The 142,833-nt window shown below is 41.4% G+C and overlaps 8 protein-coding genes across 9 annotated transcripts in view; 2 read left to right on the top strand and 6 right to left on the bottom strand.

Moving 5' to 3' along the window:
- The window catches only part of ezrb (ezrin b), a 41,399-nt gene extending 13,361 nt beyond the window's left edge, over nucleotides 1-28,038 (top strand). The window contains exons 3-14 of the mRNA XM_072454437.1: nucleotides 690-773; nucleotides 8,394-8,489; nucleotides 9,189-9,463; nucleotides 10,502-10,585; nucleotides 11,234-11,380; nucleotides 12,491-12,587; nucleotides 16,874-17,037; nucleotides 18,402-18,532; nucleotides 20,227-20,387; nucleotides 22,927-23,019; nucleotides 23,848-24,093; nucleotides 26,642-28,038. Of these exons, the coding sequence (XP_072310538.1) occupies nucleotides 690-773; nucleotides 8,394-8,489; nucleotides 9,189-9,463; nucleotides 10,502-10,585; nucleotides 11,234-11,380; nucleotides 12,491-12,587; nucleotides 16,874-17,037; nucleotides 18,402-18,532; nucleotides 20,227-20,387; nucleotides 22,927-23,019; nucleotides 23,848-24,093; nucleotides 26,642-26,806 (1,743 nt within the window). The 3' untranslated portion in view covers nucleotides 26,807-28,038. The remainder of the gene's footprint in view (nucleotides 1-689; nucleotides 774-8,393; nucleotides 8,490-9,188; nucleotides 9,464-10,501; nucleotides 10,586-11,233; nucleotides 11,381-12,490; nucleotides 12,588-16,873; nucleotides 17,038-18,401; nucleotides 18,533-20,226; nucleotides 20,388-22,926; nucleotides 23,020-23,847; nucleotides 24,094-26,641) is intronic.
- A 3,829-nt stretch (nucleotides 28,039-31,867) lies between these two features.
- Nucleotides 31,868-40,859, bottom strand: sytl3 (synaptotagmin-like 3). Its single transcript, XM_072450682.1, has 11 exons — nucleotides 40,660-40,859; nucleotides 36,950-37,165; nucleotides 36,623-36,687; nucleotides 36,245-36,293; nucleotides 36,093-36,159; nucleotides 35,924-35,996; nucleotides 35,466-35,587; nucleotides 34,762-34,863; nucleotides 33,400-33,569; nucleotides 32,157-32,253; nucleotides 31,868-32,067 (listed from the first exon to the last, which is right to left on the bottom strand). Exons 1-11 carry the CDS (start codon nucleotides 40,755-40,757, stop codon nucleotides 31,885-31,887), a joined length of 1,242 nt encoding a protein of 413 aa, XP_072306783.1. The 5' UTR covers nucleotides 40,758-40,859; the 3' UTR covers nucleotides 31,868-31,884.
- A 2,714-nt stretch (nucleotides 40,860-43,573) lies between these two features.
- Nucleotides 43,574-56,067, bottom strand: LOC140367277 (uncharacterized). Its single transcript, XM_072453702.1, has 12 exons — nucleotides 55,950-56,067; nucleotides 52,011-52,207; nucleotides 50,975-51,034; nucleotides 50,806-50,880; nucleotides 49,906-50,004; nucleotides 49,695-49,809; nucleotides 48,015-48,694; nucleotides 47,231-47,482; nucleotides 46,066-46,204; nucleotides 45,621-45,989; nucleotides 44,485-44,568; nucleotides 43,574-43,908 (listed from the first exon to the last, which is right to left on the bottom strand). The coding sequence occupies exons 1-12, from the start codon at nucleotides 55,951-55,953 to the stop codon at nucleotides 43,730-43,732; spliced, it is 2,253 nt and encodes a 750-aa protein (XP_072309803.1). The 5' UTR covers nucleotides 55,954-56,067; the 3' UTR covers nucleotides 43,574-43,729.
- A 12,356-nt stretch (nucleotides 56,068-68,423) lies between these two features.
- Nucleotides 68,424-70,393, top strand: LOC140364501 (uncharacterized). The gene is made up of 4 exons (XM_072450668.1): nucleotides 68,424-68,756; nucleotides 69,586-69,891; nucleotides 69,993-70,091; nucleotides 70,214-70,393. The coding sequence occupies exons 1-4, from the start codon at nucleotides 68,484-68,486 to the stop codon at nucleotides 70,316-70,318; spliced, it is 783 nt and encodes a 260-aa protein (XP_072306769.1). The 5' UTR covers nucleotides 68,424-68,483; the 3' UTR covers nucleotides 70,319-70,393.
- Nucleotides 70,394-70,814: 421 nt separating this feature from the next.
- LOC140364492 (tetraspanin-7-like) lies at nucleotides 70,815-87,920 on the bottom strand. Of its 2 annotated transcripts, none has more exons than XM_072450648.1 (8): nucleotides 87,622-87,920; nucleotides 85,214-85,402; nucleotides 83,494-83,568; nucleotides 83,257-83,361; nucleotides 82,950-83,096; nucleotides 72,141-72,224; nucleotides 71,078-71,147; nucleotides 70,815-70,938 (listed from the first exon to the last, which is right to left on the bottom strand). In XM_072450648.1, exons 1-7 carry the CDS (start codon nucleotides 87,700-87,702, stop codon nucleotides 71,079-71,081), a joined length of 750 nt encoding a protein of 249 aa, XP_072306749.1. In that variant the 5' UTR covers nucleotides 87,703-87,920; the 3' UTR covers nucleotides 70,815-70,938; nucleotide 71,078. The 2 variants fall into 2 exon arrangements, with proteins under 2 accessions (XP_072306749.1, XP_072306757.1); XM_072450656.1 differs by having other exon boundaries at nucleotides 82,950-83,102; nucleotides 83,266-83,361.
- Nucleotides 87,921-88,292: 372 nt separating this feature from the next.
- On the bottom strand, nucleotides 88,293-122,677 carry xdh (xanthine dehydrogenase). The gene is made up of 34 exons (XM_072453578.1): nucleotides 122,452-122,677; nucleotides 121,425-121,482; nucleotides 116,453-116,549; nucleotides 115,835-115,943; nucleotides 115,649-115,775; nucleotides 115,455-115,516; nucleotides 114,578-114,745; nucleotides 113,727-113,871; nucleotides 113,190-113,282; nucleotides 112,700-112,851; nucleotides 112,163-112,256; nucleotides 102,009-102,118; nucleotides 101,291-101,475; nucleotides 101,015-101,177; nucleotides 99,962-100,051; nucleotides 99,521-99,690; nucleotides 98,431-98,557; nucleotides 96,766-96,885; nucleotides 96,595-96,691; nucleotides 95,811-95,932; nucleotides 95,583-95,716; nucleotides 95,412-95,499; nucleotides 94,265-94,351; nucleotides 91,992-92,183; nucleotides 91,494-91,639; nucleotides 91,345-91,426; nucleotides 91,161-91,256; nucleotides 90,878-91,081; nucleotides 90,509-90,561; nucleotides 90,098-90,212; nucleotides 89,965-90,030; nucleotides 89,683-89,871; nucleotides 89,339-89,506; nucleotides 88,293-88,495 (listed from the first exon to the last, which is right to left on the bottom strand). Exons 1-34 carry the CDS (start codon nucleotides 122,542-122,544, stop codon nucleotides 88,445-88,447), a joined length of 4,053 nt encoding a protein of 1,350 aa, XP_072309679.1. The 5' UTR covers nucleotides 122,545-122,677; the 3' UTR covers nucleotides 88,293-88,444.
- Nucleotides 122,678-124,861: 2,184 nt separating this feature from the next.
- On the bottom strand, nucleotides 124,862-134,107 carry dnajc27 (DnaJ (Hsp40) homolog, subfamily C, member 27). The gene is made up of 7 exons (XM_072453471.1): nucleotides 133,741-134,107; nucleotides 133,252-133,334; nucleotides 133,088-133,157; nucleotides 131,589-131,753; nucleotides 129,061-129,183; nucleotides 127,031-127,191; nucleotides 124,862-126,099 (listed from the first exon to the last, which is right to left on the bottom strand). Exons 1-7 carry the CDS (start codon nucleotides 133,825-133,827, stop codon nucleotides 125,967-125,969), a joined length of 822 nt encoding a protein of 273 aa, XP_072309572.1. The 5' UTR covers nucleotides 133,828-134,107; the 3' UTR covers nucleotides 124,862-125,966.
- Nucleotides 134,108-135,520: 1,413 nt separating this feature from the next.
- LOC140364484 (T-cell surface glycoprotein CD3 zeta chain-like) lies at nucleotides 135,521-141,981 on the bottom strand. The gene is made up of 8 exons (XM_072450634.1): nucleotides 141,842-141,981; nucleotides 139,339-139,436; nucleotides 138,638-138,679; nucleotides 138,500-138,553; nucleotides 138,149-138,181; nucleotides 136,719-136,772; nucleotides 136,615-136,647; nucleotides 135,521-135,990 (listed from the first exon to the last, which is right to left on the bottom strand). Exons 1-8 carry the CDS (start codon nucleotides 141,894-141,896, stop codon nucleotides 135,925-135,927), a joined length of 435 nt encoding a protein of 144 aa, XP_072306735.1. The 5' UTR covers nucleotides 141,897-141,981; the 3' UTR covers nucleotides 135,521-135,924.
- Nucleotides 141,982-142,833: the final 852 nt, after the last annotated feature.

Genomic DNA, 142,833 nt, shown 5'->3' with positions numbered 1-142,833 from the left:
AATATCATTCAATATTGGAGGCGCATTTTCATTGCATCACAGGAAAATGTAACTTAAAATCAATGTACAATTTAACCAAATATCTATTATTTATATATATATATATATAACCTATGGTCATGAGCTTTGGGTAGTGACCGAAAGAACAAGATCGCGGATACAAGCGGTCGAAATGAGTTTCCTTCGCCGTGTGGCTGGGCGCTCCCTTAGAGATAAGGTGAGGAGCTCGGCCACACGGGGGGAGCTCGGAGTAGAGCCGCTGCTCCTCCACGTCGAGAGGAGCCAGCTGAGGTGGCTCGGGCATCTGTTCCGGATGCCTCCTGGGCGCCTCCCTCGGGAGGTGTTTCAGGCATGTCCCACCGGGAAGAGGCCCCGGGGAAGACCCAGGACACGCTGGAGAGACTATGTCTCTCGGCTGGCCTGGGAACGCCTCGGGATCCCCCCGGAGGAGTTAGAGGAAGTGTCTGGGGAGTAGGAGGTCTGGGAGTCCCTGCTCAGACTGCTGCCCCCGCGACCCGGCCCCGGATAAAGCGGCAGAAGATGGATGGATGGATGGATGGATATATATATATCACATCATTTTCTTATTTGAAGCTATATGATTAATATGACCAGTCCAATCTATTCCGTAGCTTATACTTCTGTCTTGTCTTTCCCTTGTTGATCCTTCTCCTGTTTTGGTTCCACAGGTCAATGTCCGCGTCACTTCGGTGGATGCAGAGCTGGAGTTTGCCATCCAGCCCAGCACCACCGGCAAACAGCTCTTTGACCAGGTACAGCACCACCTCCACCACCTCCACCACCACCTCCACCACCTCCACCACCTCCACCACACTGAGACACAACATGCATCATTTATCACAATCTTGCATAGAATGTCATGTATTATAAGATAAGATAAGATATTCCTTTATTGTCCACACATGAGGAATTATGATGAGTTTTACACTTGGAATATACTTGGAGTATACTTATACTTGGAATATGCTAAATTAATATAGACAACAACAAACAACAGTTAATATAAAATATTACTTACACCTGTTAAAAATATTACTCCGCTTGATGCTATCACTTTGCCTGCATTTCCGTATGGAATTAAACTTATCTTTCATTTATTTAATTACAGGTGTTAGATTGCACTAAAAGTACCATAAAATTATATGCCTTCTATTGGGCTCACCTCTCCACACCTGTAACTAAGGATGTCACTATATCACATTTTAGTATTATGATTATTATTTAGGGGGGAAAATCACGATTTTATGATTATTTACAATTGTGAATTCCTTAATTAATTTTTTTTCACAAGCCAAGCTTTATGAATAAAACGTTCTGAATAAAAAGCAACAATATTGTCACATAAACAGCCAGATATAAAAGTACTTTACATTATTAATTAATCTAATTTGAGTTTTTTGGAGTGTAGATTGAACTGAAATTACTCATTATTCCTGCCATTTAGGGCTGGGCCATTTTGACAAAAATGATCTTGATAACAATATTCAGATGACATCATTGTCAATCCAACAGGAATGTGTTCCTTGCGGTTTAATTATCAAAGAAATGTGACATGCAGGAATAGCGCCCTTATTTGGTCTGTACAAATTTACAACATAACTCTTTATCATTTTTATTTTTAGTCAGCTCTTTTTGTAGCATGTATTACTATAAATGATGTACTCAAATGTCGCCCTCCTCTACTGGACTTGTGCGGTTCACGGGACGCGCCCTTCTCCCTGTACAACTCATTTAATGCTTCTGTGACTCTAGCACAGATTTAAAGGACACGTTGCCTCCTCGTGCACCAGGGAAGACATTGTTTTAGCCTACTTCCTGCAGAACTTGTTTTTCAATAGCTCCAACCTAATGAGTCTACAATCTCTCTTAGCCAAGAATGTGTGGCCTTGACAAGGAATTCTGAGCATTCAACAATACTGAAATGGAGCAGAAGGGTTTTCTTAGACGTGAATATTGTTCAAGCTCAACTACTATTGTTACAGTTATCCAAGGCTTGACCTGAGCAGTACCCAAATGCAGACATAGATTATATTTTTGGCTAATACATTGAATCCCACTCATTTTGGTTGAAAGTCATGCATAGTCAGTAAAGTGAGATGGTACAGTTTGGTCACAATTTAGATTTTGTTGAGCCTAAGAGGACCAAAAACAAATATATCTGATTGATTTGCTAAATAAAGCAGAACCTTTCAGTAAATACGTTTTTTTCTGCTTTAATGTACTATATATGTGTTTTGTCAGATGAAATGAGGCAGTTTGATGTTTAAAGGTGCACTAAGTTTTCTAGTTGAAGGTTCTTCTCCTGATTTTCTTGCTTTGCCTTGAAGGTTCCACTGTCATTCCACTTTCATTTATCTAGTTAAAGGAGTTTTATTTTTCTTATTGCCTCAGAAGTACTTGGTTACATGCTTTACTAAAGAAAAATGGGGCGCTAATCATGAAATTAATACAAAAGTCTATATAAACCAATATTCAGCTCTGTTTATATATGAATTTCCCCTATTTATTTATTTTTCCTGTCCTGCAATGAATAGGACTCCCAAGAGTAAATATTACTTCAACTCTCGGGCCACTTTTTTCACCCGCTCTGCCCCTGCTACACACGTCATGAACAAGATATCTTTTCTTTTTCTTTTTCATTGTAAATGTAAATCACTCAATCAAAAGTAATCAAACAGATAAGTGATAATCAGATGTGATACGGGCGTGGCCCCAGCGCGCACGTCTGGTCCAAGGGGCCGCTCAGTGAGTTTGTGTGTTTGCTCAGACACAGGAAGAATTATGAGGGAACATTGATCATAACATACCTCCATCTTCTACCATGTTACCGTGGCAACAGAAATTAATTATGTTAAAAGCAACAACTAAAGCAACAATGTCCTAGAATTGAAGTTGTCCCCAAAAAATTATGAAAAAACAAATCACCAAATGACTCAGTAGCGCCCCCTCTGAAATTACATTACACAAATAGGAGGTATAACATTTTTCAACATACAAAGATTAAACTTGTTAGGCAAATAGTAACCTGGTTCATGTCAGATTGATGTGTGTCGCACTCTGAATTCATTTATCCATATGGAAAGTCTTGGACGTCATGACTGAAAAGCACAAACTTCTTCCCTGTCCTCAGATGAACAAAGCACCATGTTTGTGTAGGTTTGTCACAATGCTGTGCTGTGATTGGTCCACCACACTGGCGGGAGACTCACAAATATTGCGAGAATTCACTTGGCCGGCCAGGTTAGGCAAATAGCTCCTCTCAGGACAATTCAGAATGATATTATGGCCCCGTTCTAAAACCCATAGGAACTGTGGACCTATGAACTCATACCCCGCGCAATCTTCTCAGACTTTTAACCCAAAACGCTTAAACTTCATCAAAACAAGACTCATATGTTTTTCAAGAGTTTCCCAAAATTACAATCTGAATTGTTGGGTGTGATGAGTCATCAAAAGTCCTGCACAAGGACAACTTAAACATGAGATGAACCTCTTACTTCAGAAATGATCTCTATTGCGATGAATGGAGTGATGCATATCCCTGATGTAGTGATGCATATCCCTGAGGGGTGATGTATATCCCTGAGGGGTGATGTATATCCCTGAGGGGTGATGTATATCCCTGAGGGGTGATGTATATCCCTGACGTAGTGATGTATATCCCTGAGGGGTGATGTATATCCCTGACGTAGTGATGTATATCCCTGACGTAGTGATGTATATCCCTGAGGGGTGATGTATATCCCTGACGTAGTGATGTATATCCCTGAGGGGTGATGTATATCCCTGAGGGGTGATGTATATCCCTGACGTAGTGATGTATATCCCTGAGGGGTGATGTATATCCCTGACGTAGTGATGTATATCCCTGAGGGGTGATGTATATCCCTGACGTAGTGATGTATATCCCTGATGTAGTGATGTATATCCCTGACGTGGTGATGTATATCCCTGACGTAGTGATGTATATCCCTGACGTGGTGATGTATATCCCTGACGTGGTGATGTATATCCCTGAGGGGTGATGTATATCCCTGACGTAGTGCTGTATATCCCTGACGTAGTGATGTATATCCCTGACGTAGCGATGTATATCCCTGACGTAGTGATGTATATCCCTGACGTAGTGATGTATATCCCTGACGTAGTGATGTATATCCCTGACGTAGTGATGTATATCCCTGACGTGGTGATGTATATCCCTGACGTAGTGCTGTATATCCCTGACGTGGTGATGTATATCCCTGACGTAGCGATGTATATCCCTGACGTAGTGATGTATATCCCTGACGTGGTGATGTATATCCCTGACGTAGTGATGTATATCCCTGAGGGGTGATGTATATCCCTGACGTGGTGATGTATATCCCTGACGTAGTGCTGTATATCCCTGACGTGGTGATGTATATCCCTGACGTAGTGATGTATATCCCTGACGTGGTGATGTATATCCCTGACGTAGTGATGTATATCCCTGACGTGGTGATGTATATCCCTGACGTAGTGATGTATATCCCTGACGTAGTGATGTATATCCCTGAGGGGTGATGTATATCCCTGATGTAGTGATGTATATCCCTGACGTGGTGATGTATATCCCTGACGTAGTGATGTATATCCCTGACGTAGTGATGTATATCCCTGACGTAGCGATGTATATCCCTGACGTAGTGATGTATATCCCTGACGTAGTGATGTATATCCCTGAGGGGTGATGTATATCCCTGACGTAGTGATGTATATCCCTGACGTAGTGATGTATATCCCTCACGTGGTGATGTATATCCCTGACGTGGTGATGTATATCCCTGACGTAGTGCTGTATATCCCTGACGTGGTGATGTATATCCCTGACGTAGTGCTGTATATCCCTGACGTGGTGATGTATATCCCTGACGTAGTGATGTATATCCCTGAGGGGTGATGTATATCCCTGACGTAGTGCTGTATATCCCTGACGTGGTGATGTATATCCCTGACGTAGTGCTGTATATCCCTGACGTGGTGATGTATATCCCTGACGTAGTGATGTATATCCCTGACGTGGTGATGTATATCCCTGACGTAGTGATGTATATCCCTGACGTAGTGATGTATATCCCTGACGTAGTGATGTATATCCCTGACGTGGTGATGTATATCCCTGACGTGGTGATGTATATCCCTGACGTGGTGATGTATATCCCTGACGTAGTGATGTATATCCCTGACGTAGTGATGTATATCCCTGACGTAGTGATGTATATCCCTGACGTAGTGATGTATATCCCTGACGTGGTGATGTATATCCCTGACGTAGTGATGTATATCCCTGACGTGGTGATGTATATCCCTGACGTGGTGATGTATATCCCTGACGTAGTGATGTATATCCCTGACGTAGTGATGTATATCCCTGACGTAGTGATGTATATCCCTGACGTGGTGATGTATATCCCTGACGTAGTGATGTATATCCCTGACGTGGTGATGTATATCCCTGATGTAGTGATGTATATCCCTGACGTGGTGATGTATATCCCTGACGTGGTGATGTATATCCCTGACGTAGTGATGTATATCCCTGACGTAGTGATGTATATCCCTGATGTAGTGATGTATATCCCTGACGTAGTGATGTATATCCCTGACGTAGTGATGTATATCCCTGAGGAGTGACGTGGGCAGTAAAGGCAGAAGGATGAGAGCTGGCTTTGGCAAAGTGCTCTCTTTTACACTTAAAAAACAATGTATGTATTCTGATTATGACGCTGGAAGTACGTTGGGACATGGAACATTGAGCCTAAAGTCGCGCTCTCCCAGTACAAGGACTTATAGTTTCCACACTGGAGCCTGTTGTAGCTCACGCTGAATGGAAAGGCTGAGTAACGTCTGTGAGCTCCTCAGTGGTGGTCAGACTCAGGACTGGTTACAGATGTACACTTGTGTAATAAATGTTTCATTATTCATTCACGTCACACACATGCACAAAAAGGTAATACAAAGTACATATGGGATAAGATCAGCCACTTCACTACTATTAGTTATTTGTTTTGAGCCATGGAACAGAAAATGATACAGAAATAAGACATCTGTTCAGGTTAAGTGACGTAGAACACATTGAAACATTGTTGAAACACACGAGTGAGAAGAGGTATTTTAACCCTTCCCAGTGTCGGAAGGGGAACCAAAGTCAAAATAACTGCTTCCTCAACAAAGTTCAGCAATACGTCAACAATATTTCAACATGGGTTGTGAAATCTCTGAATTGTCCAAAGAATTGATACCCCAATACAATTTTTTTTTAAAAGCTTGGCTGTCCAGCTCCTTCACAGAAAACACCACCAATGAAAGAGTGCATTGTCTGAGGCCTGCACACTTTGAGTAAACAGGTGATAGCTCTGTCTTCTCCAGTGGTGGAAAGTAACAAAGTACAACAGTAAAAGTACTGTAATTAAGTAACATTTCTTGGTATCTGTAATACTTTTTAGATTAATTTAATTTAATTTATTTTAAAAGCAGTTATCTGTACTATCCACTTCACTACATTTTTGAAAATGACTGAAAAGTAAAAAGTGTTATATTTTAGCACATCAATGGAGATGTCATCTATGTTTTGAGTTCAAGTTCTGGCCTTAAGCAAACAGAAATGTACAGATAAAGAAACATTGAAAAATATATTGATTAAAAAATAAATGCCTTCTGTGATGTTATCACATGATGTTCTGTTATCGATGTGCGACATGCCATTGAAAACACAATTTACACTGAACTGATACTTTCTGACCGTTTAAATGATCATCCAACACAATAAAGGTGTTATATGGTATTATTGTTTGTCAAATCATAAATGTTGTGTAATTTACATGGATTTTGGCTCTTGTTCACAGTCTGGTTGCAATTTCATATTTGTGCTCATGTCCAACCAGGAAGTAGGAAGTCACATGGTGCTACACTTCACAGCCTGTTGATCGGATCAGAGAGAAAACAGACTCAAAACCGGCAAATAGCAATAGAAATAATAGAAATAATAGTTTCTCACCAAACGCTGAGTTAAACTTGTGATAAACATAATTTCCAGTGATGTTAACTTATATTGAGCTAAATGTATTTCTATTTTTAAAAAAAATATTTGTTTTAATTTTTTATCATTAAACCAAAAATACTTTAGAATATGATTATATTTCCATAGATACAGAATGATTTGAAAATAAAGGTAATTTGCAGAATTTTTGCAAGGCCCAATTATAATCAATAGGAAGAAACAGTTGCAAAAAATAAAAAGTTGACAAGGAAATGGTCACGTAATTTGGTGTCATTAGTATTAATTTGGTTTCATTAGTATTAACTGAAACAAAAAAGTAGGTGTGAAAAATGTGAAAGTGTGAAAAACTGGCAAAATGGACAAAATGTCTCGCAGCCTGAAGGTTAAACATGTACAGCAAAACAAAAGCAGTATTTTAGACAGTCAAATAAATATACATCTTGTTCTAAAATGCACAACTGATGCTTAAATAAATAAATATGTTAATAATTACAACTTCAAACTCATAAATGGCCAGGTATGGCCCTTGCCACCTTTGTGTTTGCGAGGAACATTACTGGGCTTGTGAGACTGCTCTGGCCCAGGGGTCACTCAGAGCTCACCTCATGTGTCAGCCTTTAAAAGGGTCTTAATGGGCCCCTGTGACTGGCCCTCATGTGGGGGAAGGAAGTTTAATGCATTCAAGGTTTAGTTTAGGGAAAATCTGACTGATTAATATCGCAGCTCAAATGACAGAAGGAAAGCACAAGAAAACCACTGTCTTTATGAATCCAAAGATCATGTTGTACTATTATGTACTACATATTCACGCTGGGATACCTGACTTTATAATATGAGCACATTATGTCCCTCCCCCATGAAGCATATTGTAAAATGAGAACGTCACAAAGTCAGATTGCTGCACACTGTCTGCGTTAACTGAAGTATTTCATTGCACTTGGAAGTAGCTCCAGGTTGTGTCATGGCGATGGTTCTTAGACAATAGCTCCACTGTTTGAATCCAGCTCTGATCTCAGCACCTGAGCCCACAGCACTAAATTGTCCACATGTTTTTGTGCATCCTGGTTGTTCTGCGGGAGTTGTATAAAACAGAAAACACTACATCTGATTCCTCCGTATGGCTCCGTGAGTGACAGGTTGAAAATGAACTTTCACAAGAAGCAGTTGACTTTATTCACTGCACCTCGTTTTCTTTTTTATATCACCTCTAAGGCAGTACAAACATATATGAATGTGATGATATGATCATTTTTGGGGGCACATTATGTATGAGTCTACATAGATGAAAGTACACAGAGGGAAGTTTCTAGAAATGCTAATATGAGGATGTGTTCTATTGTATGTGCAGGTGGTGAAAACCATTGGCCTGCGTGAAGTGTGGTACTTTGGACTTCAGTACGTGGACGGTAAAGGATATGCTACATGGCTGAAGCTGAACAAAAAGGTAACACTTATTATTTTTTATCAATATTCAAAACTATTAAGTGCAAAACAAAACAAAAGAACTCTTATTAACAATGGAGGAAATAAATAAAATAAAAAGATAAAAATAAAAAGACAAAAATAAAGATAAAGATAAAGATAAAAATAAAAATAAAAATAAAAATAATAAAGTAAAGTAAAAAATAGCTAGCATATGATTAAATAATACTAATACTAATGTACATGAATATGGCCTTAATTGCTTGTGAGTACGACAGTAATTGCACATGAATATGATGGTATTGCACATGGTTAAGTCAGTGCAATACCGTCATATTCATGTGCAATTACTGTCGTAAGCTGGTTAGGCTATTGTAGCACTTACTCTAAACAATGTATTAAGGTGAAAATATCTGGCGCAGATCACATTTTGCTTATTTCTCATTTATTATTTCACATTTTTCACATTTTACGAAACAACAATAGAGAGAAGAAGAAGAGTAACCTCCAGATGACCTTATCCATCCTATATTTATTCAATGACATGCTCTCGTCTCTATGTAGATGGCAAAGTGTTTCCAAGCCAAACGCCATAAGATCCCCATGGACACTTGAACAACTCAGACCCTCCATCTTAAAACATACGCCTCTTTAAGTACTACATTGTTCCTTCATATTCTGTTCAAGTCTCATGTGCTGAATGTCTGTGCCCCTCTCGCAGGTCACGTCCCAGGATATAAAGAAGGAGAACCCTCTGCAGTTCAGGTTCCTGGCTAAGTTCTTCCCCGAGGACGTGTCTGAGGACCTGATCCAGGACATCACGCAGAAGCTCTTCTTTCTCCAAATCAAAGACGGCATTCTGAGTGACCAGATCTACTGCCCTCCGGAGACCGCCGTGCTGCTGGCGTCCTACTCAGTCCAGGCCAAGTTCGGAGACTACGCTAAAGAAGTGCACAAGCCTGGATACCTGGTGTCCGAGCGCCTGCTGCCACACAGGTCAGACACACCAGCGTTGTTTTAACAGAACGTGCTATGGTCAAAGAAGGAAAGATGTAAAGAGTTCATTGTTTACACACTGAATATGCAAAATGTTTATGGGACGAACTCTAAAACTGCCAATTAAACGTCTGATTATCTGAATCCAAAACTGTCCTCTAACATAACGAATTAAGGACTAACTACAATACTCTCCTACTGCACATACAGTTGTTTTTATGGCTTTCTACATAATTTAAATAGTTATAACATTTCCATGGAGATAAACAGGTGGTGCTACATCGTGCACCTTTAAAATAGTTTTGAACTTTAATCCAACCAAAGATTCTTTCACTTTTTGGCCACATTTCATATTCTAAATGATGAAATCGAACTATTACTTCTAATAAGTTCCTTATTTCCAGGTGAAAGTGAATGTGTTACGAAAGGAAACTAAACCAAAACATTGAAAAATGCTGTGATTATTTATTCATCTGGAACTCTTGGACCTCCACGTGATCCAATTTATTACAACTCTATAATTCCCCAAAGAGAATGAATGGGACGGTGAAGATCGGCCCTTTTGAGGCAATTGGAACAAACAATCACATTCAGCTTGAAGCGGATCTGTCACTTGAATGACCTCATGCCATGTGCAGCTGGGCTTTTGCACAATATGTCCATTATACCGGCTTATTCATTTAGCATAAGATAAAGTGATGCTAAGCGTTTAGGGACAGGAACAGTGGGACTAAGGATTAGTCCATTATACCATGTACAAAAAGACTCATCAGTGTGAACGTAAGAGATCGTCTCAACTGAAAGAAAAACTCAATTTAGTTCCATAAAAATACATTCCCACCTTGTAGCACCAAGTGTAGAAGGTTTTTGTGAATTAAATGTTCTACTGTATTAATAATTGAGGTTATGAACCACTCAGAAGGCTACATTTATTCAGAAACAATCACATAATAAAAACTGTAGACAAGCAGGTGGCAGACCCTCCCCCAGACATGTTACGTACTGCATTATGCATGGTTTCTGCTTCTTCTTTTTCAGAGTGATGGAGCAGCACAAACTGTCCAAAGACCAGTGGGAGGAGAGGATTCAGGTGTGGCATGAGGAGCACCACTGCATGCTCAAGTCAGTACACACACACAGTATCTTACAGAGAATGAGAGGAAAGACACTTCTACACAGACAATACAAATAAGCAATAACCATGCACCTGACCTCACTGCAGTAAGTGGCAGAGCAGGGCAGCGGTTCAATAAAGGACTAGTAAGAATGACTGTAAGAGTAACAGTTTGGATGTAACATCTGATTTATTATTCTAAACATGAAACAATGTAGCATTTCTGGTATTTTCACAGATAGACAAACTAAATCATATCTGAAGAAGCTCTTTTCTCTTCAAATTGTGTTTTTTGTTACCATTGTGGTATCAAAATTGGCATTGCGTGTCAAGTATTTTCTTTAGCCCTCTTACCGTCTGATAAAAGAGAAGAATCGAGCTTCTGGGCGTGTAAAACAGAAGAAGAAGAAAGCTATGAGGCATTTTCTGTCAAATCAACCATTCATAGATTCATTGGGGTCAGTTTGTAGTCCAAACCCAGCAGCTTTTCTCTTTCTATTTGCAAAAAAATCTAGGTGGGATTTGACATCCAAATTGTAGTCAGGGAAAATCAAACAGAATGTAAAGTATTGAAATTGTGTTTGACATTTGAACAGAGCATTTAGTATCAAATGTTTCACACACAAAGTCTTATGCCGGTCTCGCTGTGTGTTCAGGGAAGACGCCATGTTGGAGTACCTCAAGATTGCTCAGGATTTGGAGATGTACGGCGTGAACTACTTTGACATAAAGAATAAGAAAGGCACTGAGCTGTGGCTCGGAGTGGACGCGCTGGGACTGAACATCTATGAGAAGGAGGACAGGTTTGTTCTGACTGAGAACTGCAATTAACCTCTAATACACATTTTTAAAAGTAACCCAACACAGGAAATGAGTACTGATAATAAAAGAGCAGGATTGTGGAAAGGTGTGTGCGAGAATGTTGTTTAAATAAAGAGGAAGTTATCAGAGTGTAATGAACTCCAGGGCAGTGTGTGGGGTTCTTTCAGGTGCAGGACACTGACCCTCTCATAACAGGCCAATGACCAGACGGTCAAATCCAAATGAACTTCTATTCAAACTGTAGCGCTCTGAGTTTCATTCTGGGGAGTTTCTTGCTGAAAACGTGGCCGAAGCGTCACAACAGTGGAGGAAGCAGAGATCAACATTTAGTTAAATCCATTTGAGAGAAAAGATTGAGAGAGATGGATTCTCAAGATTTTGTGAACTCACAAACATCGTGTTTTCCAGACCCTCCACCAGAAAAGTCACGTATTGTACCTGAAATATTGTAAAATCATCCTCAAATTGTGAATACACATTTCAGATTACCACTCTCTCATTCCTCACCAGTGTTATTCCAGTTCAGGCAGTGCAGTTTCTCCATTAACACACTATAAACTCAATGGGAGAGGCACTCATTGACTCAACCTGGTACTATTACCACTGACCACACCTTAAACCAGCAGCAGTGCATACTTTCTATTCTACTACCATTACAGTCCTACTACTTCTACTACCATTACAGTCCTACTACTTCTACTACCATTACAGTCCTACTACTTCTACTACCATTACAGTCCTACTACTTCTACTACCATTACAGTCCTACTACTTCTACTACCATTACAGTCCTACTACTCACAATCAGAAGGATGTTTAGAACCTTTATCAGAGAACTACTACTATTACTACTACTACTACTACTACTACTACTACTACTAACTACTAACTACTAACTACTAACTACTAACTACTACTGCCACGGAGAACTTTAAAATACAAATGAAATCATTTTTATCTCATATATTCAACCTAAATATAATGTAGTTCTTCATAAAGCTGGCCACATACTAGAGGAAGTAGTGATCTGTAAATCTTATTTTGTTTCCTTCTGCTGTGTATAACATTTGCTCTGTTCCTCACTTCCTCAGGTTAACTCCAAAGATCGGATTCCCCTGGAGCGAGATCAGAAATATTTCCTTCAACGACAAGAAGTTCATAATCAAACCCATTGACAAAAAGTCTCCAGTGAGTATTATCTCTAAACAGAAAGATTGTATTATTCATTCCACTTTTTCACCTCCGACAGGGCAAGTCCGATCAGGAAGCAATAAGCAAGCAGCCTACGGATCGAAGCCACTCACAGGACAGTAAAGAACTGGTCAAACTCGTCACCACTAGTTCTTTAACTCGTCACCACTAGTTCTTTAACTCGTCACCACTAGTGAGGATGTGTAGGATGAGCTCTATGTTAGGCCATAGTGTAAATCCCCTGTTCAAGAGGAAATATGACTTATATGAGGAATCGTTTTACAAAGAATTGGAACAGATCCTTGTAAACGCTGCTAAATGCTCGCTGTCTGCAGTCACAAATGCAGAAAGATAAGATAAGATATTCCTTTGTTGTCCACACATGGGGAAATTTTGGTGTTGCAACGCAGTAGATACAGAGGGAAAGGACAGATAACTTAGAGGAAGTTTGAAAAAAATAGAAGAACTCTTATTAACAAAACAAAAAACTCTTATTAACAAAACTCCTCTCATATCTTAATAGGGAATGGAGGAAAAATAATAAAATAAAAATAAAAAGATAAAAATAAAAATAAAATAATAATAAAATAATAACAAAATAAAGTAAAGTAAAAATAGCTAGCATAAGACAAAATAATACTAATATTAATGGTAAACTAAACAATCTTATTTACATCAGTTATATGCACATGAATATGGCCTTAATTGCTTGTGAATATGACGGTATTGCACATGAAGGTATTGCACATGAATATGACAGTATTGCACATGAATATGACAGTATTGCACATGAATATGACGGTATTGCACATGAATATGACGGTATTGCACATGAATATGACGGTATTGCACATGGATATGACGGTATTGCACATGAATATGACGGTATTGCACATGAATATGACGGTATTGCACATGAATATGACGGTATTGCACATGAATATGACGGTATTGCACATGAATATGACGGTATTGCACATGAATATGACCGTATTGCACATGGGGAAGTTCCTCACACTACTTAGTCAGTGTGAATATTTTCAGAATGTATTTTTAGGGGGAAGTACATTTGATAAACGATGTACTAATTATTCCTTAGACAAATGTCCCAGCACCCCGTGTTCTTAGACAAATGTCCCAGCACCCCGTGTCCTTAGACAAATGTCCCAGCATCCCCCGTGTCCTTAGACAAATGTCCCAGCACCCCGTGTCCTTAGACAAATGTCCCAGCATCCCCCGTGTCCTTAGACAAATGTCCCAGCACCCCGTGTTCTTAGACAAATGTCCCAGCACCCCGTGTCCTTAGACAAATGTCCCAGCATCCCCCGTGTCCTTAGACAAATGTCCCAGCATACCGTGTCCTTAGACAAATGTCCCAGCATCCCCCGTGTCCTTAGACAAATGTCCCAGCATACCGTGTCCTTAGACAAATGTCCCAGCATCCCCCGTGTCCTTAGACAAATGTCCCAGCACCCCGTGTCCTTAGACAAATGTCCCAGCATCCCCCGTGTCCTTAGACAAATGTCCCAGCATCCCCCGTGTCCTTAGACAAGTTACATTGTACCTTTAAAGTTCTCAATAAAGAAAGATTTCTTATAATAATCACAATGACTGCAGTATTGACTTGGGTGAAATGGGCTTATTGTTAAAGGAGACACATCATATTGTTAAAGGAGCCACATCATATTGTTAAAGGAGAGACATCATATTGTTAAAGGAGAGACATCATATTGTTAAAGGAGACACATCATATTGTTAAAGGAGACACATCATATTGTTAAAGGAGAGACATCATATTGTTAAAGGAGAGACATCATATTGTTAAAGGAGACACATCATATTGTTAAAGGAGACACATCATATTGTTAAAGGAGAGACATCAAGGAGACACATCATATTGTTAAAGGAGACACATCATATTGTTAAAGGAGACACATCATATTGTAGACACATCATATTGTTAAAGGAGACACATCATATTGTTAAAGGAGACACATCATATTGTAGACACATCATATTGTTAAAGGAGACACATCATATTGTTAAAGGAGACACATCATCTTGTTAAAGGAGACACATCATATTGTTAAAGGAGCCACATCATATTGTTAAAGGAGACACATCATATTGTTAAAGGAGCCACATCATATTGTTAAAGGAGAGACATCATATTGTTAAAGGAGACACATCATATTGTTAAAGGAGACACATCATATTGTTAAAGGAGACACATCATATTGTTAAAGGAGACACATCATATTGTTAAAGGAGCCACATCATATTGTTAAAGAAGAGACATCAAGGAGACACATCATATTGTTAAAGGAGCCACATCATATTGTTAAAGGAGAGACATCATATTGTTAAAGGAGACACATCATATTGTTAAAGGAGACACATCATATTGTTAAAGGAGCCACATCATATTGTTAAAGGAGAGACATCATATTGTTAAAGGAGACACATCATATTGTTAAAGGAGACACATCATATTGTTAAAGGAGACACATCATATTGTTAAAGGAGCCACATCATATTGTTAAAGGAGAGACATCAAGGAGACACATCATATTGTTAAAGGAGACACATCATATTGTTAAAGGAGCCACATCATATTGTTAAAGGAGAGACATCATATTGTTAAAGGAGAGACATCATATTGTTAAAGGAGACACATCATATTGTTAAAGGAGAGACATCATATTGTTAAAGGAGACACATCATATTGTTAAAGGAGACACATCATATTGTTAAAGGAGACACATCATATTGTTAAAGGAGCCACATCATATTGTTAAAGGAGAGACATCATATTGTTAAAGGAGACACATCATATTGTTAAAGGAGACACATCATATTGTTAAAGGAGACACATCATATTGTTAAAGGAGCCACATCATATTGTTAAAGGAGAGACATCAAGGAGACACATCATATTGTTAAAGGAGACACATCATATTGTTAAAGGAGCCACATCATATTGTTAAAGGAGAGACATCATATTGTTAAAGGAGAGACATCATATTGTTAAAGGAGACACATCATATTGTTAAAGGAGAGACATCATATTGTTAAAGGAGACACATCATATTGTTAAAGGAGACACATCATATTGTTAAAGGAGACACATCATATTGTTAAAGGAGAGACATCAAGGAGACACATCATATTGTTAAAGGAGACACATCATATTGTTAAAGGAGAGACATCATATTGTTAAAGGAGACACATCATATTGTTAAAGGAGACACATCATATTGTTAAAGGAGAGACATCATATTGTTAAAGGAGAGACATCATATTGTTAAAGGAGACACATCATATTGTTAAAGGAGACACATCATATTGTTAAAGGAGACACATCATATTGTTAAAAGAGAGACATCATATTGTTAAAGGAGACACATCATATTGTTAAAGGAGACACATCATATTGTTAAAGGAGACACATCATGAAGCTTGAGCTTGTTAGAACAATGTTCTCTTGCCCTTAGTCTGCTCAACTTCAGGCATGTTTCCCTGTTCCCTGCGGATACATGTGATTATATTCATCAATAGATATATATAGATATATAACAGATATTCTATTTCTATTATGAAGTGAATTGTTTTGATCAATATTGCAGTTTACAATGAACAAAATGTATAGTTTCGGAATAATATGCATAAATGGCTTTTGTTCAAAGGATTTCAAGTCCAGCCAGAAGATAAGATAAGATATTCCTTTATTGTCCACACATGGGGAAATTTCATTGTTGCAACGCAGGTAGATACAGAGGAAAAGGACAGATAACATATACGAAGTTTAAAAAACATTCTTAATAGAAGAACTCTTATAAACAAAACTCTTACAAACAAAAACTCCTATAGGCAAAACCCCTCATTTCCTACTAAGGAATGGAGAGGAAAAATAAAGATAAAATAAAATAGAATAAAAACATCTAGCGTAACAAGATAATACTAATAATAATGGTAAAATAAACACTCTATTTTCATCAGTTATATGCACATGAATGTGACATTATTGCGTGTGAGTACGACAGTAATTGCACATGAATATGACGGTATTGCACATGGTTAAGTCAGTATTGCACATGGTTAAGTCAGTATTGCACATGGTTAAGTCAGTATTGCACGTGTTCAGGGCTAGCAGTGTTTGTTATTATTTTGTTATTAAGACCACTTCCTGGTCTGATTTGGTTATAATAAACTCTCCACCTCTCTCACACCAACGATCACAGTTCTTCAGAAATGTTTTAACCGTGTCGACTTGTACTTTGCAGGACTTTGTTTTTTTAGCCCCTCGTCTGCGCATCAATAAGCGCATTCTGCAGCTGTGTATGGGAAACCACGAGCTGTACATGAGGAGGAGGAAGCCCGACAGCATCGAAGTGCAGCAGATGAAGGCCCAGGCAAAAGAGGAGAAGCACCAGAAGCAGATGGAGAGGTTGGTGCTTTTCCCATAATACAACCCAAATAAAAATGCCAATGTAAAAGCAAAGTCCATCCAGTCCTTTTGAAGCGCAGCGGCTGCTCTTTGACAGAATGCTTAATTCTGTGTTTTTGAACAGCTGTCGGTGAAGTGTCTCCTTCAGCTTTTCATATAGACTGAAGGCGGCTGGCAAGAGGAATAGCATGAGCCATTCAGCCTTAAAGGAGACATGTTAGACAAAATAAACTCAAGATTATTTTATTTTACCATGTGTTTTATGCATGTTTTAAGTAATACTGTGCTGCCTAAAGACTTGACGCTGGCACCTGCTGTTCCAGTTGCCTGACCAGCCATTCCCATCACGTTTTGGCAGACAACTTATCAAAACCGTGAGGGTCTGGGGCTCGACCGCTGTGTTTCAATTTCTAGGGCGGAGTTTAGAGAGCAGAGACAGAACCGATCACATAAACCCAGAAGTGACGCAAAAAACGCAACACGCTTAACCGGATATTACGTAGCCCAAGGCGTGTTCCGCGTTATCCGTCCCCGAACCCAGAAAATGTCTCCTGAATCGCGATGACGCCCTTCGTATAACCGCATCTAATGCACGTTCATCACGGCGAGTAGAGCGGACTTTCCTGATTGTTCAAACCGAAGTGAGGGCAGAAATCAACACTCGGTCACGAGCCGGGTCACGAGCCGGGTCACGAGCCGGGTCACGAGCCGGGTCACGAGCCGGGTCACGAGCCGGGTCACGAGCCGGGTCCGCCATCTTGAATGTTTGGGAACGAGGGGTGGAAAGCGCTTCTTCGTATCTCAGTGTGACGTGTTAAAACCTCCGACTGGGATTGGATTGGTAAATGGAATACCGACGATTTCATTGGCTCTGACTCCGATTCCAGACCCTTACGCATTCGAACAGAATGTGGGCGGGGCTGGCGGGTCAGGCAACTGTTCCAGTGTCGAGCTCCCGCTTCTGATATGAAGCGGTGGAGCCAGACGTGGCCCAGTGTTCACAGACGTTCACTGGGACATATGTCGGGTTACACGGGAGAATCAATTCCACCGTTTTGAACCAGAAGTCAATAACCTTTTACTCTTTTTTTCCATCACAGATTTTTTTATTTTATAGATGAATGAATTAATGAATCATAAAAAGTGCTATTCCTAAGACTCCAGCCTTAACCTTTGCCTTCTGACCTGTGCTGTAATCGGGGGTCACTCATGCTCTTGAGCCTGTATGGCAGCTGTAGGACTGTGTGTAGAGATATCTTTGTGTATGACTTGATTGCACTGCATGTCCCTTTGTGCCATTATGTGTCCACTGTTGGCATATATCTGACCCTTTGTGGTGTAACTACAGTCAATGTTATCTCCAGAGCTCAGTTGGAGAGCGAGAAGAAAAAACGAGAGGCCATTGAGCGGGAGAAGGAGCAGATGGAGACAGAGAAGCAGCAGCTGCAGATGAGGCTGTTCCAGGTGGAGGAGAAGACCAAGCAGGCAGAGAAAGGTGACAAAAGCCCTGGCAACAGGCTCAACCACAACTCACTTTGTTTACAATGCACCCGGAAACAGACAGCACTTTTTTTTGGCACATTTTGTTATGATTTTGATATTTGTTGAAGCACCTTTGGCACTAATTACAGCCCAAGTCTTTTTGAGTACAATGCTACAAGCTGCTACACTTATTTATGAAAAGTTTCTCCCGGTCTTCTTTGCAGAACCTTCCAACCCCAATAAGTTTGGTTTGTGAGCGTCGGTTCACAGCCATTTTCAGATCTCTCCAGAAATGTTCAAAAGGGTTCACGTCCGGGCTCTGACTGGGACACTCACACATCTAACAACCTCCTTTCAAGTTGTAGAAAAAGATTCATTAATAGTCATCTGGACTCTGTTTTTTTGTATATGTTTCGACCTTCATCCAAGAGTCCTTCTCAATCTGTGAATCAGGACTGGAGATTGAGAATGACTCTTGGATGAGAGTCGGAACGTATCGAGTCCAGATGACTACAGCTGAATCTCTTTCTACACTGGAACACGAATGAGGGATTACACCGACTTCTTTCAAGTTGTTATTATGGGGTGTTGTTTGTAGAGTTTTGAGGCAAATAATGAATTTACGGTAATCCTTTTTAATTAGCTGTAGCACAACAGAACATGGAAAAAGTGAAGCGCTGTGAATACATTCCGCACTGTGTATGCTGTGTATCCGCTGTAGGGCAAATTCAGATCCTGTCAATATATCACATTCCCACTTTGTCATTTCACTAAGTTCTGGTATTAGAGAGCACAAGTTAGCTTTGAAATCCATGGCGGCTGTTTAAGAGTGTGCACTGCACCACCACACGTGGCCTGGATCAAAGTTGCTCTTTTGTTTTATATGTTTCTTATAGCATATAAGGGTCTGAAAAACTAAGGCTGTATTTTCCTCCTTTGTCCCTTTCTCACATTCGTCACTGAAATTCAGGACTTTCAATTAGCATTTTTCTAAAAGTAACAGATTTTGCATGAAAATAGCTCTGCAAAACTTGCAGACAATATTTTTTCACCTGTGGCCACTGGAAATACACAGACCTGGCAACTCTGCCTCTAACTTAGCATTTAAAACTTGGTTGCAAATAAAATCAAGACAAAGTTAGGAAATGCGTTGCTTTTGCCTCTCCTGTGTGAATATAGTATAGTATATTCCGCTTATTCCGCTTATCGTATGTTCCGCTTGTTTTTCATTGTTTTAATCTACCGAGTTTCACCGTTGAGTTTTAACGAAGATTAAAACAATGAAAAACAAGCTAATCCTTGGGAAAGAGACCGTGATGTCTTATGAGTGAGAACACCTCTAAACACATAAACACATACATCTAATATGATCCATGCAGACCTTCACTGATGTCAGCAGTAATCCCAGTACATATTTTTAGTTGTAAAACTGCATTGAATAACAATCACCCACAATTGGAGTTCTGGATTTACATGTATTTTGGCAATTGTGTTAAATTGGAGTCGGCCAGAACCCGGGCTCCTCGCATTCATGTAAAGGTTGTGAAGCGCTGATGGGTTTCGTTGAGGCCGCTCCTACTACTTATTTCACTCCTTCTACTGGTTTTTCTAGTTGAATCCAGTTTTGAGCTGGAAAAAAGTAGAGCACAAAGATGGTAATAATTGAAACAACTGTATGACTGTACGGCACTGACGTGTGCGTTTCAGACCTCCACGACCAGATGAAACGGGCTATGGCCCTGGAGCAGGAGCGCAGGAGGGTCGAGGAGGAGGCAGCGCGTCTGGAAAGTGAACGACAGGCTGCGCTGCTGGCCAAAGAGGAGCTGGCCCGGCAGGCAGCTGACCAGCAGCACAACCAGGAGCAACTGGTGAGTGGAAACTGACCAAGTGTCAAGGAGGAGAAACTTTGAAACAGACATATAGTGCTTATGGCCATGGCGTGAGCGCGGCTGCCTACATTATAGCACATGTGTCTTAGATTCAGTTCCTCATTCGAATCATTTCTCAATGAATTTAAGTCGGATTGTAATAATATAACAGCATGTTACGATATCGTTGCTCTTCAACTGGTTGAACTACTGCGACTTGAATCCACAGTCCCTGGTGAGATTCCACATGTGCAAAGCATCATGGCAGTTTGGCCCTAGGTTAGAGGGCAGTTGAGAATCAGTTACGTGACTTTGAACTGGAAGTCAATGGACTATTTTGGTTAAAGGAAACAATATGTAAAAAAATAATGATCCATGTGTATAACAAATTATCACTAAATGCAAGTGATGCATAATTAGGGCAAATGATTGTGAGATTAATCATAGAAATTGAACACATTAATCTGAACTAATGCAGATTAATCACATGGCCTGTTTAGACCAAACAGGCTCTTTTAGATTATGTAGGAGGCTTTAAATGGAAAAGGAGGAGCCTTGCTGATATCACAGTTAATGTAAATGTGAGATCCACAATGTTCTCGCCAAATACTTTTTGCTAGCGCCTGCGGCGGTGTCCCACCGCCATCCTCAAACCTCAGCCCAGCGAGTCCACACGTGGACGATCACTCAGTGGCTGATGTTTCAATCGTGGACGAGAGCGGTGCAGTTTTGCTCTGCGCCACAGAACAAACCAATGCCAAGTTGAACACCGCGAGCTCTCAGAAGAAATAAAGGACTCAGAAGAAATAAAGGACGGGTAAATAAAGGACGGGTAGCAAAAAGTATTTGGCGAGAACATTGTGGATCTCACATTTACATTAACTGTGATATCAGCAAGGCTCCTCCTCTTCCATTTAAAGCCTCCTACATAATCTAAAAGAGCCTGTTTGGTTAAACTGAATAATATGGGCCAACAGAAGCAGCTCACATCTGTCCACCGTAAGAGCCAGTTACACCCGCAAGACGCAATGAAGGGCCTTGAACCCCACCTAGCCTGTTGTTTGGTTATGTACATTTACCTAACAATGTGACGACACAGATATATTATGGAGTAGACTTAAATAATAGCCAATACAGCTTTTTTTATAGGTTTTATTTATTTAGATTTGTGAAGAATTGAAATAATTAAACAACGTGAAGAAAAATATATATATATGTCCCAATCCGATGTGGTTTCAGACTCGATCGATATCGGATGTTGCGTCCCGTTCAGTGATAGGATATAAATTTTACTCTTATTAGTTTGATCAGCGCTATACATTTCAAGATTATTATATTCTCTCACCTCCGTATAATGCATGAACGGATCACGACATTTTACTGCCGTAAAGCCCTCACTTTACTTCAGTAAACTTTAGTTTTGTTTGTCACAGCAGAGCGCATCACACAGATTAAGGAAAAAATGCTCAACAACTTGGGCATCGACAAGCAACGGGTGCATGTCATTTTGCGCGACAAATGCTGCTAATATGAAGAAAGCCATGGGTGAGATGGAGTGTGGGCACGGCGTGATAGACACCGTGGCTCGACTCGACATTCAGACGGATTTCATCAAGAAAAACATACATTTATTATAAGCCAGAAGAGAATTAAGAGTGCAGTTCTGAAAAGCACATTATGGCCTTACTTTATGACATTCTTGCACTTTCATTTAATACACACTTTGCTTATTTGTTTACATGCTGCTGGGTATTTTAAGTTGAATTCAAATTTTGTACTATTATTTCTTATTCAAGCTACCTCAAAGAAAGGTGCACTGTTAAAGTGTTAAGAAATAAAATATAACTGGGGACAACCTGTTTATGTTGCATTTGTACATTTTTTCAAATGTGTTATGAAAGTATCGGATCGGGACTCGGTATCAGCAAATACTCAAAATCAGATGACTCGGAATCGGATCTGGGCCAAAAAAACCTGATCGGGACATCCCTAGTTTGAACATCTTAAATTGTAATAATGATCTAAAACTTAAATCCACAATATAAATATAAGTCCATTTACTTACTTACGCCGCCGCTGTTTTGCTCCGGCCTCTTCAAGTTGTTTTTGTAGAGCTGCAATTGACGATAGCAAACATAGCAATTTATCATGTGTAAATACAACTCTAAACACAACTTTGATGGTTTAATGTTTAAGGAACAATTACAACATGGTTCAAAGCTCCAACAAGTCTGAAATGACTTCAATGGACTGACCAAAATGTTTGATTTTACCAGCAGAAAGTTAGAAAATGAAACAGTATTGGTGGTATTGGAGAAGCAGAATAACTATTACAAATAGAGACTTAGAGCAAGAGAAACTCAAGATAAAAAAGATAAAGGCTCATCTAATATTGGGAAAGGTAAATTACGTACGTTAATGACATGAATTATTATTAATCACACTTTTGTATAAGATTAATAACACTTAATCTGCTGATTCTTTTATTGTTTGGCTGCACTAAACTTCATTAAACATGAACTTCCTTTGCATTTCACAGGCGGCCGAGCTGGAGGAGCGCTCAGCGAAGATTAAACTTCTGGAAGAGGCCAAAAAACTCAAAGAAGATGAGGCTCGCTCATGGCAGTACAAGGTGAGTCACTGACCCACCACAGCACCTTTCCGTCCCTTCACCTCTCTTGTGTTCCAATCCAACTTCTATTGACGGTTTTTTGATCTCCTAAACAATGATTAGATGGGGCAAATTATAATAATCAAATGAAAATCAAATAATAATCAACATCAAAAGCAGATTGTCTTTACCACCTCCTCCTGTCCTTCACCGTCATAGCATATTCTGAAGCCCCTCCCCTCAGCGTCACCATGGAATTCCTGTCAATCACCAAATATGTGATCAAGTGGCTGCAGAGAGCTTTGACAAAATGCTACAGAGAAAGGATTGTGCAATAAATGAAGTGTACAGGAAACCAACATATTTCATAAAATAATAAATGACATACAGACATATAACAAACAGGGCAGACATTCAAAATTGATGGCTATTCAATGATATCAATAACAACAAATGCAGAACAAATCCATTTATGAGAAATTGCAGTATCCAAAGTCCATCAATAACAAGTCGCTCTATTGAGAGTCCAAAAATAGTAAATAGCAACACATCAGCAGCACAAATGAACACATCAGCCCACCCGCAGTTCCGGATTATTCCAGAGGGAGGTGTGGCAAGAGGTCAAGAGGTGTGTAGTTCAGTGTGGAATGGGCACGTGAGTGAGTGGCAAGAGGTCAAGAAGTGTGTAGTTCAGTGTGGAATGGGCACGTGAGTGAGTGGCAAGAGGTCAAGAAGTGTGTAGTTCAGTGTGGAATGGGCACAGTGGGGCACAATGAGTGAGTGGTAGGATTCAAATTGTATGTCAAAGTTCAAATTTAACCCAAATATCCCCAAATACGTTGTGGCCAGGCCCAAGCGGCGCAGGATGATCTGATGAAGACCAGAGAGGAGCTGGTCAACATGGTGGCGCCACCCCCTCCATCTCCATCACCCCCTCCGCCTCCCCCACCCATGTACGACCAGCTGGATGACAACAGCGACAGCGAGGACTCCCACAGCGCTCACCTGCAGTACGAGGCCATTGAGCAGCACCGCAACGAGGAGGAGCGGCTGACCGAGGCGGAAAAGAACCAGAGGGTCCAGGAGCAGCTGAAGGTCAGCGGCGCCTCCTCTTCTATCTCAGACAATACTACTATTTACTACTACTACTACTCACTACATAGACAATACCTTATCACACAGTATTTAGTTTAATCTGCTAGACTTATGTGGTTTTTGAGCTCTATTACAGTCAAGTTGGTCATATTTTCTAATTACCGGTACGGATTTATCAAAGGTTTGGGGGAATTTATCATTTTTTCACATTTCAACAGAGCTTTTTTTAATTTTAAATATGAATCATTTTGTGTTTGGTTTCTGCAACTGAAGAGAGCATGGAAACATTTTTGAAAATATATATTTTTTTCTCTGAAGCAATTCTCCGATTGTCTGAATTGCCAGTGGATCATGTCCATCTGAGACCTGCAGGGGGTCCTGGGCTGAGTCAGGGGGGATGGATTTGGTTCCAGCCTCTGAATTGTACAAAATAAAACAAATATATTTTATGTATACAGTGGTTTAATGGCTAGCACTCCCGCATCTCTCCAAGACGGCGGCAGGATTGACTCCGGGGTTGGACTTTGGGTTTGAATATTTCGACCTGTGTCTGGGCGAGTTTCCTCCGGTTTCCCCCATTAACCCAGAACACGCACCATGGATAAAAACGTCCAGCACAATCTGGAAATGTGTCCCTGACTGGTTTGAGAAACTTGTAAGCCAATCAGAGGACTCCTTGTTTACACTAGCCAGGAAGACCAGAAAAGCCAATAGGCCCTTTTCCCGTTTACAAGTGCAGATCTCCACTTCTCCTTTTGTTCATTCTCTGTGGGAATAAGCAGAGACTTGCTCAAATAAATCCAAATATGAAAGTCAGATGAAAGTTACATATTCAGACATTGAAAATGATAATTAAAGAGCTGGAGAAAAGTACCCTTCCCCATGTTAAGAGTGAGTGGAGTCGAGATGGTACTAATGGAAAAGGGGCAGAAGTGGATCAATACAATACAAAGAGTAACATTGAATGAAAAATGACAATGACAATCAATGGATGCAAGAAGAGAACAGCAGTGTATTCTGTTTGTTGCTAATGATCAGAATCAGAATCAGAATCAAAAAAGGTTTATTGCTCACAAACATAGGAACCTGTCTTGGTGATTAAAAACCAAAGTGCACCGAAACACCAGGGCATTCAAATTGGATATGATGATGATGGAGATGATGGTGATGGCAGTAATAATATTGTAATTGTTGTTATTTTAGTTGTAGTTTATGTTAACTATTCATTTGTTGTTGTGTTTATTATTGTTATAATCATAATCATATTTTTTTCTCCAACTCAATTCCTGCAGTTTTGCTGGTTTGTGGATTTATCTTTAGCATTCTTTTGTTGTGGCAGTTTTGTACATACGTTTTATTGAAGAAAAGATTCAGTTGTATCGTCTGGATGTGTTTTTAGAAAACAAAATGTTTCGACTCTCATCCAAGAGTCACGCTCAATCTGCAAATCCAGTCTGGGAACTCAGGTTTTATGTCCTACTCTCGAAACGTTGTGAGTCCAGATGATATAACTCCATTTTTTCTACAATGGAACACTCCTGGATAAATGAAGGGTCACACCAACTACATTAGCTTTACTTATTCAAACTTAAAAATAAAGTAGTAAAAAGCGTAAGTTATAGATGGATACTCACTGCAGCATATTAAGACTTTAATGTACCATGTAAATATGTCACTGTAGGAACCTACATGTTTATAAAAGTGTTTTTGTCTCAAAGCTAAAAGCGAACATACATTAACTTAAATATAAAACAAACCTGATAAAAGTACATTGTAGTGTTTTTGTGAACAGGTTAGTTCAGTTTGTGGTGTCATTTTAACATTAATGACTACATTTATTTTATGTTAGCATTAGCTGGAGACAAAACCACTTACTTTGATAGATGTCCTCAGGTGAAGTATTTACATGGTATTTAAAGGTATTAACATGCTGCCTGTGATTATCCATCTGTAACTCGCTTTGTGCCAATTAATTATAGATTTATTTTTGTGAGACTCAGTTAATTCTCCGCATTTTTTAAGCAAACAGAACTATCCAATCGGTTTTGTGAAAAGGGCCCATTATAGTGGTTAATTGAAGAAGGTAATACACATTGAAAAAAGGTTTTCCTAAAAGGATTTGTAAATTAACTGAAGTATTTGTAGTTCAAAGTTTTTCACAAATCAGTTTTAGAAATCAATTAATTAAGTAATGTGAACACTTTTCATGAAGCATTTTTTAATTTATTTATTATAAACTCTTTTAAGACTCTTTTGAGAAAGATTTTATCCCATTTAATGAGACACTCGGGGTCCTCCATATAGTGGTGTCGTGCATGATGTCATGTCTCCAGGCAAGTGGAGAGTATAAATGTGATGTGTTAGTGATTGGTGAAGGTCAAAGGAGCCGCTGGCACAGATTGGCAGCCTCGCTTCAGTCTAAACCAGGGCAGCTGTGGCCAGCAGCAGTTTACCACCACTGAGCATAATGCAAAGAGCCCTGAGTGTTCATGAATACAATGCATTTCAACATTGTGAAATGAAACCGTCCTGTGCTCCTCCTTTCCAGGCCCTGACCTCAGAGTTGGCGCATGCCCGGGACGACTCAAAGAAAACGGCAAACGACATCCTGCACAGTGAGAACGTGCGAGTGGGACGGGACAAGTACAAGACGCTGCGGCAGATCCGACAGGGGAACACCAAGCAGAGGATCGACGAGTTTGAGGCCTTGTAATGCCCCCGCTGTGGAGTCGAGCACGTCTCACTTTTAAACAGACTCATGGAAACAGAGCGTCATCACCCACATGAGGCAAACACTCTCGTGCCAAAGTGTTTGAGATCTGTTTTCAGACTCAGTTATTTTAGTTTCAAAGGTGTACAATGTAACTTTTCAAGTGGAGGGTCTGTCACTTGCTCTTCTCCGTGGAGATGATATTGCTGTGGCAGGAATGTTCCATAGTCTGGCATTAAACTTCTCTATTGACCTTATTTCGCCCCGCCCACTTTCCCTTCTTTTCCCACGTGATTAGCACTTGTTATGATCTCACTTCCGGTTCAGCGGGAACTCCATTGGTTTAAATGGAGAACAAAGGAAAAGAAAACTAAAACATGCTTCAAAGTAGATTAATATGTGTAAAATATCCAATGTTCATGTGACAAACAAGTCAACACTGCGCAGATTCCATGAGCGGCCCGAAAACGGCTTTTTAGTCCGTGTAGAACTTATTTTCTCTCAAGGTCGACAGCCTTATGTTAACTAACGACCGGAAGAATGGCGTATGGCGGCGCTCAGACGGGCTTCTGGAATAAGGTGGATAAAAAAGGATAAAGAACATGCATTATTTCTCACCTCTCCACAGAGACATGGCCTGATGCATCATCTGCTCGTCCCAGTGGAGACAGATACATTTAATGCCACGTCCTGGAACATTGTAGGCGAAGCAATAACGTCTCCATGAAGAAAAGCAGGAGTCAGACCCCCACATGAAAAGTGACATGGTGTTCATTTAAATATTAGTTGTGGACAAAACAGAAACTCCCTCCCGCCCCGCTTTTGTCCAGATATTTTTGAATTTGTGAAATTCATAATTTTTGGGCCCAATTGATTTATTGTATTTTTATTTTTATTCTGTACTGAGACAAATCTAGAATAAATTACTACAAAGAATTTGCAGAATTGCAAACAATACTTTGGAGCAAGGGCTGTAATTGGTTGAATGCATGTGAGTTAGAAGCCGTTTTTAGTGTTTGAAAGAATCGCAATTTGAGTTTTTATTTAAAACATATGTTGCTATAGTTTAAAATCATGCTTGAGTCACTTATTTATACTATTTGTGGGATATGGAAATGTTTTTTTTTTTCAGTTCAATTTATATATTTTGCGTTTAATACACATATGGTTTATTGGAAAGTTTATATGTTAAATACAATATTCATTAGCAAATAAATACATTTTATTGTACGTGTGTTGATTGTAGAGAACCTATGGTACTTGTTGTTTAATGCTTACATATCCCACTAACATATTCATAGTCCTTGTGTTATTTCCCCTTTAGTTGCTCTCTACTTTACCCTATTCTAGTTAGAAATGTGCAGTTATGTCTGTTTTGCTAATGCTAATGCTGCTAATGTCGCCACAGACACAAACGTGTTAAAACTGCGTAACACGTGAGTTATTTAATCCACTTATACCGCGGGTCCCTCAAACCGCGAGCGTCAATTGGTGAATATAACAAACTGTTTGCGGTCATTTTGCTGTCCGAGGGATCAGTTATCTCCGTTTTAGTTGACGCTAGTCCCTTTTAACAGTAGCTCATTTGTTTACCTGTTGCTACGGTGATGGCCACAGCGTAATGATAAAAACTGTGATTTACTGCTGCTGGAACCACATGTGCGCTTATATAAAATAAACGCACTCCGGTTAGCGTTAGAATTCTCACTGACCACGGAATAACACGTCCAGTTTCACTCATCACTCATTTACGCCTTTACTAGAGTTTGCATATTTCAATAGAAGGAAGTGCATTGCTAAAACAAACCTTTATTGATATAATAAGTCATGTAACAATAATAAAGCGTACAATGTTTCCGGCTGGCCCGCGTCCCAAAAGTCTGGCTCAGCCTTGTGTCATGTTAATGTTGTTTCCATGGAGACATATTCTGTAGTTAATACAAGTGCATGTTTGCTCCTCCCAAAGAAAAGGTAGAGAGAGTGTGAATGAGGACTTTTTGCCACTGCACAAAGAGCTCATTGTGGAAGGAGAAAACCACAGTAAAGTTCAGACTCAGAGCCAAGAACTTCAAGAGGCTCTCACAGGAGGAAAGTGACTGCTTGTTTTTAGTCTTTCATTTACTCTAACACAATATTAGCCAATAAGAGTAGTTACCTCTTTGTAGAGTCCCATCCAACTTCAGTTTGTACAATTTAGGTTTTGAGTTTCAAGTTTTTGCAATGAAATTACTTATTTATTTTGCTGCTAAATACCTCAAAAATGCTACAAATTGATCATGAAAGTAAAAGCTGTTTTTAGTGTTTATGAACTAATGAATATAAACTAATTTGCATTCTTTAGTTATAACTTAATCTGAATGGAAATGTGTGAATATTTCATAAGTTAACCTTAAAGTGAGAAGTGCACCTGGTGGTTTGTCCTCACAGGGAATCTGAAACAAAACTTTTGACCAATTTATCTGAAATGTATCTGCAAATGTATCACAGATGAAAGGGCAAACAGCAAACACCATATGACATCATTTTTAAAATGACTGAGCCGTCTCTGTTTGAACACTCATTTTCAGATAGAGAGAAAACAAAAAGATAATAAATAATGATAAATAAGATAGCAAATAAAGCTCAGATGCAGAGATTTGTAAATATTGCCTCCCCGAGTCCAAAGACACTGATATTTTTTCATCAGTATTTCTTATGGAAATATACTTTTCATTCGCGGGTGACTGGAGCCTATCCCAGTGACTTTGGGCCTTAGGCGGGGTATACCCTGGACAGTGGCCAACTCATCGCAAGGTCAACAGAGAGACACAGACATTACAGACAATCATTCACTCTCACATTCATTCACTAGGGCCAATTTAGAGTCACCAATTTTGCCTAACACATGCATGTCTTTGGACGGTGGGAGGAGATCATGTGATGTTGGTCTGGTCCGGGAATCGAACCCATGATCTCCTTCGTGGCAGGCAGAAGCGCTAACCGCCTTTGCCACCGTGCACCAGGAAAACAGTGTGAACTTGAAGTGACTTTAAACAGCTGAGGTCCCAGAGACAGGCGATCAGGTCCAGTTATTAGACTCCTAAAATACAGAAACACAGCGTCAGCATCGACAGCTCTTCCTCTCGTCAGGAATGTGTCAGTCACAAAAACTTCTGTCTGTGAGAAACAGAGATTTGTTTTCATGTTGTAGGACCTAAGACCACATCACTCGTTTCCTCACAAAAAGACTATTGCCAGTTTGTTGACACACCCTGGTCAGAGTGGAAAAGTAGGCAAGCATGACCCCTGATGGTAGAAGGAAGACTTGCTCCTCAAATTGTATTTATTCACATGTAGAACAGTCCAGAGTACACACGAGTGATCTACTGCAACTATACAAGAAGAAGACAAACTTAAGAAACCAAAAAGCAGGAAAATCAATCAAGGCCAAGATGTGGCTCTGTCTGTGATTGGTGACAATCCACTGAGAGAAGGTACTTAAAGTACTGCAATGATGAAGGTGACTACTACAAGAGCTACTACTACAACAATAACAACTACTACTCCTACTACAAGAGCTACTACTACAAGAACTACTACTACTACAAGAGCTACTACAACTAGAACTACTACTACAAGAGCTACTACAACTAGAACTACTACTATTAGAGCTACTACAACTAGAACTACTACTATTAGAGCTACTACAACTAGAACTACTACTACTACAAGAGCTACTACTACGACTACAACTACAACTACAAGAGCTACTACTACGACTACAACTACAAGAGCTACTACTACAACTACAAGAGCTACTACTGCAACTACAACTACAAGAGCTACTACTACTACTACTACTACAAAGGATGCAACATGTGTTTGACATATGATGTGACTGTTTCATGTCACCCATTTGTTTGTTGTTTGTTTGTTTGTTTGTTTGTTTGTTTGTTGAGTTTTAAAATGCTGTAATCATATTTTTTTATTTGATTTATCAACCCAACTGATGGTTTTAATCAAACAAATAAATACAAAAAATATAGATAAGTTCCAGATAGACCCACAACTGGTGAGCAAACCAAATCTGACATATGCCAACATTCAACAACCTGACATGAGCAAGAATAAATATGAGTAGATGTTAAATATATAATATTATATGATGTGGTGGACAGACAGGTGTGTGTGGACAGACAGGTGTGTGTGGACAGACAAGTGTGTGTGGACAGACAGGTGTGTGTGGACAGACAAGTGTGTGTGGACAGACAAGTGTGTGTGGACAGACAGGTGTGTGTGGACAGACAAGTGAGTGTGGACAGACAGGTGAGTGTGGACAGACAGGTGAGTGTGGACAGACAAGTGTGTGTGGACAGACAAGTGTGTGTGGACAGACAGGTGTGTGTGGACAGACAAGTGTGTGTGGACAGACAAGTGTGTGTGGACAGACAAGTGTGTGTGGACAGACAAGTGTGTGTGGACAGACAGGTGAGTGTGGACAGACAGGTGTGTGTCACAGAGAAGGTGAAGTGAGCGCAGTGTCCAAAGCACCGTGTCCTGCTGCAAACCGCACAGACATAATGAGGGATTTAAACCGTCAACCTGCTATAAAGGCCCATTCTGTTGATTAATATCGGCTTCTACCTTTACTATTGTGTCTATGTTTGGAAACAAAGATAGCACAACTGCTTTAAGCTGTCATTTTCAAAAAATGTAATGGCTGCTGATGTCCACCATATGCTCTCCTTGTACTGAATATGTAGATTATTTGGATGAAGTTCACCTCATCCTCTGCAGTTCATCGTGTAGATGTTGAAAGGTTTTTTTAGCATTTTAGCAGCAACCACCGATGTACCAATGTCAGGTTATGTGGCAGCCGTGACCCTTGTCCGGAGGTTAGAGGTTCAATAGACAACACACTGCCATTGTGTCCTCGGGCAAGACACTTTACCTGCCTTTGCATCCCATGTGCACGTATGCAGGTGTGAACGTGTGGGTTTGTGAACTCAGATGCGGGACAATAGATGGAACGTTCACGAACACTGCAGCACTTTAGCAACCAAACATATATATATACAATAAGAATGATTATATTATCAACATCACAGTCGTCTTACTTTGGCGCACAGTGGATACCAGTGGAAGCTCTGCACGGGCGTGTCCAAAGCCCACCCGTCCAGAGGAATCAAGGCTTCCCCCATGAAGGCTTTCCTCCTCAGGCTCCCAGAGTTGAAAACGCAGGCCTGCAGCTGCTTGCCAGTCAACATGGAGCGCTCTACGTGATGCTGTAAACAAACACATAAACCCTCGTCATGAGAAACCTGTATAATTGTTGAGAGCGGATATATATTTAGCCACATTCTCAAAGCAGGACCTTTAAGACCTCCATGTAGACTGGATTTGTGGTGTTTTTCTTCACTGTGGTTTTCAGCTTAGCGTGCTTCTCCGGGCGGATGAACACTTGGACATACCTGTGAATGAAAAGTGCACAACAAAACCATAAAACATATTGGTTTATTTGGTGGGGACAGTGCACGTGTTGTATTATCATAAATCAACACTGGAGGCAAAGTGGACAGTTGGTGCTAAAGTCACTGGTTTTCCCTGCTGTCTCCCATCCAGTACTAACCAATATGTACATAGTATTACAAATATAATCACATTTAATGTAATAAACCCACCAATATTGTGACAAATACGTTTTTTTTTAACGTTTGAGGAACATCAGGTATGAGCTCACAATCGCAATAAACTCCCACAAATGTAAAAAGAAAATGTTTAAGCAATTGGGGGTTATGTAATGAATATCTATTGAACCTAATGTTGTTTTTTTTATTAACAGTGTTTGCGCAAACAAACATCAAACCCACGTAACAGAATAGGACAGATCGACTTTTTAGATTGGACGGACCAAACAATAATTGGGCTACATTGTCACAAACACATGTGTCTGCACTTGTGTCCTTAGTAAGAATGACAGGAAATGAATGAAATAATAAATAAATAGCCTATACTTTACAGAAATTAGAATATTTGTCTGAGGAGAATTGTGAGTCATTGAATAATTCCCATCACAGAATTCTAAACATGCCAAGTACTGAGAGAAGAGGTTTACTGCTTAGACAGAGCAGGAATACAACTGAAAAGACACAGGAAATGTGTACATTTAGTACAATGACAATGACTCTTGGATGAGAGTCGAAACGTCTATTTTTTCTAACTGAGTCCAGATGACTACAACTGAAGCATTTTCTACTATGGAACACGCCTGGACGAATGAGGGATTACACCGACATTTAGTACTGTAGAAAAAGATTGAGTTGAAGTCTTGTGGACAGTGTTTGGACTTTCATCTAAAAGTCATTCTCAGTCTGTGAACTGGTCTGAGAACTCTTCATTCTCCTCTGAGCAGGATAAGATCTGTCCTCAGAGTTCCCACACTTGTAAAAATCTCACTTTCATTGTCCTTTTGCAGTCCAAACAACTAATCGATTAATCATTTTAAAATATATTAAGTAATTTGTAACATATTCGTTATAGCCAATTGTTTTTGGCCTGTGAAGCACAGCTTGGAAGGGATCAGTAAATGGAGAAAGGACTAAGAAGGAAGTGCGTACGCGTTACATTTCTTCTTTTTGGCGTCTCCACAAGTCAAGTTTCGACAGGCGCCAACTGAAATCTCCAAACAGGATGTTGTGTTGTTGTAGGCCACAGCCAGCTCCAGCTCTCCTGCTCTGGTCAGGGCATCCAGGGCTCCACAGTCTGTGTTCATGCTGCCACAGCTGCCCTGAAGGAACCAAGGGAACAAGTGTGTGAGGTGAGGTCAAATGTTAGGCCTACGAGTGCAGACAGACAGAGGTCAAGAGGTCATTTTTCCAATAAACAGTTGCAAAAAAATTAAATAAAACCTAAGAAAAGTTTAAAAACTTGCCAAGGCCTAATTATACACAGTGACTAACAGGGATTAATCACGATATTAAGTTTGCAGTACAATATTTATTTTGAGTTTGTAGAGAGCTACTTTTCCCTTTTTAAATGCGCTGACAAGTCTTTGGTGGGAATCATTTCTGTCATATCTCTAAAGCGCTTAGTAACAGTTATTTGTTCATGTAGTTTGCTATGAATTGGAGCAAAGGATCATGGTCTATGTAGTCCCCGCTGTTCTTTTTAGCTGTTGCTGAAATGCACTTAAGCAAAGGAGGTTATTCATCGATATATTGTTAGAGTCCACAATATCAAGACTTTTGGCGATACGATATCAGAATATTTCGATTATTGTTACGTTCCGTTCCTAGTAACTAATACATGACACATAATCGCATCAAGTATTCCGGAACCTTAGGTTATCTCCAGTCGAGTCTTTAAACTCCATTACAAACATCATACCAGCCAAAACATCCTCTCTGTGGGCACATGTTCTCTATGATAAATCCACTGGACAGATTTGTGAGGGTCTCTGTCTTGCATTGGACCCAGGATAAACAAGTTACCTTTATCCCTCTAATCTGACGCCCCGACAGGATCAAACAATAATAAAATCATACGATAAATTAAAATCATAAACATATATATTTTTATGTAAAAGCCACACACAATTGCTCTGATTATCTTTCAAATATAGTATTGTAGCATTGTTGATCAATTATTCATTTCATGGGGACATCAAAAACAAAGTGACCTCATGATTACAGTGAAACAAATCATGAAAGAGCTTTGATCAGTACTTAAACACAATGTCTTGTTTGTATTGAAAGCCTATCATGTTCTTCACAAACATATGTATAACTAGTTACCACTGTTACAAACTCAAATTAGCTTTGTAACAGTCATCACAACTGTTTGGATCCTCTTAACGGTTCATATGCACTTTCCACAGAATTACTCTAATCTTGAAACTGGTGTTGCATTAGCCCCGTCACTGGTTCAGATCTTTCATCGTCTTGTGTAATGTGACAGGAAGTGACTGTTCTCAAACCCACTGAAGTGAAGGAGGCGTCGTCCTCTGCTCCTGTAGAACAGCTCTCTTGGTCGCTCTCCCTGCTTTTCTTAAACACATTTGGAAGACTGGGCACTTTGAAAAGCTGAAAAAGAAATATATAATGAGCCCATAAATGCTATATACATACAATTATATATATATACAATCCATCTAGATTTAAGATCAAAGTTTTGTGTCAAACACCACTGACCATTGATTTAATCAATATCCGGATAACAAAAGGAATTCTTTGAGAGGAACAGGACTTTTACAACAAGAGTCAGCCATGTTGGATTGAAATTATGGATTTCACTCCTTCAGTATTTCATTGAATTAGTCACCGGGCTTTTACCCAAATAAGCTCACATTTTTTTCACACAATCTTGAGACATGGAACATCAATATTAATCACAACTATTTGGAAACTCTTAGCGTTTTTTTTACGTGTGTCACAAATACCTTAATATCACTAACATTAAAAACACTTATGTGCACTCATTGTCTGCACGGTTTAAGAACAACATTTTGAAGTGGTCTGTACTATAGTGCCACCTGCGTATACCTGGGAAACTGAAAAATATAGATCTAAAATGAGTGTGCTATTTTAAGTCCAACAAATCAGCCATGAATTTTCTTCAGTGACTGAAAAGTAAGCAAATCCCAAATGTTGTCAGAGTTAAATGCAGTTTTGCCAGAAGTCCTTACCTTGAGACTTTTGCTGATGTCTGTGTCGGATAAACTTTTATGAACACTCAGATGGAACAATTTCATTGAGTTTTTAACCTTGAGGTGATCGTGCCTGACATCATTTTCTGATGTTGACTTCTCTGCAGGACATAAATGTTACAAACACGTTTTTAATAATGAATAACATTTAAAAATACTCTAAATATTAAGTATATAATCCCTACTCCAACTGCATCGCCTATTGGATTTTTTTTGCTGATTACTACAACTGGAAGTTTTTCTTATCTGGCCAAATTTGATGACATCACAGATGACTGAAGCGGTGGCGGATGTATTACACAGATGAATGCATCTTTGTCAGTAGATTTAGACTTTGTGTGTCGCTGTGGCAAGATTAAAATCGTAATTTGCTCACAACATAACGGATGCAAAATATGTGACCTCCTTTTGAAGTGCAAGGCTTGTGTTACCTGTTCGTTTTATATTATTGGTGACAGAAAGTATCAAATCCTCCATGGAGCTTCTGAAAGACTTCGAGTTTTTTAAGTTCTGCAAAAAAAAATATTATATTACACATTGTTTTGCATCCCAATGATAAATTATGCAGTTAAATATAACCTAATTGTAAAATATTCTTATACAGACCCCAGATTTGCTCAGAAACGCACAATCCAAATGAGGAGGTGGTGTTGGGGGCACAATGGCTATATGACTGTAGAAATGCAGAATAATAACATATTAATAAACAGAACCACAAAAAAACAGACTCAGATGGAACATGCAGACACCAGGATTACCTCAGCACGCCGTAGGTCTTCAGCAGCTTCTCTCCCACACTCTCATTTCCTGCAGGTAAAGGAAACTGGAACATTATGTGGATCTGCATACTTATATATACACTACAAAAATAATACAGTCATACATTCTCTTTTTAGCTCTTAAAGAATAGTTTAACATCATTCATAGAAACTGTATGCATTATAACACGTATCATAGCGAGCCCTTTTGGATTTGACTGCAAACTGGTTTTAATTGTGGGTTCTGGTCAATTGTGGGGCTCGTTCAGCTTCTGATGGCGGAAAACAACTTTTTTCGTCATTAATCATGGCCCCAGTAAACTCTATAAATATATTTTAAAGAGGACATTATCATTTAATGTGAATGTGAAAAATAACCTGTGGTAGGAAATTTCTTTGTCTGTTCCTCCAGAAACCACTCTCCAGTTCGGCACTTGACAGCTCTGTAAATGAGAAGTTACGAGTATTATGACGCAATAGTGTACATAATAGTCACAATCAGTGTCCTGCCTAAACCACACTTAGACCCCGCGATTACAAGAATATCATGAACAGCAGCCCATACAGTCATCTTTCACCCTAAATATATTGCTGCATGCATTTCGTGAGAACTGTCAATGTGGGTCCAGGTCTGACTGAGCTCTTTCTGTGGTCTGTGGCTGGTTCCTGTGAACATTGTCTCATGCTCAGAATATCTCTTGTTACCTGTAAGCAAAGCAGACGGTGCATTTCCAGTCAATGGTGGTCACACTGATGCGGCATTTGGAGCAGATTCGGTGACTGCAGCCGTGGCAGACTTCTCCTCGGTTCCAGAGCTTTCCCAGCGGCCTCTGGCATCGAGCACATGGCCGCTCGCTGCACTGCCGAGCCGAGCTTTTTACACCTTTTCTACGCATCTCCTGCAAGTCCTGCTTCAGCCGTCTGCAAACATGAAAACACTCAATCAGACACGTCTAAACTACGGCTCTTGGGCCAAATGCTACTCTCAGACAAATCTTTCCTCAAGCACTGCAAGCTTAAAGAGCACATCTTATGCTTTGTTATTGATTAACTTATTTGGCATTAAACTATGATAAGTAGGTCATTATTTCACATTTTGTTAATTGTAAACTACAATAATGTTCAAACCCTACATGTATGACCCTGAATTATTTTAAATACAAATTTCAAGTAAGTACAGCGCAGTGGGTGGGGATAGGGGATAGGTGAAAACAGATATTGTGCAGAACAACACACTGATAGGTTTAAAAAGCAGGTATGGACCATGGTGACCTCATAATAGACTAACACTCTTAAACTGCAAATTCAAACATACATAATCAAAAAATATGTTTGAAATACAAGTTTGAGTATGTAAATGAGGGAACACCAACATAAGATGGTTACAAAAACATAATTTTCACGTCCCCTTTAATAATCCTCCTTTATAACCTCAGTACAAGCTTTACTGTGTGGGACAAGTAAAATTATTATGGCACTATTAACTACAAACATGTTCAGGTTCAAATTGATATAGCTCAATATAAGTTTTCGTTTTACTTCACCTGCAGTGTCACGCATCTTTATTGAAACTCATGATTATACATAAGATAAGATAAGATATTCCTTTATTGTCCCACATGGGGAAATTTCATTGGTGCAACGCAGGTAGATCCAGAGGTAGATACAGAAGAACAGATCACTTATAGGAAGTCTGAAAAACACTTTCAGTAGAAGATCTCCTATAAATAAATAAAAACTCCCATAGACAAATAAATAAATACCATTGCATGTGATCACGACAGTAATTGCACATGAATATGTGTCACGACAGCACATAGATTGCACATGAATTTCACAGTAATTGCACATATGACAGAATTGTACATCAGTATTAGGTTAGGTCAGTATTGCGAGTGTTCAGTACTAACAGTTTTTGTTATAAAGTCTGACAGCAGCAGGAAGGAAAGACCTACGGAACCTTTCCTTCACACATCGAGGGTGGATCAGTCTCTCACTGAAGCTGCTCTCCAGAGCGGAGAGAGTGTCCTACAGGGGGTGACACTCATGGTCCAGCATAGATGTGAATCTAGCCAGGACCCTCCTGTCCCCCACCTCCTGCACCGAGTCCAGAGCACAGCCCAGGACGGAGCTGGACATGTCACAATATAACCACATTAATATAGGTAAGTGTTTGAAAAATAACTCATTTTTTCTTATAATCTTGATTTCATGTTTTCAACTGAAACATGGTTTGACAAAAACACAGAAAATGTCTCACCAGGAAAAGTCTAATAGAATCTGCTCCATCCAACTTTAATCTGAAACACGAGAAAACCAAAAGGGTGGAGGAATCTGTGCAATTTTTAGAGATTAAATAATACCCACAGATCATTTGAGTATGTATCCTTTAAAATTGAGCTTAAACAGTCTCCATCCATTCTCTTCATTGTTTTATACAAGCCTCCTCAGCACTGCCTAAGAATTATTGATGAGATGTTTTCACTTGTGTTCACAGACTTTGATGGTTTGGTCATTACAGGTGATTTTAATGTGCATGTTGATAATATTTGTGACAAAAACACTTGATGCTGTCCTTGAAACCTTCAGTCTTACTCAGCATGTGAGTGGCCCCACCCACAGCAAAGGACACACTCTAGATCTCCTAATACAAAGGGGGTGAATATTTCAAATGTCAATGTAGTCGATGCTGCTGTGTCTGATCATTTCTGTGTCTTCTTTGACCTGTCTGTTTCTCCCAAACCACCGGTTGGTCCTGCAGTTGTTCAGAGGAGACACATAAATGATGGCACAGGTGCACTGTTCATGGAAATGATAAACTTTGAAAAGGTCTCATGTTCTAATGTAAATCATTTGTTGAACTCTGTTACATCTTGTGTTTTGAATGGGTGCCATTGCCCCTATGAAGGCTAAAATTGTTCAAAATAAGAAGAAAGCGCAATGGAGAAATGATGATTCGGTCAGGGCACAGAAAAGGGAGTGCCGCAGGGCTGAACAGAAATGGTGCAGGTCAAAGCTCCAGGTTCAAAAAGAGATTTACAGAGAGAAGTTGTACATTACTTCATTTTATGTAGAACTAGGGAAGGACATTTTTCTGAGTGGAAGCTGCAGTAACAACTCGCGTGTCCTGTTTGCCACAGTAAACAGATTAACAAACCCTCCAGCTCAGCTGCCATTAGAACTCATTTTCACATCCAAGTGTAATGAGTTTGCATTATTCTTTAATGACAAAGTTCAGGGCATTAAAAATGCTATAAATCCCACAATGCAAAAAATTACCCTAAAACCACCAAGACACTTAGAGCTAACTCACTTTGCACCTGTAACTGACAAAACTGTCCAGGAGACCATCATCAGTTCATCTGCATGCTGCCTCGATGTGTGATCCACCAGATTTCTAAAGTCTGTGCTGAACAGTTTGATAGCACCACTCACTCACATAGTCAACATGTCGCTTCAATCTGGAACATTCCGAATGTCGGTCATAAAGCCTCTCCTTGAGAAGAGTAGTCTTGATGCCGCAGTACTGAGTAATTACAGTTCACAGATTTCCTCTTTCTAAACTACTAATTTGATGTTTTCCAGTCAGGTTTTTTCAGTCAGGTTTTTTCAGTCAGGTTTTAGACCTCATCACAGCGCTGGGCCACATGCCCCTGATCTGTGGGGTGCCCCAAGGGTCAGTCCTGGGTCCCCTTCTGTTCAACCTCTACATGCTGCCGTTAGGTCAGTTGATGAGCAGCAAAATGTGTCCTATCACAATGATGCAGACGACACTCAGATCTATGTTTCACTGTCGGCAGGTGACTATGGACCAGTGGATTCACTGTCACTGCATCCAACAGATGCAGTTTGTGGATGCAAAACAACTTTCTCCAGCTGAACTCAGACAAGACTGAAATCATCGTCTTTGGCCACAGAAACAAAGAGAAAGTCTCCAAACGAGCTGTAAAACAACTGCAGTTCATCCAGAACGCTGCTGCTCGGGTCCTGACCAGAACCAGGAAGTACCATCACATTAGTCCTGTTCTCAGGACGAAGAAGATGTGAGACAAGCTTCTTCTTTGGCAATGTTCAAATCTAAGCTACAGTTTTGTTTAATTGTCCATATGACTGAAAAGATTTTATTTGCACGCTCCTCTTTGCTTTTTTTTGGTCTTAAACTGTTTGTTATGTTTGTGTGATTTTAATGCATATTTCCTGTTGTGTGAAGCACTTTGATGCCTTGTGTACGAATTTTGCTCTACAAATAAGCCGTGCCTAGGCAACATATCATAACAGTATGCATTCAGCAGAGATTCAAACCCATGTCCAGACATTGACTATTTTTTTCAAAACATTCAGCTTAAATCAACAACTTCCCTGTCACTTAAATCACAAACTGATTATGATTACTATTGTTGAACCAAGTGAGTTACCTGATCCTGTCTTCTTCTATGGCTCGGAGCTGTTTGTCTCTGCGAAGAACCTCCAGAACTTGTTCACGCTCCAGAACCTTCAGTAAACTCAGTTCCATCTTGGTGTCAGGTCTTGTTATGGTTTGACTCTGCTCTGAACTTGTGCTTTGTGGCTCTTGCCGGCTCCTCCCACCTCCTGTGCCCCGCCTCCTAGAGGAAAGGAGAGAGAGCAAGAGAGAGGGAGCGCGAGAGAGAGAGAGTGTGAGAGAGAGAGACAGACAGTGAGATACAGCGTGTGAGAGAGATACACAAACAGAGAGAGAGAAAGAGAGACACAGTGAGAGAGAGAGAGAGAAGAGACGCACTGAGGAGACACAGTGAGAGACAGACAGAGACACACACACACACACATATACAGAGAGAGAGACACACACACACATAGAGAAACACACACACATAGAGAGAGAGAGAGAGACACACACATAGAGAAACACACACACACACACACACACACACATAGAGAGAGAGAGACACACACATAGAGAGACACACACATAGAGAGAGACAGAGAGAGAGAGACACAGACACAAATAGAGAGAGAGACACAGACACATAGAGACACACACATAGAGAAACACACACACACACACACACACATAGAGAGAGAGAGACACACACATAGAGAGAGAGAGAGCGAGAGAGAGCGAGCGAGAGAGCAGCAGCAGCAAACATCAGGTTTAACGTACATTACTACATCATGAATTGTAATTTTGAGTAGCCGCGCTGACAATATAGTTTAGGTAAAACAAAGCTTTATCATCACTGTGGTTGTGGGTTTTTCTACCTTTACCAGGCCCCCAGACGTCTGGTGGATAAAGCCCGTCGCCTCAGCAAGGTGGAGGTTTGGGTGGAGTTTCCTTATTTGCACAGAACTAAACCCTGGGCCACAGAGTCGACGAGTCACAGCAGGGATAAGGTTCTACTTAACTTCTGATGCTGAGAGAACCGCTGCAGAAGAAGAGAACCGTCCAAATGCCACTTGAGAATCATCACACCACTGTACAACATGCTCCACCTGTGATTTGTTCACTGTAATGTCCGTGTCTGGGGCCAGGAGTATTTCATGTTCGAACTAAATCCGAGGCCATGGTTCTCAACCGGAAAAAGGTGGCTTGCCCTCTCCAGGTGGGTGGGGTGTCCTTGCCCCAAGTGGAGGAGTTCAAGTATCTGGGGGTCTTGTTCACGAGTGAGGGAAGGATGGAGCGTGAGATTGACAGGCGGATCGGTGCAGCAGCTGCAGTGATGCAGTTGCTGCATCGGACCGTTGTGGTAAAGAGGGAGCTGAGCCGAAAGGCAAAGCTCTCGATTCACCGGTCAGTCTACCGCCCTCACCTATGGTCATGAGCTTTGGGTAGTGACCGAAAGGACAAGATCGCGGATACAAGCGGTCGAAATGAGTTTCCCCCGCCGGGTGGCTGGGCGCTCCCTTAGAGATGGGGTCAGGAGCTTGGAGTAGAGCCGCTGCTCCTCCAGCTGAGGCAGCTCGGGCATTTGTTCCGGATGCCTTCTGGGCGCCAACCTGAGGAGGTGTTTTGGGCATATCTCACCAGGAAGAGGATAGAAAATGGATGGACTCTTCTATTCTTTAAAGTTCCACAGAGTAACTTTTGGAGACAATAGAATAGACTGAAATATGTGGATGTTTTATTATTATTATGTTTAAAACCCTGTGTCCTTACTGTGAGCAGCAGCATCTCCAACATTGTCTCTTATATGGCCTGAAAGCCTCCTGCATGTTTCAATCAAAAAGGTATTCTTTAGCGCGGGGTCCAACCCTTTTTCAAGGGCCTCATATTGAAACGTATGTGGAGCAGAGGGCCATAGACACAGACTACTGGACAATGAAGTGAATCCTTCAAAATGTTACATTTAATGTACGTTTTAATGAGCACACCTTATATAAGTCTTGAAACATCCATTTTAAGTCTGTATGGTATCAAATGCTTGTTATTTAGGTGCAGGGAAACACTAGTACTGCCATTTCCAGTAGATTTGATGTTTGTATTTGGAATAACAGGATTCTGTTCAACGTTCAAATTTTAAACAAAATTTGGAAAAGTATGGAAATAGGCCCATGTTGTTTGTACAAGTTTGTATAAATCTAAATAACAGGATTGTTTCTATTTAAAATAAAATTTGATATTTTGTTGTTTGTGGAGGAAATTATGGTACTTCAAAAATTGAGGCTTTTGGAATTTGCTAATTGCATCCATTAAAACTGCGATTTCAATTCAGTTTCAAATTTTGTACTTTTACTAGTAAAAGTACAACATTTAGTTGATGGGGCTGGGTTATAATTTTAATACATTTACTTCTGGGCTTTATAATGAATTAATTTGACATTAATAAAGTGAAGATATTTGCTAGAAATCTCATTCTCTCTCTCAATACAAAATGTGGTTGTGCATTTGATCCTAATCTGCCATGTGGAAATAAAGGTTTTTAATTCTTTTTGAGTGCCTTTCAGCTTTGTATTAGAGACTGGTCTCTGTACTGAAAAGTGCACTTCTTAATATCCACTCATGATAAATTCCTGCTCACAAGGACAAACCTTCAGCAGCAGCCACAAGTCAAATACTTACAATAATACAAGTTACCAGGAGATGGCGCCAACATATCAGTCAGAACATGCAGCAGTTCTCACCTTCAGCACAGAGACAAACCCGTTATGTTCATCGGTTTATTATCAAAATCCATTTACATTTTTTACATGTTCACACAATGTTCTATTACTCAAGGACTGGTCTATGGGTCCCTCAAATCATATTAATGTAATTTAAAAAATCATTTACTTTTGTAAAGTTTGGCAGTGACTGAATGATGGTGTTATACCGTTAAAAAGAGAACTGTGAGATAAACACATCCCGGGGTTCCCAGTACTGGTTTGGTCTTGGTTTGACCAGGATCAGATCTGGTTTATTTCCCGAAATAGTCCCAGTCATGTCCCGGTCTTGCTGCTTCCTGGTGGCTCTACAGATTCTCCTGCAGGTGGAAGGTGTGGAGGCAAATTTGGTCCTGCTCGAGTCCCAGTCTAGTCCTGTTCCTGGTGTGTTCTCAGGTGCCTCTTCAGATGGTTGGTGCAGGTGTAGGCCTTGGGGCAGTGGGGGCAGGGGAAAGGTCGCACGTTGAAGTGCAGCCGTAGGTGGCGCTTTTGCTCAGAATTCCGACTGAATTTCTTCCCACATTCTGGACAAGAAAATGGCTTCTCACCTGAAACAGAGATTTAGTCGGATTATGGTCAACATAGATCATAATTGTAAAACAATCACGATTCTGGCTCAGAGCGGTCAGATCTACTGACCCACAGGCTGGCTATGCCATTCCAGCTGGCTCAGGTGAATACTACTGTTGTGTCCTTGGGAAAGCGAGTGTTTGTGTACACTGGTGTGAATGGTTCTTTGTAAAGCCCTTTGAGAGCCATGAAGGTGGAAAATGCACAATAAATATTCCATTTGGGTATGTATTTGTGCATACATGGTAAACCCTTTGCATATAGCTCTTTTATGAGAATCAACAAAATGTCTCTTTTTGCCTCATTGGAAAAAAAAAATGTAAATTGTTAAAAAAAATTAAATGAAAAGTCGATACTATACAGTAGATTTAAGAGAAATACATTAATTATATTAAACGTATAAATTATAGGACTAAATTGGCTACATCAGACTTTTGTATATGCTCATCTAATTACAGCAGGTACAATCTTTTCGTGTCTCTTTCAAAAATATACGTGGATGGTAGATCAAGTGTGTGCGTCAAGTGTTAAATCTGTGTGACCTTTGACCTTACCAGTGTGCGTGCGACGGTGCGCTCTCAGTTGAGTCGAGACCACGAACCTCTTCCCACATTCTCGACAAATGTACGGCTTCTCCCCTGAAAGAGGTTTACACGGATCATTAACCAGTGTCACATGAACCGCACCCACTTGTTTGCTCGAGTCAGAGAAATGGGACGTTTGATTGGTGAACAGGGAGGTGGTTGTTGTGTTACTTTTAATGGCGTTGGCAGCCAACTGAAAAGGTGCATTCACCGCCATCCACTGTAGTTGTACGTCTACAAAGCATGTGTTATACACTATACCGTGTAGGAGAGGAGAGAGAAAGAAAGGGAAACAAAGACATTCTGGTAAGGGGGAGTTAAGCCCCCTAAAAGTATCGAAAGGCTAAAAGTCATTATTAAGTTTATTATATAAACGCATAATTAGTTTATTATATAAACGCATAATTATGACTGAATCCCATTTAAAGCAGCACTTTCAAGACGTAAATTTGGGGGCAGTAGTGCCCCCGACTAATCTATGGTATACAGTAGAATAAAGTAGCAACAGTGCGACTGGCAGCGGAGCTGTGGAGTCCCATGCAACTTGCACAAAGGGATAATATGTCTTAATACCATTTTGTTCATAGCCAGTAGGGGCCTGTCAGCCTTAGGCTACGTTAACGCTGCATGGTATGATGTCAAATTCAGATTTTTTGTTTAGATCAGATTTTTTTTAATGTGGTCGTTCACGTTACAAAAAAAATGTGACTACCGTTTGTGTCTGGTGTGAATGGAATGTAGCTTGATGTGTCCCGCATTCACACAAAAGAACACAACGTCACACTTAGAGCTCCACTTTCTCTGTTGTTTTCTGGCGCTTTGACTATGAATTGTGACATTTATCCCAGAAATGTAATCTATTGATGACGGTCGGATGAACGGGACCTGAGCGTCAGGTGAAGTCGCATTCTAAAAGTGTGGATACAGATCGGATTCATTTCCACATACGAAAGTGGCCTGGGTCAGATATGAAAATATCTGAATTGTGCTGCTCACACTCTCCAGACAAATACAGGCCTGACAAAAGGCCTGTATTTGTGAACAAAGCCTTAGTTGCCAACCTTTGGAACGGACTACATTACAATATATTAGCGTACATTACTCACCTGTGTGTGTCCGAGTGTGCGCCTGCAGATCTCCTCCAGAGGAAAATCCTTTGCCACAAACGCTACAGGTGTAAGGTTTGTCCCCCAGGTGGCGCCGCAGATGGACCTTGAGCCCAGCATTGAAGGCAAAGCTCCTCCCACAGAGCGTGCACGTGTACGGGCGCTCTCCCGTGTGAGTCCTGACATGAGACCGGAGCGAGACGCGGCTCACGAAGCCCCGCCCACACGTATGGCACAGGAAACGCTTCTCGCCGTGAAGTTTAGCGTGAGCCGTCAGAGCCAACTCCGAGCCGTAACTTCTGCCACACACGTCACAGACAAAGGGGCGGGGAACGTGAGAGCGCTGGTGTATGCGCAGGAGGGTGGAGCCTAGGACAGGCACAACACAGTGAGACATTTCAACTGCAGGACATGTGCGTGTGGACATTTAGAGGCATGTGGACACCTGCGAAGCTTTGGTCACAGTGGAGGCAGTCGTAGCGCGGCTCTTGTCCCTTTAGCGCGTGCTCGTCCAGGTGAGTCAGGAGCAGGGCCTGGTTTTTGAAGCGTTCACCGCAGAGAGAGCAGCAGAACGTGGGACGGTCCTGGACACATAAGACAGAGACCGACTGACACAGACTACAGACCAATGCACACCAAGTCGCCCGTAGAAAGGCCTCTGTCTGCAGAGTGTGTCGCTTTGATCTGGAGAGAATCATCAACCCTCAAAAGGACACAGTTCTGTCTCGCAATAGAAGTTTCTGAATGTGTAATCGCACATGCAATTTCAAGCACAACTAATTCAAGTCGAGTCTTAACGGACGTTGTTGACCTGGCACTGGAGAAAAGTACGGTAAAAGGATTGTTCTGTGATAATACAGCAGGCGGTGCTAGCATAGCAGTTGAACTACACTGTTCTTCTCCAGGACTTGGGGTCTGTATTTGGTACAATATAAGTCCTAAAGTCTGCATTTGCTTTTGTTGCTGTTGAAAAGTAAAGAATAGAGCAGTTATTCCCTAATTAAGTCAATTGTTTGTTTTCATCAAGGAGGTTTTCTTGGATGCCATGTCATGTCGTGCAATGCTAATGCTAAACCTAACTTTAAAAGTATTGATAAAAATACAATTAAAGACAAGTTGCAAAATAAGCCAAATTATGGCGCCATTTTAAATTGAGTAAATATTTATTTTAGGTTAGCTTTAGCATTGAGACTCACAAAACAAAGACATTTCTCAGGTGAATTGTTTACACCGTCAGTTAGACTTTAACACGTCTGTGATTATCCACCTTGACTCGTTGTCTGTTGCGTAACCTTTTTATTTTATTTTTCCTTTTTTTAATTGATTATTTTAGCACCCATAAGGATAGAGCTAAGGCAGAAGGGGATTTGCGCACAGGCGATCTAACCAGAAGCCCATACTAGTCGCAACAGTGCCATTTTATAGGAGAACTAAGCAACTTTTTTTACCTAATTAAATGTCTTTGTAAGGCCCAGTAATGATTAAACATGCATTTTTAGGGTGTTTTAAATGCCCGTCGTCTCCTCTTGCCGTCTATGGCAGCGCAAAGGGAGCTGCAGGGAGAGCTCTATTGCCAAGGGGACTTATTTCTGCTTTAATGTGTAAATCACCTGTGCAGCCTCCTTCACCGCCTCCTGTCCCGCTGTCCTGGTTCCAAGTCCGTTATTTGGTTCAGTCCCGGTCTCATTTCCAGTCTGTGTCTGGACTCTGGACTGGCCCAGGACCGGCAGCTGGGCTCGGTGGGTCCTCAGGTGTGTCAGCAGCTCGGCTTTGGTCTCAAACGAGGCGGGGCATTGAAAACAACGCAGCGTTGGACGAGAAGCTATAGAACAGGTGCGGTTGCTCTCCAGGTGTTTCAGGACCTGCACAGGAAACCATCTGGGTTAGTCCTGATTTTATACTTAGTTTAAGAATATGAATGTGCCTTACCCTAACACCAATATGTGATGTCCCCTGGTTTAGTCCCCCGGTTTAGTCCCCTGGTTTAGTCCCCCGGTTTAGTCCCCCGGTTTAGTCCCCCGGTTTAGTCCCCCGGTTTAGTCCCCCGGTTTAGTCCCCCGGTTTAGTCCCCCGGTTTAGTCCCCCGGTTTAGTCCCCCGGTTTAGTCCCCCGGTTTAGTCCCCCGGTTAAAACAGGCCAGATTAACTCCTGCTCAGATTTACCCTGCGGATAAACTGCTCTAGGCTTAACTATACCAAAGGGTGGTAAAGTAGCCTTGGCCAGACTAAACCCCTCAGGGCCAGAATACACTGCTCTGTTTGTCTTGTTTATATTTACACAGGGAGAGCCCTTGAGAGCCCTTGAGAGGTCTCTGCACCATCTTTAGAGCCGTTTATACCATTTTTAGAGCTGTTTTTACCTGGTTAAAAACGGGTTTAGGGTTGTTTTTTTTACCTGGTTGCGGTAGAAGAAGCACTTCCCACACTGGGGACATTTTTGGGCCAGACGCCGAGGATTCTGGGAAAGGGAGTCCAGAGAAGCCTCGGAGGATACTGCGTCTGATTGGTTTGTTACAGTGGAGGAGGAGGGCTCTGATTGGTCCAATGTAGGGGCTGAGTTTGGTTGTGCTTGGTCAGTCCCCAGATCACTCATCATCTCCACCTCACCACCAGAAGGCTTCCGATTGGACAATGTGGTCACAGAATTCCGTTTTCTTTTCCTGGGTGCTGCCCTCTTGGGCTTTGTGGATTTGGACTTTTGGGACTTCAGATTGGTTGGAATAGCAACAAGTGTGTTCTGATTGGTTGGTTTGGGCAGTGGGGGGTTCGGATTGGACACAGGAATGCTCTGATTGGTCGGAATAAGAAAATATGGCGTCTGTTTGAGTAAAATGGGAATAGACACATTCTGGTTCAGCAGCGTGACCACTGCCGCAGTCTGAGCGTCTTTTACAGGCACAGTTTTGGGCACTAACGGCTTCGGATTGGGCAGTTTGGGCACATCTTGATTCTGCTTGGTAGGTTTTGGCTGGTCTTGTTTCTGATTGGTTGTTTTGGACTCCTCATTCTTCTTCCGTAAACTCAGGAGTTGTTGCCAGGCAGATTTCAGAACGACCTCAGACTTTGACTCTGAAACTGCACAAAATAAATCAATTCAAACCTGTTAAAATCAAAGATACTGTTAGCAGCAGACACCAGCTTTTAGTCACTTTAAAGAAGCAAATGACCCGAAAACATTACAAAATGTTTAAAGTATGTGAACGTTTTTGAAGATAAAGCATTGATTCATAATTTAGCTTGTTAGATTATTTGGCCCAAAACACCAGTGGGCCAAAGGCTCTTAATGCCAAAGGCAAAGACATCATTACGTAAGTCTCTTCTTTGCAGATCCAGTCAAACTTTACAAGGAAACCAGGGCCTTCGGGAACATTTACCTTTTATAATATGGCAATAGTTGTGTCATTGTTGTAAATCATTGTTTCTCCAAAGTCTGAGCTGCTCTTAGAAAGCCAAAACTGGGCTCTGCAGTTTAATTAAACACAGTTGGACTCCAATGAAGGAGTAGAACCTTCTCAAGAGGATCAGAATAAATTACAGCATGTGAGGTAAATATGAGTGTCACAGCAAAGAGTCTGAGTACTTATGACCATGTGATATTCCAGTTTTGCGTTTTTAATAAATTTTTACATTTCTGTTTTTTTCAATCAAGATGGGGTGCCGACGTTACATTAATGAGAAATAAAATTAACTTGTAAAAGGGCTCTGAACACTTTCCATACCCACTCTATAAGATAAGATAAGCCTTTATTTGTCCCACAATGGGGAAATTCAAATGTTGCAACACAAAGTACGTACAGAAGTAAACAACAAAGAAAGAAAGAAAAAAAACACTCAATAGAAAAGCTCTTATAAAAACTCTTATAAAAAAACTCTTATGCTCTTAAAAAAACTAAAAAAGAATAATAACTATCTATAAAATGTATACCAAATAAAATGTAAATGTTTGTTTTATTCTGTCACCAATGCGCAGGTTATTGATTAATGTGAGGACATACTTTTCAGTCTGTTATAGTTAAATGGACAAGTGAAACCTCTGATTGAGATCACCTTCTAAATCTGTTGAGGTCTCGCTCACCTGGACTGGTAGGGTTGTGTAGTGTGCTGTGATTGGTCAGAAGCTCCTTCAGCTGCTGAATTTTCACTTCCTGTAGACACTCTTTTAGCCAAGCATCTTCAAGCATCATGGAGACCTGAATAAACATAATTTAAATTGTCTTCATACAGACATCATTGTTTTTATTATCATACTTATTATGTACTGTATATTAGAGTATAAGTAGATGTACCTTTGTGAAGTCAGGGACAGGAAGTAGCTGCTGGAGGCGGGACAGGAAGTGGCATAAGAGTGACTCCAAAGCAGCATCAAACTCACTACCGAAGACTCCCTGTGGCCACAAAAATATAAATCATAACAACAAAGAACAACACCATGAAACTACAGCTGCAATCTACGTCTGCAAAGAACAACACCATGAAACTGGAGCGGAGCCACTCAAATATGAGCTAGAACATGAGAAATTTAACATTTTTGCAAGTTCAGCTAAACATGTTTTAGTTCGGTGTGTGACCTCCTTGGTCCAAAGTGTCTGCAGAGGGTTAGAAGTTAGAACAGAACTGAAAGTGGTAAAAAGTTGTAGACATCTAAGAGTCTAAGAACTGATATTCATCCTACTCTAAGTAAGCCAGTAAATTGATTCTTTGATCAGGTCTGATCACTGCCGATCGACAGTGGAGTTTCTGGTTTAACCCCATTGGTCTTCATTGCCCTCATTGGACACTTCAACATTCATCAATCCAGACGAGGCGCAGCTAAACTCGCCTACTATGCTCTTATCTTTATTCAGGGCCCTCTTGCTGTACTGCTGGCTCAAGGGTTTCGGCGGTCTCTCGATAATCTTGGTTCTTAGTTGTCCATAATGGATTTGTGCACAGATGCTATAATTTGTGGAGTGAGCTACAGAGCTTTTTAAGGAGGTTCCATCACAGAAACATTTTTAACACACTCCCTGGGTATCCAAGAATGTGCCAGTGTATTAATAACTGTTCATAATTTCATCACTCACACGGTTTATTGTGACAGGCTGTATGTTTACAGCTGCTGTACTTGTGTAACATCTGACTGAAGACAAAATGTAATAAATAGTTGTTGTTATAAATGAAAAAGAGATCCAAATCTGCCAGCTTACTCTGAGTGTCTCTGGGTCCAGTCCTTTGGAGACTGCGTCCTTCAGAGATGACATGGACCTTTCCCACTCAGAGTCCTATAGCGACAGAGACGGTGAGAGTAGAGGAGGGTCAGAGGATAAAGTTCAGAGGAGAAGGATGCAGTGGATGGTGTGGAGAGGTCACACTCACTGTCACAGTACAGACTTTATTCCGGTCCAAATGAGATGGGTCTGGATCAGAGAGAAAAATCTGGAAAACAAGAACAATAACTGCTGCAGTGTGGGTTTAGACATAGTAAGGTCCTGAGTCAAGAGGTCAAACCCATTATTTTATTTTTAAGTGACAGTTTAGGTCAGGGTTTAATCCCCTGTAAAGTCCAGAGACCTGTGATAGGAAGACAGATTTGTGAGTTGTCGAGGTAACTTCAGGTTTAACTCTGGCTTGGCGATACTACGAATCTGGATCGCTTTCTATCGGGCCAGATGTCTATGGAAACCATAGCCATACCATAACCTGCTCCAGATCAGGTTAAGTTGCCGAATAAGACAACGAATCTTTGACCAATCACAGACAAGAATCCAGTGAGCACGTGGGCCGTGAGAGGAGCACAGAGAAATCATACTATCATAGCAATGCACAGAGATTTATAAAGGGGAGGAATGATAGGCTTTTTAAATAGACTACTCTTATCTTTCCCAGGTTATACCTACATTCACATTATCTTTACCGGTAATCATACTGTATTACATTAAATACACTATGTTTACACTTATTATTGTAATGTTTATACTTATTATACACTTGTTATTCATTCAGTTCATGGTACTGTACAATGTTATATTGATGAATAATATTCAAATAAACTTTCTCTGTGGAGTTTAGTAACTCTTCACAGGAACACTTTCCCTTTGGCTATCCCTTATTTCCTTATGATTATGATTGAAAGTTCCTCATGTTTGAAGTTTGGCGTATGCTATTCTTTCCTTCATTGTGTTCTAATTGGTCACTGGCACTTCACTGTGAACACGCTCGGGTTTATCTACAAAGTCCTTGGTTACCAGAGCGAGTTGTGAACTTCCTTTGTAGAACAACTTGTCCAGAGACATGTCTGGGTTTGTCTATCTGGGTAAGAGAAACTTATCAGCAATAAGATGCCTAACAGGCCTTTTACTGGTTTGATTCCCAGTACAGTCCTGGTTTAGTTCTGGTTCAGGCCTCGTGTTACCTTGGTCCTAAGAGCCAGCAGAAGGACGGTCTTCTCTTTGACTGATAGCAGCTCGGGGACCGACTCTGTTGCTGCGGCAACAAACTCCTCCAACATCCCATAATGTTCATGGGCCTGTTGCTGAGCAACACGCCACATCGCACCTAGCAAAAGGCGTAGGGGTGGGGCCTGCAGCCGCAGGTGAGACAGGGGTGGAGCTAAGAGAGCATGTGACAGGTTAGACATGACATATTTAATTAAAATACAGGTTACCTAACAACCATACAGTAAACAAAACGTCTATATTGCACAGTTGTTATTTAGATTAATACAAATGACAAATTGATGAATACATGTTTAAACTTGCAGAAAAATACCTTCCTTGTGTGTAAACTGATTTTAAATAGAATTTTCTGTGTTGATGACATGGGTTTTATCCCTCAGCATAACTTTATGTATATTTGTAGAAAATAATAATAATAAATAATAAACACATTATGTTGTGTTGTGAGCGCTTGTCAGTGCTATTGGTGACTGGAGCCTCTCCCAGTGACTTTGGGCCCCTGTTCAGGGTCCAGGGTTTTATTGACACATTCAATGAATTACTTGTGCCCTCCCAAATAATGAATAATTGTGCATTTAATCATTTAATTTTGTCTCACAAAATCCTCCATAATAATCAAGGCAATAAAATAATAATGCATTTTTTTGTAATGGAACTACTTCCTTGAGTAATCGTTTTAACCCTACTCTGAATCTCTGATAAAGTAACATTGCGGCCTGATTTCAGTTCTGATGGAAAAAGCCTGCAGCCATCACTGCCAGAGCAGAGTTTTGTGGTGCATGCTGGGATAGTGTGACTTCACGTGCAGGAGCTATATAGGCTGAAATGTGAGGTGAGTTGATGGCCATGCAAGAACTGGGATGTTTTCAGCTTCCAGGGAATGTTTACAGATCCTTGCAACATGGGGCAGTGCATTATCATCATACTGCAAAATGAGGTGATGGTTCTGCATGAATGGCACAACTATTGAGCATTTTTTAGATCTGCGTATATGACGGCGTGTTCCAGTTTCTGTGGTCACACCAACCATACTGACCCCCAGACCTACCAATAAAGTAAAATCGAACCTTTCCAAGTGGCCTTTTATTGTGGCCAGTCTAAGGCCCACGTGTGCAATATTTATGCTGCTTCATCAGCATCTTCATATGACACACCTGTGTCATATGGCGTATAAATATAAATATTGCAATATTAGATCGTGCAATGTGCGTATCGCAAAGTTGTTAATTTTTAATCATTTTTTGTATTAATCATGCATTTGTTGCATGTTTGCGCTTATCCTTAGTTTTGATCAATCAGATGCAACCTTAACAGCGGAAGCAGCCATCACATGCGCTAGAGGAAACACAACACTTGTGGAAGCGCAAGGCAAAGAGTTGAAAAGACGGACAATTTGGGACAAACATTGGTCCTCGAAAGCCTTGCACGCCTGAAATATGGGACTGCTACTAGCGCTACGAGTTAAGAAGAGAGGACGTTTGACAAAGGAAAAAGTAAAAGACACTGTCTCGAAGTGATTGGCATTAGATCAGACCCCCGCTGCCTCACCAAAGTCAGAATTCCAATATGGTGGCGACCGAAACGGAAGTTACTGGACCCAACATGGCGACGACCGAGACCGGTCCCACTGAGGCAATCATTTTCTCTCCAAATCCGCTCTCTCGTCCCTAACCCTAACCCTAACCCTGACCCAGTGTCTGAAGCGTATCGAGGGCCGCTATATAATTATTATGTTTTTGGGCCGCCATATTGGAGCCAATTCTGACTTCCGTGAGGCAGCGGGGGTCTGATCTAATGCCAACCGTGTCGAAGAGGAGAAGGGCTACTGTAGCCTGCTGTTAACTTGGACCGAATGCCACAGAAAAAATAAAACTGTTTAATTTGATGAAGAACAAGGCCAAAGATGGATGTGGTTACGGTGCACTCACTGCAACATCAATGCAAGATTGGCCAGAATGATTACAGGGACAAAGTTTTACACATAGTGACGTGCTTTTCCTTCTACTGTGTTTGTGCTGATAAAAGTGCAGATGGCAATGCTTTGAAATCAGCTCTGTCAAATCAAACATTGTGAAAGCTCAATGTCATTACAGCACATCTGCACATCCCCAGTCCTTCTAGTGATGTGAAGTGTAAAGAGCACAGAAACAGGGCCAGTGATGAACACAGATAAATCCCACCAAATGAACACAGCTCATATTATATCACTTAAAGCTTATACTATGCACAGTCCACAGTCAAATAATGAATGGTAATTTCCCAATACTCAGACCTACATCTGAACTCTCGTTGACCCTGGAAGATGGTCTGATCAGAGACCATGTGACACTGTGATGAACTAGTGTAATTTTTATTACCCTCTTTCAGATGGCACGAGTTAAACACCAACAAAAAAAGAGGCTCCGTTGATCAAACTCCAAGGAGATAGACAATTTGGAATATTTGGGACTGCCATTCAAACATTCCCTAAACTGGACCTCATCTCTTAAAACACTGAGCAGTTGCCTTGCATTTACAAAGTCAAAGTTCTCTATTATGAGGTGATTGCTGACATTTTGTGTCGCAGTGAAACTCCGATGCGCTATAATGTTGATTAAACTGGGGTTTCTAACTAAAGCAACCATTTAAGTGTGACCAAACATTTAGGAGAGAAACCGGCCCCTTTTTATCAAGGCACACCCCAGATGCGCTGCTCCAGAAGACTGGTTGTTCTTCCCTTACTCCCTTCTCTTTGAGGACTTTATTTGTCCTTTTTCACCTTATCTAGTCTCAGACGCATGCATCATACAAAGCCATGGCCAGGCTTTGTTTAACTTTTCCCCGGGCCGTTTCAACCATGTTTAGTGTTAAGAGTTTACTTCTTAATGATCAATTGACCAACGTCTGTTTTGTCTCTTTTAATCACCCTTCAACGCTTTGTTGACTAGTTAGCAAGATCTTTGTTAGAAGACTATATATGGTAATATCTGCTTGCCAATTTCCGATCTCGTCAGCTCTTAGCAGGACTAAGCAGGACTAAGCAGGACAGGGCCTGGTTCATACTTGGATTGGAGACTGCTGTACCACCAGGCGCCACAGCAGGGCGCTAGAGGGCATGTTGTGACCTTAGGCAAGACACACACATTGCCTACTAAAGCACATTAAGTGTCTTGAAGGTGGAAAAGCACAATATAAATACACAAACAATTCTATGTTTAGTACTGTGTATTAGACTCCTCTCTAGTTGAGATAACTTTGCTAAACCACGCATCCTCTTGAGAGGACAGAAGTGGAACCTGCAGCCTGCATCCCCAGCCTCCCCATCAGCGTGGACTCTCCTGCTGTGTGTTATATCCATGCTCCAGACACTCCAAAACTACAACACGATCTGGTTTCTGCTGGCACTTTACTGGGACGGACAGTCCAGATGACAACTGAATCTTTTTCTACAATCACCAGTATCGATTAGCCTTTCTTCTACTTCCATCGTATAGTTGAAAACCCCGGTTTACAAAATGTAACTTCTGTTGAAATGTAACATATTTGATATGGGTTATAGGAATATGTTTAGTTTGAATTACACGTCTAATTCTGATTCTGACACGTGAATGGACTGTATAGGCTACTATATATTTATTATATCCTCAATCTCAAATACAAACTCAGGTCATAGTTGAACAGAGCAGGCATATTTAAAACACTCCATGTTATAAACAACTGGCACAGCAAACCCGAGCCCTCCGTGTTCACGCGATGAGTTTGGAGTTGCATTTACAGTTACACTAAAAGTGCTACTTTTCTTCTGACCAGGACTCTGGTCACACTGAGCAAATGGCGCTTAAATGTCCGAAATTAGCTCCAAATTTAGAGACCCGGAATAAAACCTGAAATATAAACTCGTTCCGTTCCGTACTCACCCATTCCACAACTGTGGACCCAGACACGTGATCGTTTCCAAAAGAGTTTAAAGTTTGGACGAAATCACCAGATTGCGCTGGCAGCTAGTGGCTAATGCTAAAGCAGGAAGTAACGGAGTGAAAACATCCGCCTGCGCATGCGCATCCAAGTTTTATGATTTGTAGGCCCGAGCGCCACAAGCTGGCGAGAGGCCTATTAATCTCGTAAGGCCGTGCGAAGCACGGCTGCGAAAGTGCGCACGAAATCGAGCGCGAAGCGCTCGCCCACTTCCAAACACTCACTAACGCACTCCTTCACTCACGCACGCCCCGTGCATACTAATTAGTAGTAGGAAAATGGAACATTACCGTTGTAAACGGGCGAAGCCCGTGCAAAAGTGCGCACTAAACGAGCACTTTACATTGGCGGTCGTCATCCCCTTATAAAGCACTCATTTGCGCTAAGTAGCTCACGAATACGTTCCCCATCTCTTGCATGTTCTGTGCATATAAGCATGTAATGCAAAAATTGAACATTATTACTGTTTAGAGGGCCAAAAACACAAAGTGGGCGGAGCCCACTCAAAATTATCGAAAGTACCCGTCAGTGACCAGGGACCCACACCATGAGGTAGGAAAGCGCGAGCGCTTTCCGAAAATGTATAGTTTATGATATTTGGAAAATGGGAAACATTGTTTTCGCATCGGAATATTATTCTTTCTTCTTTCTTTCTTCTCGGGACCAACCCCCCTATTTTTCACCCAGTGAACATTGACGAAAAGTCAAAAAAATTTGCACACCTCTAAAAATTTCCCTTTTCTAAAATAAAAAAATGGCGCATCAGCGCCCCCAAATGTACCAAAAATGCTTTGGTTCAAAAATGGCTAAGCATGACTTGGGAGTTTTTCCAAATGTCGTACTTTTACGAACTCCTCCCAGGGCGTTGGCTCTAAAAAGCTGAAATTTGGTGAAAATGCTACTGAGGAGTGGGACATCAAAAGTTATTCAAATTACATTGATACCTCTCACGGTCTCTTTAGCTAGAATTTCAGAAATCTCCCAAATTTAACATTTCTGCCGTTTGCGCAGATAAAGTCCGAATTGCGTCAAATTAGAATCAGTTGTTAAACTCTTTGCGCTAAACGTACTTGAAGTGAAATAAATTAATTTGGCACCACAGCGCCCCCTACAGATTTTATATGGAGGTTAAATGTTTAGTTTTGCGAAATTTTATGAAATTTGACACACAACTCAATTTTGGCATCCCCATCAAAAAAGTCAATGAGACCCATGTCATAATTGTTATGGTTTTGCCGTAGCGATGACCAAAACCTCCCATGTTATTCCAATGGGGAAATCGCCAGAACATGTTTACACTTTAGACTTTCACAAACTCCTCCCAGGGTGTCAGCCCTATTAACCTGAAATTTGGTGAGACTCATCTTCAGGGGTGAACCGTCAAAAGTTATTCACATTTTTATTCAAAGAGTCCAAAGCCGCACATTTTGCCGAGAATTCAAAATAAAATAGCTGTGGGAGCCAAGTTTAGTTATATATTTATGTTAATTTGGAAAACTTGATATTTCGTTATAGATGTGTAAATTTACGTTTTACTAATAAATATTTTTGGTTGTTTGGATTATTCGATTACATTTGTTATATTCGTAACTTTTATTAGTGGTAATTTGCCTGCCCTGGTGCGGTTGGGTTCCCGTCGCTTTAAGAGGGACAGCGCTCAGGGGGCGTGGCCAGGTACACACGCAAACCAAGGACACAGAGATGGAGGAGCCATATGGTTTTCTTACCGTAGCATTTTGTTTTTGAGAATAGCCAGCTTTGGATTTCTCCTGTAATTTTCGTTCAACTTGTGGAATAAATGCTCAGAACGATTACACCGGAGTACGTGGGGTTATTGCTCATCTACAAGTGCACGAGTAACACCATTGGCAATTCAGGACCTTAGCACCCACATTTGTAAGAAAACCTGCTCATTGTGGACCTTGGACGTTTGTGGACACATTTGGAAGAACAAAGGAAATAATTCAAGTTGTGATGAACGTGAGTAAAGTGGAACTCGTTAATACAAAAAGCGCGTTGTCATTGTGCTAAGTGGGCTACTGCTCAAGCTAACTCAAGGAATAAAATACTTTTCTGTTGCTACTCTGCTAACAATACAATGGAGTTGAACAGAGAAGAAGACACAGACTCTGTGGTGGGTGTCAGGACTGTAAAGGTTACACCTAAAGCACAGGAGGAAAGGCTGCATCGTGCTATTAGCCTCAGGAGAGCTAAGTTAGCTAAGCTAACAGGCACAATGAACCAGGTGCGCCAATTAATGGAAAGTGAAGAGGATTCTTGCTTGGAGAAAACCAAACAGTTGATGGAAGATTTTAATAGACTGTTTGGAGAGTTTTGTGACCTGAACATCAATGTTAAAGGACAACTTCAACAAATATCGGAGGACGATATGAACAGAGATCAAGAGTCCTGGTTCGAACCCAAGGCCAATTCTTTCAAGATCTTTGCAGAAACAGCTCACGGTTGGATTAAAAAGGCTGTTTTGCAGAAATCAGAGGTTTTGGAATACAGAGAGGAGGTGCAACCATCGGACAGCATCTCAAATGCATCAGGCTCTAATTGTTCAAATGCATCAGGACGCTCATCTCGTGCATCAGCAGCTTCATCCGCTCGCCTAAAGGTGGAGCTAGAACGAGCTGCACTGCGGATTAAAGCATCTTCTTTGAAACAGAAACAAATATTGGAGGAAAAGGAGTCTAAACTTAAAAGAGAAAACCAGGAGCTTGAAAGAGAAAAACAGGAGTTTGAAATCCAAACGGCTCTTGCAGAAAATGAGGCAAAGATCAAAATCCTAAGCGATTACGAAGACCGTGACTCCAAAGTATCTATTCGTAATGGAATGAACGCTTACGCTGAGTCTAACAGAGTTCACAACTTACCAGCTCCCATGCAGTCACAGAGTCAACCGCCAGCACAACAAAGGCAGGCGCAGCACGCTGGCACACAAAGTGTACAAAGAACAAGTTTTGCTGACACTATGACATCACAGTCAGCAAATGGATTACAAGATGTTGTTGAAATGCTAATAAAGCAGCAACGGTTAGCTACCCTACCGCCTCAGAACATTCCTGTGTTTAGAGGGGACCCTTTGGATTATCGGCTGTTCATCAGAGCATTTGAACATGGTGTGGAGGATAAGACTGAAAGTAACAAGGACAGACTGTACTACATGGAGCAGTATACAAGTGGACAACCAAGGGAGTTGATTAGGAGTTGTTTACACATGGAACCCACACGCGGGTATAACGAAGCAAAAAGACTCTTGGAAGAGCACTTTGGAAATGCCTACAGGATTTCAGTGGCATACATCAACAAAGCTCTGGACTGGCCCACCATCAAGTCCGACGATGGAGAAGCTCTCCAAGCTTCTGGCCTCTATCTCACAGGATGTCGCAACGCAATGAATGACGTGGAGTTTATGGAGGAGTTGGATAACACAGCCAATATACGTGCTATCATCGCCAAGCTTCCATACAAACTGAGAGAAAGGTGGAGAACACATGCGTGTGTAATAGAAGAGTGGGACCAACGCAGAGCCAGATTCAAAGACATTGTGAAATTCGTCAACAAGCAAGCCAAAGAAGTTTTGCACCCACTGTTTGGAGACATTAAAGATGGCGCAGCAAGGGGTCATGGTAAAGGTCAAGTGGACGAGAGGTTGCAAAGGAGTAGCAGCAGGAAAGGCTTCACTACGGCAGCAACTATCACCAACTATTACCAAGACACTAATCCAAGAGCAACGGTTTGCGCATTTTCTAAACCCTGTCTCTTCTGCCATGATGCTGAGCATGCTATGGAACAGTGCAGAAAGCTAAAGAAATGCCTTCATAAAGAAAAGATTGACTTTTTACGAACTAAAGGTCTGTGCTTTGGTTGCCTGAAACAGGGACACATGAGTAACTCATGCAAGGAGAAAGCAAGTTGCCAGGTTTGCTCACAGTTGCATCCTACTGTGCTACACATAAAGACAAGAACCAAAGATGCAGATTCTGAAGTAGAATCAAGTGGAAATGAAGACAGACCATCAGAGTCAATCGTGAGTGGATTCGTGGGAATGGATTCATCAGCGTTTGGTGCAGAGGACATGGAGCACATGTTGGCAATAGTTCCAGTCAAAATCAAATCGAAAAGAGGACAAAAGGTGACACAAACTCACGCTTTCCTCGACCCTGGAAGTACTGCCAGCTTTTGTACTGAAGAGTTAATGCAGGAGCTTAACCTCACTGGAAGAAACACAAACATTTTGCTGAAAACTATGGGAACAGAAAGGGTCGTCAATAGCCGTATTGTGTCTGGCTTGGAAGTGAGCAGTTTGGACGACAATGACTTTTTTGAACTGCCAGATATGTACAGCCACAGTGACATTCCGGCATCTGTCAACAACATTCCTTCACAAGAGTATGTGAACAAGTGGTCGTACCTTCAGCAAGTTTCTCTCCCCAAGATTGATGCAAAGATTGGTCTTCTTATTGGAACCAATGCACCTAAAGCTATAGAACCTTGGCAGGTTATTGCAAGTGAAAAGGGTGGTCCATATGCTGTAAAGACAAGGCTCGGCTGGACTATCAGTGAACCTATCAGAGGACAAGCTCCCCAAAGTTCAACAAGTGGGCTGATACAGGTTTCAGCCAATCGCATATCAGTCAGCAGACTCGACGAGCTCTGGAGTCAGCAGTTCAAGAGTGACTTTCCGGAGTGTGGAAAGGATGAAAAGCAGGAAATGTCAAGAGAAGACTTGCAGTTTCTAGACATAGCTAATCAATCGGTTAAAATAGTGGATGGACATTACAGTATCGCCCTGCCATTACGGAACCAACACGTTCAAATGCCTCGCAACCGCAAAGTAGCAGAGCAGCGCGCTTTAAACTTAAAGCAGAAGCTTGTGAAGAATCCTTCATTCCATGCAGAATACTCAGCTTTCATGAGTAACCTAATCGAAAAAGGATATGCTGTGAAAGTGCCCGACAAAGACCTTAGTCGCGATGATGGTAAAGTTTGGTACCTGCCGCACCACGGGGTTTATCATCCCAAGAAGCACAAACTGAGGGTGGTGTTCGACTGCGGAGCGTCATACCAGGGCACCACATTAAATGATCAGCTGTTACAGGGACCTAATCTTACAAGTACTCTTGTCGGTGTCATTACCAGATTCAGGCACGAGGAAGTGGCACTCATGGGAGACGTGGAGGCGATGTTCCACCAGGTAAAGGTGCCCGATGAAGATTCAGACCTTCTGCGGTTCCTTTGGTGGAAATCTGGCGATGTCACTCAGGAAATGGTTGAGTACAAGATGGCGGTTCACCTATTCGGAGCCACTTCGTCACCAAGTTGCGCCAGTTTTGCCCTGCGCAAATGTGCCCAAGACAACAGAGATCACTTCAGCAGCCAAACAGTTGACACAGTGCTCCACAACTTCTATGTGGACGATTGTTTAAAGTCAGTGTCTTCAGAAGAGGAAGCTGTGCAGTTGTATCACAGTTTGAGAGCAGTATGTCAAACGGTTGGATTTAGACTAACAAAATGGATAAGCAACAACAGAGCAGTCCTGTCCGCCATTCCAGAGGAGGAGAAGGCCACAGAGGTTAAAGACCTGGACTTGGACTGGGACGTACTTCCAATGGAAAGAGCCCTGGGAGTCCAGTGGTGTATTCAGTCTGACAGCTTCAAGTTCAGAATCATATTCTCAGACAAAGCTCCAACTAGGCGGAACATTTTATCCCTCGTAAGTTCTGTTTACGATCCACTGGGGATCCTAGCACCAGTTACCCTACAAGCCAAGAAGATCCTGCAAGAGCTTTGCAGGCGGAAGATTGGTTGGGATGTGGTTATACCGGATGATCTTGCTCGGGAGTGGTCTGCGTGGAAGAACCAGCTTCACCGACTGGAGAACATAAGCGTTGCAAGATGCTTTAAATCTGTGGGCTTTGGCGAGTCAGTGTTCAACCAACTGCATAATTTTGCCGATGCTAGTGAAGAGGGATACGGAACAGTTAGCTACTTGTTACAAAAGAATGCCAACAACCAGGTCCATTGCTCATTTGTGTTGGGGAAAGCAAGAGTGGCCCCATTGAAACCCATGACAATCCCACGCATGGAACTGGCTGCGGCCACCATGGCAGCTCGCATGGACAAAGTCTTGAAATCTGAACTTCATCTTCCACTCCAGACATCTGTGTTGTGGTCAGACAGTACCACGGTGCTTAAGTACATTCGTAACACAGCAAGTAGATTCCGCACGTTCGTTGCTAACCGCGTGGATGTTATCTTGCAGTGCTCCCATCCAGAACAGTGGAGGTACATCAACACCTCACAGAACCCTGCCGATTATGCATCCAGGGGACTCAAGGCAGAGAACTTTACTCAAAGCCATGTTTGGTTACAGGGGCCGGATTTCCTCCATAAGCCCATAGAAGAATGGCCTGAGAACATGCAACACCTTGGAAATCTAGCCACAGAAGATCCAGAGGTAAAAAATATCATTGTCTGTGCCAATGCAGTTGAAGAACATAGAGATGCAGTACAGGATTTCCTTCAGTACTTCTCTGTGTGGTTTCGCCTCAAGAAAGCAGTGGCATGGATGCTAAGATTTAAGAGCATTCTGCTGAAACTGTGTCGCAAAAGGAAAGAGCTGAACGCTACAAAAACTCAAGACGAGGTTGAAAAGGAAATGGATGTTTTCAAGAAAAACCCGTTTCAGAACAAAGTGCACAAGCTAACAATGAATGACCTCACAGCAGCTGAGGCAGCAATTATCTGCCACTGCCAATCAAAGATTATTCCGCAGAGATCACCGCACTTAAACATGGTCAAAGTGTAAAAGGAAGCAGTAGCATTTTCAAACTAAATCCAGTGTTCGAACAAGGCATCTTGAGGGTCGGAGGAAGACTCAGCAGAGCAGCTTTACCTGAAGAGTCAAAACGACCAGCAATTCTGAACAAAGATCTTCATGTTGCAAAGCTTATCATCAGAGAGATACATGAGAACCTGACTCACGGCGGTCGCAATCACGTACTCTCCAAGTTGAGAACCAAATATTGGATTCCTGGCGCCAACTCTGCAATAAGACAGATTCTTTCAAAGTGCATAGTCTGCAAACGCTCACATGGAGTCGCAGGACAACAGCAAATGGCTGACCTTCCTCGAGACAGAGTAATGCCGAATGACCCTCCCTTTACTAACACAGGAGTTGATTATTTCGGTCCTTTCGAGGTGAAGCGTGGCCGAAGTATGGTGAAAAGATATGGTGTTATATTCACATGCCTGACTGTCCGTGCAGTGCACTTGGAGATGGCGTCGTCGTTGGATACAGATTCGTTTATTCAAGCTCTTCGTCGCTTCATAGCTAGAAGAGGCCAGGTGAAGATTCTTCGTTCGGACAATGGAACTAATTTCATCGGTGCTGAACGGGAACTCAAAAGAGCCATGGAGGAATGGAATGTCACCAAGATTGAAGATTCGCTTCAACAACGTGGCATTCAGTGGATGTTTAATCCTCCTACAGGGTCCCACCACGGAGGTGTTTGGGAGAGACTAATTAAGTCCATAAAGAAAGTACTTAATGCCACCCTGAAACTGCAGACACTAGACGAAGAGAGTCTACACACACTTCTATGTGAAGCAGAAGCCATTGTCAACAGCCGTCCGATAATCAGGGCGTCCAGTGACCCACATGATTTCGAGGTGCTTACACCAAACCACCTTTTGCTCCTCAAGACCAAACCTTCCCTACCACCTGGTTTGTTCGATAAACAGGATCTTTACGCCAGGAAAAGATGGAAGCAAATTCAGTATATGTCCGAAATATTCTGGAAGCGCTGGACAAGAGAATATTTGCCCCTTCAACAGGAGCGTCAAAAGTGGGCTCGTCCGTCCCGCAACCTTGCCATAGGTGATATTGTGCTCCTTGTTGATGACTCTTCCCCTCGCAACTCCTGGGTCACAGGAAAAGTTGTTCAGACAACTCCGGACAAGTCTGGGATGGTACGTCAAGTCAAAATCAAAACCAGGACTAGTACATTGGACAGGCCAATAACAAAGCTTTGCCTCTTACAAGAAGCAGACTGAGACAGTCACTTTAAGACTTTAAGTTCTGACATGCAGAATATTTGAATACTTTGACTCCACATGTTTATGTTTGATAATTGTGTTATAGGGTCACAATTAGGGGCCGGTATGTGGGAGCCAAGTTTAGTTATATATTTATGTTAATTTGGAAAACTTGATATTTCGTTATAGATGTGTAAATTTACGTTTTACTAATGAATATTTTTGGTTGTTTGGATTATTCGATTACATTTGTTATATTCGTAACTTTTATTAGTGGTAATTTGCCTGCCCTGGTGCGGTTGGGTTCCCGTCGCTTTAAGAGGGACAGCGCTCAGGGGGCGTGGCCAGGTACACACGCAAACCAAGGACACAGAGATGGAGGAGCCATATGGTTTTCTTACCGTAGCATTTTGTTTTTGAGAATAGCCAGCTTTGGATTTCTCCTGTAATTTTCGTTCAACTTGTGGAATAAATGCTCAGAACGATTACACCGGAGTACGTGGGGTTATTGCTCATCTACAAGTGCACGAGTAACACCATTGGCAATTCAGGACCTTAGCACCCACAATAGCTTTTTGATGGTAAAACAAAGGGGAGAAGATGTGACAGCGTCACAGATTCAGCAGTAGGCGTAATAAAAGGACAATTGGGGCACGTCAGCGCCCCCTCCTCTTGTGGCGTGGCGGCGGTGTGGTGGCGGCGTGGCGAGGGCCGATCATTGCCGCTTACGGCTATATTTATTATTATTTGCGTTAACATTAAAGTGCATATGACACTATATAGTTAACTAAAAAGTTGTGAACATTATTGATTAATTTGACTAAAAATTTAAATAAAATGTCTTGTTTTTCCCCAGTTTGAGCATTTTTTCCTGGTTGGACATAAACAGTAAATGTGAATTCACGATGATTGTGCAGGAAAATTTTGCAATTTTACAATTATTCACCATCATCGGCAAGAAACACTTCTTAACGCGTGCCACTTTAACCACTCATTGCACTGTTCACTTCTGCACCACCCCTGTCAATTTAACTGTAAAATTGTGTACATACTAAGCCTATTTTTATCTTATTAGAAAATGTAAATTATTTTTCTTTAATGCATGCCTTATTTGATATATTTTGCTTCATTATTGTTCATTGTTGCACCTAATCACCAAAGCAAATTTCTAGCCTGTGACTTTTGTTCACTGACAATGGCAATGAACCTTTTCTGATTCTGAAAAACAAAGGAAATGTTTTATTGTATTTTATGCTATAACTAATTACCTGCCTACAATGTAATACAGTAGATTGTTTTGAAAATACACTATATTGGCCACAAATGAATTGAATAATATAAATGTAATGTTACGTGGGCGCAGCACAGCTCATTTCATCACACTTTGCAGTCGGTGCAAGCGCAGTGTTGTGAATTTGAATCCTGAAAATCCCAATTTTACTGCACATCCTCCCCCTCATCCCCCATTTCACACTCTCCTCTCTTGTCTAATAAAGCCACCAAAATCTTAAGATTTAAAATTCTACAATTATTCAAAGAAAAAGAAGGTTGGGGTTTACCTTAAAAATAACTTTATTTCAGCTCAAATCAGAGCGTTGCAGTCCTGGTGTGGCCCAGAATATGAAGCTCAATATAAAAATATTGATATTAATGTTGTGCCAGGGGTTCCTGAACAGGCCTTTGGACAGATGACAAATGGCTATTTGGAGGAAGTTAAGAATCCCTGGGTGAAATCTGTGCTTACAACATGGAAGGAGCTGATTAAAACATACAAACTAAACAAAGATGTTAAAATCTTAAACTGGTTGGCTTATGACCAATATTTTGTACCAAATGATAATGACCTGAGATTCAAGGTCTGGATTACAAAAGTTAAAAAAGTGTTTTATCAAATTGTAAAATATAATCATATGAAAAGCTATATGTTTAAATAATCCTTTGTCTTGGAGAAACAGGACTTCTATAGGTATTTACAAATAAGGAGTTATTATAACCAAGAAATTAAACAAATTAATTATAACCCTTTGACGGAAATTTTTATCAAGTTTCATATATCAGAACTTTCAAGAAGATGAATTTCTAAATTATATCAATGCATTCCCATCTGGACAGCTACTCTAAATATATTAAAAACAAATGGGAAAGAGAAAGTAAACTTGTTTTGACAGATGAAGAGTGGGAAAAAGTGTGCACATCCCAGTGGAGGACCACAAAATCACATGTCTGGAGGGAAATATTAGATTTCATTGAAATTGAAATTGGCACTGTCATCCCATTCAATTTTAGATCTATGTATTAGGGTCTCAAAACTCCTGCTATGGACACAATAAACGGATACCTCTGGCTACTTTTGATATTTTTGGCGGCAGGAAAAAGGGAAGGAAATGGATGATATAAACCTCACCGACGATCAAGGACTGGTAAGTCATAGTAACAGACAACAGACAAATGGAAAAAAATTGAAAAAATTACATTCAGACTTTTATTGTGACATGATTGTGTATCTCAATTTCTCTGGCCATGTTCTTTTCTGTGTTTTATGTTTATTCTTTAAAAAGAAAAGAAAAATACATTGATAAGTTTCCATCAGAGACATTTTGATGGTTAACGGAAACACCTAGGTACACCTAGGTAGAGGTACGTTTTAGAACTTACCAGTTCCTGTCATTTTCAACTTTCATTTATTTATTTTTTTCTTCACAAGCTACCACCTGACTGTAAAACTATACAAGAAATATTAAACACAGGTACTATCACACCAAACGAAGACATTAAAATCCGTTAACATCTGTCAAGCATTCATTGGGTTGTGGTTATATTTACATTAATATTCAATATGTTACATTACATTATCTACAAGATGCAATGACAATAAAATCAAAAAAACAGTTGCGTCATTGGTTTATAGCTTTTATAGCTAACATTAATAAAGTAGTAAGTCTAGTTATATATTTAATCATAAAAACATTTTATAATTATAAAGCATTGTAATTTGTATCAAACCTCATAAAACATAAAACAGAAGTTCTCAAAGTTTTTACACCGCCTAAGATGATATTTGATTTTCCCACCATAAGTACCACCATATCTAAACCCAGACTTTATTGGACCTAACATCAGAATCTTTACATTTACATTTTCATGTAGTTTTACAAGTGAACTGAATATGACATGCTCTAAAATTAGTTAAATGTGGAATGGACGATTTTTTTCAGCAAATTTTTTATCATATTTCCTTGTGGCGTGGATAAATCATTTGTCCTGCCACGTATCAATCATAAAACGCACCTATCGCTCACCTGCAGCCGCGTGCGGTTCCTCCTCAAGTTTCCGCGTGCCTAAGCGCATGGATCTATCATAATATAGTTCCCTCAGTGTACGGGGCAAAATGAAGACGGAGAAAGACAGTTCGAGCTGACGCAGAAGTGGACAGAAATCTACGGGAGGCGAGAGATGCGATCCGTTGCGCTAATAAACAAACACACGTGTGTGTTATATCAGTCCACACGGGGGAGTGCGCATGCGCACTTCCGCCTGCGTTCTCAAATCGCAGAAAAATCGTCCATACCGCCTTTAAAACCATTAAATCCTATGGGTCTAAAATAATGGTGTCCAAACTATGGTCAATTCTTGCAGGCCCTCAGGTTTCCTGCTAAATTGGTCCAAATAACCAAAATTAAAAAAAAAAAAACTTTAATAATTGAAATATCATAAATAGTAATATTTATTCTTATTAAAGGTGTGATGGCTCATCAAAACTATATGAAAGGCAACATTTTGAACACTTAATTGTCACATATATGTTTCAAAATGCTGCCCTCTGTGAACAAAAGTATTTTATTTTATTTTTCTGCAACAGTGCTTTTGCAGTGGTACCGGTCTTGGCAATAATCTAGTTCTAATCCTGGCCTAATCCTGGTCTAATGGGATTGTGTCTAAGTGAGAGCAGCGACACTGACACTCAAAGCACAACAGGACAACTCCAAACTGCGTTGGCACCAGCTCCAAACCAGGACTTGGACTAAACGTGGGAATAACGCAGGGCTCTGTGAACCAAGGCCTGAACCAGGATCTACAGCTGATCAAAAGGACCAAATGGATTTTATTTTTGGACACTACAGTAGATAGAGCTCAAATCAAGACTGACCAGAAACACTTAATGACACCAAGACCACCTTTTATTCTACCGGTCTGGCTCTTAATTTAGAGCAAAGACATTTTGAATGTTCTTTTTCTCCATTCCTTTCTCCTTGGATCTGAAAATGCCTGTGTAGTTTAATTAATGACTAATTAATCTCTAGCCTTCAGTTTTAGTCTGTTGCTTTAGTTGCTTTAGCTGAGGTTGCTCAGAGCTATTTTTGTTCCTTGCTTTTCAAAAACACACAAGCCGTCAGCAAAGGGGGCTAATTTTGTCTGAATCTAAGTTTAAAATGGACCCTGACAAAGACGAGGTGTTTTCAGACCCTGAGGAGACTTCAGAGCAGGAACAGGGCTCAGATCCAGATCAGGACCAAGCCCCGGACTCAGACCCAGACTCTGCAGTGGAGGAGGAGGAGAAAGATGGCTGCATCTTTAACACCTGGATGCACCTCCGCAGAGGAGAGAATGAACCCCTCCAGGATGTGGCCGAGCCCACAGAAAGTCGATCCAATCTGGACCCGACTCCTCTGAGAATGGGCCGCCGAGCCTCCCTTCCCAGTCCAGTAAGATCCAGCTCTGAACCTAACTTAAATTAGTTTTGGATTTATTAAAATATCTGGATAGGGTATTGCCACCTTAAACACGTCGCCAATTGTCACCAAAAAATCTCTACAGTCCAGAAAGCATTTTTCCCACAGATCGCAATTTAAAAACAAACTGCTCGTGTTCGGACCAACCGCTTTCAAAAAGAGGACATTTTGTGGAAATGTTAAATGCATATTTTCAGATCCTTCAGTTTTATTAAAAACAGCTCTTTCATTTTATATCTTAGCTTGCTCTGCTCTATTAAAGCAACTCTCGCTCTGATTGGTCCAAGCGGTCACATGGTATGCAAGCCTGCGCTCTTTGTGGAAGGATAGCACAGATGAACTGTTGAGTAAGCACCATCAGAGGTGATGTCTTAACCCAGAGCAGAGAACTGCCTGCAGTCACAGGACACTGACAAGGCCCAAAGGAAAGATGAGGCAGACAGCAAACCTCCACCAGGGGCCCATGAGACAGGCCCCTGCAGCCACAGCAGACCACCGCTCCCGGTATAGAGGGGTCCTCAGAGGAAACCCTGGAGATCTTAAAAGGGATAAAACCAAGTAAAAAACTAATATGATTAAAAGCTATAGCTATTCTAACTAGAATATACTTTATAATAAACCCAAAAACATGGTATGGTTGGTATGGTTCTGAAAAGCAGTTCTGAAATATAAGAAGGCCAAAGACCAATAAGACATTTCAAAAACTGTAGGTTATAAAAATCTTAAAATCAATCCTCTGTGACTTGTTCCTGGCTCCATAGCGCCTCTCTGTGGTCATAAGGATGTGCTTTGTATGTTTCAGTCAATCCTCTCCTCCATGACTCTGTCTCGGCTCCACGTCTCGACAGCCGCTCCAGTCACAGCAAAGCTGCTCCTGCGGCGCTCTTCGTCACGTCGTTTGCTACCATCGCCACAGGAAGTCCCCCCCCCTCCAGCAGAGCGAGAGAGGAGGAGTTCGCTCGCACTCCTCCACGGCCCGCCGACCATCCCAGAGAGACCTGCCCCCCAGCCAGACTGGGAATCAAACCCTCAACCCAAACAAAGCCCTAACAAACCCAACATCCTGGAGAAAAAAGGCCACTTCAGGAGGAGGAACGTCATGTCCCTGGTACGGACCAAGATCTTAGTCAAATCTGGAAAAGGGTCCAGTCCAGGATCTTATCCAGATCTAACCAGGCTTTAAACATGTATTTTTGTGTTTTGTTCTAGAGTGATGCTGACAGTGTGTGTCTGATCTGTCACAATGAGCTCAAACATGGAACAGGAGGAACCCGGGAGCTGCAGTGTTCACACTCCTTCCACAAAGAGGTAACAATAATATTATTTAAAATAATATACCATGCTAACTTCTGCTACTACATCGGAAGTACTGGTACTTGGCAGTGCTCCTTGATGTAGTAATAGTATCTGAGGTATTTGTTGTATTTCAGTGCATAGAGGAGTACCTGTGGCGGAAGCAGCAGTGTCCCACGTGTCATGTCCAGGTCTCTCTGCCACAGAATCTGCTCTGGACCTCCACCCTCAAAGTCCCATAAATATCCTTTCCCACAATACACCAAAAGCTGGGGAACAAAAGCTTCCAGCATCAGGGACAGTTTCTTACAGTGAAAACAAAATGCAAAAACAACATCTACTGTCTACAGCTCCTGTGGTGCACTGGGGCCAATGTAAGGTGAATTACAACTCTCAGGGTTCAAAGGGAGACAGGTGCAGCAGCTTTTATTTTGTTAAGTAACAATTATTTTAGTCTGACCAATGGAATTGTTGTTTCTACTTTACAGTTTAGAAAATGCAACACATACTGAACCTTTATCAAAGAGTTTTTTTATGATGATGATGATGATGATGATGATGGTAATTATATTTATTATTTGTACAATTATTATCCTTATCATTGTTGTTGTTGTTATTATTATTATTATTGTTGTATCTATTAAATGTATGTATTTATTTACCGATGTAGGATCTGATTTTAGAATGGACCCCTCAAAGTAAACCTAGAATTCATTGTGGGTTCGTGGGTAAATAAAGTTATTTTTCTTGTTTTGTATTTATTTATTCATGTTCAAAACTTCAAATTCATGAAATTAAATCAATATTGCACACAAATTAAACACTACAGAGTTCCTGATTCTGTGTAGCCTCCATCACAGACCTGTGGAAAAGACAGAATGTTAGACCCGAGTTTAGTTCTGTGTTAGTCCTAAATCCAGGTTTTAATCCTGTTTTAGTACAATTGTAATCCTGGTTTAGTGCATGTGTGACCCATGTTTAGTCCTGGTTTGGGGTCTTACCTCAGACCATTTGGTACTGGTTTGTGTGGATGAATCTGGACAGACAACAGGCCACAGTGGTTCCGATCAGCTGCAAAAACAAAAACTGTAAATGTTGTTCTGTTTTCTGTAGTATTGTCTTTGGCCTGTAGGAGGTGAAGAGCTGCTGTAGTACTGCTGTTAGCCTAAAGGGTTTAGCTGTAGAAATCTCTTTAGCCGTAAGGGATCATCTCAAAATGGGTTGAAGCTGAAAAGACGTAATTTTTTTCGTTTCTCTCTGGACCCCCTCCTCCCCTCAAAAGACGAAAGACTGGCTTCACATAAAATGTTAACGCGTTGATAAAACGATAGTAGCTTGATAGACCCTGCTCACCTTTAGTCCCTGAACATCCTTTGGTATGTTTATCAGAAGAAGTTATGAATTCTCCAAATAATGTCACCTGTTGCGCATGTTTGTTTACTCAATCCACATGGCCCACGGCGCGCCGTGGCCAGCGCGGGGAGGGGGGCGGGTGCTCCCTCGCACAGGCCACTGCGCGCGTGATCACAACGCACCGTGCGCACGGGTCGCGCACGGGCCGCGCACGGGCCGCGCACGTCTTTTCAGCTTCAACCCATTTTGAGATGATCCCTAAGGGCTCGGTTGTATTACTGCCTTTGTCCTGTAGGGGGTTTAGTAGTTCTGCTTAGGGATCATCTCAAAATGAGTTGAAGCTGAAAATACGTAATATATTTTTTCTTGGGGGGGGGGGTGTTGAACCTACATTTTGTCTTTTTGTTGCTTTGAAGCTTCAATACATTGTTGTGGCAGTAATTGTTTTGAAATGCTAAAAAACTCTATCAGCAACCAGCATTAGGCCAACATTAGGCGGCGGGTGCGGAGAGAGCACGGCGCACGGCCTGTAGGGGGTTTAGTAGTTCTGCTTTAGGACCTGTTGGAAGTTTAGCTGTAGTACTGTCTTTGGCCTGTAGGGATTTTTTCTGTAGTACGGTCTTTGGCCTGTAGGGTTTTTTGCTGTAGTACTGTCTTTGGCCTGTAGGGGGTTTAGCTGTAGTTCTGCTTATGACCAAAAGGGGGTCGTACCTGAGAGAAGGCGATCCCAAACGTGACCCCGGCGATGATTCCGAGGTTTCTGTCAATAAACGACGTCACAAGCTCAAAACATCCCTGAGAAAAAAGACAAGAGCAAAGACAGAGGCTGTAAAATAAACACAGGAACATGATGATCTCACTTATGGCTCCACCTGATTATTTGTTTGGGATTGGCTCTGTAACCTGTCATATGAATCTCCTTTCAATTTTATAACTTTTGCATCTTCGGGTTGAATAATAGGACCACTTGATTAAGTTAATGTGGACAAATTATTTCACTTTTGCTTATTTACGATGAGAAGATGCTGAACTTTGTGACCGTTTTTGTTTCATGTGGGCCGGCCCAGTAGTTACAGAAACATTGGCCCTGAACACATTTTCAATTTGATATTTAAACAGCAAATTCAACCATATAATTCTGTCTCCAGATCATTTTAAAGTAATGTTTGTCTAATTATTACTTTGTTTGGTGGGATACTCCCTGTGGTGAATATCTATCTAATATTTTTTTTAAAGATGTGGTACATTTCTATTACCGTTTTATATGAGTAAAGTTGCAATTGGTGAAGACTACTTGAAAAATGACAGTTGAAATGACAGGAAGTAGCGCTGATTCTAAAACTGAATCCCTCTGTCCACAAGCGACTGTCCATCAAAAATCCAGACATTTTTCACTTAAACTGACACATTTTTCTGACCGTTTCAAGAATCATTTAACAAAATAAAGCTGCTATCGGGTATTATTATTTGTCAAATCATAACTAATGTGTAATATGTATGGATTTTTGCCCTTGTTTAAAGTATGGTTGCTAGGTAACGGTTGTGGAATTACCTCTACCTATGACATATTTGCTTCCCATGTACAACCAGGAAGTAACATTATAAACATCACCAAGATAGTGAAACTGGGTCTAGACCGTGTACATCAGGGGCGTCCAAACTTTTTTCACCAATACAAGGGCCGCATTTTGACACTTAAACGGGGCAGAGGGCCACAAACAACTTGACAATGTCAAATTTGTTGAATGACAAAGTGAATCATTTGAAATTTTGCATTTGACGTAATTGCGATGAGCCTCCACACCTTTAATTAGATCGAGAACATTAATAATAGGTTTGTGTAACATCAATATGCCTGAATTTTCCCAATTTCACAGTAAAAAGTACTACTTTTTGTGGTTTGGGCCGACATAGCAGGAAGCTGGAGGGCCAACAAAAATTGGTCTGAGAGCCGCATTTGGCCCCCGGGCCATAGTTTGGACATGCCTGGTGTAAATACCGTCCCAAAACCTTCAAACAGTCGCTGGTTGTGTGTTAGATTACCAGTTTGTGAGTTAGATTACCTGGTTGTGAGTTAGATTACCAGGTTGTGAGTTAGATTACCAGGTTGTGAGTTAGATTACCTGGTTGTGAGTTAGATTACCAGGTTGTGTTAGATTACCAGGTTGTGAGTTGGATTACCAGGTTGTGAGTTAGATTACCAGGTTGTGAGTTAGATTACCAGGTTGTGAGTTAGATTACCTGGTTGTGTGTTAGATTACCAGGTTGTGTTAGATTACCAGGTTGTGAGTTAGATTACCTGGTTGTGTGTTAGATTACCAGGTTGTGAGTTGGATTACCAGGTTGTGAGTTAGATTACCTGGTTGTGAGTTAGATTACCAGGTTGTGTGTTAGATTACCTGGTTGTGAGTTAGATTACCTGGTTGTGAGTTAGATTACCAGGTTGTGAGTTAGATTACCAGGTTGTGAGTTAGATTACCTGGTTGTGAGTTAGATTACCAGGTTGTGAGTTAGATTACCTGGTTGTGAGTTAGATTACCTGGTTGTGAGTTATATTACCAGGTTGTGAGTTAGATTACCAGGTTGTGAGTTAGATTACCAGGTTGTGAGTAAGATTACCTGGTTGTGAGTTAGATTACCAGGTTGTGAGTTGGATTACCAGGTTGTGAGTTGGATTACCAGGTTGTGTGTTAGATTACCAGGTTGTGAGTTAGATTACCAGGTTGTGAGTTAGATTACCTGGTTGTGAGTTAGATTACCAGGTTGTGAGTTAGATTACCAGGTTGTGTGTTAGATTACCAGGTTGTGAGTTAGATTACCAGGTTGTGAGTTAGATTACCTGGTTGTGTGTTAGATTACCAGGTTGTGAGTTAGATTACCAGGTTGTGTGTTAGATTACCTGGTTGTGTGTTAGATTACCTGGTTGTGAGTTAGATTACCAGGTTGTGTGTTAGATTACCAGGTTGTGAGTTGGATTACCAGGTTGTGAGTTGGATTACCAGGTTGTGTGTTAGATTACCAGGTTGTGAGTTAGATTACCAGGTTGTGAGTTAGATTACCAGGTTGTGAGTTGGATTACCAGGTTGTGAGTTGGATTACCAGGTTGTGTGTTAGATTACCAGGTTGTGAGTTAGATTACCTGGTTGTGAGTTAGATTACCAGGTTGTGAGTTAGATTACCAGGTTGTGAGTTGGATTACCAGGTTGTGTGTTAGATTACCAGGTTGTGAGTTAGATTACCAGGTTGTGAGTTAGATTACCAGGTTGTGAGTTAGATTACCAGGTTGTGAGTTAGATTACCAGGTTGTGTGTTAGATTACCAGGTTGTGAGTTGGATTACCAGGTTGTGAGTTAGATTACCAGGTTGTGTGTTAGATTACCAGGTTGTGAGTTAGATTACCAGGTTGTGAGTTAGATTACCTGGTTGTGTGTTAGATTACCTGGTTGTGAGTTAGATTACCTGGTTGTGAGTTAGATTACCAGGTTGTGAGTTAGATTACCTTGTTGTAAATTAGACTACCTGGTTGTGAGTTAGATTACCAGGTTGTGTGTTAGATTACCAGGTTGTGAGTTAGATTACCTGGTTGTGAGTTAGATTACCAGGTTGTGTGTTAGATTACCAGGTTGTGTCTTAGATTACCTGGTTGTGTGTTAGATTACCAGGTTGTGTGTTAGATTACCAGGTTGTGAGTTAGATTACCTGGTTGTGAGTTAGATTACCTGGTTGTGAGTTAGATTACCAGGTTGTGAGTTAGATTACCTGGTTGTGAGTTAGATTACCTGGTTGTGAGTTAGATTACCAGGTTGTGTGTTAGATTACCAGGTTATGAGTTAGATTACCTGGTTGTGAGTTAGATTACCAGGTTGTGAGTTAGATTACCAGGTTGTGAGTTAGATTACCTGGTTGTGAGTTAGATTACCAGGTTGTGTGTTAGATTACCAGGTTGTGTGTTAGATTACCAGGTTGTGAGTTAGATTACCAGGTTGTGTGTTAGATTACCAGGTTGTGAGTTAGATTACCTGGTTGTGAGTTAGATTACCTGGTTGTGTGTTAGATTACCAGGTTGTGAGTTAGATTACCAGGTTGTGAGTTAGATTACCTGGTTGTGTGTTAGATTACCAGGTTGTGAGTTAGATTACCAGGTTGTGTGTTAGATTACCAGGTTGTGAGTTGGATTACCAGGTTGTGAGTTGGATTACCAGGTTGTGTGTTAGATTACCTGGTTGTGTGTTAGATTACCAGGTTGTGTGTTAGATTACCAGGTTGTGAGTTGGATTACCAGGTTGTGAGTTGGATTACCAGGTTGTGTGTTAGATTACCAGGTTGTGAGTTGGATTACCAGGTTGTGTGTTAGATTACCAGGTTGTGAGTTAGATTACCAGGTTGTGAGTTAGATTACCAGGTTGTGAGTTAGATTACCAGGTTGTGTGTTAGATTACCAGGTTGTGTGTTAGATTACCAGGTTGTGAGTTAGATTACCAGGTTGTGTGTTAGATTACCTGGTTGTGAGTTAGATTACCAGGTTGTGAGTTAGATTACCAGGTTGTGAGTTAGATTACCAGGTTGTGTGTTAGATTACCAGGTTGTGAGTTGGATTACCAGGTTGTGAGTTAGATTACCAGGTTGTGTGTTAGATTACCAGGTTGTGAGTTAGATTACCTGGTTGTGTGTTAGATTACCTGGTTGTGAGTTAGATTACCTGGTTGTGAGTTAGATTACCAGGTTGTGAGTTAGATTACCTGGTTGTAAATTAGACTACCTGGTTGTGAGTTAGATTACCAGGTTGTGTGTTAGATTACCAGGTTGTGAGTTAGATTACCAGGTTGTGTGTTAGATTACCAGGTTGTGTGTTAGATTACCTGGTTGTGTGTTAGATTACCAGGTTGTGTGTTAGATTACCAGGTTGTGAGTTAGATTACCTGGTTGTGAGTTAGATTACCTGGTTGTGAGTTAGATTACCAGGTTGTGTGTTAGATTACCAGGTTGTGAGTTAGATTACCTGGTTGTGAGTTAGATTACCTGGTTGTGAGTTAGATTACCAGGTTGTGTGTTAGATTACCAGGTTGTGAGTTAGATTACCTGGTTGTGAGTTAGATTACCAGGTTGTGAGTTAGATTACCTGGTTGTGAGTTAGATTACCAGGTTGTGTGTTAGATTACCAGGTTGTGAGTTAGATTACCTGGTTGTGAGTTAGATTACCTGGTTGTGTGTTAGATTTCCAGGTTGTGAGTTAGATTACCAGGTTGTGAGTTAGATTACCAGGTTGTGAGTTAGATTACCTGGTTGTGTGTTAGATTACCAGGTTGTGAGTTAGATTACCAGGTTGTGTGTTAGATTACCAGGTTGTGAGTTGGATTACCTGGTTGTGAGTTGGATTACCAGGTTGTGTGTTAGATTACCTGGTTGTGTGTTAGATTACCAGGTTGTGTGTTAGATTACCAGGTTGTGATTTGGATTACCAGGTTGTGAGTTGAATTACCAGGTTGTGTGTTAGATTACCAGGTTGTGAGTTGGATTACCAGGTTGTGTGTTAGATTACCAGGTTGTGAGTTAGATTACCAGGTTGTGAGTTAGATTACCAGGTTGTGTGTTAGATTACCAGGTTGTGAGTTAGATTACCAGGTTGTGTGTTAGATTACCTGGTTGTGAGTTAGATTACCTGGTTGTGTGTTAGATTACCAGGTTGTGAGTTAGATTACCAGGTTGTGAGTTAGATTACCAGGTTGTGTGTTAGATTACCAGGTTGTGAGTTGGATTACCAGGTTGTGAGTTGGATTACCAGGTTGTGTGTTAGATTACCAGGTTGTGAGTTAGATTACCAGGTTGTGAGTTAGATTACCAGGTTGTGAGTTGGATTACCAGGTTGTGAGTTGGATTACCAGGTTGTGTGTTAGATTACCAGGTTGTGAGTTAGATTACCTGGTTGTGAGTTAGATTACCAGGTTGTGAGTTAGATTACCAGGTTGTGAGTTGGATTACCAGGTTGTGTGTTAGATTACCAGGTTGTGAGTTAGATTACCAGGTTGTGAGTTAGATTACCAGGTTGTGTGTTAGATTACCTAGTTGTGAGTTAGATTACCAGGTTGTGAGTTAGATTACCAGGTTGTGAGTTAGATTACCAGGTTGTGTGTTAGATTACCAGGTTGTGAGTTGGATTACCAGGTTGTGAGTTAGATTACCAGGTTGTGTGTTAGATTACCAGGTTGTGAGTTAGATTACCAGGTTGTGAGTTAGATTACCTGGTTGTGTGTTAGATTACCTGGTTGTGAGTTAGATTACCTGGTTGTGAGTTAGATTACCAGGTTGTGAGTTAGATTACCTTGTTGTAAATTAGACTACCTGGTTGTGAGTTAGATTACCAGGTTGTGTGTTAGATTACCAGGTTGTGAGTTAGATTACCTGGTTGTGAGTTAGATTACCAGGTTGTGTGTTAGATTACCAGGTTGTGTCTTAGATTACCTGGTTGTGTGTTAGATTACCAGGTTGTGTGTTAGATTACCAGGTTGTGAGTTAGATTACCTGGTTGTGAGTTAGATTACCTGGTTGTGAGTTAGATTACCAGGTTGTGAGTTAGATTACCTGGTTGTGAGTTAGATTACCTGGTTGTGAGTTAGATTACCAGGTTGTGTGTTAGATTACCAGGTTATGAGTTAGATTACCTGGTTGTGAGTTAGATTACCAGGTTGTGAGTTAGATTACCAGGTTGTGAGTTAGATTACCTGGTTGTGAGTTAGATTACCAGGTTGTGTGTTAGATTACCAGGTTGTGTGTTAGATTACCAGGTTGTGAGTTAGATTACCAGGTTGTGTGTTAGATTACCAGGTTGTGAGTTAGATTACCTGGTTGTGAGTTAGATTACCTGGTTGTGTGTTAGATTACCAGGTTGTGAGTTAGATTACCAGGTTGTGAGTTAGATTACCTGGTTGTGTGTTAGATTACCAGGTTGTGAGTTAGATTACCAGGTTGTGTGTTAGATTACCAGGTTGTGAGTTGGATTACCAGGTTGTGAGTTGGATTACCAGGTTGTGTGTTAGATTACCTGGTTGTGTGTTAGATTACCAGGTTGTGTGTTAGATTACCAGGTTGTGAGTTGGATTACCAGGTTGTGAGTTGGATTACCAGGTTGTGTGTTAGATTACCAGGTTGTGAGTTGGATTACCAGGTTGTGTGTTAGATTACCAGGTTGTGAGTTAGATTACCAGGTTGTGAGTTAGATTACCAGGTTGTGAGTTAGATTACCAGGTTGTGTGTTAGATTACCAGGTTGTGTGTTAGATTACCAGGTTGTGAGTTAGATTACCAGGTTGTGTGTTAGATTACCTGGTTGTGAGTTAGATTACCAGGTTGTGAGTTAGATTACCAGGTTGTGAGTTAGATTACCAGGTTGTGTGTTAGATTACCAGGTTGTGAGTTGGATTACCAGGTTGTGAGTTAGATTACCAGGTTGTGTGTTAGATTACCAGGTTGTGAGTTAGATTACCTGGTTGTGTGTTAGATTACCTGGTTGTGAGTTAGATTACCTGGTTGTGAGTTAGATTACCAGGTTGTGAGTTAGATTACCTGGTTGTAAATTAGACTACCTGGTTGTGAGTTAGATTACCAGGTTGTGTGTTAGATTACCAGGTTGTGAGTTAGATTACCAGGTTGTGTGTTAGATTACCAGGTTGTGTGTTAGATTACCTGGTTGTGTGTTAGATTACCAGGTTGTGTGTTAGATTACCAGGTTGTGAGTTAGATTACCTGGTTGTGAGTTAGATTACCTGGTTGTGAGTTAGATTACCAGGTTGTGTGTTAGATTACCAGGTTGTGAGTTAGATTACCTGGTTGTGAGTTAGATTACCTGGTTGTGAGTTAGATTACCAGGTTGTGTGTTAGATTACCAGGTTGTGAGTTAGATTACCTGGTTGTGAGTTAGATTACCAGGTTGTGAGTTAGATTACCTGGTTGTGAGTTAGATTACCAGGTTGTGTGTTAGATTACCAGGTTGTGAGTTAGATTACCTGGTTGTGAGTTAGATTACCTGGTTGTGTGTTAGATTTCCAGGTTGTGAGTTAGATTACCAGGTTGTGAGTTAGATTACCAGGTTGTGAGTTAGATTACCTGGTTGTGTGTTAGATTACCAGGTTGTGAGTTAGATTACCAGGTTGTGTGTTAGATTACCAGGTTGTGAGTTGGATTACCTGGTTGTGAGTTGGATTACCAGGTTGTGTGTTAGATTACCTGGTTGTGTGTTAGATTACCAGGTTGTGTGTTAGATTACCAGGTTGTGATTTGGATTACCAGGTTGTGAGTTGAATTACCAGGTTGTGTGTTAGATTACCAGGTTGTGAGTTGGATTACCAGGTTGTGTGTTAGATTACCAGGTTGTGAGTTAGATTACCAGGTTGTGAGTTAGATTACCAGGTTGTGTGTTAGATTACCAGGTTGTGAGTTAGATTACCAGGTTGTGTGTTAGATTACCTGGTTGTGAGTTAGATTACCTGGTTGTGTGTTAGATTACCAGGTTGTGAGTTAGATTACCAGGTTGTGAGTTAGATTACCAGGTTGTGTGTTAGATTACCAGGTTGTGAGTTAGATTACCAGGTTGTGTGTTAGATTACCAGGTTGTGTGTTAGATTACCAGGTTGTGAGTTAGATTACCAGGTTGTGAGTTGGATCACCAGGTTGTGAGTTAGATTACCAGGTTGTGAGTTGGATTACCAGGTTGTGAGTTGGATTACCAGGTTGTGTGTTAGATTACAAGTTGTGAGTTAGATTACCTGGTTGTGTGTTAGATTACCTGGTTGTGAGTTAGATTACCAGGTTGTGAGTTAGATTACCAGGTTGTGAGTTAGATTACCAGGTTGTGAGTTAGATTACCTGGTTGTGTGTTAGATTACCAGGTTGTGAGTTAGATTACCAGGTTGTGTGTTAGATTACCAGGTTGTGAGTTGGATTACCAGGTTGTGAGTTGGATTACCAGGTTGTGTGTTAGATTACCTGGTTGTGTGTTAGATTACCAGGTTGTGTGTTAGATTACCAGGTTGTGAGTTGGATTACCAGGTTGTGAGTTGGATTACCAGGTTGTGTGTTAGATTACCAGGTTGTGAGTTGGATTACCAGGTTGTGAGTTAGATTACCAGGTTGTGAGTTAGATTACCAGGTTGTGAGTTAGATTACCAGGTTGTGTGTTAGATTACCAGGTTGTGTGTTAGATTACCTGGTTGTGAGTTAGATTACCTGGTTGTGTGTTAGATTACCAGGTTGTGAGTTAGATTACCAGGTTGTGAGTTAGATTACCAGGTTGTGTGTTAGATTACCAGGTTGTGAGTTAGATTACCAGGTTGTGTGTTAGATTACCAGGTTGTGTGTTAGATTACCTGGTTGTGAGTTAGATTACCAGGTTGTGAGTTAGATTACCAGGTTGTGAGTTGGATTACCAGGTTGTGAGTTAGATTACCAGGTTGTGAGTTGGATTACCAGGTTGTGAGTTGGATTACCAGGTTGTGTGTTAGATTACCAGGTTGTGAGTTAGATTACCTGGTTGTGTGTTAGATTACCTGGTTGTGAGTTAGATTACCAGGTTGTGAGTTAGATTACCAGGTTGTGTGTTAGATTACCAGGTTGTGAGTTAGATTACCAGGTTGTGTGTTAGATTACCTGGTTGTGAGTTAGATTACCAGGTTGTGAGTTAGATTACCTGGTTGTGAGTTAGATTACCAGGTTGTGAGTTAGATTACCAGGTTGTGAGTTAGATTACCTGGTTGTGTGTTAGATTACCAGGTTGTGTTAGATTACCTGGTTGTGAGTTAGATTACCAGGTTGTGTGTTAGATTACCAGGTGTGTGTTAGATTACCAGGTTGTGAGTTAGATTACCAGGTTGTGTGTTAGATTACCTGGTTGTGTGTTAGATTACCTGGTTGTGAGTTAGATTACCAGGTTGTGTTAGATTACCAGGTTGTGAGTTAGATTACCTGGTTGTGTGTTAGATTACCAGGTTGTGTTAGATTACCAGGTTGTGAGTTAGATTACCAGGTTGTGAGTTAGATTACCAGGTTGTGTGTTAGATTACCTGGTTGTGTGTTAGATTACCAGGTTGTGTTAGATTACCAGGTTGTGAGTTAGATTACCTGGTTGTGTGTTAGATTACCAGGTTGTGTTAGATTACCTGGTTGTGAGTTAGATTACCAGGTTGTGAGTTAGATTACCTGGTTGTGTGTTAGATTACCAGGTTGTGTTAGATTACCTGGTTGTGAGTTAGATTACCAGGTTGTGAGTTAGATTACCAGGTTGTGAGTTAGATTACCAGGTTGTGTGTTAGATTACCAGGTTGTGAGTTAGATTACCAGGTTGTGAGTTAGATTACCAGGTTGTGTGTTAGATTACCAGGTTGTGAGTTAGATTACCAGGTTGTGAGTTAGATTACCAGGTTGTGAGTTAGATTACCAGGTTGTGAGTTAGATTACCAGGTTGTGTTAGATTACCAGGTTGTGTTAGATTACCAGGTTGTGAGTTAGATTACCAGGTTGTGTTAGATTACCAGGTTGTGTTAGATTACCAGGTTGTGTTAGATTACCAGGTTGTGAGTTAGATTACCAGGTTGTGTGTTAGATTACCAGGTTGTGAGTTAGATTACCAGGTTGTGAGTTAGATTACCAGGTTGTGTGTTAGATTACCAGGTTGTGAGTTAGATTACCTGGTTGTGAGTTAGATTACCTGGTTGTGAGTTAGATTACCTGGTTGTGAGTTAGATTACCAGGTTGTGAGTTAGATTACCAGGTTGTGAGTTAGATTACCTGGTTGTGTGTTAGATTACCAGGTTGTGTTAGATTACAGGGTTGTGAGTTAGATTACCAGGTTGTGTGTTAGATTACCAGGTTGTGAGTTAGATTACCAGGTTGTGAGTTAGATTACCTGGTTGTGTGTTAGATTACCAGGTTGTGAGTTAGATTACCTGGTTGTGAGTTAGATTACCAGGTTGTGTGTTAGATTACCTGGTTGTGTGTTAGATTACCAGGTTGTGTTAGATTACCTGGTTGTGAGTTAGATTACCAGGTTGTGTGTTAGATTACCAGGTGTGTGTTAGATTACCAGGTTGTGAGTTAGATTACCAGGTTGTGAGTTAGATTACCTGGTTGTGTGTTAGATTACCAGGTTGTGTTAGATTACCTGGTTGTGAGTTAGATTACCAGGTTGTGTTAGATTACCAGGTTGTGAGTTAGATTACCAGGTTGTGAGTTAGATTACCAGGTTGTGTGTTAGATTACCTGGTTGTGTGTTAGATTACCAGGTTGTGTTAGATTACCAGGTTGTGAGTTAGATTACCAGGTTGTGAGTTAGATTACCTGGTTGTGAGTTAGATTACCTGGTTGTGTGTTAGATTACCAGGTTGTGAGTTAGATTACCTGGTTGTGAGTTAGATTACCAGGTTGTGAGTTAGATTACCAGGTTGTGAGTTAGATTACCTGGTTGTGTGTTAGATTACCAGGTTGTGTTAGATTACCTGGCTGTGAGTTAGATTACCAGGTTGTGTTAGATTACCTGGCTGTACACTTTTTCGGCGGCTCTTGATGCGTTGCGGAGGTCGTCATGGTCACAGTCATTGATTTGGACGCAGCAGGAGCCTGGGACTCCTCCGTTAGGGAAGTACGAGCTGTGCAGCCAACTGCAGTTCGACACGCCGCAGCAGTGCAACTACAAACAGAAACATTCAAAAGTACCAGTAAGAACTCATGATACTGCAAATATAAATAAGCAACTAAATAAAGTAGAATATTCAATCTAATCATTGTTATGATAATACTAGTAGTAGTAGTAGTAGTAGTAGTAGTAGTAGTAGTATGTGTAGTATTGACACCTTCCTCTGTAGGTCGTCGACTGCAAGACTGCGTTCGTCCAGAGCGTTGTATTTTTGAACGGCTTCAGAAAAAGAGCTATAAAAACTGCCTTTAATCTGAAAAATACACAAACATTACTGGAATATACTAAATACTGTTACTGTAGTGCTGTAAATATTGTTACTTAAGTATTTATTTGAAGTATTCTGTCTCCAAACCATGGTTTTAATGAAGTTAAAGAGGCAAACCTCATGACGAAAAATAAACCCAGAGATTCCAGCGATGAGTTCAGTGAAGAACACGAGCGACAGCAGCACAGCGTACTGCAGGTCAGAGGTCACACAGGGGTCAAACAAGGAGAGGCCAGGGAGCCAATCACAAACAAACTTCAAATTTCTGATGGTTTATTGTGAGGAAACTTGAACTGGAAAGACAGACTTTCAGAACACAAACGTGCCATACGGAAAAGTGACCCCCAGTACCCCATGGCCCCAGTACCCCATGGCCCCAGTATCCCATGGCCCCAGTACCCCATGGCCCCAGTACCCCATGGCCCCAGTATCCCATGGCCCCAGTATCCCATGGCTCCAGTATCCCATGGCCCCAGTATCCCATGGCCCCAGTACCCCATGGCCCCAGTACCCCATGGCCCCAGTATCCCATGGCCCCAGTTTCCCATGGCCCCAGTACCCCATGGCCCCAGTATCCCATGGCCCCAGTATGCCATGGCCCCAGTACCCCACGTCCCCAGTACCCCACGGCCCCAGTATCCCACGGCCCCAGTATCCCACGGTCCCAGCACCCCATGGCCCCAGCACCCCATGGCCCCAGTACCCCATGGCCCCAGTCCCCCATGGCCCCAGTCCCCCATGGCCCCAGTACCCCATGGCCCCAGTACCCCATGGCCCCAGTCCCCCATGGCCCCAGTACCCCATGGCCCCAGCACCCCATGGCCCCAGTACCCCATGGCCCCAGTCCCCCATGGCCCCAGTCCCCCATGGCCCCAGTACCCCATGGCCCCAGTACCCCACGGCCCCAGTACCCCATGGCCCCAGTACCCCATGGCCCCATTTTTGTATTTTTCATGATTGGATTATTGTTGAGTTAGTGCACTTACATAAATCGACTTAGATTGTATTGTAAATATTTTGTTTAAAATGCTTTTTCATATTGTTAATCTGAAGAGGTGGAGCCACAGGCCCCTCCCTATAAAATGAGGCCTACACACGTGTTGGTGCGTTTGCGCCCTGAGGAAGGCCACGAAGGATTGAAACACGTTGGTGCATATGTTAAACTTAAAGCCATGCTACAATAAAGGCTTTTTAATATTTATTTGTAAATCAAAAACATATTTGCCTTGGTTTTCTTGTTTTTGGGAATACTCAACATATATGTTTATTTATTTTTTGCTACAATTTATACCTGAATAGACAACAGTTTTTTTCTTGAACTGGATTAACGTAGTTTGGCCCAAATAGGGAATGATACAGATAAACAGGTATAGATCAGATCCTTCACCTTGTCACACCAAGAACCACATAAATAAATCTATAACTGGACTATTCCAGATCTAAAAGATGACTAAACAGGGGAAAAGTGAATAAATGTACCGGTATTCCAAACGAACCCCTCTTGTTATTGGCCTATTTTTCCTAAAATGCCCCAATAAAAACTGAAGCTGTTCTGAAGCTGAGACTCTGAAGTTTTGTTTTCTGGTTTTGTCGTGTCGAGTTTCTCAGACCAGCTCCTTTACTTTATGGAAGTGGAATTGCCGGAATCTTCGTTGATTTGAAAACATTTGTCTAGATGAGTACCTTTGAAATTGTACTATGGGAAACTTTTCACTGTGTCATGGACACAAATGACACAGGTTAGATTCAGAATGTGAAGAATTAGTTTTTTAAATGTGCAATGAAATGTATTCGTCAGCTCTATAACAAACGATCAGATAAAATATCCTGAACTGACCGTGCGCAGCATCCAGCATTGCCCCCTGCAGGTGGCCCAGCAGCCGAAGAGCGACAGCACCACGATCCCAGCTCCAGTGCCCGAAAGAACAAAGGGAACGGCAGAAGGCGCTCTGGAAATCAACACTGAGTACGGACCAAGCATCAAGATCCACCAGAGCCCGACAGACAGAAGCACAATGCCTGACACCTGAGACAAAACAACAATAACTCATCAAATAAATACGTACATAATACATATACACACACACACACACAGACACACACACACAGACACACACACACACACATATACAAATATACAAATATACAAATACATATACACACATATACATATACACATACACACACACACACACACACACACACATATACAAATATACAAATATACAAATATACAAATACATATACACACATATACACACATATACACATACACATACACACACACACACACACACATACAAATATACAAATATACAAATACATATACACACATATACACATACACATACACACACACACACACACATATACAAATATACAAATACATATACACACATATACATATACACATACACATACACACACACACACACACACACACACATATATACAAATATACAAATACATATACACACATATACATATACACATACACATACACACACACACACACACACATATACAAATATACAAATACATATACACATACACATACACACACACACACACACACACATATACACACAAGAGATTAATTTAACCCATGGCAACAATCCGGGGTGTTTATAAAATGTAGTGTATGTTCATTAACAAATGTCCGACCGAATACCCCCAGGACAGCTGCATTATGGCTTACCAAATAACAAATGCACATAAGAATGTATATGATAAATAAACATACAGACAGTAGCACAGTGCTCGACACCTGGACATACAAAACTAAACATATAACATTTAGCCAGAAATAATAAAAATAAAAATAAAACATATTTTAACCAGGCAATATAACATTTATGAAAGATACAACCACATGATGCAACCATTTCTAACTTTTTAGAGTCCAGTGTAGATTAGAGGAACAGGGGGAATGGGACATGTTCAGGCAATTACACTGGTAAAACAGAGGAGAGGTTAGAACTACATCAATTATTGTCTTTAATTTCCACCACAGAGAGCAGGAGTCACGATTCTGCCCCTGGGGAGTGGACATTTGTAACCTGTCTGCCTGAACAAACACTGTGTGGCATTCCAAGGGTCGTTTAGCTTAGTTCTTCTGGTCCATAGTGGCTAAACCAGATTAAATGTAAATAAAACTCAATAACTTCAATTTTGAGTTGGCCCAGGACACGCTAAATGTAAGGCACGTAGGTTTGTTGCTAATGGGCAGAGAAGTGATTCAACAAGTACATAAGTTTAATTATACATGTTCATTAATCTGTTTTAATGGATTTTTTTGTGGCGCCAAATCTGAGTCCATATTGCTTGAAAATGGTGTTCTGCTTAATAATGTGGAATGTCTTTCCTAAGTAGTTTTTCATTTAATTGGACTTACCTGGCAAACTGATTGGCACGTGTCTGAGATTGATTTCACGGACCCTAAGAGCCCTGAGACACAATACCATCCATGTGTTTTATTGTAAAACAAACAACCTTTATGACACTTAAACACTTGTTTGCGTTAGTGTTAATGGGAGATTGGTTCATTGGTGTAAAGCGCTTTGATCCCCTCATATTTGACCGACCATTTGAAATAGAAAAGTTCTGAATCATTTGACTATACTTTATTCCTCTGGTCGTTCTCCTGTGGTTGATGGGTTCTGTTTTTTTTAATTGAATCAGATATTTAAGGTGCTGCAGAGTTGACCCTGGAGTAACCCTGCTTTGCTCACTGTATTGGCTGCTCAGATAGTAAAAAAATATATATATTTTTTTAAGATTCTTTTAAGAAATCTTTTTAAAATACTGGGTTAAATTATCAATTTACAATAGCTACATGTTGGGTAAGGTTAGGTTTTAGGGTTAGGGGTCGATAACCAAACCGTATGTGGAGCTAAAGTGGAGCTCCACTCAACACGCGCTGTAGCCAGACCCTTCTCCATGACTCAGTGTCACATGATTAAGTGTCACATGACTCAGTGTCAAATGATTCGGTGTCACATGACCATCGCCCTGGTGTGAAATCGTATCCAGATAATTTAATAGATCCATGGACGTGCCCCATGGAGCAGAGGGACATCCCTGGCACTGTCAACAGAACTGTACCAAATTGTATCTGTTTAAACGAAAGGAGCAGGAAGGAGCAATGCCACTAAAAACATCACATCATTACACAGCTGTACATATAAACTAATATAGATGTATAACTATTTAACTGATATTGATGTCATTCTAATGTGCACTCACCCAGAAGACAAAAGAGTAAACCAGGAGCAGAGTTTTGAGGCAGAAAATCAAGGGTTTCGTTTGGAACCTTCTCCGAGACATTGCTCACACGTATCTAGACTACAAAAATCTGGCAAATACTTTCTGAAATCAGAGCACCTTCTCTACCTTCTCCACCTTTTTAGCCCAAACCCTTAAATCTGCTGAAAGTTCTTCATCCCTCGATGGTGGCTGATAGTTTTAGGTGGTTGGTCCTGATCTTGTAGCTGTCTCCTGGTCCCGTCTGCTCCTCCGAGTCGTCCTGGAGTGCTCTGTTCATCGGAGCCGAGTCCACCAGGAAACGCCTCGTCACTTTGAAAAAAACAATTATCACTTCTACGAGAGAATGTGGTCAGTGAACGCCACGCCACAGGAACACTGCAAAACATCCAGTAAACACTGTAGTCCTGGTTAGACCTCATTTAGACTCTGGGTTTGACCTGGTTAGGGCCTGGTCTAGACCCTAATTTGGGCCTTGGTTTAACCCCACTTTAGACCCTGGTTCTGACCTCCTGGTTTAGTCCTTCTCCTTATTTTACTTCTGAAAGGACTGACATGACATTGTGTTCAAATATTTATTAGAATCATGATGATGCAGATGTGAGATATTGCACAAAATCTGAATATGTTTGCCTGAGTTACAAGTTTCAGTCAAAAATGTTATGAAGACAAGTCATATTTCACAGTCTTCTCTTTAGAGGCTCGACTCTGAGGTTCAGACCAGGACCAGCTCAGGTCTGGTAGGTCCCAGGAGAAGAGCCCAGTGTGGTCTCAAAGCGGGTGAGATTTCTGGTAGGGTCCTAGTTCAGACAATAACAGCCCAAGGTTTATAGGTCCCAGGTTCAGCTGCAGGACACTGGGGAAAGAAACAGACCAGGGTTAGACCAGAGTCACACCAGATAAGACCAGAGTTACACCAGATAAGACCAGAGTTACACCAGATAAGACCAGAGTTACATCGGAATAAGACCAGAGTTACACCAGGATAAGACCAGAGTTACACCGGGATAAGACCAGAGTTACACCAGGATAAGACCAGAGTTACACCGGGATAAGACCAGAGTTACACCGGGATAAGACCAGAGTTACACCAGGATAAGACCAGAGTTACACCGGAATAAGACCAGAGTTACACCGGGATAAGACCAGAGTTACACCGGGATAAGACCAGAGTTACACCGGGATAAGACCAGAGTTACACCGGGATAAGACCAGAGTTACACCGGGATAAGACCAGAGTTACACCGGAATAAGACCAGAGTTACACCAGGATAAGACCAGAGTTACACCGGGATAAGACCAGAGTTACACCGGGATAAGACCAGAGTTACACCAGGATAAGACCAGAGTTACACCGGAATAAGACCAGAGTTACACCGGGATAAGACCAGAGTTACACCGGGATAAGACCAGAGTTACACCGGGATAAGACCAGAGTTACACCGGAATAAGACCAGAGTTACACCAGGATAAGACCAGAGTTACACCGGGATAAGACCAGAGTTACACCGGGATAAGACCAGAGTTACACCGGGATAAGACCAGAGTTACACCGGGATAAGACCAGAGTTACACCCGGGTTAGACCAGAGACTAGGGTTTGCCTATGGTTAGTGGCACATGTGTTTCTATTTGGTCCCCTTTCATACCATAATATATTGTCACGGTTACTTTATTTGTATAATATGAATATGTAATACCATTTTGGTAAAGCGGTCGGCACATGCTGTGCGAATCCTTTCTGCTGTGGCCGGACTATCCAATCGGAACGGGCCGCTCAGTCCTGACTCCAAACGTGCCGCGTCGATGGCGTCTTTCAGGGCGAAAAACACTGAGGCAGCGAGAAAAAGGGGTGGCTCGCCAATTGCCTGAAAACACAGAATATATATACATATATCAATTTGTAATAAAATCTAGAAAACAACAAAGATGTGGTTAATTCCTGTTAAATTCCAGGTTCTAAACCATGTTTAGTCCCTGGTTTAGAGCTGGGATAGTTTAGGGTTGGACCCAGTTTACACCTGCGTTAGTCCTGGGTCAGTACCTTTGAGGAGTACAGGGCCTTGTCATTGGGCGCGTCCCTGAGCAGAGACACCTGTAACTGGGTAGGGATGTCTCCAAACCCGGGGATCTTGTAGGTCCCTGGTCCTCGGGTCAGAAGAACGCCGTTTGGACTGTAGAGGAGCTGCTCGAGGGTAAAGAGGCCCACTCCCTGCATGAATCCACCCTCCACCTGCAGCAGAAATATGAATGTCACTAAATAAAACTCCGAAAGCGAGAGAGAAGAACAAGGCCCAAATCTTGCACAAATATGAAAATACTTGACCTGCCCGATGTCTAGGGCAGGATTCAAACTATGGCCTACGTCCATCACAATTGTACTGCTCAGATTCTGCAGAAAAAATCATTAGAATTACAACAATATTATAATTCTTTTGTAAATTAAGTATAGTAAAAACCTTATGAGCCCCGGTGAGACAGTCAATCTCCACTTCGCTGCAACAGACTCCATAAGTGAAGTAGTTAAACACACGCCCCGAGTTCGTCTCAAAGTCGTAGCCCAGGTCTGGCGTTCTGAAATGCATGATACATTTTTTACAAATACTGACTTTTTCAAGATTTTTGGCCCGTAGGAAAGACAGTGTGAAATGGGGGATGAGAGAGAAGGGAGGACATGCAGTGAATTGTCGGAGTTTCATGACTACACATAAAAGTATTAAGTTCATAAACACAAATTATCTCAATGTATATTGGATAATTTGTATAATGGATCAGGATGTGGCATATGACATATGAAACTTTTTCACATACATCCACAAGTAGTCATTTCTTTCTACTGTAATATATATTTATGTAAGAAAGAGTCTGACCTGTAGAAGCCATTAGCGCTGAGGTTGACTCTGTCAAAGTACGCCGCCTGCACCTGCAATAACAACTGTTAGACCTGCTTTAGTCCTGGTTTAGATCTGGTTTAGTTCCGGATTGACCCTGTTTTAGTCCTGGTTTAGTTCTGGTTCAGTCCTTGTTTAGACTTGGTTTAGATCTGGTTTAGTTATGGATCAATCCTGTTTTAGTCCTAGTTTAGCTCTGGTAGTCCTGGTTTAGTCCTGATTTAGTCTTTGTTTGGACCTGGTTAAGACCTTGTTTAGACCTGGTTTGAACCTTGTTTAGAGCTGGTTTAGTCTTTGCTAAGATCTGATTTAGTCCTGGTTTGGTCCTGGTTTAGATCTGATTCTTACCCAGCTTTCCCAGGTCCCGTGCGGGTCCCTGTCCTTGTAGTGCTGGAGTCTCTGGTTCAGGACTTTGCAGGAGTTGAGCACGGCCGCTCCGTTTAGGTCTGAGGACGCAGAGGCCGCGGTGGGACTCGTGTTGGCCACAGAGTGAGAGCTTGTCTCACAAACATGGATCTTGGTCACAGGAATGGCCAGAGCTCTGCTGCACACCTGAAGAAAAAGATAGATCAGGACCCTCCTCCAGATCTGAGCCAGGACCTAGTCAGGACTTAAGTGGTCTGATTTTTACTTGGATCATCTTGGTGTGAAGTCCCTGGCCCATCTCAGTTCCTCCATGAGCCAGAAGAACCGAGCCGTCAGTGTAAATGTGGACCAGAGCCCCGGCCTGAAATCACAAAAAAGACTAAGAGCCTGGACTAAAGGTAGGACTAAACGCAGATGAGCGCAAGAATCAGTGGCAGAAGAGTCCATACCTGGTTGAGGAAGGCAGCTGTGAAAGCGATGCCGAACTTTGTGGGAACCACAGCGAGACCCCGTTTGTTCCAGCGGTTCTGCCTAAGAACAGACCGGTTAGACCCATTTGGACCAGGTTAGATCAGATTTGACCTGGTCTTGTCAGTACTTGTTGAAATCCAGGATCTTGGCCCGTCTGTCCTGGATATTGACCCGGTCCAAACACTCGTCCCAGCAGCGTCGCAGGGTGAAATTCTCCAGCACCTGATTATAAGGAGTCTGGTCGCCCTCTGAGTACAGGTTTAGCTCCCGGATCTAAACCAGACCAGACCGGATCAGAACATGGTCTAAAAAGGCTTCAAATAAGAACTAAACCAGGGCCAGACCAGATTAGGTCAGAAGTTGGACTATTAACCAGGATAAAATCAGGACTAATCCAAGTCTAAACCAGGACTAAACAGAGTCTAAACCAGGACTAAACCAGGTCTAAATTTGGACTATACCAAGACTAAACCAAGTCTAACCAGGACAAAACCTGGTCTAAACCAAGTCTAACCCTAGATTTAACCAGGACTAAACCAAGTCTAAACCAGGAATAAACAGATCTAAACCAAACCTTAACCAGGTCGAAATCAGGTCTAAACCAGGACTAAATCAGGACCAGGACCTGCTCAGATGCCCTCCCCAGTCTGAGGGCAATAGCGCTGATCCAGTCTTCACAGACCATCATGCCCTGGGGCCCTCCGAAGCCCCTGAAGGCTGTGTTCGAAGGGAGGTTTGTCCGGCACAAAACACCTTGACCCCGAACATTTGGGATCAGGTACGAGTTCTCCATGTGGAACAGAGCACGTTCCATTACCTAAGGACCAATCAGAGGACAGGAGGTGAGAAGGTTGTCAATCAGAGGACAGGAGAAATGGTCGGCACTAGATCATAAGCTCATAACTCACGGAAGTGACGAATTCAGTCCCGGAAGTGACGAATTTGGTGGCCCTCGTGGCGAGCAGATCACATGCAAGGTATATTTTCTTGCAGTTGGAATTTTCCAGATCATTTGGCCCAGCGGTTTGAACCACGGCGTGATTTTGGGTTCGGCTCCGACCCTTAATTTTTTTCGGGTTTAAATCTTAACTTATGGATTGCACAGTCTAGTTTGTTACATTTTCCCCCCTCGTCTCCTAACTACTACACAAACTTAGGGTTACGTAGGGTTAGGGGTTAAGGTCAGGGGTTAGGGGTTAAGGTTAGGGTTTAAGGTTAGGGTTTAAGGTCAGGGGTTAGGGGTTAAGGTTAGGGGTTAAGGTTAGGGGTTAAGGTTAGGGGTTAAGGTCAGGGGTTAGGGGTTAAGGTTAGGGGTTAAGGTTAGGGTTAGGGGTTAAGGTTAGGGGTTACGGTTAAGGTTTAAGGTTAGGGGTTAAGGTTAGGGGTTAAGGGTTAAGGTTAAGGTTAGGGTTAGGGGTTAAGGTTAGGGGTTAAGGTTAGGGGTTAGCGTTAAGGTTAAGGTTAAGGTTAGGGGTTAAGGTTAGGGGTTAGCGTTAAGGTTAAGGTTAGGGGTTAGCGTTAGGGGTTAACGTTAGGAGTTAACATTAGGGGTTAAGGTTAGGGTTAAGGTTAGGGGTTAAGGTTAGGGGTTAAGGTTAGGGGTTAAGGTTAGGGGTTAAGGTTAGGGGTTAGCGTTAGGGGTTAAGGTTAGGGGTTAGCGTTAGGGGTTAACGTTAGGAGTTAACGTTAGGGGTTAAGGTTAGGGGTAAAGGTTAGGGGTAAAGGTTAGGGGTAAAGGTTACGGGTTAAGGTTAGGGGTAAGGTTAGGGTTAAGGTTAGGGGTTAAGGTTAGGGGTTAAGGTTAGGGGTTAAGGTTAGGGGTTAAGGTTAGGGTTAAGGTAGGGGGTAAGGTTAGGGTTAGGGGTTAACCCTAAAAAGCGCTCAACATTCAAGCACAAAACAAAATATACTACGTGTGAAGTGGAACAGACTGTAATGCAATGAAAAAAAGCTTTTTAAAGAGAAAAGTATTGCCTGAGCTGTATCAGCGGGACCGAACTCGTCACTTCCGTGAGTTGTGAGTTATGAGCTTATGATCTAGTGCTGACCCAGGAGAAATAATTGGAGGACAAAAGAGCCAATCAGCAGACAGGAGAGCCAATGGGCTCTGTGTCCAGCCCAAGGACCTACTTCAGTTTGTCCGTGAATCCCTTCTGTCTTAGTTCTATCCTTATGGGGTTTTCACCGGAGCTGTGCTCAAATAATCAATATCTAAAGGTTAAGCAACAGATGAGAAGTCACAATGTCACCGTCAGATACGTCAGTGTTTACTAAGGTGTTTGAGTCTCAATGCAGATACGAACCTAAAATAAATTGAATTATAACATTTAAAATAGCAGTACAGTACTAATTTTGTGCATACACTTGTCCTTAATTGTTTTTCTTTATCAAGTTAAGTTTTAAGTTAGGTTAGCTTTAGCATTGAGGAACACAAGCCTTAATAAACACAGACGTAGTAAGTAGTAACATCGTTAGTTAGACTTGAAACCCTTGAAAGAATTCGCTGGCGAAAAATTATAATCAGAATTGGTTCACCATAACAAATCTATATTATATTATGGAGTGTTTTAAATGGATCTTGACTATACAGTAATTGTCAGAATACCGTAACATTCACCAAATTACAGGAAATGTGGTTTGATTTATTTATACATTGTCTTCCAGATCCCTAATTCTTGGCAATGTCTTGGCGACCTGTGACTCAATATCTGCTGTGTAATCTTAAAATATCAATTATTTTAGCATGATTCCGGAGTAAAACCAATTAGGACAAAACTAATACGGAAACGGATTCATGGATAAGTGAAGGGACAGGAAGTAGCGCCGCGGGGCTGTGCATTTAACCCATCAGGGTTGAGTTCTGCAGGGTTCAGATCTGCCTGCTTCTTTTGTACTCACCGACAAAGATAGGTCCAAAGAGTTCCCTGCATTACTGTAGTACGTCACATCCAGAGCCAAAACCCGCCCAGAATCTGAGAAACCGACCTGAAACCGGATGAGATGCTGGGTTAGACCTTCTTTTATTGGTTCATAAGTCTCCAAACAGTAGAGGTTTAAAGAAGGTAATGAGCCCCGTCGGCTCCTGAGATTAGCTGGCACTGGTCTCTAATACCCTTTAGTTATGGGTTGGCTCAGAGATGGTTCTGAGTTAATCTATTTCATCCATTTTATTTTTCCAACTTTCCAGACTTTTCTTCATCTCCTGTTTTGTGCTTGAAAGAGACGTGGCTCAGCCTGTCGGTCCCGGACAGCGTGAAGCCCTCCAGCTGAATGGCGCAGACAGACAAAGGAATCTCTCCCGGGCAAAAAGACGAGGCAGAGGAGTCTGTTTTTACATTAACAATACCTGGATCTCAGAAGGCTTAAACGAGCAATATAGCTGAATATCGTCAGCGAGCAGGTGGTAGGACACATCACTAAACTCTTTAAGGATCTTTCCCAGAGGGATTATATAAAGCAAAAATAAAACAGGACCCAAAACGGAGCCCTGAGGAACTCCACACAACAGATCAGATGAATCAGACATAATCTGGTTTGCAGCAACACTAAAACTCCTATCGGATAAATATGAGGAAAACCAAAGAAGAACTGTTCAATCAGGTCCCTCAATCTTTTTAACCGTATATGATGGTCAACGGTGTCAAAGGCTGCAGACAGATCCAGAGGAACTAGAACAATGCATTTTCCAGAATCAGCAGACATCATAATGTCACTGGACACTTTTAGCAATGCGGTTTCCGTAGAAGGATGTTTAAGGAAACCAGACTGAAAAGAGTTGTGAATGTTAGACTGTTCAAGGAAGTCTGACAATTGTTCAGAGACCACCTTCTCTAGGATCTTGGACAAGAAAGAGAGCCTTGAAATAGGCCTGAAACATTAATTGCATGTGTAAATTATGTGATATAGTTCAGAAATGTTGATGTTGAATTCTGTGTAGAGCTCTGTCTGTTTGCATGCAAGATGGTCTACAAATAAACACAACTTGACTTTTCATTTTCAAATGGGAGACATTTAGACTGCTGGAGTGTCAGTGGGTGGAGCTGACCTTGTATTTGGCGTAAAACGGGTGTCGTCCTCCGGTCACCAACATGTCTTCGTCCCTGTCTAACATGCAGCGCACAGGACGGCGCAGCCTGCGACATGAAAACTAATTTCAATCCCCCATAAAACCACTCAGACCAGACTCAGACCCAGTTCAGACCGGCTACAGCTGTACCTGTGGGAAGCGAGGGCGACCACAGTGGACAGGATGGTGGTTCTGGACTCTTTTCCTCCGAAGCCTCCTCCCATCCGCTTCACTCTAACATGGACGCGATTCGACGCAATCCCCAGAGCTTTGGCCACAAGGGACTGAGCACAACGAGATTGGGTTAGAACACCGTGCCTGAACAGCTAGTTAGCTAGTGTTTGCCTTGATCTGGTTTAGCTCTGGTCCTGGACTCACCTGGGTCTTGGAGGGGCACTGCGTGGAGCTGAAGATCTCCATCTCGCCCTGGTCTCGGGGCACGGCCACAGTCACGTTGGTCTCCAGGTAAAAGTGTTCCTGCCCGCCCATGTGCAGCTCACCTGGAGCCCACAGCCAATCAGCGGAAAGGAGGGGAGGGGGCGAGAAGGGAGAGCCAATCAGAGGAGACGTGATTAGAGAAGTGAGAGAAAATGAAAATAAACTCTGATCTTTCACTCAGGGTAATGACAGATCTAGCTATGCTCTGATTGGTTGATATCCCCCAAGACACGTACTAATTAGACGTGGCATTTGAGGCTAATGCCATTGCTCACTTAACTAGCTGCTTAACGCTAAACTGTCGGCGCCTCTGAGCTAGATCTTTGATTCAAACTGATGCTGATCTTGTAACCACAGGAACCCATCGATAACATGTAGGTGGTCAAGTTTTGTTAAAATCACTGTTGAGTGTGTTACCCTTTCAAGTTTTATTTTAGATCATAATTAACATGTAAAACTAACTTACTTACAACTGATGTGCTTCTAGTAAGAATCTATTGACCATTTCCTCCTTTACAAGTTACTGGTGAGGAGACCAGAAAAATGTCATCAAGTCTATGTTAGTCTATATATTCATATGTATTTTCCATTATGGCAATTGGCCTCATTAATTTGTTTGTGATGGATTGTTTGCTATGATGTAAGTCAGAAGTATGGGCCAAGCGTAAGAGTTTGGGAAGAGGAAGAGAATTTAGAGTTTATGAATGTCTGTGGATGTCCCTACCCTCTAGGATGTGGTCAGACTGCTTAAACCCTTCATCCAGGTCACCCTTTTGTAGTGTTCTGATTGGCTCGTAGAATGACTGGGCTTCAATTGCTTCCTGTAAAATTACCAATGAGAATTAAGAACTGAACTGGGACTAAATCAGGAATAAATCTGGTCTAAACCTAGTACCTGTATGGTGATGACGGTGGGTAAGTCCTCATACTGGATCTTGACGGACTTGGCAGCTTTTTGGGCATCGGCCTGAGTTTCTGCAACGACGGCCCCGATCACATGACCCACACAAGTCACCTGAGGTCAAACAGGTCACATGACCCAAACATGTACCAATCTATGAGAAACTATGAGAAACATTGAGGGCAGTGAGGTTCCCCCCCAGATGTCTCTACAACACAGCAGCAGCCCCACTCACACCTCATTCCCATCTGACAGCACGCTCCAGGAGATCACCACCACCCCCTCCCCTCCAGACACGTCCACACTGACAGGTGAGAAGACTGCTGCAGAGACTCTGTGGTTGTGACATTATATTTTGATTTATAATTTTCTTTTTTCATTTTCATTTTTCTTTTTTTTAAATATACATAAACACAGATTATCAATCAACACTTCTGATAAAAAACACAGAGGACACCAAATGGTTCCAAGGACCCCTGTGAAGAAGTGGAATAGTCCACTGGAACAAAATTGTCTTTGTTCTGCATGATGTTCCTCAGGACAAAGTCCTTCATGACTACCATATTTTTCAGACTTTAAGCCGGTACTTTTCCCCCCCACGCTCTGAACCCTGCAGCCCATACAACGGTGCATCTAATTTATAGATTTTTACTGGCTAACGGCCACCTGGGGGCACTCTAGCAGGAAGCGCAAGCTTTTGAAGAAGACGTCAGTGGACAGTGGAAGCACTGTCATGGGGACATGTCATATTCTCTGTATTTTAAGCTTCAAAATGCTGTGTTTTTTATTAGAGTTTGAATCATATTCATGAATAGATGAGTCTACTGAGGAAATGAACCTAGATGCGGCTGAACGCAAAGACACACATGGAGCGCAGTCATGCGATATAAGGAGGTCTGCAGTTTAGAACCTGCCGTGTTGAAATGAGACTTTCTTTGCCCAATCTGACTCATGAGTTAAAAGACAACCCTGCATCAGTTCTTTTTTCTTAGTAAATATTGTTGGCGCAGCTTTTATTCAGGAGCGCTCTATAGCCCGAAAATTACATTATATTTCACATATAAATGGACTTAATGCTTAATGTGTGATCTAAACATGTAACTAAATCATGTTTTAATTTAGTTTGTCTTAAGAAATGTGTTTGAAATGTGTTTGTCATATTTAACTTCCTCAATACCTGCTAATTATGTGAGTTAATTGACACTGTTGCAGTATTTTGTTATGGTTACATGTCATTTTGCTGGTTTAAGTTAGAATTGTCCAAATTACAACAATTTTAACAGTTTTAAAGTCACTCCCACTCAAGGACACACATCCAAGGTCACATAAAAAGACACTGAGCCCTCTCACACTGTCTCACTTGCTCTGGATCTTCGAACACAAGTCACCTCCAAGTCGATGACCCCAAGTGCCCTGACCTACCCAAGAGACCCTTCGTCTCCCACATCTGAATGAATCCAAACTTACTTTTCAATACCTGCATTTGTAACTACGTTGAGCCCAGGTATAGTCTGTCTAACCAAATGTGTAATTAATTACTTTTATACTTTTGTTTATTAAACCACAGAAAATCATTCTTTTAATGGACCTTTTTGTTGATGTCTTTAGAGTTATAATTGTCAGTCAATGGATATAGTCTGGTCATAGTCCAGGACTTACCTCTCCCTGAGCTAGCACGGTCTCGTCGTAGACTATGGGTCCTGTCCTGTTGGATCCAGGAACATCTTCTGCGAACAGAACGCAAGCGACAGACGGCATCGCCTGAGCCTCAGAACTATCTATGGACCTGGACAAGGAGCAGAGGATAAACTGGGTCAAGACCAGGTCGGAACCGAAGAAAACCGGAGTCAAGACTGAGTCAGGACCGAGTCAGGACCAAAGGAAAACCTGGTCAGAAAAGATTCTTGCAAGAGTAGGATTAGTAATAGCCAATTTATATCTGGTGCTGCAGATTATACTCTAGTTTGCCAGTATTTATGTAAATTTACAATAAAGGTCACAAATACTAAAAATAACAAATGTATGTATCTGGGATATAAGATCATTTGTTGCATGATACAGATATATTATATATATATTTAGAAGTCGACTAGTCAAACCATTATTTGTATCGCTCATTGAGATTTTTTTAATTTTAAGTGTTGAGATGTGAGGACTAAAGGTTAAGATTAGCCTTTACTGTCCCCATAGGGAGGTTTGTGCTCTGATTTGACCCATCCCTCTACCTGTGCCACTGGGGCAACTCGTCAGGAGGAGCAATGACCCGTTTCCAGATCTTGAGTTAGGAAGAAAGAAACCTACCCAGAAACCCACCCAGACCTCAGAGTCGAACATGCTGTCTTCTTGCTGTATATTTATTTGTTCATTTGTTTATTTGTTTATTTAGATGGGTCCCATTAGCTAAAAGCAGTGCAATCAGCTAGTCTTCCTAGCCCCCATTGCTGTGGGGCCAGACTGTTAGCCACTCAGCCACCGTGTCTTGTAGTGTAATTTAAGTGTGTAATTGATTAAATTAATAATTGTTTATTGTTTTCTGACTTTTTATTTAATAATGTCACTGTCTTTGTTAAGGTCTTTTTTGTATGTATTTTGTATTATCTATAAGTTATCTGTTCTTTTCTTCTGTATCTACCTCTGTTGCATCAATGAAATTTCCCCATGTAGGACAATAAACGATTATCTTATCTTATCTCATCTTATCTTATTTTGTAGTAGTAGTAGAAGTAGTTGTAGTATCAGCAGTACTCACAGGATCTTGGCATGGGCCCTGGTACTACAGATCAGACTCAGATACAGTTCGTTGTCATGCGGTTTCAAGTCATCACAGTAAAGAGCTTCTCCTGACGCCTGCTGCTCTGCGCTCACGTGCATCAGAGGACGACCAACCACATCCTCCAACCTCTGACCTGAGGGGACCGCCTGGATTGGGATTAGACCAGCGACCGGGGTCAGACCGAGGAGAAAGTAGAGGAAAAACCAAATACAATCAAAATGGAGTTAGATATAGGACTAAAGCAGGACTAAAGCAGGAGATTGGTTGGACTAAAGCAAGATTAAGACAGGACTAAAGTAGGACTAAAGTAGGACTAAAGCAGGACTAAAGTAGGACTAAAGTAGGATTAAAGCAAGAATAAAGCAGGACTAAACAGGACTGAATCTGGACCATAGCGGGACCTGTTGTGGCCTGTACCTGATAGACCTGCACACCAGAGGGCGTTGGAGGGTGGAACACTTCTGTGGCGCTGAGATACTCTGCAGGGACCGTCTCCACCTTCATGCCCTGAACACAAAAATAAAAATGCACTCTGGAAATGCTCACAAACATTTCCACACATATTTTAGAGTAAGAAAATCTGCGGCTCTGCTGGGGTCCACTGCTCCTTTAAGTGCACATTTTTCTAATTATTTCTACCTTTGGTGGGATAGAACCTTTGGTAAAAAAAAAAAAAGGTAATAAGAGTAATCCACTGTGCCGTCAATCAATGGGTTTCAGAATGAGGAATTGGGACAAAATACTGTGTCTTTTCAATGGGAAATGTTACATAAAACAGGAAGCTGAAAACCAAAAAACAAAATTGCAGAATTTAATGACAATTTACACGCCAGGAACACAATATTTTGACCGTTCAAACAGTCATTTGAAAAAATTGAAGATATTGTCGATTATTTTTCTTCAAAACTAAATTAGTAGGTAAACAAAGTAAGTAAAGTTCATCTGTATAGCAACTCATAGACAATAATATGCTTCAATATACAGTATATAACAAATTAGAACTTTGGCTCGCGTTTTCAGAACGGCTCATGTCCAACCAAGAAGTACAATAATTAACTATAAACTTATAAACTATGTTTTTACCATTGATTTTAGTTATTCATAAAGTATTTGTTTAAATCTTTTGGACGGAAAACTATAAAGTGCAGTTCATGTTGGCGGCCACTTGAGGACTCATTACAGCAGTATTATTCTTGCTATAAAATCGTATTTTTTAAACCTACAAAAATCAACTCTACTGTATAAAACGAATGAAGATGAAAATACAGAAATGTACTATATATATATATATATATATATATATATATATATATATTTGTGTAAATTGTGCCTGCATTTTAGATGACAAAGAGGGATTCATTAGTTCTTCTTCCTGAAATGTCTTACAATAATACTCCCAATTTACCTCTTAGCTAGCCACCAAAGTATCATAATTATGAAGAAGAACAAACACAGATAGTTTTAGTTGACCTGTTCTCTGAGGTTCTGCAGGACGCTGAGGTAGAACTTGTAGAACAGACTCAGGACTAGGGTTCTTCTGTATGACACCATTCCACCCGGAGACGAGGGGTCAATGGCCATCTCATCAGCCAATGAGAAGCAGGCATTCTGCAGGAGCTCCTCCCCCCAATACCTGAGCACCAAACATGCGGTGACTTTAATCTCTGAGAGCTGAATTGACCAATCATAAAACACCAACACAGATATAGGGAGGCCACACATCTGGATGGTAGATCTATTCCTCACCTCCCTCTCAGTCCGTTGCCCGTCTGCATGGCCAGGACAGTGGTTGGACCCATTCCTCCAAAGGCCAGCCGAAGTTCCTGAACCTGGCTTGAACTGGGTTCAAAGGTCACGTTGAAGGTCGCCGTGACAATGCTAATGTCATCTTCTCGACGACGAGACGTTTTGTACGCACGTACGACCTGCCCCTGAGACACAATATAACAAACTCAAGACTCAAGAGACTTGGACCTCCTCAGTGATAACAATGTGGACAAAACAGATTAAGAGAAGTTTATGAAGTTCTTCAGCTACAGAACCAAAGGCCACAAGAAACAGGAGAAACGTATGTCCCTAAACCACAACCAAATGCCACAGGAAATTAAAGAACATTGTTCTTCAGCTGCAACAGAAAATAACATGAAACAAAAAAGGTTTATAAGGTTCTTCAGCTGCATAACCCACAGGAAACAAGATAAGTTAATGTTCTTAAACTGCAGAGGCAAAGGCCACACAAACAGAAGAAATCCATGAAGTTCTTCAGCTGCAGAACCAGGTAAAATCACATTAAACACATTCAATATTAAACTTAAGTCAGTTGGCTGTTGATGTTTCTCTGCACTGATATGTTTGCTCTGGTTTATTAACAATTAAATCTAGTGTTTTTATTAATATAGGGGTCATATCTAAATCATAATAAACAAATGGATAGCATATGGATGTAGTTTGTTTCTGGTCGTACCTCGCGGCTGTACGGTACCTCCACGCTCACGAGGACCTCTGTTGGTTGGACCAGGGTCCTTCTGTATCCTGTGAAGAAGTTCTGGTCCATCTGCACTACTCTGCTGCCCTCTGGAGGAAGCGAGAACACAAACGTGAAGGTAACGCACAACGATATACGCATACCACGTGACTGATCTGACCAATCAGAGCGAGAGCTACAAGAGCGAAGCAGCGTGAAGCAGAGTGAGCCGAAGATAAATGTAAAAGCTTTTTAAGAAAACGAAAAGATTAAAAATTGCAACTTTGTGAAAGCCGTTGGTCCCTGTGAGCTGAACATGAGCAGTTTGTTTGTTTTTACATTGCGCTCTATAGGTAAAATGCTTTCTATCTCCCTGAGGATTTTTTTGCTGCATTTCCAATTGACTGACCATTGGGGCCAGCTCACGACACGTTTAAGCCAGCAATACCCTATCCAGATATTTTAATAAATCCATGGTCAACACAAGTGCTGTGCGTCATGGCTCTTGAAAAATCTTTAAAACTTTTTTTAAGACTTAAAAGAGAGAAAGTCAATTTTGCAGATACCGCGGTGAAGTTAGTTTCACGTTGGACGTTGGACATTCGCCTCCGCAACTAGAGCGGGAGCTTCTTCTGAGTGTGCCCCGCCTGCAGTAGCTCGACGCGGGGAGCTGCGCGCTGAAGTGCCGCTTGGTGCGCCAGTTAGAGACCGACTCTAAAGTACCGTTTGTTTAAAAATGTTATCTTAAAAAAATATCAAACGTATTTATATTTAAAAAAAAACAATATTGAGCATGAATCCAAGTTGCTAATATTAGATGCATTAGTCCTTTTGGGCTGAAAATTTTCAGCTGAAGATTATTTTCAATAGCTCCTAAATCAGCTAGCCTAGATAGTAAACGCTAAGTGATTATGGTAGTTTGAGTCTCCAGGTATCACACACACCTTTTACTTTTTCAAATTAACCCTTTATAGATTTTTGAAAGAATTTTTTTTTCGTCAATCAAGGATTCTTTTCAATAGCTCCTAAGTCAGCTGACCTAGAAAGTCAAACCCAAGTTATTATAGTAGTTGTGGTCTCCAGGTATCACGCACACCTTTTACTTTTTCAATTTAACCCTTTTATAGATTTTAAGGAATATTTTTCGTCAAAAATCAAGGATTCTCTTCAATAGCTCCTAAGTCAGCTGACCTAGAAAGTCAAACCCAAGTGATTATAGTAGTTGTGGTCTCCAGGTATCATGCACACCTTTTACTTTTTCAAATTAACCCTTTGTAGATTTTTAAGGAATATTTTTTGTCAAAAAACAAGGATTCTTTTCAATAGCTTCTAAGTCAGCTGACCTAGAAAGTCAAACCCAAGTGATTATAGTAGTTGTGGTCTCCAGGTATCACGCACACCTTTTACTTTTTCAAATTAACCCTTTATAGATTTTTAAGGAATATTTTTCATCAAAAAACAAGGATTCTTTTCAATAGCTCCTAAGTTGGCAAACCTAGATAGTAAATGCTAAGTGATTATAGTAGTTGTGGTCTCCAGGTATCACGCACACCTTTTACTTTTTCAAATTAACCCTTTGTAGATTTTTAAGGAATATTTTTCGTCAAAAAACAAGGATTCTTTTCAATAGCTTCTAAGTCAGCTGACCTAGAAAGTCAAACCCAAGTGATTATAGTAGTTGTGGTCTCCAGGTATCACGCACACCTTTTACTTTTTCAATTTAACCCTTTTATAGATTTTTAAGGAATATTTTTTGTCAAAAATCAAGGATTCTTTTCAATAGCTCCTAAGTTAGCAAACCTAGATAGTAAACGCTAAGTGATTATAGTAGTTGTGGTCTCCAGGTATCACGCACACATTTTACTTTTTCAAATTAACCCTTTATAGATTTTTAAGGAATATTTTTCATCAAAAAACAAGGATTCTTTTCAATAGCTCCTAAGTTGGCAAACCTAGATAGTAAATGCTAAGTGATTATAGTAGTTGTGGTCTCCAGGTATCACGCACACCTTTTACTTTTTCAAATTAACCCGTTCTAGATTTTTAAGGAATATTTTTTGTCAAAAAAAAAGGATTATTTTCAATAGCTCCTAAGTCAGCTGACCTAGAAAGTCAAACCCAAGTTATTATAGTAGATTGAGTCTCCAGGTAACACGCACACCTTTTACTTTTTCAATTTAACCCTTTTTGAATTTTAAGGAATATTTTTCGCCAAAAATCAAGGATTATTTTAGCAGTTAGCAAACACCGTAGAGTTGCTGAACTGACTGATAAACGGTCAAGGAAACGGCCTGTGCTACTGGACCCTGGACCACAGAATGTCAGCAGAGCTTTGAGGCCTTAAAAGCCAAGCTCACCACAGCCCCGGTACTTTGCCTACTCTGACTTCTCCCTCCCATTCATTCTGGAGGTTGGTGCAAGTCATGCTGGATTGGAGGCAGTGCTCTCCCAGGACCAGGAAGGGAAGGTGCGACCTCTTGCGTACGCCAGTCGAGGCCTGCGCCCAACTGAGCGCAACATGTCCAACTACAGCTCCATGAAGCTAGAGTTGTGGGCCCTTAAGTGGGCCCTGACTGAGAAATTCAGGGAGTAACTGCTAGGATACAAATGCGTGACAACAATCCCCTGAGTCATCCCTCCTCAGACACACTGGGAGCTGTTAAGCAGCGCTGGGCCGCCCAGTTGGCCTCTTTTGATTTTGAATCAAAATATCGTTCAGGTGTAAGTGTAACCAAAATGCTGACACTTTGTCTCGCCAGCCTGGCACTTCCTTACAGGAAGTGGCAACGGGAACTTGGGGCACATGTCTGCCTGGGCAGTTAAAACAAGCCCTACAAGGAATGGTTACACAGGCAACACAGTCCCTTGTGACTTTTCTACCGCAAGTTGCCCCTGCTGACCTCCGCGAGCTTCAGCAGTCTGACCCCGCCATACAGGAGATCCTGACCTTTTGGCAACAAAATCGACAGCCCACTCGTGAAGAGCGACGAGCCCTCTTTTCGACTGCCCTCTTAGTGCTGGCCCAGTGGGACCGCCTGGTAGAGTTAGAGGGGCTGCTGTATCGGCAGGTGTTTCGTCCTGACGGTGGTGGGGCTGTGTATCAACTCCTTCTGCCTAAAGCCTTGGTCCAGAATGTCCTCACCCAGGTCCATCAGGAGCATGGACACCAAGGAATAGAGAGGACTCTGGCCTTGCTGTGTTCCCGGTGCTATTGGCCAGGTATGTCACGGGAGGTAGCCCAATGGTGCCAGGCTTGCGAGGGATGTCAGCATGCAAAGGACAACCAATCGGTTCCTCACGCCTTTATGGGCCACTTACTGGCTTCACAGCCAAACGAGATCCTAGCTATCGACTTTACCCTGTTAGAGCAGACCTCCACTGGTCTGGAAAACGTGCTGGTCATGACTGACGTTTTTAGCAAATACACACTTGTAGTTCCAACCCGCAACAAGCACGCTTCCACTGTGGCGCAAGTCCTGGTCACAGAGTGGTTTGCAAAGTTTGGTGTGCCGGCACGCATACACTCGGACCAGGGACGAAACTTTGAGAGCACTCTCATCCAGCAGTTGTGTAAGCTGTATGAGATTACAAAGTCTCGGATATTGAACTATTGGCTATTGGCATGAGGCCATATTATCTGCCCCGGGAGTTCTCGCATGTGATTTTGATCGTAGTCTATGTGGCCCCGTCTGCCAATGCTGAATATGCTTGTGAAGCACTGCTCTCCTGCACTTGTAGGCTGCAAACACAGCATCCACAGGCTCTCTTCCTCATCTCTGGTGACTTTAACCACGCTTCTCCCTCTTCTGTTCTACCAACATACACCCAGTATGTCATCTGTCAGCGAAACCACCTCCTCATCAACGCGGGGAAGACCAAGGAGATGGTGGTGGATTTCCGCAGACGCCACCCCACTGCCCCCTTACCAGTGAACATCCAGGGAAGGGCCATTGAGAGAGTGGACTCATACAAGTACCTGGGTGTTCATCTGAACCACAAACTGGACTGGACTCATAACACAGACGCACTGTACAGGAAGAGCCAGAGTCTGCTCTACCTCCTGAGGAGACTCAGGTCTTTTGGAGTGACAGGGCCACTCCTGAAGACCTTCTATGACTCTGTGGTGGCATCAGCCCTCCTGTACGGTGTGGCCTGCTGGAGCAGCAGCATCGCAGAGAGGGAGAGGAGGAGGCTGGACAAAGTCATCAAGAAGTCCAGCTCCGTCCTGGGCTGCGCTCTGGACTCGGTGCAGGAGGTGGGGGACAGAAGGGTCCTGGCTGGATTCACATCTATGCTTGATCATGAGTGCCACCCCCTGCAGTCCGCTCTGGAGAGCAGCTTCAGTGAGAGACTGATCCACCCTCGCTGTGTGAAGGAAAGGTTTCGCAGGTCTTTCCTTCCTGCTGCTATCAGACTTTATAACTGTGATAAAATGTGAATATAAGATTATATTTCTGTGATATATTTTATCTGCATAATAGTGATATTTTATCTGCATCATTAGTCTAAGAGTAGAACGGGTGTGTGACAAACTGCATTTGTGAAGGGGTCGTAAAGATGGGCCAAAGGATGTTGCCCCAGGAGGGGGTGTGACAGCCCAGAGGAGTTTGGGTAATGTTTACCCAAGGCTTGATCTCTAGGAAAAATACCAGCTGTAAAAAAAGTGCCTTGATGTGAGGCTGACCAATGAGAAATGTGACCCGCCTATTCCAGAATATCTAATAAAACCAACCAGCATGGGAAAAAACGGGGTGAGACGCAGGAGGATCACGCAGGCTGCGTACCACAGCCTGCGTGATCAGTCCCGGCGTTTTCTCCCAAGCTTGCCATACAAATGTCTGATATTTCTGTGTCGTTTCATGTTCTAAGTTGAATTGTGTTCTTGATGTGTTACGGAATAGCATCGGAGTTTGTCTAATTCCATGACAATAACTAACACTGTTAGTCCTGAACACTCGCAATACTGACTTAACAATGTGCAATTCCGTCATATGTGCAATGTGTGCCGTCGTGACACATATTCATGTGGAATTACTGTCATGATCACATGCAATGGTATTTATGTATTTATGTATTTATTTATTTTTATCTTCCCCTCCATCCCTTGTTGGGTAATGGGAGTTTTTGTTTATAAGAGATCTTCTACTGAAAGTGTTTTTCAAACTTCCTATAAGTGATCTGTTCTTTTCTTCTGTATCTACCTCCTGTATCTACCTGCGTTGCATCAATGAAATTTCCCCATGTGGGACAATAAAGGAATATATTATCTTGTCTTATCTTACTCCGTACCACCCAGCAGGAAATGGGCAGTGTGAGCGGTTCAATCGAACACTTCACAATATGTTGCGTGCTCTTCCTGCATCCCGTAAGAGGGACTGGAGTGGTTGCTTACCCCAGGTGCTCTACGCATATAACACCACTCCCCACCAGTCCACTGGTGAGTCTCCATTCTTCCTGATGTTTGGGCAAGAACCACGTCTGCCTATTGATTTCTTGTTGGGTAGGGTGCAAGACCCCGTGGGGGGGAAGTGTGCATGAGTGGGTGTTACGACCACCTGGCTCAACGGCAGCCAAACAAAGAGGGGAGTCCACACAGCATTCACAATAATTAATAGTATATTTCTATTATAAATAATCAGGCCCTGACAAAAGAAACTAATGTATCTGTGTAGATGGCAACTAACTAAGTGTAGTGTGATATGTATCGTTGCAATGAAAATGTGCAAAAATAAACAGAAATAAAACTGTGCTGCCACACAGTACAGCAACCAGTCTTGGGGCGCGGCGAGAGAGAGAGAGACTGCTCCCACCAGCCTCCCTTATATCCAGGCTGGCTCCACTCAAGCCAAACGATCCTAAGGTGTGTTAGGAGGGACCTGCAGTGGAGAGAATCACCTGGCAACCAGGAGAGGGTGCTGACTCCCACTGCCCAGGGAGCTGACACCCCTACAGAATCCCTAGGTTCGTAACAGTGGGTGAAAAGAGCACCAGACGCGTCTTCAGGTGGCTTTCAACGGGCCAAGAGAAAGATTGCGTCTGGCGGCCTCACACAGAAAGGCAAATCATGACCAACGGGTCAGAGATGTGCCATTTAAGGAAGGCCAGCTGGTGCTACTTCGCGATTACAGTGCTAGGGGTTGTCGGAAGACCCAAGACCTGTGGGGTCCTCAACCTATGTTGTCCTGCAAGCCCCAAGGGAAGATGGTGTGGTACACGGTGGTACACGGTGGCTCCTGTGGATCAACAAACCAAGGTAAAAAGGGTCCACCGATCCCTGTTGAAGGTCCTGCTTTGCAGTGACTCCCCTGCCACTGTCCCTGGTGTGAATCCTCCGGATGCACCTGTAGCACCAATCGTAGAAGATGAACAGTCATTTGAGGATGATTTGTTTTTACAGCCGCCGGTGCGGCAGCCAACAGTTGTGCCCCAAAACTCATCCCACGTCCCATTACACGTGCCGAGTGCTCAAGAACCATTAGTTGCTCTCCCCACCGTGGTCACTGACCAGGCTCCGCCAGCAATTGACCCTGTGGCCAATCCTGGCTTCAGCGAGGCATCTGTACGCCGGTCCACTCGCACGACTGCTGGCCAATACCTAAATCCCCACCGTATTCCAAGGTCCCTAGTTGAACAACCATCCGGCCAAGGTGCTCCTGTGTCACCCTCCAGGCTGACACAAGCAGTTTTTAGGCCTTGGTGTTAAGTTGTGTTTCATCGTCGGGGCGACGATGCATTTCGGGGGGGGGGGGTGGAATGTGGCAATATGGGCTGTAGAGGCCTGTGCTGAGGGTACACTTACCTGCCGCTCCGTGGCGCTCAGCTGGCAGACTATTTAACCGCGCCCTCCTCATCCGCCTCTCGTTTTGCCCACACGCTCTTCCGGGCCTTGGTTGTTGGCCACTCCGTCCTCCATTCCAGGTAATGACAATCCCGCGGCTTTGATTCATTCATTTCACAAATTCATGAATTAAATTCTTCCGGTAGTGCTGCTGCAGTGCCACAGGCACCCATAATCCAGTCCGGGGCTCTGGCAAATCACCTAGCAGGTAATGAACTCCCAATTCTCCTCAGTCATTCAGTTTCAATGCTCCTAAATCCCGGTTTGCCCCAGATACACCGGTCAAGTACACCCGTTTGGCTTTTAACGCCTTGTCCATGACCACGCGCCGCAGATTGCGGCGAAGGCGCTGTTGTGCGGCAAAAGCTGGCCGGTATGTGCCGAGAATTTATTAAGATCAGTTTCGATTGAATGTAGTAATTCCACTGGTAATATTGCAGGTCTCCTGTGGTGGTCCGCAGCGGCTTGGGCACGCCCCCCTCTGCTGTTTAGTTCCTTCTTTGCTTCTTTTTGTTTTGTTTCTGCTCTGTTCTGATCCTGTATTGTGCCTATTTTGCCGTCCTGTTTTGTTCCTGTTTTGTCCCTATTTTGTTCTTATTTCGCCTACTATTATAATAACTTGGGTTTGACTTTCTAGGTCAGCTGATTTAGGAGCTATTGAAAAGAATTCTTGTTTTTTGACGAAAAATATTCCTTAAAAAGCTACAAAGGGTTAATTTGAAAAAGTAAAAGGTGTGCGTGATACCTGGAGATCACAACTACTATAATCACTTAGCATTTACTATCTAGGTTTGCTAACTTAGGAGCTATTGAAAAGAATCCTTGATTTTTGACAAAAAATATTCCTTAAAAATCTATAAAGGGTTAAATTGAAAAAGTAAAAGGTGTGCGTGATACCTGGAGACTCAAACTACTATAATCACTTGGGTTTGACTTTCTAGGTCAGCTGACTTAGGATCTATTGAAGAGAATCCTTGATTTTTGACGAAAAATATTCCTTAAAAATCTATAAAGGGTTAAATTGAAAAAGTAAAAGGTGTGCGTGATACCTGGAGACTACAACTACTATAATCACTTAGCATTTACTATCTAGGTTTGCCAACTTAGGAGCTATTGAAAAGAATCCTTGATTTTTGACGAAAAATATTCCTTAAAAATCAACAAAGGATCAATTTGAAAAAGTAAAAGGTGTGCGTGATACCTGGACACTCAATCTACTATAATAACTTGGGGTTGACTTTCTAGGTTACCCGATTTAGGAGCTATTGAAAAGAATCCTTGATTTTTGACGAAAAATATTCCTTAAAAATCTACAAAGAGTTAAATTGAAAAAGTAAAAGGTGTGCTTTATACCTGGAGACCACAACTACTATAATCACTTAGCATTTACTATCTAGGTTTGCTAACTTAGGAACTATTGAAAAGAATCCTTGTTTTTGACGGAAAATATTCCTTAAAAATCTACAAAGGGTTATTAATTTGAAAAAGTAAAAGGTGTGCGTGATACCTGGAGACCACAACTACTATAATCACTTGGGTTTGACTTTCTAGGTCAGCTGACTTAGGAGCTATTGAAGAGAATCCTTGATTTTTGACGAAAAATATTCCTTAAAAACCTATAAAGGGTTAAATTGAAAAAGTAAAAGGTGTGCGTGATACCTGGAGACCACAACTACTATAATCACTTAGCTTTTACTATCTAGGTTTGCTAACTTAGAAGCTATTGAAAAGAATCCTTGTTTTTTGACGAAAAATATTCCTTAAAAATCTACAAAGGGTTTTAAATAGAAAAGGTTAAAGGTGTGCGTGATACCTGGAGACTACAAATACTATAATCACTTAGCGTTTACTATCTAGGTTCGCTCATTTAGGAGCTATTGAAAATAATCCTTGTTTTTTGACGAAAAATATTCTTTAAAAATCTCAAAGGGTTAATTTTTTAGCCCAAAAGGACTATGACATCTAGGATTAGCAACTTGGATTCATGCTCAAAGTTCTTGTTTTTTTTTTATAAATATGTTTATATTTTTTAAGATAACAAACGGTACTTTAGAGACGGTCCCTAACTGGCGCACCAAGCGGCACTTCAGCGCGCAGCTCCCGCATCGAGCTACTGCAGGCGGGGCACACTCAGAGGAAGCTCCCGCTCAAGTTGCGGAGGCGAATATCCAACGTCCAACGTGAAACTAACTTCACCGCGGTTTTGCAGATGATGTGACCTTTAAGTTCTGGATCGGTCCTGGTTTTAGTCCTGGTTTAGTCCTGTTTTAGTCCTGTTTTAGTTCTGGTTTTAGTTCTGTTTTAGTTCTGTTTTAGTTCTGGTTTTAGTCCTGGTTTTAGTCCTGGTTTAGTCCTGGTTTTAGTCCTGGTTTTAGTCCTGGTTTAAGTCCTGGTTTTAGTTCTGGTTTTAGTTCTGGTTTTAGTCCTGGTTTTAGTCCTGGTTTTAGTCCTGGTTTAGTTCTGGTTTTAGTCCTGGTTTTAGTCCTGGTTTAGTCATGGTTTTAGTCATGGTTTTAGTCATGGTTTTAGTTCTGTTTTAGTTCTGGTTTTAGTCCTTGTTTTAGTCCTGTTTTAGTCCTGTTTTAGTTCTGGTTTTAGTCCTGGTTTAGTCCTGGTTTAGTCCTGGTTTTAGTCCTGGTTTTAGTCCTGGTTTTAGTCCCGGTTTTAGTCCTGGTTTTAGTCCTGGTTTTAGTTCTGTTTTAGTTCTGTTTTAGTTCTGGTTTTAGTCCTGTTTTAGTCCTGGTTTTAGTCCGGGGTTTTAGTCCCGGTTTTAGTCCTGGTTTTAGTTCTGGTTTTAGTCCTGGTTTTAGTCCTGTTTTAGTCCTGGTTTTAGTCCTGGTTTTAGTCCGGGGTTTTAGTCCTGGTTTTAGTCCGGGGTTTTAGTCCTGTTTTAGTCCTGGTTTTAGTCCTGGTTTTAGTCCTGGTTTTAGTCCTGGTTTTAGTCCTGGTTTAGTCCTGGTTTTAGTCCTGGTTTTAGTCCTGGTTTAGTCCTGGTTTTAGTCCTGGTTTTAGTCCTGTTTTAGTCCTGGTTTTAGTCCTGTTTTAGTCCTGTTTTAGTCCTGGTTTTAGTCCGGGGTTTTAGTTCTGTTTTAGTCCTGTTTTAGTCCTGGTTTTAGTCCTGTTTTAGTCCTGGTTTTAGTCCGGGGTTTTAGTCCTGTTTTAGTCCTGTTTTAGTCCTGGTTTTAGTCCTGTTTTAGTCCTGGTTTTAGTCCGGGGTTTTAGTCCTGTTTTAGTCCTGTTTTAGTCCGGGGTTTTAGTCCTGTTTTTGTCCTTGTTTTAGTCCTGTTTTAGTCCTGTTTTAGTCCTGGTTCATCACCTCTGTCTCTGAGTGTGAGTTTGGCTGCAGTCGACATCAAGACCGGGTTCAGATCTGAGATGGGACTCGCCGTCATGATGTTTCCTCCGAGGGCCTAAAGGCAGAACACGTTAAACCACGAATGACCCTAAAGAGTGTGAATCAGAACATACAACATTTATGAAACAGAGACACAATGTTTCTTTCAAGCCCCTAAATAATAAAAATATGTTTTAAATTAGGAAACAACACAATTAGACAACATAAATTCACCACAAACAGTAAAAAACCGACATACGAAACACAATCGAAAAACAACAATTCAAAAAACGGAAAAAAATGACGTTTGGACAGAACTTTGACAGACTATGGAAAAAATTGGACTTCTATTAAAATTTGAATGTGCTTTTTTGGTTCTTTTAGATGTCACATGCTACTAGTGTTTGACATGTTTTAATTGGGAATAAAAAGGACAAAGAAACAGAGGTCAGAATGTATCACTAAACGCCTCTACGTTCAACAATAGAACCTGTATATTTGTGTTTCTGTGGGACTCACAGCCACGTTGCGGATCTGTTTCCCGGCGAACCATCGCAGCTGCTCGAGAATGGCCCTGAACACCTCCGTCTGGTGCGCAGGATGTGACCTCACAGCGTCCTGCAGCACTGTCTCCATGTGGTCAAGGCTCACTGCAGCGCCAAACTCGATCCCTGCCCGGAGAAAAGTCTGAATCAGTGAACAGTCGGCCCGCTGAGCCGCTGGAGGTGAGTGGAGATGACCATTAGACATTTTCAAAAGATTAACTGACGATTTTTAATTTACGGGAAATGTCAGTTAGTCTGCATTTCTATTAAGTGATGGAAAACGTACGATTATCTAGCCTCAAAATTGTACTTGAGCTTCACAAAAAGTATACTTTGTTGTGATGTATGTAATATATGTGTAGATAGAATTAAAATAGTTAGTGTGTTTGTCCAGGAAAACCTGAAAATCAAGATTTTGCCTTATAAATAAGAGAGAGAGACTGTCCTTTCACAGTAAGACGCACCTTTCTCCGTGTATTGCACTGAGTTCAGCTCTGGAACCTGAGTCGGAGAAACCAGCACCGGATACACAAGGTTTTTAAACTTCACCTCAATCCCTGAAAATACAAATTCTTGGTTTAGATTTGTTTCTGTCCTGGTTTTAGTCCTGTTTTAGTTCTGGTTTTAGTCCTGTTTTAGTTCTGGTTTTAGTCCTGTTTTAGTTCTGGTTTTAGTCCTGGTTTTAGTCCTGTTTTAGTCCTGGTTCAATTCTGGTTTATTCCTTGTCCAGTCCTGGGTTAGCCCGGGTTTAGTCCTGGTTTAGTCTGACTTTAGTATGGGTTTAGTCCTGGTTTAGTCCTGGTTTAGTCCTGGTTTAGTCTGACTTTAGTTTGGGTTTAGTCCTGGTTTAGTCCTGGTTTAGTCCCCGTCCTATCCTGGTACGGTCCTGTTTTAGTATTGGTGCAGTCTTGATTTAGTTCGAACTCAGTCCTAGTTTAGCTCCTGGTTGTGACCTATTTGAGACATGCTTTGTCCTGATCTACCTGTGGTTTGTTACTGACCCACTTCTGTGTTCCCGACCACAATCCTGGTCTCGGGGAAGGTCCACTTCAGGTCCAGGAGTTGGTCCAAAGAGTCCGGCTGGACCCAGGTGCAGCGTGGACTCCTGAACACCAGAGCCTTGGACTTTGTAGACCGAGTCAGGGACTGGAGGCAGGAGCAGGCAGGAGCAAGCAGGAGCAAATAGGAGCAAGAAGGAGCAAGCAGGAGCAGGCAGGAGCAGACAGGAACAGGCAGGAGCAAGCAATAGCAGGCAGGAGCAGACAGAGCAAGCAGGAGCAGACAGGAGCAAGAAGGAGCAAGCAGGAGCAGGCAGGAGCAAGCAGGAGCAGACAGGAACAGGCAGGAGCAAGCAGTAGCAGATAGGAGCAGACAGGAGCAAGTAAGAGCAGACAGGAGAAGGCAGGAGCAAGCAGGCGCAGACAGGAGCAAGTAGGAGCAGACAGGAGAAGGCAGGAGCAGGCAGGAGCAAGCAGGAGCAGGCAGGAGCAAGCAGGAGGAGGGAAGAGCAGGCAGGAGCAGACAGGAGCAGGCAGGAGCAGACAGGAGCAGGCAGGAGCAAGTAGGGGCAGACAGGAGCAGGAAGGAGAAAGCAGGAGCAGACAGGAGGAGGCAGGAAGGAGGAGGCAGGAGCAGGCAGGAGCAAGTAGGAGCAGACAGGAGCAGACAGGAGCAGGCATGAGCAGGCAGGACCAGGTTTTCAGATAAGCTTTTGTATTTTACTTTCACAAAATTCCAAATCCATAAAATCTAACTAATGAATGGTGAACACAGAACCAAACATGTCTGTTGTACAAAGAATATGCACGAATCACCTTCAAATCCTGGTGTTTTCTGTTCTGCTGAAACTTACATTGAGCTCTGGGGGGAAGATGACCTCCTGTGTGGGGTCAAATGGCATGAACTCAGAGCTGTCATACAGAGTCTGGCTCAGACCCGAGTCCTGGTCCGAATCCTGGTCTAGACCCTGGTCCTGGTTCATGCAGCAGCCGTTCACTCTCCCTTTGCAGCAACTTCCATTCTGAAACAGTAAAATTATTCCTGTTTAACCTCGAGGAGCCGTTGGCAGAGACTGGCAGCTCAGTCTCCACCAACCTGCCCAAGGGCAACTGTGGTCAAGACTGTGGTCAAGACTGTGGTCAAGACTGTGGTCAAGACTGTGGTCAAAACTGTGGTCAAAACTGTGGTCAAAACTGTGGTCAAGACTGTGGTCAAGCAGGACACCACAGTGTGAGGTGAACTATGACCCACAACTGAAAGCTTAACCTTTATTATTCAATGTATTTATTTTTGGAACCCAAAATCACAACAGCAGTTTTCTCACTGGGCTGAACAAAGTTGTTGATTTTGTCAAGAGAAGATAAAAAAATCAAAAACAATTATCTAGTTATTCACTTGTAGAATACATTTATATAAATTGTTTACTGCAGTCAGGACGGTCTCACCTGGACTTGACCATGGTCCGGAATCTGGACTTTGGCCAGACAGCAGTTGTTTTCAGTGGTCACTTCACCTTCATCCTGGACACGTGAGAGAAAACATGAGAGTTTAGCACAAAACTTAGAGTGTGGTTAGGGGGTAGTTACGGTAAGTTTAAGGTAAAGTTAGGGTAATGTAAGGTTATGGTAAAGTAGGGCTAAGGTTAGGGCTAAGGTTAGGGTGTGGTTAGGGTAAAGTTAGGATTGGGTAGACATCCCAGGGTCAATAACCCTGGACCTGAGGGTCTGTACCTGAGTGAAGGTTTTGAACCCCTCCAGAATGGGTCTGTACCCGGTACAGCGACACAGGTTTCCTACACACCACAAAAGGCCACAAATAAAACAAAAAACACAAAAAAAACATTTTGTGCATTTTATTCTGGGTTTTCATTTTAAAAGTGTTTTTACATAGAATCTTCTGCTTTTAAAGGAGTTGTTTGTTTTACCCTGAAAAGCTTGGTGCAGATGCTCCATGTTCGGTCTGGGGTTGTTCCGGAGCAGAGCATACATGGACATGACAAGTCCTGGAGTACAGAAGCCGCACTGAGAGCCGTGAGCCTGGGCCAGACGCTCCTGAAACAGAACCACGTCAAGCCTCTGTGCCACAGCTGCCCTGGGGCAGACTGACTCACCTGGACAGGGTGCAGTTTACGGGCCGTGGAACCGATGCCTTCAATGGTGGTGATGGCGGTGAGATGCAGAGAGCAGAGAGGAGCCAGGCACGCGTTCACCGCAACATGGCTCCAGATTGTCAAAGAAATTACACCAGATGCCCTCCCTATATTAACTCAACATATTCTGCTTTAGTTGTATTGTTATTGACCTTTAAACACACAGTACCTCTGTTTTGTCTCTGTTGAATTCTCATGTTTTAAAACTTAAATAATAATGAATGTACTGAAAAAAGTGTCGATCTGTCAGGCGTTCCCTCATCAGGATTTGTGGCAGCAAAAGCTTGCTTGCCCTCATCTGCTAATGTCAGCACACAGCTGTAAGGAATGGAATCTGAGCCCTCCGGATTTCTTCTTAAATAAGATAAGATAATCCTTCTAGAAAGTGTGTGTTTTTGTGAGGCTCAGAGAAGACAAGCGAGTGAAAGGATGAATGAAATAAGAGTGAAAGATTCTAAATACAGTTCCAGGTGTGGCTTTGACGAGGGAACAATGTTATAACAACATGGTTCGGATAGAGAAAAGGACAGAGCGTGACCCTTAAAATAGTCCCTATTTCACAGTTCTGAGGAAGGATACAGGAGGCGCTGTGAGTGCAGGTCAAAACGTGAGATCATGACGGTGCAGGCGCCACATCCGCCTTCAGCGCAGCCGAGTTTGGTGCCGGTCAGACCCACTGAAACCAGATCAGATGTTAGACCAGAGGTTTACCAGGACCATGGGTTGTACTGGAGAACTGTGAGGACTTTGCGCTAATAATTTGGTTTGTCCTGTTTTTTTGAGCCTTTTTGACAAAACTGTGCAACATTTTCATTACATTTTCTTGTGTTAGATCTCTGAAGTGCAATGATGCAGATATTTTCCACTGAGAAGGTAGAAATGAGAGTCAAACACAACCTTTCCTTTTCTGCCAGACAAAAAATAGTAATAGAAAATGAGCTCCTAATAATTTTGGGGCACACATAAAATAATTAAAACAACATCTGATGGTAACAGGCGCAGAGTATTTTACAGAAATGATCAAATAGGTATTTTTGATGCCCATTGGCATTGGGTGGCAGGGATAGATTTATCAACATTAATCAGTGTTCAGATAAAAAAAAAAAACGAGAATTAACTGCTTAATGTGAGACAAAGCAGGTAAATAGGGAAAAAAAATATTTAATTTGAAACGTCTTCTGTATGTTAGTTATATATATATAAAGAAAAATCAAAGAAATAAAAGCGTTTTTCATCATGTAATGTCTTCATAAATAGATTTTATTTGAGCCATTTGAGTGCTACTCGTGGATAGCCTGCCGTGTATGGTAAACGTGTATGGTAAACGTGCGGGGTAAACGTGCGGGGTAAACGTGTATGGTAAACGTGCGGGGTAAACGTGTATGGTAAACGTGTATGGTAAACGTGCGGGGTAAACGTGTATGGTAAACGTGTATGTAAACGTGCGGGGTAAACGTGCGGGGTAAACGTGTATGGTAAACGTGTATGGTAAACGTGTATGGTAAACGTGTATGGTAAAGGTGTATGTAAACGTGCGGGGTAAACGTGTATGGTAAACGTGTATGGTAAACGTGTATGTAAACGTGCGGGGTAAACGTGTATGGTAAACGTGTATGGTAAACGTGTATGTAAACGTGCGGGGTAAACGTGTATGGTAAACGTGTATGTAAACGTGCGGGGTAAACGTGTATGGTAAACGTGTATGGTAAACGTGTATGTAAACGTGCGGGGTAAACGTGTATGGTAAACGTGTATGGTAAACGTGCGGGGTAAACGTGTATGGTAAACGTGTATGGTAAACGTGCGGGGTAAACGTGTATGGTAAACGTGTATGGTAAACGTGTATGGTAAACGTGCGGGGTAAACGTGTATGGTAAACGTGTATGGTAAACGTGTATGGTAAACGTGCGGGGTAAACGTGTATGGTAAACGTGTATGGTAAACGTGTATGGTAAACGTGTATGGTAAACTTGTATGGTAAACGTGCAGGGTAAACGTGTATGGTAAACGTGTATGGTAAACGTGTATGGTAAACTTGTATGGTAAACGTGTATGGTAAACGTGTATGGTAAACTTGTATGGTAAACGTGCGGGGTAAACGTGTATGGTAAACGTGTATGGTAAACGTGTATGGTAAACGTGTATGGTAAACTTGTATGGTAAACGTGCGGGGTAAACGTGTATGGTAAACGTGTATGGTAAACTTGTATGGTAAACGTGCGGGGTAAACGTGTATGGTAAACGTGTATGGTAAACGTGTATGGTAAACGTGTATGGTAAACTTGTATGGTAAACGTGCGGGGTAAACGTGTATGGTAAACGTGCGGGGTAAACGTGTATGGTAAACGTGTATGGTAAACGTGTATGGTAAACGTGTATGGTAAACTTGTATGGTAAACGTGCGGGGTAAACGTGTATGGTAAACGTGTATGGTAAACGTGTATGGTAAACTTGTATGGTAAACGTGCAGGGTAAACGTGTATGGTAAACGTGTATGGTAAACGTGTATGGTAAACGTGTATGGTAAACGTGTATGGTAAACGTGTATGGTAAACGTGCGGGGTAAACGTGTATGGTAAACGTGTATGGTAAACGTGTATGGTAAACTTGTATGGTAAACGTGCGGGGTAAACGTGTATGGTAAACGTGTATGGTAAACGTGTATGGTAAACGTGTATGGTAAACGTGCGGGGTAAACGTGTATGGTAAACTTGTATGGTAAACGTGCGGGGTAAACGTGTATGGTAAACGTGTATGGTAAACTTGTATGGTAAACGTGCGGGGTAAACGTGTATGGTAAACGTGTATGGTAAACGTGTATGGTAAACGTGTATGGTAAACGTGTATGGTAAACGTGCGGGGTAAACGTGTATGGTAAACGTGTATGGTAAACGTGTATGGTAAACGTGTGGGGTAAAGTGGGAGAAGTGGATTGTCCAACAACTAAACTCAAGCCTTACATTAAAGGCGTAATGAACGATTATTATTTTTCTTTGAGAACTCAGGCGGAAGTGCGCATGCGCATTCTCCCGTGCGGACTGATACAACACTTGACTTGATACAACACTTGACAAAAAGAGCTGCTAACACATTAAGCACGACATACAGTATCTGCAATGTACATGAATTACAAGAAATAAGGAGATCTCATTGGTCCTTTCAGTATTAATCTCACACATATGTTTATCTAATCATCAGTAAAATGTTAAAGGTACAGTGCTTTTTTTCTGAAGGAACACTTGTTTTTAGAAGGTAGAAAGTAAATTATTATTATTATTAATAACAATAATAATTGTTATTAATAAAAACAATAATAATACATCAGCACAGTGCATGTCCTGTGCATAATGAACATACAAGTGCATATGCTGCAAACACACCAAATTGAAGTCATGGGATAAATTCCATCTGTTGTCCCACATTCAAGCTCGCAACACATACCGGAGGCAAGTGAAGTGTCTTGCCCAAGGACACAACAGCACTACCGCTTCTACTGTGGCACCTGGCATTCCAGCGATCTTCCATCCAAGTACTAACCAGGCTCATCCCAGTTTAGATTCAGAGATCTGACAAGATCAGGCATTGACAAGTTGGTATGACCACATTAGATTCTATATCATATTCTCTACTGACAATGGAGTTGATGACCTTTGTGGTCATCCGGGATTTATAGAACCATAATTACTGCATCTTTCACTTTAGGCCTAAATCTGCTAAATCCATTCTCTTTTTTTAAATGTTTAACACCTGTGTCGAGAAAGGGATGCTAATGTTTGATCTGATTTATGGATTTTTGAATGATAAAAGCAAAACTTCAGGCTGGTTGAATTGATTACCTCCAAGTCTTACCTGCTACTGCTGTACATACTGCAATGTTCAACCAATTTGAACCAGTCTCACTCTCCTCCCTCACAGAATTGGTCACAAAAATGAGAGCTACAAACTCTCCTTTGGACACTTTCCCCACAAAGTTGCTTAAGGCTTCCTGAAAGTGATGCTCTTCAATCTTTGACTGATTGTATCACAGACATAAAGACGTGGTTAGGGCAGAATTTCCTCTATTTGAATGAAACAAAGACCGAGTAAATTTTATTTGGTGATAATTCCGATAACTTGTCTTCCATGATGAAATCGTCCGTAAAGAACCTTGGGGCTGTTTTTGACAACAATTTTAAAATGCAAAAACAAATTGACAGTGTGGTAAGAGCAAGATTTTATCAGTTACGTATTTTAGCTGAAGTCAAGCCTTTTTTAAATCGCACCGACCGTGAAAGTACTATTCATGCTTTTATCAGCTCAAGAATAGATTATTGCAACGCATTTTATGTCGGTGTCTCCCAGTCGCCCTCAGCGGCCTTCAGCTCCTACAAAACGCTACGGCGCGTTTTCTAACCAACATCCAGACGTCAGGACATCACCCCGGTTCTTTTTACTCTTCACTGGCTTCATGTTTCTTTTAGAATTGATTTGAAAATTTTACTTTTTGTTTTCAAATCAGCTTCTGCTGGACGTCCCCAGAGCCGGACTCAAGCACCGGGGTGATCGATCTTTCTCTGTCGCTGGTCCCAGACTCTGGAACAAACTGCCCCCGAAATGCCCCCCCGACATATCCCCCCCGACATGCCCCCCCCGACATGCCCCCCCGACATGCCCCCCCGAAAGGCCCCCCGACATGCCCCCCCGAAAGGCCCCCCGACATGCCCCCCCGAAAGGCCCCCCGACATGCCCCCCCCCGACATGCCCCCCCCCGACATGCCCCCCCGAAAGGCCCCCCGACATGCCCCCCCCGACATGCCCCCCCGAAAGGCCCCCCGACATGCCCCCCTGAAAGGCCCCCCGACATGCCCCCCCCGACATGCCCCCCCGAAAGGCCCCCCGACATGCCCCCCCCGACATGCCCCCCCCGACATGCCCCCCCCGACATGCCCCCCCGACATGCCCCCCCCGACATGCCCCCCCGACATGCCCCCCGACATGCCACCATCACAGATTTTAACCGTTTTAAATCTAGGCTAAAAACATATTTATTCAGACTGGCTTTTAACACTGTAATAAGATAAGATATTCCTTTATTGTCCCACATGGGGAAATTTCATTGGTGCAACGCAGGTAGATACAGAGGTAGATACAGAAGAACAGATCACTTATAGGAAGTCTGAAAAACACTTTCAGTAGAAGATCTCCTATAAATAAATAAAAACTCCCATAGACAAATAAATAAATAAATACCATTGCATGTGATCACGACAGTAATTGCACATGAATATGTGTCACGACAGCACATAGATTGCACATGAATTCCACATAATGTAATGACACTTTATTTTGTGCAGTTTGTTTTTATTTAGTTCTGTATTTTGTATTGTCTTGATTTTATTGTGAAGCACTTTGGTCACTTTAAGTGTTGTAAAGGGCTCTATAAATAAAGGCTGATTGATTGATTAATATGGCATCTTCAGACATGTCTATAACATGAGTGTCAGAGGTCTATTTAGACATTTGAGAGTTTTGAACTGTTGCACTGTGGGAAACTGTACTGTGAACTTCTTACGTTTCCGGCGCAGGTAGAACAGGAGTGTCATCTCTGGGTCAGGGTTCTTCTCAACAACCTACAACAAACAAAACCATTTATTTATGATGAGTTCAAAACCTGGAAACAAGGAGGAAATACCCAGACTTTAAAAAAAAAAATCACACTGTAACTTTACTGTAAATCTGGAAAATGTGAAATTTCAGCACAAAAATGTATTTGATACAACAGTATGATTAATTGACCAGAACAGAAAGAGACTGTTCCATCCTGGGCCTAAACTAGGTCTAGACCAGGGCTAAACTACGACTAAACCAGGGCTAGACTAGATCAGGACTAAGCTGTAGTTCAAATCAGTTCTATAAAAGCGTGTTTTGAGACAAAAGTCCAAGTTTCACAAAGTTAATATTTGATAAAAATCTGTTAACAGCTGCACATTTCACAACAATTCCACAGACCTGAGAACCAGACCGGGATCCAGATCATACTTGAGTCCCGGTTTAGTTCTGGTCTAACCACAGACCACTTTGGGGGAAGAATGGTTTAGACCAAATATTAGTCACAGGACTGTTTGGATCAGGACCTGCTTCAATCATCGTTTTGTCGTGGTTTAGTCTTGGTCTCGTGTTGAAGTGTATAAATCCCATTCGTTTCACAAAATGATCACACTTTGATGACAGCCTCATGAGGAGCTCACGAGACCAAAGTCCTGCAACAATTGTAGTTTGTAGTAGGACTATAAGGCTATTAGCAGTTGTAGTAACAGTAATAGTAGTTATAGTAGTAATTGGTTAATCAACAACAGTAATTTCTTGGTTCACATTGTAATTATCAGGGGCAAGAAATTATAGTTGTGACACTTTTAGAAACGAAATGAGGTCCTTTCAATTCCATACATTATGAAAAGACAATAAATCTGACCGTTTATGTGAGATAAGAAGGAATGATAATGCAAACTAACAAAATGAACGAAAGAACATATGGATTTCATACATAAGTATTTCTGTCTCATTGAAACATCAGTAATAAAAGTAATAACATTTTTTACCTTTTTGCCATTGACAAAGATGATGAGGTCATCAGATCTGGACCAGGTCTCGGTCTCAAACCCATTCTGGACCTGGCTCTTCGTGTCGCTCATTCTGGACTCCACGTTAGACCTACTTTAGTTCTAAGTTAGTCCAAGTTCAGCCGAGAGCCAGTCAGTTTATTAATGCTATTTTTTGGACTTTGGTGTAGTCCCGATCTAGACTGTGGTTTAGACTTTGGTTTAGTTCTCCTTTAGTTCTCCTTTAGTTCTGGTTTAGTCCTGGTTTAGAGTGTTTTAAGTTCTGGTTTAGTCCTTGTTGTGTTTCTGAGTTTTACTTAAAAGAGCAGAGTCCTGGGCCCGCCCTCCCGTGTTGTCATTCTCTATTGGCTAAGGCATGCTCTCCCTCTGCTGTGATTGGCCGAGGCGTGTGATTGATCAGACAGGGTGATATAATAATACTAACGTTTATTAATAATCATACTAATAATCCCGTGGCACTCTTGGACACAGGGCTCTGATCGAGTCAAACTGATCAAACAGGAGCTGAAAGGTTTAGGACAAGTCCAAGCCTGAGCCATAGGATTGGGGCAAAGGTCGACGTTCACAGGGTTCAGTGACTTAGCAATAAACACAATTACATTAACCTTCAGACACCATTTAAGTTACTAATAATTCACTGAGAAAATCTGAGTTTAGTTCAGTGGTATGTTGTTTTAAATATAATGCAACATGTTGTTTATATTGTTTATGCTCCACACTGAAGAGATCAAAAATAAAGTTCCAAATAAGGATAGAAATTGTACACAAAAAGGTTCCCATTTGTCTGAAACTTAAACTTCCAACTACACATTTAAAAATATTTCCAACACAAGATATATATTGATTAAAGTGATATAATTGATATAAAACCATCTGAATATTGTCATCAGGATACTCAAATCATTTAGAGTTTGTGAGAGTTTGGGACGAGTTCGACAGATTTAAATATCTACTTTTTTCTATTACCATTTAAAAACCTAATACAATGTTATTTGTAAAGATACAATGTTATTTATAAAGACCAAGATCGGGACTAGAAGTAAGATCAGAACCAAACAAGGTCTAAATGCAGTTTAGACCAAGTCAAAACCAGGACTAAGCGAGATCAAAATCAGGTCTCAGGATTCTGGTCTGACACGAGCGGCTGTGACTCCAAATGGATTTTCACGCTTCAGTCCCATGTGGTTTTTACTGTGTCGATAGTTGAATGGAAATAAGCTCTGAATGAGAAGGTCAACTGCAACTGAAACTCAAATAGGTTCAAACTTCTAAATTATTTAATGATTACGAACTGTGAAAAATCTGCGATTGATTACTGAACGAGTCAGAACAAATTCTGGGTTTCACTGATGAGTTTGAGCAATGCAAAATGTGGCCAGAAATAAGGATTAAGGATTAAAATGTGCTATTCCATCTTTATAAAACACTACCTATCTGTCATTTAAATAACCCTCATGTGTAAATGTGGTGTTTAAATCCACTCAAATGGACCACATAAATTCTGAATTTTCCTCCAGGCTTTTTACTCTGAAATTAATTTGGAAAAGGTCGTCATGGTTTATTCCTGGTTCAGACTTAGGCAAGGCAGTTATTTGGAGAGCACATTTGTACACAAGGCAATTCAAAGTGCTTCACACTTGCTTTAAACTCACAGAGACAGAAATTACAAAACCTTCTATTTTATTCATTCAATTGAAACAATTTAGCTGATACGAGTCATATATTTTGTCCGTGCTTAGTGATTCGCTAGATAGAAAACCAACTCTATTGGTAAACATTGGCAGACACTCTTTCTCATATTTATTTGACATTGCCTGCGTGACAGGTGTCTCCGGGATTGGCATATTGCTTTTAGATTGATTTTTTTCCCATGTTTGACCGTCCCTAGACATCAACGCACTATCTGCCTCTGCACACATCTGCCCACATGTATATTTTATCTTGTGTGTGGAGCTTTTGTGTCTTTAACGATGGACCCAGTCTCGTCTGCCCCTCCCTGGATTTAGCTTTTGCTAAACTAATTGTCCCAGACAAAACTCAACCAAAGCTTTTAGTGTTAAAACTGACTCTTGATCGGTGGGTTGGTTCTTCCTGGACTTTGCAGTGGCCTTAGTCCTGACCGACAATCTGACCAGCGAGTGTTCTAACCCTCTTCTCAGGCTCCTGCTATGTGGCTGCGCTTGGACACCGGCACAATGGATTGTGTCAAGCAGAATCATTTACATGTTCAATTGAAATTCTGCCTAAGTAGTAACTTTAGAACCTAGTCTAATCCTAGTCCAGTCATGGCCCAGGTCGAGTCCTGGTTCAGTATTTCTTTAATCCTGGATCAGTCCTGATTTGGTCCTGGTTGTAAATGTGATGCTTTAAACAGAAAACAGAGGCAGAGTTTGGTCTCATTCAGTTTAGTGTTGGCACAGACACATGGCACAAAAACAACAAATGTTTAACATTTAAATCCCCAATTAAAATATATAAATTCACTATAAATATTTTTTTCTGACATTAACAGGGAAGCAAGGAGAGGAGATGAATAGACATAGTAGAGAGGAAAAGGGCTTAAATAAATAAATACATAAATATGTTTGAGGTGTTCTACTGAATAATGTCCCCCAGTGTTGAAGGTCTACATTCTGCTGTGGTTCTGCTGTGAGGGCGGGTGTTGCACACATCTTTGTGCCCCAGTCTCAGAATAAAGCCATCAGTTGTTATTCCAAAAACGTTTCCCTCCAGTTGTCCTCTACCGTCGACCCAGTGTGAACCTGCTCTGGTGCTGCCGCTGAGCCTCTGCAGTTATAAATGTGCTGCTATGCTAATATTGCTAACATCTCCATCGATGCATCTCAAACTGTGGCGCATTTACCACCGGTGAAATATGTAAGCTTCTTCAGGTTATTCATGGTTTTCTTTGAAGTTCTATTATTTGATCAATTTAAAGCCAATTTAAGGGATTTTTTGTCTTCCTTTTAGACTTTAAATAATATAGGTCTGGTGGTAGTGGTACTTAGAACTCCAAAGATTTTCCTAGGTGGTACTTAGTTTGGCAAATAGTTTGAGAAGCACTGGTCTTCACTGAGCAAACTTCAACAAAAGCCAAAATGAACTCTCAAACAATGTTTCATGAACTGTAAATAAAATATGTCCGTCACTTCAGTGAATTAACATTTTGGTTGATTTGAGGCCGAGTTGTAATGGACCACTCACTTGAAAACTGAAACATAGAAACTTAAAGAAATGTAACTCCGACTTCTGAGGACAACTGGAAAGCAGCATCAGCCACTTGTTGAAATGGCTTAAAACGTCTTCATGCTCTGAACACGTTTGCCCTCACAGCTCTAAAGCCAGGGGTTTGATTGGTTCATGGTGGTGTTACACAGATAAATGTTCTCCAGATCCTCAGACTCTCAGACATGAGTTTTGTTCAGGCATTTTCCAAAAGCCTTATGAAGTGTCTGACGGTGTTGAACAGACTGTCGCACCCCTGTGAATGTGCTTTACTTTATGTTTTTCAGCAAGCTGGTCCTGGCGTTGACCACGGCTTTAAACGAGTCTTCACTTCCCGGAGCCACACACTTATCCGGATGGAGCAGCACGGCCAACTTCCTGTACGCTTTGTTCACTTCCTCCCTGCAAAGGAGGCACAGCCATCATTACACTGATCTGATTACCGGCAATGCATTGTTATTCCCCAATTTGAGTCATTTACCAAATTTGTCAACCATGCTAGTTGTAAGCCTAATTATATTTTCATTATTTTAATCTCCAGAAACAGCAAAAAAAAAAAAAAAACATCTCGTCAGTTGTAGCTTTGATTCATCATTCATTTAAGTGAAATGTTAATCTAGGTAAAAGAGTTAATCTAAGTTTTATTTAAATAACTTAAGTTAAATAGAGCTCACAAATAAAACTTAATTTCATGTTAAAGACAGGCTCTTATAACCAAACACAATCAATATTACACTAAAGTCAGTTGGCCTCGATATTTCTCTGCACTGATCCGCTTGATTGGGTTTATTAACAGTTAAATCTAGTCTTTTCCCAAACGTTGGACTCATATTTGGGCCATACCTGCTTGTTCATGCGTGATCCCGACAGGGCCTGGTTAGTACTTGGATGGGAGACTGGAACACCAGGTGCCACAGTGGAGCGCTAGAGGGAATGTCGTTGTGTCCACAGTGTGGATCAGGTGTGAGAGTGAATGGTTGGTGGTGGTCGGAGGAGCCAATGGCGCAGATTGTCAACCTTGCTTTGGTCAGCCTGCCCTAGGGCACATGTGGCTACAATACTAGCTTTATACCACCATCAAGTGTGGAGTGAATGAATAATGCAATGTCTTTGAGTAACCAAGCGCTATATAAATATTGCATTATTATTGCATCAAACTTAAAATAAACTGATTGCATATTAGATGAAGTTTGTCTATGTAAGTGTTGCCGTAGTGACCAGAATTTGTGCAGAGCCAAGTATGACGTACATTTAGTTCTGACTCAAATTGGAAAATGAATGATGACACACATTGTTCCAAACGGCCGGGTTAGACCCCTGACCCCACACAGACCTGGTGGCGCCCGGCTTGACTCCGAGCATGTCCCATGAGTCTTTACTGTTGCGGATGCGGCGGATAGTGTCGGCCTGTTCCTTTGTGAATCCGGCTGTACTTTCAGCCACAGGACGCTTCCCGCCGTTTTCACACATGTCCACGATTGATGAGAAGAACGACTAACAACAGACAAATACATAAGGCAATAATTCATATTTGATGATACAAATATCAAGATCTTGTGTATAATTTATATAAATGTATAATTTAATAGGTTACACTTTTCACTTTGTAAAAATAATAACAAAATGTATTTATCTGGGATATACTATCATTTGTTACAAGATTGTGTAAAATACAGATGTATCTTCAGCCCAATTGACATTGCATTACTTCCAGTTAGCTCGTCTGTGCACGAATCCCCTTCCACCTTACTTCTCCGGAGCTATCCTAAAACAATCAATATTTAAAGATTAGACAAAAGTCAACGAGTTACGGGTGGATTCCTAACAAGTGTGTTAAAGTCTAACCAACAATGAAACCACTTCACCAAAAAGGTAGGTCTGTGTTTACTAAGGCGGGTGTTTGGGCCTCAATACTAAAGCAAACCTAACATAAATAGGAAATTAAATAATTGATGCACAGATGTGCAGTCCACTGGTCCCTCCTGACCACAGAAATACATTTCTGGCAACAAACGGTCTTTGAAGATGTTACAGGAGAAGAATCCTTTGGGACTTTTAGTCAGCACATTTCATCCTCAAGATGGCAGTAGCAATGAGTGTGTAACTTGACTTTGGACCCGCGAATACCTGCTCAGCGCTCTCCTCCACTCGCCTGCTCTGTCCTCCAGAGGGCAGACAAAGACACTCACACAAAGACACACACACACACACACACACACACAAAGACACACACACACACACACACACAAAGAAAGACACACACACACCTTTGTGTGTCGGTGCAGTCGGTGCGGTGGTTCAATGTGACGGTTTTGCATGGGCTCGCTGCTCTGACATTTGGGCCATGAGGCTGGGACTAGAGGTGTTTAGGTCAGACAGTCTGCTCCTGCGAGAGGCCACACTCCTGCATCTGCAGGTCTCTTCTACAGCTGGGTCAACCCAGCGGCTGAGGGACAGTTTGGAATAGACTCAAGACATCTGTTGTAAATTTGGGTCTCACAGAGGAGACACAGGAGGTTTAGTTCTCACAGAGGAGACACAGGAGGTTTAGTTCTCACAGAGGAGACACAGGAGGTTTAGTTCTCACAGAGGAGACACAGGAGGTTTAGGTCTCACAGAGGAGACACAGGAGGTTTAGTTCTCACAGAGGAGACACAGGAGGTTTAGGTCTCACAGAGGAGACACAGGAGGTTTAGTTCTCACAGAGGAGACACAGGAGGTTTAGGTCTCACAGAGGAGACACAGGAGGTTTAGGTCTCACAGAGGAGACACAGGAGGTTTAGTTCTCACAGAGGAGACACAGGAGGTTTAGGTCTCACAGAGGAGACACAGGAGGTTTAGGTCTCACAGAGGAGACACAGGATGTTTAGTTCTCACAGAGGAGACACAGGAGGTTTAGGTCTCACAGAGGAGACACAGGAGGTTTAGTTCTCACAGAGGAGACACAGGAGGTTTAGGTCTCACAGAGGAGACACAGGAGGTTTAGTTCTCACAGAGGAGACACAGGAGGTTTAGGTCTCACAGAGGAGACACAGGAGGTTTAGGTCTCACAGAGGAGACACAGGAGGTTTAGTTCTCACAGAGGAGACACAGGAGGTTTAGGTCTCACAGAGGAGACACAGGAGGTTTAGGTCTCACAGAGGAGACACAGGATGTTTAGTTCTCACAGAGGAGACACAGGAGGTTTAGGTCTCACAGAGGAGACACAGGATGTTTAGTTCTCACAGAGGAGACACAGGAGGTTTAGGTCTCACAGAGGAGACAAAGGATGTTTAGGTCTCACAGAGGAGACACAGGAGGTTTAGTTCTCACAGAAAAGACACAAGAAGTTTAGGTTTCACAGGGGGTTATGGGGTGAAGTACCTGGAACATCTCGTTGATGCCCTCTCCGCTCTGAGCCGAAGTCTCAAAGTAGTGGAACCCTCTGGACTCAGCCCAAAGACGACCCTCTCCTTCATCCACCACACGCCGTTTGGTCAGATCCACCTGGAAATACGACCCACAAACTCCTCAGACAGGATAACCACTCTGCTACACCAGGAGTCTAATTCACAAACTAACAGCATGTTATTTAGTGTTAAACTTATTGTAAGAAGAAACATCATGATTTTATGATTGCAATTAAGACCAAACTATGGAAGTAAATTTCGGTCAGTAAATAAAACATTATTCCCCCACAGGAAGTGGTTTAAAAATATGAACTTTGCAATACAAATTTGATCTGAACATGTGCATGCATGTGCATGTGCAAGCACACGGGCTGGTGGAACCATGTTCCTGGAGTAACCGAAATAAAATGACTTGATTTTGCTTCTAAACAATTTTGTATTCTTTTGGGGATCAATGTGTGTTATTATTTTCATCTTAGAAAACAAATTGTCAAATGAAAGAATAAATGGTTCAGTAAAAAAGGTAAATACAAACAAAATTGCAGACAAAAATAAATAAATTCTGCTTTAGGGTTGCTGTCTCAGAGTAGTTTCAATATTATCGCTCATGGTGAAACTTGACATATTCTTTGATGGTTATGCTATATGAACTATGAGGTAATGATGGAAAAACATGTATAAAGAATCATCAGTTGAACTACAAATAAGAGATATTTCAATAGTTAAAAAGTGGGACATTTTGAAGCAAATAATTTGTTTATATTGTCTAAATCTTTAAAATGAATGGTCATTGTATATTAAAATATTAGTAATACTGTATAGAGTGACAAATAATAACAGTTTCAAAGGGTGCGAAGTTTATACAAATCCTTGAATATGTTAAAGGGGCTCTAGCCCATGTTTCCCTTAATAAAGTGTTTGTTTTGCCACAACACAGATATATTGAAAAAGCCTCAATTACGCTGCATGCTAAATACTACAAGACTATAAATAGATTGACTTGTTGTAGTCTTTATTTTATGGATTTATTGATTTTTATTTTTGTTAAACATTTTCTACATCAATATATTGTTTTAATGTTTGTTAAGGCCAAAGCACACAGCGGGACACTCGGCAATGTGGCAAACTAGGTGCCTGTACAGCAGGATCTTCACTTCTTTCCTTTCATTTCTAGACTTTTGATCCTGTTGTGTGGACTCACGGCCCGTTGGAAGAAATATAGGATGACTGGACCAAAGACTATGGCGGGAGAAAGGGAAATGAGTCACGCAGGGGCGAGTAGAGCAGAGGAGGCCCAATTCGACGACGCAGATATATGCAGAAAGCCTGTTTTTGTCATGGTTGACCATGGTGTTGCAGAAGTGTGAGATCACAACTGGGTCCAAAGATGGAGGAGCTTTAGACTCGTCCTGATAAAAGCTTTGGGATCAGATCAGCCAGAATACTAGTGCAGTTGTCACACAGGCTTTACTTTTATCTAACCTACATCATTAGGCATTAAACCAACTAAAATGTAAAAAATATTTAAATAAGTTCCTTATTTCTAACAAATACCTTTTAGAGAAGAAATACAAGTTCAGGACCACAGAGCGCCGTGCATCTCCATCTTGAAGCCTCTAATCACTCGTTTGAAGACGGTGAGGTGAAGGTTTTAAGCAGGGAGAAAAGATGGTTTGAGAGGAGTTAAGGAAGCTATTTTTGTTAAAAAAGAAAAACCTTCTTTAAACAGGAATGGAGGGCTAAGATTCAATCTCCCTGGTATCTATAATGGTATACTGAACCCCTGGAAAGGTAGAGGACCAGGACATTTAGATGCTAATCAGGTACTCAGGGTGGTTGAGCCAGGGTCTCACAGAGACAAAGAGGATTCTAATAGCCCATTAAAATTCTGAATAGGCTAGCTCGGTAGATACAAGGGGGGAGTTTCTGTTGAAACAAACAACTCTTTCTACTCTTTCTTTTTTCTACTCCAGGAAGGCTCAGCCCAATGGGCTGGTCTTACCACAGAAGAGTATAAATATCGGAGTTCCTGACCTAAATTCTGTTATTGACAATGACTCTTGGATGAGAGTCGAAACGTCTATTTTTTTTCTAACTGAGTCCAGATGACTTCAACTGAAGCTTTTTCTACTATGGAACACGCCTGGACGAATGAGGGATTACACCAACACCTTTTGAAAACCTGATTAGAGTCTAATATATATATATAACATAATCCCATGAATTTCATGTTTTTACGTTTTACTTCAGTACATTTACGATGGTGTACCTTTGTACTTAAGTAGTTTTGGCTGTACTTTTACAGAGTAATTTTTTTGTGATTATACTTTTACTAGAGTAGTGAACGTCAGTACTTTTGCAACCTCTGGCTTTCAGTGTGTGTTGACGCATGCGCTTGTCGTGCTGCGCTCCACTGTGCATTGGTCTTTATTGTGACAGGCCTAAGCACACTTTGCTCAGAGGGATCACGAGTCTAACCCACTCCCTCCAGAGGACAGTGACCTTGTTGGCGCAGACGATGAAGACGATGCTCTCCATGTTGGCCGTGGAACCCATCTCCTGCTTCATTTCTCCGAGCCACGAGTCAAGCGCCTCAAAACTGTCCCTGAGCCCGACGTCATAGACCAGCAGCACCCCTTGAGAGTCCTTATAGAACTCATTACGCACCTGCAACAGAGACCACTTACTACAGGAACACAACATTAACATTTGAAAGTCGTAAAGGCTTGAGACTGGATACCAATTTCTGATACAAATCAAGATCTTTCTAAAACTGTTTATGTGGGTTTTTTTTCAGAATAGAGCTCATTCACGTGACGTCACATGACAGCCCCCACTTTTGTTTTTCGCCATATTATCAGTCAGGTGATTGTGTTTACCACTACAAGCCAATTCAATACTGGCGTCTGTCTGTTTCGATTTACAACGAAACACAGTTCAAAGAGGTCCAAAACCTCATTAATGATATCGCACGCTTTACTATAATCAAAATGGTGAAGGTATGTGTGGCAGTTGAGTGCAGCAACCGGGAAGATAAACTGAGAAATCTGAAGTTCTAACGGATACTACAGAGAAACCCGGAAATTGTCACTCACTCGCGCAGCGGAGGGAGGTGACCGAACCCCGGGCATGCAGCCTCACCACCGCTGCCTGCAATGGAGCTCCGGATAGATCAAGTCTATCGTGTTCCGTGCACGCCGTAGAATTAACATCAGTTTTATTTAGGCGTAGACTCTTTATTCAAAATTCGGACTTGTGAACCATCGGACCAGTGGGCTTGAATGTAAATGTCCGGGTACGAGATATCCGGAAGAGTCTGTGATTTAGGCATCTAATATGGATCCGAGTTCTAAATATCGACCTCTGTGTAGCTAATCCAAGGAGTTTGTGGAATCTTAAAGCACTGGGGCCTCCATCATTTACGTTTGAGATCACTTTCCACACTCTTATCAGTGCATAGGACAGCAACAAGTGACGAACAATATGGCGGCAACGTATGCGATCACGTGCTTTAGTGACGTGAGTGAATGAGCTCTATTGATACAAGTTGGTGTGTAGTTTTGATACTAGTTGTAGTTTGGATTAGCATCTCTTCTCAATACTTTTGAAATCCCTGACAACACATCCTACTGTGTGTCTCCCATGACAACTGCAGTCATTTGTTTATTTATTTTTTACAGGTGTGAATTTGTACAGATTTCACTGCTCTTTGACGGTGTCCTAGGGCTGCTCACATGACGAGGGGCCGCACTGATCTCCTTTGAACCAAAGTGTTGCTTTGCCTTTTATCACCTAAACTCCACACTTACATATTCTGCCTTATTTGTGTGGTTATTGGCCTTTAAACAAGCTCTCCAGGCATGTCATGTTTTAGAACTTTGAAAAAATGTATGTACTGAAAAGCACACATCGGGCATTTGCTCATCAGGATTTGTAGTAGTACTCCATCTACTGGCTATAGTATTTTTATGACGCAAAATAGTACATTAAAAAAAATGTACCTCGTAGAAGAAGGGGTGTCCGGCCATATCGAAAATATTCACCTTTATCTCTCGGTCCCTCACCTGCACTCTGCCACACACAACACAAGACAACATTTAACACCAACTATTAAAGATGGACATAGGTTAAACTAAGACAAAGAAAGTCCAGCTTTTGTCCTCACTTGGTCACGCCATAGTCTATGCCGATGGTTGCCAGATATTTGGGCACAAACCTCTTCTCACAGTAACGCTTTATGATGCAGCTCTGTGGGAAAATATCAGACCAAATGTTAGTGCTTGTCATTAGATCTGAAATGATAAGGACCTGGCAGTTCTTTACGTTACGCGGCTCATGATACAACATCAGAATTTATTTTGCGATAAATGAGACAGTCAATATATTTCACACAATGTTCTGCGTTCACCACTAGTTACAAACCAGTGAAGACCCGTTTACCAGTAATAGTAAATAAATGGTAAAATACCAGTTTATTCTATTGCCACTGATGAACAGATCTTCTACCACTGGCAAACGGGTCTTTTACCAGCGGCAAACTGTTACATACTTCAATTTATGACAAATGAATCGGATCCAGTTGTTTTAGCCTGTTGTGGTTGTTGTTCTGGTGTAACTGTTAGTTTGATTTGTTGTGGCTCCTTCAGGACTTTACCTTTCCCACCTCCGCGTTACCAAGGCTGATCACCTTCACCCGCAGAGACTTTTTCCCTTCCCTCCGCTTCGTGGCCGCAGGCTCCATTTTTATATTTGATTTTCAAAACACATTAAAATCCACCGTTTTCTGGGAGCTTGTGGGCTAATGCTAACAACCTATCGACGCTAACGAGCTCCAAATCCAACCCCACGGCAAAAATAATAAGTTAAACGGGACATGAAACGAAAGTTGACCTCTAAATACACCAACGTGTTGATTTATGCTTTGATTTTGGCGTTATTTTGGATAAAAATCCGCGGTTGGTGCTCATTGCCGCGGTGCTAAATGCTAATGTTATTAGCCACTGCGGGTGTAGCGCTGAAATACGCCCCCACAGAACTGTGTCACTTGTAACAGCAAAGTGTGGACTTTAGATACTGATATTATATATATGATATATGACTGATATTCAGGGGTGGAACGTGACTAAGTACGAAAGTGTTGTACTTGAATAACATTTTTAGATATCTGTACTTAATTTGAGTAGCATTTTACAGTGGATACTTTACTTTTACTTGACCAAATTTTAGAGCAGGAATTCCACTTGCTACTCCACTACATTTTTAACTGGACTGGAATTTTTTTTCTTTTGTTTTAAGCACGTTTGAAATAGAGTTAAAGTCACAGCTTTGTGCAAACACAAATATATGAATAGAAATTAAGTTACTGATTGATCGCCTTTGTTGAAATCTGCACAATTCTTTATCAAGAGAATTCACCCACGTGCCGCCTGTTGCAGACGCTCATTTAAAACACTTTACCTGAGATGAATAAAAGTAATTCTGATTCTGATACATTTGACTCTTAAATACATTTTAAAGTCTGTCTGAACATCTTTTACGTTTTACTCTAAATGTGAAATTGAGAACTATTTCCGCCACTGATTATAATCGGCAGATCTGATCGTGTCGATATACGTTGGTCTGAGCGCGGTGCACCCATGGATCTATTGTACTGTATTGTATTGTATTATATTGTATTGCACCCCGGGTATGTACCCCGACTTGCTCTGACGGCACGAGTGGAAATCTCCAAACGGGATCAACTCCCGTATGTGATCATAAATATGATTAAAAGCTTATTTATTTACTAGGCAATGGGTTGATTGTTGTTCATTTAGGCTGAAGCTCTGAAACTACACTCTGTGTTCTTCTGTGGCTCAAATATCTGACCTTTAATGCTCATGATTAGCTTCATTAAGTTGCCAGCAGACTATTTCATGGAGTTTGTCGTCATCGATGAGTGCATAGAAAACATGATTTCAACCACTTTGATTTTTGATGAAGTTGTTGTTCTTAATGATATAAATAGCATGGAATGATTAACATATTTGTCAAATAACCACCCAACTAGATTAAAACACATTTACATGATGATATAAACATATGATCTGTTTTACATGAGGGGATGTGGATGAAGGTAAGTCACGTGAGGGTCCTCCTGCCTCCTGGTGTAGGTCGGATCTGGTCTGCAGCCAGATGCCTCTCTCCCCTTCGAGGCAACTGCTATGGGGATTTTGGGCGTTTCAAAAATAAATGGGATTTAATTGATGTTCTGTTTAAGCAGTGAAATATGTAAAATGTGAAATTCGTGTCTGTAAACATAAAATAAAGATGATTTGGTTCACTGACAGTATGCGCTCCTTTTCAGTTCAGTTTGTTTCATTTCAGTGACTGCACAGTCTATGCTGCAGAGATGTTGCAGCTGTTTGTCCTCAGTGCTGGAGAAATTGAATGAGTCAGCATTAATGTTTTTATTGGGTAAACTAAAATTTACATTTTAGAAACAGAACAGGTTAAAGCTTTGACAAAGTGATGAATTCTCAGGAAAAATAGGGCTCAGTTTCACAAGTTAATTTTACAATTATTTACATTACATTTGTCAGAATTTAAGTACAGCATAAACATGTTTGGTATTTGTGAAACTGAGCCCTGACAATGAAGGACTGTTGAAACTTTTCTCAGAATTATATAAAAACATGTGAATATTGAGTAAATCAGAAGTATTTTAAACAGACACATCATGTGCTGGTGCTCAGGCCCACAGGCAGTGGCCAACAATAAACTAAACCTGTAAATATCTCCCACAGGGGCTCTGGATGTAATGACGTGTGATGGCCTGTATTAAGCGCTATAGAGCAGATCAGCGGGAGGGGAACTGCTGCAGGTGCAGCGCGTCATAGGTGTCTCTGGTGGCTGAGCTCAGACCCTGCAAAAGAAAAACAACAACTAATAAATCAATATATTTTTTTGGAAATGGAAACTGTATGTTAATTATCATAAGTTGATTATTGTTATCAGGTAAAAATGGTAGCACTATCAGGTGGTAAAGTCGCCATAAGAGAACTGATACTTCAAGGGATTTTTTTTCATGTAAAGTAAACAAAATATAATCTGACAAATACAACTCGAAGGCAGATATTTGCCTTTTTTGTGTAAATTCACATTATTCAGTTTCTCTTCCTCGTGTAGAAACATAAGTCTTTATGATTTACTCATAACCACTTTTTTCACCCATAATTGCGCAATATTTTTGGTGATGATTATATATTTAATTTTTCTGACCCATTTCTTGCCTAATTTTTATTTGACTTGACATTTTATTTTTATTTTAAATCTTTTTTTTATTATAATTTTGGTATATGGTTATAATAAAAATAAAAATATTATATAATATTATAAAATTGAACATCTTTAACAGTTAAACAGATTTATTATGTTAAAAATAAATAAATGTTATTTGTGTGAAAATTCAGCTTCTATAGCTACAAAAATACTGGATCAATACTAGGATATTTGGAATGAAAATGAGAATAGAAAATGTAATATTTACCTGATAGACTTGCTCACTCTTCCTTTGCCTCTGCTGAAAATGAAAACAGAATTATATAAACACACTTTTTCGTTAAATATTTGTTTGATGTTTTGGAGACGTACTTCTCGTCTGGGCAGCTCCCGGTACTCGCTGTCCGCACCACGTTTGTTCAGGCCCTGTGTGAAAAAGAACAACTAAACTGAACAAAAGATCATTTTTCCATTTGAAAAATTCTTAAGATCACACACATATTTAGAAAAAGTAAACTCTAAACGGTCTATTCAGCCAGAACAAAAATAAATACATAATTAAACTAAGGTTAAACTAGTGGATCAGGCATGAGTTTCACAGCAATTTAAAAAGTTGGGCGACTTGAATTTTTGGCAAAAAACAGGTCATGTTTTAAGATAAGATAAGATGAGCCTTTATTTGTCCACGCAATGGGGAAATTTCAGTGTTACAGTGCAAAGTAGGTACAGAAGGGAAAGAACGGATAACTTATAGAAAACTTAAAAAAAAAAAAAACTTATATTCTTAATAAAAGGTAAAAACAATTTTCGATGAAGTGTGAGTAAAATCATGTCTTTTAGTAATCTTACCGGTTATTTGTCTAAAACTAGTCTTACCATAGTATTTGGTCTAAAAGACTCCACAACTAATTATACATTGCATATTATATTACACATAGGCACATTGTTACGCCTATTTTGGAAAATAGTCCTATATTTCAATTCAAACATTGCACAGCTGTGCAGACTTCTGGAGCCTTTTGAGTAGAACAAAAAAAAGGACACATCTTTTTTTAAATGTGCACTATATCTTTTCAGGCGGGGTCCACAGTCTGTTTGTCTCTGGATATATTATTGGCTTAGAATGTTCCACCCACGATCAAATCTGCAGTATAACAAATAACATATCGCCTTTTGTATTTAAAGGTTCACTGAACATTGAGATGAAATAAAGACTCTCAAAGAGCTAAACATCTCTTCTGTCTCCCAGAAGTCAGACCGTGTGTCCCTGCTTCCTCCAGGGCACTGACTTCAAGCGCTGCAACTCGGCTGCTTCTGCTCTGGTGCGCGGAGTGCGCGGAGAACACGGAGAACACGGAGAGAACACGGAGAGAACACGGAGAGAACACGGAGAGCGCGCGGAGAGAACACGGAGAGAACACGGAGAGAACACGGAGAGAACACGGAGAGAACACGGAGAACACGGAGAGCGCGCGGAGAGAACACGGAGAGAACACGGAGAGAACACGGAGAGAACACGGAGAGCGCGCGGAGAGAACACGGAGAGAACACGGAGAGCGCGCGGAGAGAACACGGAGAACACGGAGAGCGCGCGGAGGCAAAGGGAGAGCAGGAACTCAGAGTTGAGTTAAACTGAGCGGGTTTAATGGCAGTTAGATCTGATGGGGAAACCACAGCAAAGTTGAGGTCAGATTTCATGTTGTGACGAGCAGGCAGTGAAATGTGGGGGGACCAAATCGCTTCATTTCAAAAGGTTCTTAATGAATGGGTCCGACGCCCATGACAACAGATGAGATGTTTACCGTGTAGACAGAGTCATCTTGGCCTGGAGGAGCCTGGAAAAGAAGCACAACAAAATAAGTCATTTATGTTAAAATATCAAATCACCAGATACAAGATTATTACGGTTTTGTGGAAGGCGAATTATCAGGTGCAGTCTTTTTCCCCCTCAGAAATAATGATTTATTCCCCTCTGTCAATAATATAATTAGTCTGTGTTCATGTTATTATCATCATTATGTTTATATTTTTCATATTGTGAGATTCATCCCAGTTTCTCCTTTGAAATCACATCATGTTCACTTATATTTTGCCCCATTCAGGAATCTTTTTCTTTACAAAGACTGAAAGGCTCTATGTATAAATGAACTGACCCGCAGTCCTCTCTCTGCATCCGGCCCTGCACCAGCAGACTGACCTCTGCGACCCTGGAAATAAACAAAAATACATTGTTTATTACTATAAATTTGGGCGGTTAAATATTATTATCTATCAGCAATAATGAGACTTACGGGGTTGAGACTATTATCAGACTTGACTTTGGCTCTGAAAAACTGACACAAACCGATCAGATTTGTATCAGGCATTAAAATAATAAAATAATATGTAAAAGTATCAAAGGTTTCACACATTGGTGATTGGGACACTGGCTATGTTCACATGCAGACCAAATATCTTGATCTGATATTCGCAGTTAGCAGATTATTGTAATGTCATGTAAACAACGATATGATAATAGTAATAATTGGATTTCAGCTATAGTTATTGGTGATTAGATACAGCAGCATATTTCATTCATTTCACACAGAAAAAAACATTTAGGAGAACACCACAAGATTCATTCTTCTTCAGCCGCGGTTGGGAGTAAATTGAGCGAGGATTTATTTCTACTTTACTTTATACTTGTTAAAACAGGTTTACTTCACTCCTAGAAATGGACACTTTTGTCATTAAAACAAAGCCTTTCTCGCAAGAACAGACAGTATGCTCATTCATTTGTTTTGTTGTTATTCAAGGAAAGGCAATACACTTTTGCAATACTGATTTTTCTGGAGTTTTAAAATGCATATTAAACATCTGAGACACAGTGTTGTAAAAACAGAGGCAGAGAATAAAACCTCCCCAGTCTACAAGAGTATCGACTTTTGTTTTATCAGATCTAGTTCTCCGTAATACATAATAAATAAATAGAATAAATGTGTATGTTTGGTACCTTCTCCCGCACAAACATGGCGGTGATAAAGAGCCCGTAGAGTCCGAGGACGCCATCGAGGATGAAGCAGAGTTTGGGGTCATACAGGGACAGGGCGTCTGAGGGTTAAAGGTCAGAGGTCATGTAAATTAAAGTACGCTTTGTGTCATTGCCCGATTCATCATGTTCTTCAAGTTGCTACAGTAACCATACTAGGGACTAACATATTTTTGGGGATTTGTTTGATCAAATTTTGGAAAACAAACTGTTTTTCTGATAAACACCTGCTCAAGTCAGTTAAACATTTATAATAAATGTGAGAAAACTGAACAGAGCTGAGTAAAGTCTGACTTCTCTGATTCTCTCACTTTCTGTTGGTTAAATCAACAACTCTATGCCTTGTGCCCTTTAAAGTGCGTATGATGGGTTCTAATGATTTTCTAATGACGACTTTAGTTTTGGTGGGATAGTCCCTGTGGTAAATATTTATCATTTTAACATCAGTCAAGCTGCAGTTTGACAAGAAAAGTGGAAAAGGGTTAATATTACAGGAAGTTGAGCTGAGTTCTACGACAGAATCCCCCCGTCTATGTCATCAATAAGTGATGTGACATACAAAATTCAGAGGCAATTTACACGCAACTGACACATTTTTCAGACAGTTAAGCAATTGTGTAAAGCAGTTGTGGAATTACCTCTATCTAAGTCACATCTGCTGCTCAAGTTCTACCAGGAAGTCACATAGAAACGTCATCTGAAAACATTTTCCAATCTGCACCTGAAGTGTTTTTATTATTTCATTTAACTTTTTTATATCCGCAAATTATCAGACTGTTTTCTCAAAATGCTTTTGCCTCCACAGATAATGTTTTTCCCCTGGATGTTCACAGGAGAAGGAACATAATCACACAGTTGAAGAAGTAAAACCTTTGAGCATTTTGGGGTTAATTTATTGATGTATCATTCAAGCTTCAAGAATTGGGACGACTGCACAGGGTGGTCTTTCAGATGGAGTATAGTGGATTTTGGCTTTATCCATTTGTGTTGTTCCCTCGTCTGCATTTGAAACCATTTCCAGCAGAAGGACAGCCACACCTGTGTCATTCTGCCCCTGGACAGGATGCATGACAACCACCGATCAGCAACAAACTCACCACAGTCATACGTGGGCAGCCTGAACCTGTACATTATGAGACAGACTATACGGCCATCTTTATCTTTTATCCATGTCACACTTTAAAAAACAACAACAATTCTGTTTTTTAAAAATGTTTCTTTACTTGAGCTTTGTTGTTAGGCAGGTGTTTGAATGTTATATCTGTTTAATCCTGTCTTTTCCCATTTAAAAAGTGTCTCCTGCAGCATTTCAGCGCAGAAGAAGTCAGATACATGTGCTTTGCCTGTTCAGACCGATGTCACTTTGCAAAAGATTAGATTTAATTCCACACGTAAAAGTGGCCTGGGTTGCATTTGAAAAAAAAAATCTAATTTAGCCTGTTCACATTGTCATGAAAAAAAATGGATTTGAACTGCAGTGTGAACAGAGCATAACACAGACTCTGCAACTCCATCCAGGTTTCTCCGTCAGCTTCTGCCACTTCGTAATTGGTGCTGATATCTGCCATTTTATGTTTTTTTAGGTTGTATAAACTTGAAAAATATAGTTTATGCCCAAAAACGTAACTTGAAAATAGTCTTTTTCTCTTAACCAAAGTTGTGTCTCTGTATATGGAGTCTGCGCTGGGATATGACGGATGGATTACCAAACATTGAGCAATATCACATCAAATCATGGCTAGCGTCATCAGACCGGGTTCTGAAAGATGAGCTTCTCTGTTTATATTTTACTGTAAAACAAACCCTAACTTACACATTTTAACTCAAACCGTAGTCTATTCTGTTGTATGATTTCTAGAGCTGCAACCTAGAAATATTTAGCAAATCGATTAGTCTAGCGATGAATCGAAATGTTTTTTGGATCGCAAAAGGTGAATAAGTGACTATGAGAGTTTTAGTAGATTGGACCCAGACGAAGCTAAAGTGAAGCTGCTTGAGCACATCCTGATGGAGAATGTTCACAGACAACAAAAGGGTTTTTGCCAATAACACAAAATTTGCACATTTTTTGCACATTATTGATCACAAAACTTCTTTTATCAGCTCGTGGCAGGTTTTGGAGCCAATATAAAGACTGGTTAAATGAATAAATAACTAAATTATGTGACAATTATTTCAATAATCGATTAGTTGCGATTAATTGATTCACTTGTTGCAGCCCTAGTGATTTCTCAAACGTGTGTCACAGCAACAGCCATTTTGTTTGAGGTTTCCCCCACATAAACCCTCTGTTCAATACCAGACCAGGACTGAACAAGGTCCAAACAAGCTCTAAACAAGCTCTAAACAAGCTCTAAACAAGCTCTAAACAAGGTCTAAACAAGCTCTAAACAAGCTCTAAACAAGAGCCAAGCAAGCTCTAAACACGATCTAAAAAGGTCTAAACGAGGTCTAACACAGTGTGTACCTGCAGAAAAAGGCATGGAGCAGAGGAGGAGCAGAACACAGGGCCTCCGCATCATCACAACTGCAGATGTTCGACACAGATACTACAGAAATACTCCAAAACTGCAGTATCTTGTAATGCTCCTCCAGGAGTTTGAGCCAAGCTTGGGAAAAAGAAGAAGGGATGATTTTAATTATTTGTATTATTATTGTGAGCTTTTTCCAGTGCTCACAGTTTGGGTGCGTTCACACGTCCTTATTTGGTCCTAAATTGAGCCCAATTTCGTCCCAATGGGCATTTAATTTAGTCCTGCTCTAATTCAGATCCTAATCGGAGCCCATTTTGATGTGGTTAAGTGTGAACGCATCCCAAAGACACAAAAAATGTTTTATGACACCAAATTTGAAATATTAAAAGAGTTGACTCACTTTGTTTGTGGACGGAGCCGTTCTGAAGCGACAGAGCCACAGACCTGGACTAAAGTCTGAACAACCTGAAGACAACTAAGGACATTTGAGAACCTCGCCAGAGGAGAAGCTTGAGCCCGTTAATTCTGAGCTGGAAAAGGGCTGTTATTTTAGCTGGTCCTGGCTGATCACGTAGGAAACACTTACATTTGAGAGAAGGTCTGAGGAGGTCTTGTTCAGGCTTTGTGCTGGGTTCTTCTTGTATAATTATTGAGTTTGAGGCTGAAGCAGGTTTTAAGAAACGGAGGAAGAGCCGAGCAGACAGGAAGTGGTGACACTGTGGCAGGTGTCAAAACCAGAACGACACAAAACCATAAACATCTGAAACTCAGCTTGAAGTGAAACGAGACAAAGCGTGTATGAGATATAACAAAACTGAACAAAAACATCTAAATGTGATGTGAAATAAGAGACTGAACTACGAAAACTAAAACCAGGATAAAGGGGGGAAAACAAGCAACAAAACTAAAGATGTTTGTGTTGAGACATGAACCCAAACAGAGTGTAAAAGGCTCTTTGTCACAATATTACAATACCAACAACTGT

The sequence above is a fragment of the Eucyclogobius newberryi genome, unplaced genomic scaffold (assembly GCF_026437365.1).
Source record: "Eucyclogobius newberryi isolate DKJ021-1_F unplaced genomic scaffold, fEucNew1.0.hap1 SCAF_1, whole genome shotgun sequence".
NCBI lineage: Eukaryota > Metazoa > Chordata > Actinopteri > Gobiiformes > Gobiidae > Eucyclogobius > Eucyclogobius newberryi.
The sequence above is the reverse complement of the archived record's forward strand: the minus strand, read 5'-3'. Positions and strand labels throughout refer to the sequence as shown.

Coding starts and splice junctions, on each gene's coding strand:
- sytl3 (XM_072450682.1), bottom strand. CDS start 40,757: ATGGAACTGAGTTTACTGAAGGTTCTGGAGCGTGAACAAGTTCTGGAG. Junction 36,294..36,622: donor AAAGAAATTTCCTACCACAG/GTTATTTTTCAC, acceptor CTTTACCTGCAG/GAAATGAGAGTGTGGGAGAG. Junction 35,997..36,092: donor CGTTTCTGAGCAAATCTGGG/GTCTGTATAAGA, acceptor TTTTTTTTGCAG/AACTTAAAAAACTCGAAGTC.
- LOC140367277 (XM_072453702.1), bottom strand. Junction 51,035..52,010: donor TGCTGGCTCTTAGGACCAAG/GTAACACGAGGC, acceptor CTTGTTTTCCAG/ATTTTTCTCTCTGATCCAGA. Junction 50,005..50,805: donor TGGACCCAGAGACACTCAGA/GTAAGCTGGCAG, acceptor TTGTGGCCACAG/GGAGTCTTCGGTAGTGAGTT.
- LOC140364501 (XM_072450668.1), top strand. CDS start 68,484: ATGGACCCTGACAAAGACGAGGTGTTTTCAGACCCTGAGGAGACTTCA. Junction 68,757..69,585: donor GAGCCTCCCTTCCCAGTCCA/GTAAGATCCAGC, acceptor TGTATGTTTCAG/TCAATCCTCTCCTCCATGAC. Junction 69,892..69,992: donor GGAGGAACGTCATGTCCCTG/GTACGGACCAAG, acceptor GTTTTGTTCTAG/AGTGATGCTGACAGTGTGTG.
- LOC140364492 (XM_072450648.1), bottom strand. CDS start 87,702: ATGTCTCGGAGAAGGTTCCAAACGAAACCCTTGATTTTCTGCCTCAAA. Junction 83,569..85,213: donor AATGCTGGATGCTGCGCACG/GTCAGTTCAGGA, acceptor TCTGACCTGCAG/TACGCTGTGCTGCTGTCGCT. Junction 83,097..83,256: donor TACAGAGGAAGGTGTCAATA/CTACACATACTA, acceptor TTGTAGTTGCAC/TGCTGCGGCGTGTCGAACTG.
- xdh (XM_072453578.1), bottom strand. CDS start 122,544: ATGAGCGACACGAAGAGCCAGGTCCAGAATGGGTTTGAGACCGAGACC. Junction 92,184..94,264: donor CTTTGGACCTATCTTTGTCG/GTGAGTACAAAA, acceptor ATTGGTCCTTAG/GTAATGGAACGTGCTCTGTT. Junction 88,496..89,338: donor CCGACCGCTTTACCAAAATG/GTATTACATATT, acceptor TTCTTTCCCCAG/TGTCCTGCAGCTGAACCTGG.
- dnajc27 (XM_072453471.1), bottom strand. CDS start 133,827: ATGGAGCCTGCGGCCACGAAGCGGAGGGAAGGGAAAAAGTCTCTGCGG. Junction 131,754..133,087: donor GACACCCCTTCTTCTACGAG/GTACATTTTTTT, acceptor TCTCTGTTGCAG/GTGCGTAATGAGTTCTATAA. Junction 126,100..127,030: donor GTCAAGCCGGGCGCCACCAG/GTCTGTGTGGGG, acceptor CCTCCTTTGCAG/GGAGGAAGTGAACAAAGCGT.
- LOC140364484 (XM_072450634.1), bottom strand. CDS start 141,896: ATGATGCGGAGGCCCTGTGTTCTGCTCCTCCTCTGCTCCATGCCTTTT. Junction 138,680..139,338: donor CCATGTTTGTGCGGGAGAAG/GTACCAAACATA, acceptor GGTTTGTGTCAG/TTTTTCAGAGCCAAAGTCAA. Junction 136,773..138,148: donor AAGATGACTCTGTCTACACG/GTAAACATCTCA, acceptor TTTTTCACACAG/GGCCTGAACAAACGTGGTGC.